The following is a 118,525-nucleotide window of genomic DNA, read 5'->3' on the forward strand; positions in this document are numbered from 1 at the left end:
GGAGACCTGTGAACGTACCTGGCAGGTGTCGACAGGGGCCAGCACAGAAGCGGTTGGAGACAAAGAGGTGCAGGCACTAGAAAAGAGTAGATGGGTGACAGTGAGGAAGGGTAAAGGGGAAAGTGCCCGTATTTATTGGGAACATCCCAATAAGTACGCCTCGTTGAGTGACATTGGTGAAACCAGTCAGGGACCAGCAATGCTGGAGCTGAGAGACTTCCCTAGCTGCCAGGGGAAGAACTCCTACAGTTTTTTCGGCTTGTAAAAAACAACATTTTTCAGCCTCTAGAAAAAACGAAGTTTTTTCCAACTTCATCATTAAAACTACGTTGCCCACACACGATCGTTGAAAAAAAATGCTCTAGCAAAGCGCGATGACGTACAACACGTACGACGGCACTATAAAGGGGAAGTTCCATTCGGATGGGCTGCTTTAGCTGATTTTGTGTTAGTAAAAGACGATACACGCTTTTCTGTCTGTTACAGCGTGATGAATGTGCTTACTCCATTATGAACGGTAGTTTTACCAGAACGAGCGCTCCCATCTCATAACTTGCTTCTTAGCATGCGTGGGTTTTTCACGTCGTTTAAGCCCACACACGATCATTTTTTACAACCCGAAAAACGAAATTGTTTAAAACGTTGTTAAAAAATGCAGCATGTTTGAAAAAAAATTGGGGCGTTTTTCAGAACCCAAAAAATGATGTGAAGCCCACACACGATCGTTTTAAATGAAAAAATTTTAAAACGTTGTTTTTTACATCCTGAAAAATGATCTTGTGTACGCGGCATGATGGATCATCATCAGCATTCAAACCTTACAAAGAATGCAACAAGAAATGTAAGGGTGCAATTAGGGTGGCTAAGATAGAACACGAAAGACACATAGCGGAGGAGAGCAAAAAAAATAAAAAATCCCCAAGAAATTAAGTATATAAACAGTAAAAGAGGGAGGACAGACCATATTTCCCCATAAAGAATGAGGAAGGGAATCTGGTTACAAAGGATGGTGAGATGGCGAAGGTATTGAATTTATTATTCTCCTCAGTCTTCGCAAGGGAATCGGGGGGCTTTAGTGACAAAACTGCAGTGTTTATCTTCATGACACGCCACAGTAAGGAGGACAGAATTAGAAATAGACTTGAAAAACTTAACATTATTAAGTCACCGGGACGAGATGGCTTGCACCCAAGGGTCCTTAGGGAACTCAGTGAAGTACTTGCCAGACCATTGTTCCTAATTTTTACTGACAGTCTACTGACTGGAATAGTAATAGCTGATTAAAGAAAAGCCAATGTAGCACCAATATTTAAAAAAGGGCCAAAATACATCCCTGGGAATTACAGATCAGTTAGCCTAACATCAATATTATGCAAGGTCTTGGAGTGGATGATAAGGGACTATATACAAGATTTTAGTAATAAAAACTGTATCATTAGCAGTAATCAGCATGGATTCATGACGAATCGTTCTTGCCAAACCAATCCAATAACCTTCTATTAGGTGGTGAGCTGTCATCTAGATAAAAGCGAGGCCCGTAGATGTGGTGTATCTGGATTTTGCAAAAGCATTTGATACAATCCCCCATAAACGTTTACTGTACAAAGTAAGGTTTGCTGGCATGGACCATGGGGTGAGTACATGAATTGAAAAAGGGCGAGTTCAGAGGTTAGTGATCAATGTGGAGTACTCAGGATTAGTCAGGTGTGGAAAGTGGGGTCCCCCAGGGTTCTGTCCCAGGACCCATCCTATTTAATTTGTTCATAAACGACCTGGAGGATAAGGGTAAACATTTTAATCTCTGTATTTGCAGACAATACTAAACTAAGCAGGGCAATAAATTCACCGCAGGTTGTGGAAACCTTGCAAGTAGATCTGAAAAAAAAAAATGGAGTGGGCAGCTACATGGCAAATGAGGTTTAATGTGGAAACATTTAAAAGAATGCATTTGGGTGACAAAAATATGAATGCAATCAACTCACTGAGGGGGGGGGGGGGGGGGGAACCTCTGATGGAAGCAAGGATGGAAAAGGACCAGGGGTCCTAGTAGATGATAGGCTCAGCAATGTCCTCAGGAAGGATGATGTTTGACTACAGATGGCAACAAAACAAATAAAACGGACTAGTTATGAAGAAAGGTTACGAGTACTGAACTTATTCTCTCTGGAAAAGACACTTGGAAGGGTATTTTAATTTACAAATACCATACTGGTGACCCCACATTAGGGATAAAACTGTTTCCCAAAAAGGGAGACACTCATTAAAATTAGAAAAAAAAAAAAGAAGAGGTTTAACCTTAAAACTGTGTAAAAGGTTCTTTACTGTAAGGACGGCAAGGATGTGGCATTCCTTTCTATAGGCAGGGGTTTCAGCGGGGAGCATTGATAGTTTCAAAAAACTATTAGATAAGCACCTGAACGACCACAAAATACAGGGATATACAATGTAATACTGACATCTAAATCACACACATTGGTTGGACTTGTCTTTTTTTCAACCCAACATACTATGTAAATATGTAACTGAGAATTGATTACAAGTCCTCAATGGGATTAAGGTCTGGGGAGTTTCCTGGCCATGGACCCAAAATCTCAGTGTTTTGTTCCCCCAAGTCACTTAGTTATCACTTTTGCTTTAAGGCAATGTGCTCCATGCTGGAAAAGGCATTGTTCGTTTTCAGATGGTTGGGAGAATTTGCCCTCAGGGGATCTTTTTGTACCATTCTTTATTCATGGTTGTGTTTCCAAGAAAAAAAATTGCGCAAGTCCACTCCCTTGGCCAGGAAGCAACCCCACACATGAATGGTCTCAGGGTGCATTACTGCTGACATGACAGAACTGATGGTAGCATTCACCTTTTCTTCTCCAGACAAGATTTTTTTTTTCCGGATGCCCCAAACAATTGGAAAGGGGATTCACAAAGTGACTTTACCCCAGTCCTCAGCAGTCCAATCCCTGTACTTTTTGCAGAATAAGCAGTCTGTCTCTGATGTTTTTCCTGGAAAGAAGCGGCTTCTTTGCTGCCCTTCTTGACACCAGGCTATCCTCTAAAAGTTTTCGCCCCACTGTGCGTGCAGATGCACTCACATTTGAGCAAGAATAAGAAAAAAAAGATACTGCGCTTGTTTGAAAATAAAAAAAAGCTGCAACCAAAAAGTGTTATACTACACCAAACAATTTGTAAACCGAGAGAAAAGTTGCGCTAATGTAGCATAATAAGTGTTGTGTGCTGAAAACAGCTAACCCCAAGAAAAATAGAACAGATAATAACTTATAAGTGAATATACTGGTCAGTAATTGTATCAAAGGTGATACATAAATATAAAAAATACATCTGAACATCAATGAACAGTGGCAAAATGATTCATCCTCCAATGTAGAGTCCACCATAAAGGAAAGAAAGTTCATAATAGATAGTTGTCCAAGTGAAAAGGTCAACGAAGCATCCAAGTAAAAAGGTGATGAGAAAGGCACTTCCAAGATCACACACTGCCTCTTACCGAATTTGAATTATCTCTAAATTATAGGAGATCGGATACAGCATAAAACGATGGTATCTGAGGATTATCCAGCCCGGGATGATCAGAAGGTGGATGGTCTCAAACTATGTGCCCACACAGGATGTATATGGAAAGGAAGAGGGTACTCACATAGTGTAAAATCCTCGCGTTTAATGTGTAATAAAAGGAATTGCACTTACATCAGGTCAATGAATAAAACGCATCCAGTAAATAAGCCGGCCAGCTCTAAAACAAAACGCCCGTATCTTCCGGGTCGGATCACAATGTGCGGTGATGTCAGAACGTTCTGACGTCACCACGCATTGTGATCCGACCCGGAAGATACGGGCGTTTTGTTTTAGAGCTGGCCGGCTTATTGATTTTTTGGGGGGGTTTGAACCATGGCAAACTTTTTATAGTCCCACCCAACACCAAGCACCACAGGGTAACTATAGTTAGCACAAGAGATTAGAAAAGCCAAATCTGTGCACCCTCTGGTCTTGGTTTCACCTTTTTACTAGGGTCTAGACTTCTAAATTAAGGACCACCATACCTCCATGGTTTTAACACTGGGCAGTATGTGGGAGGGGCGGCATCGAGGGGCTAAAAAAAGCAACTTCAGATGTGAGGGGTGCAAACAGGCTATTCTGAATAATAAGGGACAGCAGTCACTAAGCGTATGCCTTTTATGAAGAATTAGGAAATAAAAAATGGTTTAGACTCACTTAACCACTTGCCGACCGCGCACCGTCGAAATACGTCCACAAGGTGGCTCTGCTGGGCGAGAGCACGTAATATGATGTCCTCTCTCCCAGCCGCCACTAGGGGCGCGCCCCGCCGGAGGCTCGCCCCCGACTCCCGTGCGTGTGCCTGGCGGGCGCGATCGCCGCCGGGCACACGCGATCGCTCGGTACAGAGCGGGGACCGGGAGCTGTGTGTGTAAACACACAGCTCCCGGTCCTGTCAGCAGGGGAAATGCTGATCTTCGGTTCATACACTGTATGAACCGAAGATCAGTGTTTCCCCTAGTGAGGCCACCCCCCCCCCCACAGTAAGAACACACCCAGGCATACTTAACCCCTTCCCCGCCCCCTAGTGTTAACCCCTTCACTGCCAGTGGCATTTTTATAGTAATCCAATGCATTTTTATAGCACTGATCGCTATAAAAATGCCAATGGTCCCAAAAAGGTGTCAAAAGTGTCCGAAGTGTCCGCCATAATGTCGCAGTACCGAAAAAAAAAAAAAAAAAAACGCTGATCGCCGCCATTACTAGTAAAAAAAAAATATAATAAAAATGACATAAAACTACCCCCTATTTTGTAAACGCTATAACTTTTGCGCAAACCAATCAATAAACGCTTATTGCGATTTTTTTTTTACGAAAAATATGTAGAAGAAAACGTATCTGCCTAAACTGAGGAAAAAAAAGTGTTTTTTTATATATTTTTGGGGGATATTTATTATAGCAAAATGTAAAAAATAATTTTTTTAAAAATTGTCGCTATATTTTTGTTTATATCGCAAAAACTAAAAACCGCAGAGGTGATCAAATACCACCAAAAGAAAGCTCTATTTGTGGGAAAAAAAGGACGCCAATTTTGTTTGGGAGCCACGTCGCACGACCGCGCAATTGTCTGTTAATGCGACAGAGTCCCGAATCGCAAAAAGTACTCTGGTCTTTGGGCAGCAATATGGTCCGGGGGGTAAGTGGTTAAAGTGTTACTAAACACACAGTTTAATTTATATTGTCCATTCCATTTCTGTATATGGGAGGACAACAATCATTTCACCAATTAAATATCGGGCCATTGTCAAATGACGTCTGCAAAAACACCCTGTCATCCCAGGTGGAAGTCATATGATGGTCTCAGCTTCGCCGCTACTGCAGAACCCCGCAGCGTGGTAATCGGGGACCAGGTGTGTCCCTCGTGACAACCCCCCTCCGATCAGAATAAAGAGCCAATGAAATTGTCTCTTAACCACGTGACCGGCTATGTGTACAATCACAGCCGGTCACATGTATTCTGCTCGCTATTGCCTCTTGTGCACGACCCTCTCTCACCCGGGAGTGTGCGCAGAGCAGTGATCAGGGAGGAGGTGTGTCCCTTGGACACAGCCCATCCCTGATCAGGGCAAAGACCAATGAAATAATCCAATGTAAAGAGCCAATGAAATTGGCTCTTTACCACGCGACTGGTTGTATCCAATCACAGTCGGTTACAAACGTCAACAAAACGGCTGTAGCGCCGTTTCCAGGGTTCTCCTCAGTGTGTGACCAGGCTGTGTAAGTCTCACATGTGGTATTGCCATACTCCGGAGTAGCAGAATGAAAAAAAAAATAAAAAAAATAAACTGACAAATAAATAAATTATATATATATATATATATATATATATATATATATATATATATATATATATACACACATATACACACACACATATATACACACACACACACACACACACACACACACACATATATATATATACATATATATATATATACACACGAAAGATGTATATGCTTTGGGACAGGGAGGAGGCAGGAAGAGCGCCGCCGCCATACACACACAGGAGCATTTCCTGTTTATGGGCGGCCTCTGTAATAGAAAGTCCTGCGCTGCCATTGGACGACTGTTCTGTCCATCAAAGGAGGCGGGACTTTCTATTAAAGAAGCCGCTGTGTAAACAGGAGATTCTCCTGTAATTAATTTGGCGCTCGAGAGTGCATTCCTGGCAAATATGGTGGTGCATTCATGGCAATGGTGAGTCTGCAGATGAGCATGTGAGACTGCAGATGGGCACTAACCCTTATTTTGCTTCACAGTTCTTTATTAAAAAAAAAAAAAAAAAAATCCTGAAACTTCACTCTTAAAGTGAAGGCGTGTGTTATACACCAATAAACACGATATATCCAAATACGCCCGAGCTCATCTCTTTACTCACACAGTCACAAAGGCAAGAGAATTCTTTTTGGGCAGTGTATTCGTGCTCGGAGGAACACACCTAGACAGTTTTAATGGTTCAAATAATGTCAGGCAAAATGGTCGGCATTCACTTCATCAAATCTGGCCCTCTTTAAAAAAAAAAAAAAAAAGTTTGGACACCCCAGGCTTAGAGTATAACTTGGGAACACCAAGTCTGCCTACTAGGTACACCCTTTGCTATATGAGGCTCTGTTTTTGTATTCTTCATGATGCATCTCATCACCTATAGGTGGTACAACCTTCTAAATAGTGTTGGTAGCTTATATTCGCTTTTTAAGCAGTTACTTGAAAATTCTATAAAAATTCTAAACGCTTAATGTTCTATAAAAACTTTTAATTTGCAAATTATAAAATATTCAGCTCATAAAATCACATCAAAATCACACAATAATCCCCAGTGGTCACTAGGAAATCTACCACAATCCAGTTTTTCAGTGCCAATCAATTCCAAAGACTGAGGAATTACTTGGATGCCATCTACAGCACAGCGGTACAGTATTCGGTCAAAGCGCATCCTGCAGGTGTATGAAGCCTTTAAGTTGTTGTTCATTTTTGTGTCCCACGTATAACGGCAATTTTCAGGGTTCCCCAGAAATTCCCAGATGTCCAAGATGGGACTGGGCAGGCCACCTATTTTTTCAACCTGTCAATCAAAAATAGAATATGATCAGTCAGTGTCTTAATGAGACACCAACCATTTTTCTTTTACACTTTGGAGTGCAGCAGGGTTAGAACCAGTGTCATGTTTTTATTGCTGTATCCCCATTGAGATTTCTTCTCCCTTCCTGTCCCAGTATTGGGATGCCTGCCTTTACACGCACATGAACTTTAATGGCATTCCAGTCTTAGTCCATAAGGTTCAATAATGAGTTGGCCCACCTTTGGAGCTATAAATAGCTTCAACTCTTCAACAAGGCTGTCCACAAGGTTTAGGAGTGTGTATATGGGAATGTTTGACCATTCAAATAGCGCATTTGTGAGGTCAGGCATTGATGTGGAAGAGAAGGCCTGGCTAGAAGTGTCTGCTTCAATTGATCCCAAAGGTCGAGTTGAGGTCAGGAATCTCCGCAGGCCAGTCAAGCTGCTCCACCCCAAACTCAATCATTTGCGTCTTTATGGACCCAGTTTATGCACCGGTGCGCAGTGATGTTGGAACAGGAAGGGGCCATCCCCAAACTTTTCCTACAAAGTTGCAAGCATGAAAGAGGTCTTGGTAGGCCGACGCCTTAAGAGTTCCCTTCACTTGATCTAAGGGGCCAAGACCAGCACCTAAACAAACACCACACCATAACCCACCCTCCACCAAATGATTTGGACCAGTGCACAAAGCAAGGTCCATAGGAGGCATGGATGAGCATGTTTTGGGTGGAGAAACTTGGTTGGCCTGCACAGAGTCCTGACCTCAACCCGATAAAACACCTTTGGGATGAATAAGAGCAGAGACTGAGCCAGGCCTTTTCGTCCACATCAGTGCCTGACCTCACAAATGTGCTTTGTGAAGAATGGTCAAACATTCCCATAGACACACTCCTAAACCTTGTGGAAAGCCTTGAAGAGTTGAAGCCGTTATAGCTGCAAAACGGTGGGGCTAACTCAATATTGAACCCTATGGACTAAGACTGGGATGCCATTAAAATTCATGTAAAGGCAGACATCCCAATACTTTTGGCAATACAGTGGAGTTAAAGCGATTTACAATTGATGGCCTAAGTACAAGACTCCTACTGCCATGATATTATACATACATTTTTAGCTTACCAATCTAAATATATGTACATGAATATGTATTTAAAAGGGGAGTTCCACCCACAATTTCACTTTTTAAATATAAATACCCCTGTAATACACAAGCTTAATGTAGTCTAGTAAAGTTAGTCTGTAAACTAAGATCCATTTTGTTAGGTTGTTAGAGCATTTAGTTTGTTTATAATCTAGAAATAGACCGTGGCCATCTTAAGTGTGGGCATCATGAAGCCAGACTGTATGACTTCCTGGATTTCAGCCTTGCAGATCTCGCACATGCTCAGTGCTGCACAATCGATGTAATAGGTTTCAGTCAGATTTCCATAGCAACGGGAGTGTCAGAGGAAGTTGCCACCCCTTCTCTATGCAAATAGGCTATTTGCAAGGACTACTGGGATACATGATGCCTATCCCAGAAACCCTTGCGAATAGCCTTGTGACTTAATAGCCTAGGCTAATAAGAAGGAGAAAGTAATGAAGGACTACAAAATAAAGGTCTTTACAAGCAACAAAATAAATAAAAATTGTCCATTCTGAACACTATGAGATTAGGGCATGAAGCACAGACAAACATAAAAAAATGGGTGGAACTCCACTTTAAAAGGGGTTTTTGCTTTATGACAAAACAGATACCTACACTGAATTTTTCCTTCCCATACGTAAGCAATAGTGGATTTAAAAACCTACTCTTATGCAGGTATGGTGGACCAAGACCATAAACTGAAATATAGGGGAAGTGGCAAAACAGGCAACAAAATTGTGTATTATACAGACCTCTTTGTCTCTTAAGTTGGTATCACCACCAAATATCACAGTGGTTGATGGTGGAACCTCCAACATCTTCTGAAGTACAATGCCCAGCTGCTTCATCCGCTCATTTGCATGATCTTTGGTGCTCTCCAAGTGGGAAGTCATTAGGCAGATGTCACTGCCACAGAGTTTCACCTAGAAGGAAACAGTAAGCATCTTCAGTGTACAGGAGGAGTAGTGGGAACAAGTTTGACCAAAGACAGATAACAGTATACAGTGCATCCAGAAAGTATTCAAAGCGCTTCACTTTTTCCACATTTTGTTATAGCCTTATTCCAAAATGGATTAATTTACTTTTCCTCAAAATTCTACAAATACCCCATAATGACAATGTGAAAGAAGTCTGCAAATTAAAAAAAAATTTTTTTTTTACATGTACATAAAATATTCTGTCTTTGCTCAATACGTTATTAAAAGCACCCTTGGCACCAATAACAGCCTCAAGTCTTTTTGAGTATGATGCTACAAACTTGGCACACCTAATTTTTGGGCAGTTTCTTCCATTCTTCTTTGCAGGACCTCTCAAGCTCAATCAGGTTGGATGGGGAGAGTCAGTGCACAGCCATTTTCAGATCTCTCCAGAGATGTTCAAACGGGTTGAAGTCTGGACCACTCAAGGACAATCACAGAGTTGTCCTGTAGTCACTCCGTTAACTTGGCCGTGTGCTTAGGGTTGTTGTCCAGTTGGAAGATGAACCTTCCCCTCAGTCTGAGGTCCAGAGCATTCGGGAGCAGATTTTTATCAAGGATGTCTCCGTTCATTGCTGCATTCATCTTTCCCCTTGATCCTAACTAGTCTCCCAGTTCCTGCCGCTGAAAAACATTCTCACAGCACGATGGTGCCACCACCATGGTTTACTGTAGGTATGGTATTGGCTAGGTGATGAGCGGTGCCTGGTTTTCTCCAGACATGATGCTTGCCATTTAGACCAGAGTTCAATCTTTGTTTCATCAGACCAAAGAATTTTGTTTCTCATGGTCTAAGAGTCCTTCAGGTGCCTTTTGGCAAATGCCAGGTGGCTCGTCATGTGCCTTACTGAGGAGTGGCTTCCATCTGGCCACTCTACCATACAGGCCTACTCTCCACAGAGACATGCCCGACCAAGGCTGTTGGAAGGCAACATGAATCAATATAGTTTCTGGATGTTCTACACATTTGTTTTTTCATTCCCAACGCTCAGCCAGGCTGATGCTGGCAGTTTCCTGGAGGACATGATGGCCACTCCCCCCAGGTTGGAATGTAGCCAGTTAATCTAAATTTACATAATAGCGGCTCCAATCTGTCTGCGAGATTCCGTGATTAGACCCTCCACAAACAAGCTTCAAAAGGGAGGTGTAACTGCCAACATAAGTAATGGCAATGATCAAAGGCCAGCAAGCCATTTGAGAAGATATGGGCAATACTGTCCCCAGAGGCCAAGTATGGCAGGACAGTCAGTAATATAATCTATTGAGGAGGATTGTCCTGTGAACACTATGATCCAGAAGCAAAGGGGGGATGGCAATGGGGGGGGGGGGGGGGGAGTTTGAATGAGTTTCAAACGGTCCTATTTAAAGAACCTTAGTTGTAACAGAGAGCTTATTTCAACATCTGAACTCCGCCATCAAGGATTCTACCTAGAGGACATGTTAAGTATATGTACCGTTTTATTAATGTTATAGGCTCTATAGATATCAGCTGTTCGTATGATATTCCTATTTTCTTGGGGAAGAAATAAGATATTGTTTACTAGCATATGTGTCTGCCTTCATATCTAACATTACATCATTAGGCCTGGCATAGTCTGACTAGCCAATTATAAGGATTATACAATTGATACATACACGCAATAGCTATACAAGTTATAATAGAGTGTATAGTATTGCAAGTTTTACTTCAAGGGCCCTTTTCCCCTAATCACTGTTTGGCCAGGTGGCCCGCTCTAGAAAGAGTCCCTGTGGTTCCAAACTTCCTCCATTTATGGATGATGCAGGCCATTGTGCTCATTAGGCCCTTCAAATGCTGCAGAATTTTTTCTGTACCCTTCTCCAGATCTATGTGCCTTGATACAATCCTGTTTTGGAGATCTACAGACAATTCCTTGGCTTGGTTTGCTTACCTTAAGCAAAAAGATTTGAGAATATATCACATTATCTTACTTTTGCAGTGCAGTCACTGTTTAATCAAATTCTTTCACCATTAGACTTCTGTCCAGGATTAAGGGAGGGGACGGCTATGAATAGGGAGCAGTCACCACAGTTGTTACATGATCGCACATTGTACTTGGTCCCTCGTTCCATGAAGCACACGGCACATGTGCACTCTATCCCAGGCCCATCACATCTAGTTGGTCCCTTCGCCTTTGATTAAATGCACATGTGCATCCAGACATATCACACAATAGTCACATGACTGCCCCCTGATCTGCATAAGCAGAGCAACAATCTGCAAGTATACCCTTTACAGGCTGGAGTGTACATGCAAGGGTGGCTTCATGAGACCCTGCAATGCTATGGAGCCAACCACCAGATTGAACGGGAGAAAAGGTAAGCCCCTATCACAGAATACAATGAGGTAGTAGCCTGCAGAGAGAAACCAGATAGCAACCGTGGCAAGTTCTGCAGTAATAGATCAGATTTCATATTGAGAGTTTACTGCCACTATAAAAAGCGCAATTTAGTTGAGTTATGCTAGATCTAAGTAAAAACACATTTAAAGGGCATTTAAAGTCAAAACTTGTGTTAGTTTTGGACACAGTGGTGATGGGTTTGATTTGTCCCAGTAACCACTGGTATTAGGACTGAAAGTGATCTGAAGTTGTTGCAAGAACAGGACTAGTGGGGAAATCCGATAGGGATGCTGGTTTGAAACACCTGTAAGGAGGGATTTCCCTCAACTTTGGAGATATTTCTTCTCACTCCTGGCACAGTCTACATGACCAAAAGTGAAGGTAAACCAATCAATGGGAGACAGATGACAAAAAACTGGAGTTACTTACCGGTAACATCCTTTTTCAGAAGTCTTTCCGGGCAGCCACCTTCGAGTGATCCCGGCTCCTCCCCTCTCAGGAAACACCACCTTCTATTGCAAGATTTAAGCCTCATCCTCCCACTGGCCCCTCAGTTCTTCAAGAGTACCTCCGACCAACTGGGGAGACACAAGAAAACGTCATACAAAACGTTTATCTTACCCGACGGTCTCATGCGATGAGTCTTCAGATATCCAATAACCTGGGTGGGTACCTGTGCTGTCCTGAAAGACTCCTGGAAAAGGATGTTACCGGTAAGTAACTCCGTTTTTCTTTAGTCCATCTTTCAGGACAGCCACCTTAGAGAGCATAAGCGAGCACCTTACCTTAGGGTGGGACTACTGCCTGCAGTACTTTACAACCAAAGGCCTTGTCTCTGGCTGACAGTAGGTCCAATCTGTAGTGCTTCACAAACGTGGTAAAGCTGGACCATGTTGCAGCCCTACAAATCTGCACCGGAGAAGCACCAGCCCACTCTGCTTGAGAAGTCACCACTGCCCTGGTGGAATGTGCCCTGATACCATCTGGGGGCTCCAACCCCCCCCTATCCCATAAGCTTGAACAATAGCCGTCCTTAACTATCTGGCTATAGAGCGTCTGGAGGCTCTAGACCCCTTCCTAGCCCCTGAAACACCGATAAACGTGGCAAAACTGAAGTTTTAAATGTGGGTTACCATCTGTCAAGTTAAATTGCTCAAGTGAGGATGTAAAAACGTCCCGTGTACACGAAACCCAAGGCCCCCTTTTACACTGTGCGGATCGTTCAGGTCCGCCTATCCGTTTTTTAGGCGGACCTGAACGGATGCTCCGCGCAGGTCTATGGAGCCACAGATGTCAGCAGACATGCCCGCTGACATCCGACCCACTAAAGTGTGGCGGATGAAAACCCCATTTTCCATCCGTCTGGCGGATCAGATGAAAACTGACTCTACGGTCCATCTTAATCTGATCCCCCATAGGGGAGAGTGGCACTCTGACAGGTCGGTCCCTGCATAGTGTGCAGAGACAGACCTGTCATCTTCCTGCTCAGCAGGGGGATCAACGGAGCGAACCTCGCTGAGCAAAGAGGAGCCCGGACACGTTCGTGTGAAAGAGTCCTAAAAGTTCCTTTATGTGTTCTTTGAATTGGACTTAAAATGTAGATTAACGTATTTATTTTTACACATAACAGCACAAGGTTTCCCTCTAAACAGGGCTCTGTGTGGGACAAGAGTGGATCAGGGTTAGACACTGCCTGGAAGACCTGGACACCAAGCATGTAGAGCTCTATAGGGAGCTCTCAGAGTGCAGACAGTGGGTTGCATCCATGGATAGACTTTCCACACCAGGCTTGCCAGGGCAGAGCTGATCTCTTCCAGGCAGAGAAGAGCTGGTGACTTCTGTTGTAAATGACCATGCTCCATTTCTAGCTCACCCACGTTGGCAGAGAAGCGCTTTTATTTACAGAACAAGTCACCATGTAGAACTCTAGTCATTCTTCTGAAAACTTGTGGGTGGGTTTGGACTCAGTTGCCCGTCTTCTGGTGTACAAGAAAGATGTCAAGGGCTAGAAGATGGCAAGGCTGCAAATGTTAGCCCTCTCCCCTGTGCCGCCTGCTAAAACTCCCTCTCCTCTGTGTTGTCACTTGGACCTCATTAAAATTTGTCTCCATGGATTGAAAAGCACAGAGGGGCGCTGTCAACCAGGCTAGCTCAGCAACCATAGAACGATAAGAATGGGAGCACATGCTCCATGTTCTTGGTCCCCTGGGGTATTCCACAAGGATTTAAAAAGGATGAAGATCTTTTATAAAAAAAGTAATTTCAATGTGAAAGGTACCAAAAAGGAAGGAATATGAAAGAGACCACAAAATTATTAAATTAGCAACATTCACATGGATTCACCTGCATGATGCCATATACAGACTTACATTCACCCCCCCCCCCCTCCCCCCCACCAAATAAACACAGATTCCTCCTGTATGTACTGTTGCACTAGATTGTGACAGATCAGTAATAAGCTACAGTTACAATGAATATATTGTAACATTCTGTTCCGATTATTCAAACCTGGTAAACCTTCAGGCTGCATTCACACCTAATCGCGGCGTTTTGTCCCGCGAATTGTGGCGACAAATTGTGGCGTTTTGTACATCGATTTGCCGCGATTTTAACCCCCATTAAACCCCCAGGTCCACTCCTATGCCGAATGCCGAAGCCGCCTGAAAAAAGGGTCCGGGACTTGTTTTGAGCTTCAGGCGTTCGGCGTGGAGACGTGAACCATCTCCATAGAGGGCAATGGTATTTCTCCCCTCCAGCGTATCGAGCGTCGGGCGTAAATACGCCTAGGTGTGAATGGAGCCTCAGGGTTAGGAAAAGGAGTGCATATATGCACTCAGTATACAAGCTGCATATATGAAATGTGTAATATACTGTTTATGCTCTGATTATATCTTATTGGGTTATTGCCATTAAATAAATAATTAATAATAAAAAAATAAACATACATTCGCCACCAGCAAATTCCTCATCATGGAAGTTGTTGGGAAAGGAATCGTTTCTTGGCTTACTAGCGTCGCTCTGGATTTTTTCAGCATAATGGCAGTGAAGTATTCATCATCATTTCCTAAAAATACATAATTTTAATAAACCAAAATCACAGTAAAAAACCCTCATTATGGAGTTCTCCTATGGGATAGAGGGAGAGAAAATGGGATTTCTATTAGTCAAGATGTATAAACACCCAGCTATTTATTGGAGTTTTACACATTTCATAATTCTAATTCTTTATTTTAAAGTCTGACATGGCGGTTTTGATTCAGTAAAAAGAAGTAGAGCATGGTTTACTTTGCAAAGTAGATTTTTACTTCTTAGTGAATGAGGTGAAGCAGTTCCAACTTCAATCATCCAATCATGTACAGCAATTATCCAGTAATCTTGCTCGGACAGGATTACATTTTTCCTTTCTTTAAAAAGGCATTGACAAAAGTGAAGTTTCACTTTGTTTTACCACACTTGATAAGTTGAGTAAAAATTTACTTTGCAAAGTAAACATGATCCACTCAGATAATGAAATTGGAGATTCTGAGGTTGATTTAATAATAAAGAATTGTAAGGTAATATGCCTCCTTTGTGTAGACATCTAAAATACTTATGACTGCTCCTGGGCTCTATCATCTTGCAGCCCCTGCAGAATCAACGGTCACTACAGTAATCTTTGTAGCAGCAACATAAAAAGGTTATTAGTAGGGAGGTGGAGGAGCTGGGCTAGCAAAGAGAACAGGGTGCTAAGGCATACAGGATTCATTTTCATTCAACCAGTGGGCTGAACGAGAGAAACAAAATCAATTCAGATTCCCACACTTTGGGTAGATAGGGGAATCCTTCCTGCAGAGCTGATGTATTTTGACAGCTGGGAGACCTCCATGTTGTCAGAATAACTGGAGACACCAATTGAACAAAAATTTTCCAACAGGCTGATTGTACACAAGTCGATGGAGTGACATGGTGGCCAATAGGATGGCGAGTTTTACAGCATCCGCTGTTTCCTCAAATCTGAGGAAACAGTGGATGCTGTGAAACGCGTCATCCTATTGGCCACCATGTCACTTCCGGTTTACGGAGCTTACGTTCCATGCTGGGACGCACTTCCGGTTCCTGTCTACAGACGCCATTGACATCATTCGGCGTGTAGCCTCTCCACTCCAGCTTTCTGGACACAGACAGAGTTACCACCGTTACTCCACCATCCTGTGGCCGGTTACAACCATCACGGATACCCACATCGCCCACCGTGGAATGCACAGTGACCCCGGAACCCCACTTTCTATATGCTTGTTCATTATCTGCCTTTGTGAGTAGCCATTTGGCTTTATTTGTTTATTCCATTAAAAGATTAGAATACTACACAGAGTCTGGCGCACCCTGTCCTTTTCCTATTTGCTTCAGAGTTGTGCTTCACTCTCAAGGTCGCAGCCATCAGTGTTAATTTGAACCGATTACTTGCCCCTTCATATTCATCTTTGGGACAACTATAGACAGTACCAAGTTGATCCTTACGCCATCTCTCCTTTTCTTGTTGGAACTTAATTACAAGACAGACGCGGAAGACCAAAGTTGGTATGGCGCCGAACAGCAAGCAGGAGCGTTTTTAGAAAAAAATATTTATGACAGCAAGAACGATTTTTGAGCATACTGTTAGTGCCATGTTCATTGTAAATAACTAGTTAGATTTCAATATGGTTTAAAAATGATGTATCATTAAAAGTTAAAATAAAAAAAAATGCACCCACCATACCTGATTGGTAAGCAGCAATATATTACATTTAAGGATGAGCTCTGGCGTGTTCGCATAGAACACGTGCAGAGCCCGCCAGGAAGTGTGCACGGCGCTGCGCTAATCACAGCCAGGGAGACATTTCACGATCCCTGCAGCCGAGCATCGGGACAATGTCTCCCTGGCTGTGATTAGCACAGCGCCGTGCACACTTCCTGGCGGGCTCTGCACGTGTTCTATGCGAACACGCCAGAGCTCATCCTTAATTGCATTTTTTGTTTTTGGATTACCACTTTAAAGATGCAGAAGATGTCATGTTAATTTTCTCCTAGCAGAACACCCAAAAAAAAAAAAAAAATTACACACGTTAGAGGTGTATTGAGGCGTTTTGCAGAAGTCTGAATTCCACAAGGATTCCAAATGAAAACCCTAGAATGGTGAAAACACATACCTGTAATGATTGTGTAGCTAACCGCTCTCTTCTTTAGATAATCATACAAAGGAGGTATAACCTCTTGTAAAAACACAACATCTGGACTGTACCTGTTATAAGGATAAGAAATATGTATGGGTTAATTCTCTACACAAAATCACAAAAGCTGCATCACTACAGGTTTAAAAAATGTACAACTTTCATTAAACCCACATGCCGGGAATAGAATGTGCAACTTCCTGCTGGCCACTTGCACTATTAGCAGCTATACTGACAAGTCCCATGATAGCCTCCGCTTCCTGTGAAGCTGAACATACCAGTCGGCTAGGTGATGGCTTGCCAGCTTGTAGTCCACAATGGACTGCATGGACAGTACTTACAAGAGTGACATCTGCTCCAGTTTAGGTAGAAGAGCTTGGAGGATTAAATCAATGTCAGACAGAAAACACAAGTATAGGTATTCTGACTAACTGTTCTAGTAGTGACTCAAAGTGGCTGTCAGCTGACTAGTGAGGAATGTGAAGGGAAAAGGGCTGGAGGAGACCCTATCTGCTGATTTTGGCTTAGGTGTCACTGCTGCAAAACACCACAAAGTGGGAGACACAGTGAGTAACACTGCCTGTGATTAGAGTCCCCACTACAGTTCTCAGATCAGTAGATGACCTTGATCAAGGAGCACCTAAGTTGGCTGATCAGAATCTCCCCCCAGCATTGCCACTCATCCCAACTCCCCGCCAGCACTGCCACTCATCCCATTCCCTCCACTCCCCCCTCCCCCATCAAGGAGTAAGAAGGAATAAAAATAAATACATGGAAGGGGAAGAAACAAAGATAATGGGAGATAAAGAATTAGAGAACAAGAAAGATGGCTAGAGAGAGGGATGCGGGGGGGGGGGGGGGGGGGGGGGGGGGACTAAAAAGGGAAATAAAGGAGAACAAAGCGAGACTGGTACATCCTAAAATGTACCATAAGGGGTTTTAATACTATACAAGGGGTAGGGACTCGGGAGCGCTAAATGTCCATGGGTTAGAGGTGCAAATTACTTGTCTTGCCTTGGGTGCTGGCAAGCCACGCTACAAAAATTTTACTGTTAGGGTCCCCACAACTTAGGACATTTTATCAAGGGGTCACCACACTAGAAAGGTTGAGAACCACTGCCTTAGATCAAAGCTGCTGAAGTGGGCACGCACATCGCTTTGACCGGCGACATGTCTCCCAGAGTCATTTCCAGGCTCTGGCGCTGCGATTGGCCGGAGCCGTGATGACGCCACACCTGAGCATGCACGGGAGCCTCCAGTCATGGCAAGCTGCTGAAGAAATGGCACAAGCGAGCCGTTTTAGTGCACATGTGCCGATGACGTCGGCACAAGTGTATAAATATCTCCTAAACCGTGCAGGTTAAGGAGATATTTACTTGTAGGTACAAGTGGTGGTTTACAACCACTAACCCTTGCCAAAACCTCTATTCCTGGCCTGTATAAGCAGATACAATCACTGTGGACAGTCTATCAGATAGCTGAACTCAAACAACATTTTCTCAGCAGCGTGGGTTTTTATTGAAGCAGCAGGTAACAGACAAGATGTGGCATACGAATGAAAAAGACGGTATTTGCAGGTCAAAAACAAAAGTAATGTGTTCCCAGGTGAGAGCAGATTGCACAAGGCCTAGACATAACTGGCCATCTTTATCCCCACAATCACAATGTGAAGGAACAGGAAATACATCACAAGTATAGGAGGGACAAGGGGGGGAAGACAGAACAGAAAGACAGAAAAGGCAGGTGCAACAAGATAAATACATTTTGTGATCATTGTGCCCGAGACATGAAAGGACTGCTTTCAAAATCTGTTCAGTCATCACTTCTGTGAATTACAACCCCTGGCAAAAAAGTTCATTCAATTGTGTGGAAAAATAAAATCAGAACCACCAACAACCAACTAAGAAGGGAGGAAGAAAGAAAACTAGTCAACTGCAACAGTTTTTGCAGATCAAGCAGAGGGGGAAAAAAAAAAAAAGTATGGAATCTCATGGATTTAACTATTGACTAACAGTTTTCTGCGTCAATACAGCTCCAGATTTTACTTATTGCAGTGGCCAGATCAGCTTTGCAGGTTGGAGCCTTGTCGTGGACCATTATCTTTAATCTCCACCGTAGATCAATTGGATTGAGGCCCGGACTATTTGAAGGCCATGCCCTTGACATGTTTTTCGTCAAGGAAATTTTTCACGGCTTTGGCCCTATGGCAGGATGCATGATCATCATGAAAAATTAGGTCAAACATCCTTTCAATTGATGGAATAAGAAAAGTATCCAAAATTCCAATATAAATTTGTGCATTCATTGAAGATTTATTGACTGTCATCTGCCCGTACCTTTACCCGACATGCAACCCCATATCAATGATTGTAGAAATGTACATGTTTTCTTCAGCCAGATGTCTTCATACATTTCATTGAAACAGCACCAAACAAAAGTTTCAGCATCACCCTGCCCAATGCAGATTCACAATTCATCACTGAATATAACTTTCATCCAGTCACCCACAGTCCAATAGTTTTTTTTAGCCCACTGTAACCTTGTTTTTTTTTCCTGTTTAGGTGTAAAAAAGTAAAGTCTTTAACTGTACCCACAAGCATGCCTATAATAAAGGCTTACCTGTAGATACTTTAGGAGATTTTAACTATTTACACCGTTGATTAATTTATCAGCATATGCTTGCTAAAGGAAGGTATGCGTCATTTCTTCAGAGGCCTGTGTCGTGTCCAGCGGCTCCTACACGTGCGAGTGACATCATTTCAGTGTCGGCCACTCACAGTGCGGGAGCCCGCAAACCCGGAACACCAGGGAAGAGGTCAGCTGTCTCAGCAGTATGCAGGCACCACTGCAGGGCTTTGTTCTAAGGCAAGCATTATACTAGCTCAATATGCCTTTGTCTTACAGGTTTTTTTTTTTCTTCAGGTTTACAACCTCTAATGATGGTTTTCGTTTGGCTTTTCTGTATGTAAATCCCATTTTCTTTAGGTGATGTCCAACAGTTCGACGCCAGTTTGACCATTTGTACCTCCTTTGTTTTGTTGTGCATTTTCTGTTTTTAAGTTATATTGCTTTACGTTTTATATATCTTGATGCTTTGATGTCTTCCTTGATCTACCAGTACCCCTTCCTTTAACAACCTTCCCATTTGATTTGCACTTGGTTGTTTTCAGTCAACTGTCTAAAATCTGGACCAACATCTTTTGCAACATTCCGTGATTATTTATCTTCTTGAAGACATTTCATAATCCTCTCCTTTGTTTAAACTGACATCATGTTGGGGCCATGATTCATGTCAATAAGGTTGGTGCTAAAACTCCAACTGCAGACCAATTGGCAGATGTAATCTGATGCAGATGTTTGTTTTAGAACAGCAAAGTACATGGTGATTTCATAATTTCCTCAGAATTGAGCAATTCCATATTTTTTGCTCTGCTTGATCTGCAAAAACAATGCAATCACCTATTTTTTTGTTTTTTAAGCGTTTAAAGCTAGAAGGTTGGGATGGTAATGAAAAATTGTTTTTGAAGCATGTCTGAATTCTTTTTTTTTTTCTACACAAACAATTGAAACATTTTTTCCAAGAGGGGTTGTAAAAGCATGTAGGAATATTTCTGTGAATGCAGCTACAGAATTCTGGTGCCCTTCTACGCATTTGTTTTCTATAAGGCCCCTTTCACACTGGGGCGGGAGGCGGTATAGCGCCGCTAAAAATAGCGGCGCTATACCGTTGGATTTTCCGCAGGATTCTGCCGCTAGCGGTACGGTATTAACCCTTTATCGTCCGCTAGTGGGGGTTAATATCGCCCGCAATGCGCCTTCTGCAGAGGCGCATTGCGGGTGGTGTTGCCGCAGTTTCCCATTGTTTTAAATGGGAAGGAGCGGTATACACGCCGCTCCTCTCACCGCTCCAAAGATGCTCTGCTGGCAGGAGATTTTTTTCTCTCCCGCCAGCGCATCGCCTCAGTGTGAAAGCCCTCGGGGCTTTCACATTGAGTATGCAGTGCAGGAGTTTCAGGCGGTATAGCAGCGCTATTTTTAGCGCTGTACCGCCTGAAAAACTCCTCAGTGTGAAAGGGGTCTTAATCACTCAAACTAGACAAATAGCATTTGAATTATGATAACAGCACAAAGAAAATCGCAAAAGGCAATACTTAAATCTAAAAACTGTCCCCTGGAATTTTAGAGAGAAAAAAAAAAATAAAAACAGTGTAAATACACTTATTTGGGTATCCACATGGCTCTGATCGGGTGATGCAAAAAAAAAAAAAAAAAAAATAAATGGTCACTGCAGGACTGGTTTTCATCCACTTCCTCTACTGCAGGCATGTCCAAAGTCCGGCCCGTGGGCCATTTGCGGCCCAGTTTTATGTGGCCCCCATTTGGGATTTACATATACATTCTAATGTGCCCCCTCCCCCCAGAGAAAAAAAATGCCATAGGGAATAAAATGGTGATCGTTACAATATTTTATGTCACAATGGTCTTTCAAATAATTTTTTGGGAAGAAATACACTTTCATGAATTTAAAATAAAAAATTGCGCACATGCATGGAATGACGACAAACGATGGTACCTAAAAATCTCCATAGGCGAAGCTTTAAATTTTTCTACAGGTTACCCATTTAGTTACAGAGGAGGTCTTGCTCTCGCTCCAACGATTGCAGTGATACCCAACATGTGTGGTTTGAAAACTGTTTACATTTGTGAGTGTGACTTGTGTATGCGGTCTCTTCTGCGCGCAAGCACGGAGGGATGAGGTGCTTTAAAAAATATATTTTTACACTGTCCCTTTAAATTTATTTATTTTTTGATCACTTATTGCTGTCACAAGGAATGTAAACATCCCTTGTGACAGTAATAGGCAGTGACAGGTACTCTTTAAGGAGGGATCTGGGGTCTATAAGACCTCAAATGCCTCCTTTGCACTTAAAGGCACCAGATTTAAAACCATGACCGTATTCAAAAACAGCCAAATTCTGTGTTTTGAATGCTTTTAAAGTCTTTAGTAAACCGGAAGCGATGCCATGACATTGCTTCTGGGTTACTAGGTCCGTGACCCGATCAAAGGCTATTCCTGCTTTGGGCCTTCAGGTGGGACGGGAGAGAACAGGTGAACCGCAGATGGCAGCGGGACATCCCCTCCCATTGCTCATAATAATAGCCGAGCCGCTGATTAGCCGCATCAGTTATTTACAAGAAAAAAAAAAAAAAAAATCATAGCGGCAGGCATCACCCCGGTACAACCCCTTGTTGTCAGCGTCAAGAGGTTAAGCTCCCCAAATGTTTCACATGTGTTCAGGCATCCCTGTTTTTGGTAGGTTCATTTTTTAGCTGGAGTAAAATATTTACCTCTCTAATCTGTTAGCCATCAGCATGGGTGTCTGCAGAACTTTTTTCAGGGGCGGGCATAATTTTAAAGTCACCCATGCTCCGCCCATTTTCAACAATGTCATGAAGGGGGGGCTTAGTCATCACCTAAATCGCAATAACCCTCCCCCTTTGGCAACTTTTGTGGGGGGGGAGTGTACCTGGTTTTGCCGTGGCGATCTGAGCCACATGCAAAATATGCTGCGACCACAGCAAATGAAGGTATAAATATACAATTAGGCAAGCGATCAATTACAAAAAAAAAAAAAACCCACACAGGCTTAAGCCAGCGGAGAGATTTTAAATTCTATATGGGTACAAGGGCATCTATATTTGCACAACAGCAGATCTCTATCTATATCTAACATGGGCACAGCAGCAGCTACATCCTATTGTTCCCATAAAGCTGCTGCTGTGCCCATATAGATGCCATTGTGTCCATACAAATGCTACCGTCTCCTGTTGTGCCCAGTGACACTGACCTTGCAGCGCTGCTGTGAATCACGAGAGCCCCTGCTACCAGGACTCAAAGTGACCAGGAGGCAGAGTGATATCAACAGCATGCCTGAAATTCCAGCTGGTACTATAGAAGAGGCATTGACTTATGCGGCTGACAGAAAACTCCTCCTTTGCATGTTACTGCATGACTTGTGTGGCTTTACCTCCTCATTATGTCACTGCAGGAGCTGTATGGCTTTTCCTCCACTTACTGGAGGACGCGTGACTCCCCCCAGCCTCTTTATACCACTGCAGGACTTGAGTGGCACCCCGGCACTACCAGGGTCACAAATGTCGCACTTGTAACCAGGCCCTGGTATTCTGTCACTGGGCGGGCTCAAAGGGAAGCCTCTTCAGTTTCTTGCACCGGGGCCCTGAAGGTTCTAGTTATGCCTCTATAGCAGTCACACACAGTGTACGGTGTAGATTACTGTACCCCTAGAACAAGGCATCATGCAGGGCAATGTTTATCTACAGATTGCAAATTGAAAGTTAAATGCACTAAATATATATTAACAAAAAAGTACTTACAAAGCTAAATATGAACAAACAGCCCGAGCTCTTTCTGGAAGATTGGATAAGTCGAGCCCATCAATATTCCATGTGACAAAGATAAAATGGCTTTCATCTTTCTGGCTCGCTGCTGTGTTCTTTGCTGTATTAACAACTGGCTCATCACTGGTCAGATCTATGCTGGAAAAGCAAACCGTTATTTTTACATCACACCAAAACAGGCCATCTCAAAAAGGAAAATTTAGCAAAAAGAATGTTCAGGCTGGCACTGCCAACTTATCATTCCTAAAAGGCTAGTTGCCCTACTACCATGCTAACCAATGCCACATACTTTAAAAAGTGTAGGCCACCCCCAACATTCCTGATGCGTGTCTAGGTTACTACTTGTATTAAAAAGAGATCCTGTTCTTTGCATTGAATCCTTTGTGTGAAATATCTGGTGATCCTCCTAGTCCCAAGACTTAGGTTTCAAACTGACCATGCCAGGGCAATGTGGTCCCAGTGTGGTCAGTTTGCATTGTTCATTCTATTTGGGAGCACAGCCTACCCGTCCTTCAGTGGCAAGACTCATGCTGACACTACCCTCCCTTGCAGTCTCCACCCCCAAATGTCTAAGCCCCTATGCAGCTGAGAAGATGTATAGAATAGGTTAAAGTGGAGTTCCACCCATAAATATAACATTACATCAGTAGTTTTAAAAAAATGTCATTAGTCCTTTACGAATTTTTTTTTTTTTTTTTTTAGATGCCTTCAAAGTGTTGTTGCTAGGCAGAATAGTTAATCTTCCCACTTCCTGCACCTAGGAGCTTAATGCTTCCTAACCTACACCACACAGACTCCTGGGAATGTAGTGGGTGTAACTTTCCAGGAGTCTGTGCACTCCCCAGTCTCAAAGAATCATGCGACTTGGACAGCACAGGTGCTGAAACCTGATCTGACACTGCTTGTGCAGCACTGAGCATGTGCGAGATTTGCAAGGCTGAAATCCAGGAAGTCATACAGTCTGGCTTCATGATGCCCACACTTAAGATGGCCCCAGTCAATTTCTATTTTATAAAGTGTCTAAATGCTGTAACAACCTAACAAAACGGACCTTAGTTTACAGACTAACTTTACTAGAATACATTAAGCTTGTGTATTACAGGGGTATTTATATTTAAAAAGTGAAATTGTGGCCGGAACTCCGCTTTAAGATAGAATAGATTTATTTTTTCCCTAACACATTTTGCATTTCTATTTTAAACAGATCAGTATGAACTACACAGGCATCTGTCACACCTGGCCTGGAAGCAAAGAATGCTAAAATTTCTGCCAGAGGCCATAGTGCTGTAAGAAAGCAAAGTCAGGGCGCGCTGCTCATCAGTGGTATTAAAAGTGTTTCGTAGGGATCTTGCCGGAAAGAAGTCTCCCGAGTGACGACATTGCGGCTCCAGCCACTCACAGCGCTGGAGCCACGATACCCAGAAGACACTCCGAGGCAACATGTCAGCTACCTCGGCGTGGACCAGGTAACTTACCGACGCCTCGTTCTAAGGCAAGTAATTCATGAGCTAGTATGTAGTGTTTTGCTTTACAGGGTTAAAAAAAAAAAGTTCAGCGGGTATACAACCGCTTTAAGAAAGGGCAACACCACACCCAGATGTTGTACAAAATCTAAGCAGCAGAGAGCGTGTCACAAGTCTCATAGGTAGAAGTTATATAATCGAGTGGTAAAAACCTACTATAGGTGGTCTTAGGAAAGTTTCTTCAATGCAGTGTTGGGGGGGGGGGGGGGGGTAACTTATCTTGCCGTAGAGCTTTAATCTTACCAGCAATCTGGAGCGGTTACAGGCATTTGTTGTCCTTCGGAGGTAGTTTGTTCACTTCGATTTCCCTCCTGTGTCTCTTGATTTGTATTCCCCTCCTGCGAGATGCTCTCTACTCCAGGTTCAAAGAATGAGTTAATGGCTCTCTACAATGAAAAGAAACACGTTTAAACTTTTTTTTTTACATGACTACCTTTAATTTGATTCTAAAGTTCTAAGCCTATTTTCAAGCAGTGAGTAAGGATGAGCTCCGGCGTGTTCGCATAGAACACGTGCAAAGCCCGCCAGGAAGTCGGCACCCGCGCTGCGCTAATCACAGCCAGGGAGACATTGTCCCGATGCTCGGCTGCAGAGATCGGGAAATGTCTGCCTGGCTGTGATTAGCGCAGCGCGGGTGCCGACTTCCTGGCGGGCTTTGCACGTGTTCTATGCGAACACGCCGGAGCTCATCCTTAGCAGTGAGGAGTACACCCCTGGAACCCATTTTGAATTCCTCAATTTTTCATGAACTGAAGCACAACTCCGGAGAAAGTTAAATTGTTCCCTTACACTGCAAGAGTATGCCCCCTTTCACACTGGAGGCGTTTTTCAGGCGCTTTAGCGCTAAACAAAATAGCACCTGAAAAATGTCTCATCTGCAATCCAAGTGTGAAAGCCCTGAGTGATTTCACACTAGGACATGAAAAAAAAAAGTCCTGCGAGCAGCTTCTTTGAGGCACTTTAGGAGCGGTTTATACACAGCTCCTAAAGCGCCCCTGCCCATTGAAATCTATGGGCAGTGCCGCCTCGGCATCTGCAAAGCGCCTATGCGCTTTTTACTCTATATTTGGCTGCTAGCAGGCGTTCAAAGCACCCCGTTAATGGCCAAAAAGCAACTCTAAAAAGACAGTAAAGTGCTGCTAAAACTTGTGGCACTTTACCGCCGATGCCCCCGCGCTAGCAGTGTGGAAGGGCTCTTAGACACTCATTTACATCTGACTGGGAAAAGTAGTTTAAGCCCCTGTTCACATTGGAACGATTTGCCATACGATTTAACAGGTCAAATCGCATGACAAGTTACATCCTATTGCTAGGTGTTCAAATTGATGCAACGCCAACTTTGGGGCGAGACGCATCGATCTGGAAAAGTAGTACATGCACTGCTTTTGACGATCTCGGGTGCAACGTCGACATTTCAAAGCCTGACCCAATGTGAATGGGCTTAGGGCTCATGTACACACAGTCTAGGATGACCGCGGGAAAGTGCGGCAAAAGCACGCTGCGCTTTTACCGCCTGCCAAAACGTTCCTATCCCGAGCAGGATTCTTCCGCGTTCAGGAGAGGGAGCCTGAACCTCTCCTAACCGCAGCAGCTTCTAAACTCTTGTTAAAGGCTATGTCTAAATGGACACATAAGCTTTTATGTAGTTGAGTTTAGGAGCTTTGGCAAAAAAAATAAATGCTCAACTCAATTTTGGAAACTGTAGTATACCTGAGCCCTTACTTACCTCATCAGTGACTCGCCTGGCAGCTCACGCGCTCTTGTCCCCTACTTTTCCAGACTTAGACTGCCCCTCTGCATCTTCATGTTCAAAGCAAGAACATGGGCTCTACATCAGTGTTACCGACGAGGACGACGCTCGGAACACAGGGAAAAAGAGAAGGGAGGGATCAATCTAGCGGCATAGAGGGTGCCTGCAGTAGCGGAGGATCCGGTAAGTAAAATGCTTCCCCCAGGTTCCCCTAGACCAGTGGATGGTAAACCTTGGCACCCCAGATGTTTTGAAACTACATTTCCCATGATGCTCACCTACACTGCAGAGTGCATTAGCATCATGGGAAATGTAGTTCCAGAACATCTGGGGGTGCCAAGGCTCACCATCACTGGTCTAGACCCATGCCAGCATTTAACCATTGCAGTACCGGGGGCCACCCAACTACAAGGGAGCATGTTTAATTTCCCCAAGCCCCCCTGTATAGAATATAAACACAGGCATACTTCCAGATCCCAGTCATTCTCTGCCAGATAACACTGAGCCACCCCCTGGTCGCAGCCTGCAATGCTGGCAAACGCTGTACACTTCCGTTCCCGGTCACTGGACACATCTCCACCTTCTTGGAAAAACTCTACATTCTGCTCCTCTTCCATGACTCCAAACTGACAGGCTCGGACCACGCCCTCCCCGGGCGACAAAGCCACGCCTACTCCTCAAGTCTCGCTTTACCCGCGAATATCATTCTGTCCAATCACACGTCCCCCTCCAGGGAGAAGTCAGCTGATTAGCGGAGCGCACGATGACGTCACGTACCCTCGGCCAACAGCGCGCGTCCAGAGCTAAGGCACGTGATTGAAGTAATCCGGAAGTGTAAAGCGTTTTAAGCAAAGTTGCTCACCCTCTGCCGCTCTCTGCCTTATCTCTATTGCTACAGCGAGGGACGGCCACGCTTATTTATAACTATTTCCGTTTGGAGGCGGGGCTAGGGCGGAGTCATTCCTTCACTCTGTAGAGGTGACCTGCTGTCAGTGTAGATCTGCCGGTGTATAGAATTCCTGTCATGGGCTCTGTGGGGGTGAACGTGTTGAGGACGATGATGAGAGGGTTGAGTGAAGGGCCCGGATTTGACCGAGTACTGAATAAGGTATGATAATCGGAGGTTGTCATATACGCTGCGATCTGATTGTACGATCTACCAAAGCTGAGCCATCCATTCATATTGGATCCATTTACAGAGGACTTTGTGCTGCTCTGTGGTCTAAAGGGAATTGCACAATCAGATTGTATAATGTATGGTCAGCTTTGGACACACGTAGGACTAATGCCAATAGGAACCCATCAGCTTTCTCTGTGTACAAGGCGTACAAGGGGTTAAAGCAGGCAGTAAGGAGGTGGCAAATGCTCTCTAAAGAGTGACCTGAAGGCGGATCGCGCTTCAGAGATCAAAGCACATGATTAGAGCAAGAGGCTCTAATAGGCTTCAAAAAAGGGTGGGCTAGGGGCGCAGAGCACTGCGCTCAGAGTATACCCGGTTGTGTGACAATAGCAAATGAATATTCGCTATCGCCAGGCTGAGACCCATCACCTAACTGAAAGGACAGGCGATCCTATTGGACGCCTAGGAGGAGGAAGAAGACACGTGGTGGAAGCCGCTGTGATGCAGAAGTGTGCAACCTAGGTAGGGTAAGTGCCGGTGTTCTAACGAGCTGGTTCCTACAATCGATATGGTTCAGAGCCGACGGAAAAATCAGAGCGGGAACAGCTGTTCGTCAGCTGTAGACGCGCTCGCTCCCGATGGCTGATTATACACTCTATACAAGCCGCTCTACACAGCAAGGGGCGGTTGTGATATTGACCAGTGTTTTTTTGATTGGTTATCCACGCCACGGCCACGGCCTGCTCAATATCACATCCGCCCCTTGCTGTGTAGAGCGGCGTGTATAAGCAGGCATCGGAAAGCAAGCGCGTCTAAGCTGACCATCAGCTGTTGAGCCTCGGAGATTTCCATGGCCTCCTACTGCGCCTGCGTAGTCGATGGAGGAACCAGCTCGACAAGACACTGGGCTTAATGACCGACCGACCAACCGAAGGGGGGGGGGGTGACCCGACTAGCCGCCACTGTGGGGGAGAATGAAAATCACCTTCAAGGATCCAAGTCCTAAGGTCCGAGCTTAGAAAAGTAAGTCTGTCACTTATATGTCCAATACTTGTTCCAGATCTTTAACTCACTAAGTAGCACAGTTAAGCCTCGTACACACGGCGGGAATTGTGTGATGACAGATTGGATAATCCGATCGCTTGTACGCTCCATCAGACAATTCTTGTCGGCTTTTCCGACAACAAATGTGGGATAGCATGCTTTAAAATTTTCCAACAACAAATGTGGGCTGTCGGATTATCCGTTTGTGTATACACGAGTCCATGGAAAAAATAAATTAAAAAAAGCACGCATGCTCAGAAGCGATGCTCACCATAAGACATTAGTAGAAGTTGCCCAAAGGGTGGCGATAAAGAGCTGAAAAAACACGTAATTTCGTGTTTGTTGGCCGACAATTCTTTGCCGTTTGTATGCAATACAAGTTCCTGGCCAACGCCCTTCGGACAAAATTCCTACGCTTTGTCCGATGGAAATCCGATCGTGTGTATGAGGCTTTAGAGTGTTAGCATGGCATAGAAACAATTTGTATTTTCAGAAGGTGTTGGTAATAAAAAATATAACGTTTTTCTATTAAACTAGCAAATGTAGCAATGTTTTGTAATTGTTTTCCATTTTCCAGCTACAACTTGTATCTGCAAGTCCCGGAAAGCTGGTCTGTGAAATGAAAGTTGATGAGGATCACACAAACCGAGGTGGTACGTTACACGGGGGTCTGACTGCTACCTTGGTGGATATGGTTTCCACAATTGCCTTGTTAAACACAGACCGAGGAGCTCCAGGTGTTAGTGTGGACATGAATATTACGTATGTATGCATTTTAATTTTTTATTTTTTTTATAATACCTTTATGTTTATACTCAAGTATATGCCGAGTTTTTCAGCACATTTTTTTGTGCTGAAAATGCCCCCCTCGGTTTATACTCGAGTCACCTTTTTGCGCCTAATCTCCCGGATTTTGGGGACCCGCTACTGGCCAGCCGTAGGTCTTCTGGACCCCAAACTTTGCACACACATAGCCACACTCTTCCTCTACAAGTGTGAAAAGTATGTTGTCCGGGGGACCTACGGCCGGAGAGCACCGATTTTTCAAAGCCAGGCACCCCTTCCATATTCCCATGTTAAATGTCAGTTAGCCATGAGCACAGTGAGGCATGGGCACAGTGAGGCACGGACACAGCGAGGCATGCACATGGACACAGTGAGGCATGCAGATGGACACCCTAGGCTTATACTTATAAAATTAGGTGCCTCGGCTTATACTCGAGTATATACGTATTTCAAATTTGCTTGTTTGTTACCGTATATTACCAGGAAGGAAACTGCTCCTGCATTAAATGTATCTGGAATTTTAGGTTTAGCCAGTTGTAAAGAGTTAAGAATCATTTTGCAGTGGGGATTAATAACTTTTCCACTATGGATGTTATCACAGTGAGTCTAATACTTGCACAACAAGAGTTCAAGATTCTAACATCCCTTAACCACTTCAATACCGGGTATTTTCACCCCCTTCCTGCCCAGGCCAGTTTTCAGCTTTCATCACTTTGAATGACAATTGCGCGGTTCGTGCGACGTGGCTCCCAAACAAAATTGACGTCCTTTTTTTTTTTTTCACAAATAGAGCTTTCTTTTGGTGGTATTTGATCATCTCTGAGGTTTTAATTTTTTGCGCTATAAATAAAAAAAGAGCGAAAATTTTGAAAAAAAAACACAATATTTTGAACTTTTTGCTATAATAAATATCCCAGTTTAAAAAAAGAAAGAAAAAAAATTGCAATAAGCTTATAGTGATTGGTTTGTGCAAAAGTTATATTGCCTACAAAATAGGGGATAGATTTATGATTTTTTTTTTTTACTAGTAAATTTTTTACTATTTTTGTCAGGACTGTGATATTGCGGCGGACAGTTCGGACACTTTTGACACCATTTTGGGACCATTCACATTTATACAGAGAACAGTGCTATAAATATGCACTCATTACTGTATAAATGTGACTAGCAGGGAAGGGGTTAACACTAGGGGGCGATCAAGGGGTTAAATGTGTTCCCTAGGGAGTGATTCTTACTGTGGGGGGAGGGTACTGATTGGGGAGGTGACTGATCAGTGTCCCTATGTACAAGGGACACACCATGGATCTCCCCTCCCTGACAGGACGTGGATCTCTGTGTTTACACAGAGTTTACACAGCGTTTACATATGTGGGCAGGACTTACGCGTGTGTTCACTTCTGAGCGTGAGCTACCGGGGACAGGGGCGTTTTAATTTTTTTATTTTTACAAGTTGTTTTTTTTTATCACTTTTATTCCTATTACAAGGAATGTAAACATCCCTTGTAATAGGAATCTATTGTAACAGGTCCTCTTTATGGAGAGATGCAGGGTCAATAAGACCCCACATCTGTCCTCCAGGCTTGAAAGCATGGGATTGTGAAAAAAAAATTCACAGATCTCATGCCAACAGCCGTAATTGCAGCTTTGTTTACTTCTGGGTACCTGGGCGTGACGTCTTAACGATTCGTTCTCCAGGCCCCCCGATGGCACAGGAGAGCCCAGAGAAGCCCCCTCCCCGTCACCTATAAGAACGATCAAGCGGCAGACCTGCCGCTATGATCGTTCTTATGGTGCGCAGACTCGCCGGCTGAAAAGGATATCTAAATGATGCCTGTAGCAGCAGGCATTATTCAGATATCCCCCCCCCCCCTCCTCCTAAAGTCCAGGACGTCATATGACTGCGTGGTTCCTGTGGTGGTTCTCTATTAGTCTGTGTTGAAGCTCATAACATTGATGTACCAAAAGATACCTGTGGGTGGGGATGGGGCTAAGTGGCAAGTATAAACTTGATCTCTGCATGTCTCAGATCGAAAGGATTTCATGGGTGCTGTTGAAGATATCAGAATATATATGCAGGCACCATTGGGTGCACATCACATACTAATGCCAGCTTACATTTGATGTAGTGAGAACAGATTCACTTTAAATGTAACCTTTGGGCTGCCCAAAAAGTACAAAATGAAACTTAACTTCAAAGAACAGGTAGGCATCTCTGGGACCCAGGAAAATATGTCTTGCGTGTTCCCTACAGATGTAAAGACATAAATATCTGCTTCAGGAACAAAATGGTGCTCTAGATATAGGAAACATATGGGCGCACATTACGCCGCCGTAGAGTAACCAATGTACGCTATGCCAGCGCAGAGAGGCAAGCAATGCATTCAGCAAGCCAGTGCTACCAACGCTGCGCCAGCGTGGCGTGGGATTCGAAGGCGTACGCCGGCGTAGGTGGAAGTGGGCGTGACCCATGCAAATGAGGTGTGACCCCATGCAAATGATGGGCCGAGCGCCAGACAGATACGTATCACGAACTGCGCCGTGACGTGGACGCATCCCCCTGCGCCTGCTCACAACCCCGTTGGAACAACTGCCTAAACTACACGGATCACTGCGTACGGCGTGAACGTAACCTACGCCCAGCCAGACACATGTCCAACGTAAAATACGCCGGCTTGTGTTCCCTGGTGCAGACCTTTGCATGTCTGCTGCTGGGTTGCACCTCATTTATGGGGAATAACTTTACGCCAGACGTACAACTTACACGCACCTCGCGTAGCCTGCGTCGGGCGCACACAGGTTCGTGAATCGCCATATTTCCCTCATTTGCATGTTTAAATGGCTTATCAATGGGAGCAGCACCATGCACCCATTCTAAATGTGTGCCCACCCTACGCCGGCGTAAGCAAGCTATGTCGGCGGGGTGTAGCCTGGTTTTACGTGCATATCTGTTTGTGGGTCTGGCGCACAGATACGACGGCGCACATTTGCACTTACGTCGGCGTAACTTGTTATACGTCGGCGTAAGTGCTTTGTGAATCTGGGCCTAGATCTTCAGAATGAAATTTACATAATGTAATTAATTGTGTGCTGCGCCTGCGCTTCACCACTTTATAAATATGAAAAAACTCGAAATGTATTAATTTGTATCCTAAAAAATAGCAATATTTAAATAAACATATCCATAAAAAAAATCACTATATGCGCCATCGTATTTTTGTGCTCCACACATACTAAAGTGTGAATGTGATCAAAAACTGTTTGGAAACCCCCTCCCCCCTTTTTTTTTTTTCCTTCTCTCTTGCCCTGAATATAGAGAGGGGGGTTTCTGAAGCGATGTGCAAGATAAGCTGATTTAGTAATTATAATTTTAATGAAAATCTTGGCTATAAACATGTATTCAGGATGACTGTATTTGTTTGTGTATATTTTCTTTGTTGTTTTGTGTAAAGTTTAGAAAATGAATAAAAACACATTGGAATGAAAAACTGTTTGGAAGTCACTTAAAGGGGTTGTAAAGGTAAAAAAAAATTCCCTAAATAGCTTCCTTTACCTTAGTGCAGTCCTCCTTCACTTACCTCATCCGTCTATTCTCCTTTTAAATGTCCTTATTTCTTCTGAGAAATCCTCACTTCCTGTTCCTCTGTCTGTAACTACACACAGTAATGCAAGGCTTTCTCCCTGGTGTGGAGTGTCGTGCTTGCCCCCTCCCTTGGACTACAGGAGAGTCAGGACGCCCACTAACACACAGCTCCTTTCTCTATCTGCAACATAGAGAGCGTCCTGACTCTCCCGTAGTCTAAGACATAGTAGAAGAAATAAGGACATTTAACAGCAAAATCGAAGTATGAGGTAAGTGAAGGAGGACTGCACTAAGGTAAAGAAATGTTACCTTTACAACCCCTTTAAAGTGATAGTCATCTTCATTTAACTTTTTGGACTATTTTTGGGGATTTTGATTGCACTTTTCACATTGAGTATATATTTTGATCACATTCACATCTTAGTATGTGTGGAGCACGGTCAGACTTACTTATTTGAATTGGAGCATATAGTGATTATTTATTTATTTTTTTGGATATGTTTATTTACATTGCTGTTCACACACACACATGTACATCCGCTGACACCCGATCTAATCAGTGAGAGGATGGAAGTAGGAATAGCGCTAGCTTTTAAAGTGCAGTGCTGATGTGGTAAATAGTGTTACAGGCGCCTGTACTTAATAGTGAAAAACGCAGTGACATATAATCAAATACAGGTAAATTGGTGCATTTTAATAAAACCTAATTTTGAAATCCTAGTACGGAAAGTAAAGGAAAATGCTGGTGATATCCAAAATGTATGTGTAAATAGCAATGCGATTAGGCGAAAATAGATGAATTAAGTTGCTTGAGCAGCTGCGATAAAAACGCAGTTCCAAGTTATTAAAAAAAAAATATATAATAAAATAAAATAGTGCACCTTAATAAAATCATTGTGCTACAAAGGCTAGTGATATCCACTCCAAAGGTGTGAGAAATGACAAAGAAAAAAATATTTAAGTGCCAATAATTATAAATAAATTAAATAAAAAATAAAAATTCGAAAAAGTCCTTCATGCTGTTGTGAACGTCTAGTTCTGTGCTTCACACAGTGATCCACTCCAATCTGTGCTCCTATATGGACCGCACTCACCAGATTTGTGCCCCCTCTTGGGGTTTGCAGCATTCGCAGTGTATGCCACTGTGCAGCACTCTGGCAAAGGCACGTCCTGCTGTGGTCCTGGTGGTGCTCTCAGTGTTTATCCCATATACAGGAAAAATGAAGTAGGAAGGGGTCCCAAGATAGTGTAGTACCGTTTAAAAATGCAGCTTTTATTGGTAAAAGACAAATGGGTACTCACAATTTTGTTGAAATGACAGAGCATTACCATATTTTCCAGCGTATAAGACGACTTTCTGGATGCAAAAAAATGCATCCAAAGTCGGGGGTCGTCTTATACGCCGGGGACGGTCTCCATGCTGCGAGCGTCAATGATTTAAAAGCCGCTTTTTCTCCTCAGAGTGTCCTGTGATAGGCGGAACACAAATATTCCCAGCAGCGCCTCTGTTCTGTGTTCCTCCTATCACAGATGCCTTCTCATCCTCGGACGAGATGAGAAGACGTCCGCGATAGGTGGAACACAGAACAGGCGCTGCTGGGAAAATTTGTGTTCCGCCTATCACAGGACACTCTGAGGAGAAGGGGCGGCTTTTAAATCATTGACGCTCGCAGCACGGAGACTGTCACAGCCTGGTAGTCGATTCAGAAAAACGTGAGTGATTGCACTGTTTGCACAGTGGGGGGCGAGTTCAGGCACAGTGGGGGGCGAGTTCAGGCACAGTGGGGGGCGAGTTCAGGCACAGTGGGGGGCAAGTTCAGGCACAGTGAGGGGCAAGTGATGGCACAGTGAGGCATGTAATGTAATGGCACAGTGCAGTGAGATTTGAAAAAGCCTGTTTCTGTCAGTGGTTCTGGCTACCCCTCAGCTTCCAGAAAGACTAGTAGGAAGGGGGTAGTCTTATATGGCGAGTATGTCCCAAAACCAACATTTTTTCTGGAAAATTAGGGGGTCGTCTTATACGCCGGAAAATACGGTACTTTAGCATGCAGAAAACGCTGTGGCGTTCTGTCGTATTGCTCGACCGGTTTCGTACAAGAATTTAAAAATTAGGTAGGGGCAGCTGCTTAAATTAATTAAGGGCGATAAAACTCTATACTCACTCACAGGCAATATTTGGTCCTATTGCGCGGATTCATTTTTCACTTTCGATCTCATCAGTGTCCGCAATCCTCCGATTTTGCAGATGGAGGAAAATCCTATTTTTCCATCCGTCTGCAGAGCGGATCAGGTGAACATGGACAGACGGTTCTGCCGGCTCAGCGGGGATCAACGGCGCGATCCCCGCTGAGCAAGCGAATACACATGTACGGATCCTCACGAGATCCGTACATGTAAAAGGGGCCTAACACATATTGGGGTTGATTTACTAAAGGCAAATCCACTTTGCACTACAAGTGCACTTGGAATTGCAGTGGCTGTAGATCTGAGGGGGACATGCAAGCCTCGTACATGATTGGATGATAAAATCAGCAGAGCTTCCCCTCATTCACATAACTTCTTCCGTCATCTTTCTAGAAGGAAGCTACAGTAATACTTTTGTTGAACATATTCTAGTTGTCCAGTTAAGAGGTAGGAGTCATTACAGAACATTTTTACCACAATCTACTTTTACATATTTCCAGCATGTTCATATAAATATATATTGTTTTTTGGCTGTGTCTAGAGTTGTTTTGAATAGATAAGCCTGGAAGTCAAATGTCTGAATTATCTAATGCTGTATTATTCATAACATTAATTACATACTTACGGTATAAAATTACTTCTTCTGATTTTGCTACATCTAGGTAACATGTTGATATACCTACAGCTAACGAGAATCTTTTATTTTTGTTTAAGGTATATGAATGCTGCTAAAATTGGGGAATCAATACTCATCACTGCACAGGTTTTGAAGCAAGGAAAAACCTTGGCCTTTGCAACTGTGGATTTAATAAATAAAGATACTGGGAAAATAATTGCACAAGGAAGACACACAAAGCATCTAGGGAATTAGAAGTTGAATATGTTTTTGTTTAATATGCTTATGCTATGATGGAAGATTGTGTAACCTTTCTAAAGTTTGTTACACCACAACAGTGTTGCCAATCTACCAGATTGAAATTTATTGACATGACACCCAAAATTTACTGGCACGGCCAAGTTTTTACTGACATTTCCAAAAACTACAGTTTAAAGTGCAAATTTCAGTAGTTGGGCTACAAACACGTACAATATGGAATTAGCAATGTGATAAGATAAATAATAATGCAAAAAACATATTTCTTATTTTATGTTCGATATAGCAAGTATGTAGCTCAGAGACGGGACTCAATGGGCGGCACACGCACACAAAATGTACTCTCACAGTGACACTGACAGCAGTGTGCAGCAGCACAGATGATGACACTTCACCTCATTAACATGTCCCCCCCCTTAGTCATAGTGCCAGTTTTTTTCCATGCCAGGTGGTTCCTTCAGTCCAAACCACAGTGGCAGTCCCACTCCTGGCTTGCCTTGCTCCCACCCTGCAGAAGGGGCTCTGCTCGGCATGCCTGTATCTCCTGTGGTCAGTTGTGTGGCTTCTCTCCCCCCCCCCCCTTCTCAGCTCTTCTTGGTGTAGTATGGGTTGACACTGTGTAAATGTTTTCTCATCTGTGGCCCACATCACACAGTGGGTAGGTGGGATTATGTCCCAGCACATTACATCACACATAGCGGGGCAGTAATTTCCCCATCTGTGTGTGCTGTGTTCCAGAACCAGCTTCAACTTCGACAGCGAGGCTCCCGCTGTGTGTGTTATATTGGGTCACCTGTCTGCTGTGTCAGTAATCCTACCACCCACCTGCTGTCTATGGTGTAAGCCACAAACACGGAACTTCGGTTGGCCATGGATAGGGTTTAAATCCCAGGTAAGATTTGATCCATGTATGGACAGGCTGATTGTACCCAAATCGATCCATTCAAGTCAACCACCATGTCGGATTTCTAACATGCTACTATTGCCAGTGGCTATAGCTGCTAGCAATAATCATTGTATTTTCCAGGCAGCGACTGCTCCTGTGACCCCCAGCCCACCAACACAACACAATGGGCCGGATTCAGTAACAATTGCGTTTTTTTTACGGAGGCGCAGGGCAACGTTTTTGCCCTGCGCCCCCGCAATTTTTTTGCGCTGCCCTCGATTCACGGAGCAGAAGCTCCGTAAATTGCGCGGCGTAAGCGCGCGCAATTTAAATGATCCCGTAGGGGGCGGGAATCATTTAAATTAGGCGCGTACCCGCGCCGATCGTAGAGCGCATGCTCCGTCGGGAAACTTTCCCGACGTGCATTGCGGCAAATGACGTCGCAAGGACGTCATTTGCTTCAAAGTGAACGTGAATGGCGTCCAGCGCCATTCACGATTCACTTACGCAAATTACGTAAATTTCACATTTCGCGACGCGGGAACGACTGGTATACGTAACATTGGCTGACCCTGCTAATAGCAGGGGCAGCCTTACGCAAAAACCGCGCAACGTTGTGAATCGGTGTTAGTATGCAATTTGCATACTATACGCTGAGCACAACGGGAACGCCACCTAGCGGCCATCGCAAGAATGCAGCCTAAGATATGCGGGCATAAGAGCCTTATGCCACGCAAATCTTAGGCTGCAGTCGGCGCAACGAGGTTCCTGAATCAGGAGCATTCGTTACGCCGGGGTAAGTAAGAAATTGCGCTGTGTAACCTATGGTTACACAGGCGCAATTGCTTCTTGAATCCAGGCCAATATCTCCACGGGAGGGAATCCCCCCCTCCATCAACACGTACTGTGTTGATAGGGGAATCAAGCGAAAATCTATTCTCTACTTAGGCCCACCCCCTGCTGTGTTTAAGAAGGACTTATAAAGCTGTGACAGCTAAATAAAAGATTAAAAAAAACGTATAAAACATTATTCTTTAAGAAAATAAGTGTTTTGAGCCATGTATTCCTGTTTGCTGAACTAGGATTATTGCTGTGAGTTCAAAAAAACTGTAAAAGATTTGAGTGTTAAATAAGAATATGTTTTTGTAACATGCAAATTTGTGGTCTGAATAAAGAGTCTTTTTCAAAACATGGCTGCTTCAGTGCATTGATTGTTAGCTAATCTGCCATCGTGAATTTTTCTGGATGTAATTGACTGTTTTTGCTTACTTATGTACATAAGTTGTATAATTGCCAATTTATTAAAAGCAAAAAAATAAATAAAATTGTATTCCCAAACATATAATAGCTAACAGCACACCACTCGAATCAGTGTTCGTAATGACACAACAACCAAGCCCTGTCGCAATGCATTTTATCATAAAGGTCATCTTCAGGGGAGTATGAACTTGCAGACTTTCCAGTTTGTTTATTTCTTCGTCTGTGCCTTGTGAATGGTCCCATAGTTTTCTGGGACCTGTCACATGTCCCAGAAGACTGCAAGCAAAGGAGGGCGGTAGAACTTCTTGCTCCGTTCACCACATCGATCTGAACCAGAAGTAGAGTTGCCACTCCAAAGACTCTCGTTCTGGGACGCCATCCCAGAACGACCGCTCTCGTGTGCCTACGGAGGTGTGCAGCACAGGAGATTGCGGCCTTGCCGTGTTCTTAGAATACGGCGTGAGCCTGATCTCTGTAAAGAGCCGTGACCGCGGCTCTTTAACCATTTGATCAGCTGTGTCCAATCACAGCTGATCACATGTAAACATGGAGATGCCGGAAATCGGCGCTCCTCAGCTCACACTGACAGAGTGTGCGACGAGGAGAGACGATCAGCGGCATCTCCTCGCAGGGAACATCTAGATATGTAATCGAGGCACTGATCATCAGTGCCCTGATAACAATAAAGCCCCCACAGTGTCAGCAATCAGTGCCCACAAGTGCCACCAATAAGTGCCCATTAGGGATGCCAGTCAGTGCTGGCTATCGATGCTGCCCACCAGTGCCACCCATCAATGCCGCCTATCAGTGCCCAAAAGGGCCGCAAATTCGTGCCTCCTCATCAGTGCCCATAAGTGCTGCCTATCAGTGCAACCTATCAGTGCTGCCTCATCAGCGCCCATGAGTGAAGGATAAAAATTACTTATTTACAGAATTTACCGACAGTAACATTGAAAAAAAAAAATAGGATTTTTTGTACTCGTAAAATCCTTTTCTCTGTCGTCCATGGACGGACACAGCTTCCTTAAACCTTGACTTGTGGGTTATGTTCCTGTTCTATAGGAGTGGACTAGGCAGAACATGTTAGATATTTAAATACATGTTACTTTAACAGAGTTGAACAGCCCCGCCCAGGGGGTGGTCCCTCCAGACATAACCCTCCGCCCTGCAGTCAGCAGCTCAGTTCGTAAAAAGCAGTACAAACTTAAAAAGGAGGGGTGGGTGCTGTGTCCGTCCATGGACGACAGAGAAAAGGATTTTACAGTGAGTACAAAAAATCCTATTTTTCTAATTTCGTCCATGGACGGACACAGTTTCCTTAAATCTTGACTTGTGGGACGTCCCCAAGCAGTGTAAAAAAACGAGGGTGGGAACAGCAATCACAAACTAACTTCACCCCAAACAAACAGAGCTCCTCAACGGAGGAATTGCAACTTTAACCACTTCCAGACCTTAGGTGTTTTTCAGATTTGGTGTTTGCAAGACTAAAACAGTTTTTTCTGCTAGAAAATTACTTAAAACCCCCAAACATTATATATTTTTTTTTCTAACACCCTAGAGAATAAAATAGTGGTCATTGCAATACTTTTTGTCACACCGTATTTGCGCAGCGGTCTTACAAGCGCACTTTTTTTGGAAAAAATTCACTTTTTTGAATTCAAAAATAAGACAACAATAAATTTGGCCCAATTTTTTTATATATTGTAAAAGATAATGATACCCAACATGTCACGCTTAAAAATTGCGCCCGCTCGTGGCATGGCGTCAAACTTTTACCCTTAAAAATCTCGATAGGCGATGTTTAAAAAATTCTAGAGGTTGCATTTTTTGAGCTACAGAGTAGCTCTAGGGCTAGAATTATTGCTCTCGCTCTAACGATTGCGGCGATACCTCACTTGTGTGATTTGAACACCGTTTTCATATGCGGGCGCTACTCGCGTATGGGTTCGCTTCTGCGCGCGAGCTCTTCGGGACGGGGCGCTTTAAAAAAAAAAAATTTTTGTTTTCTTATTTATTTTATTACTTTTTACACTGAAAAAAAAAATTTATCACTTTTATTCCTATTACAAGGAATGTAAACATCCCTTGTAATAGAAAAAAGCATGACAGGTCCTCTTAAATATGAGATCTGGGGTCAAAAAGACCTCAGATCTCATATTTGGGCTTAAATGCAAAAAAAAAAAAAAAAAAATTTGGAAATGTCATTTTTTCAAATGACAAAAAAAAAATTGTCTCTTTAAGAGGCTGGGCGGGACTGACGTTTTGACGTCACTTCCGCCCAGCAGAGCTATGGGGACGGGCGAAGGAGATTTTTCCTTCAGTCTCGTCCCCGCTCAGATGCCGAACGGTCCCGATCGCCTCCGCCGCTACCGACGGCTCCGGTAAGCGACGGAGGGCGCGGGAGGGGGGGCCCCCTCTCCTGCCACCGATAACGGCGAATTCGCCGCGGAGACCGCCGTTATCGTTTACCAGACCGCGCACACTAAAGATTGATACCTCGGTTGTGGCAGCAGCTGCTGCCGTTACCGAGATATCAATCTTTAAAAAATGGACGTACATCGTCGTGCGCAGGTCTGGAAGTGGTTAAACAGCCACCTGCAAAACCTTGCGGACGAAGGAAGCATCTGAAGATGCACTCACAATCAACCTTGTAAAATTTGGAAAAAGTGTGAACGGACGACCAAGTCGCCACCTTACACACTTGTGAAACAGACGCTTGATGTCGGAAAGCCCAGGAGGCACCAATAGCCCTATCGAATGCGCTGTGACAGGAAAGGGAGGCGCCCGCCCCTTAAGGGCATAAGCCTGGATGACTGTCTGCCTGATCCACGAGAAATGGTAGCCGACAAGACCGCCAGGCCCTTCTGTGGACCAGACACCGACACAAACAGTGACTCAGACCTCCGGAACGGAGCCGTAGCAGACAGGTACACCCGCAAGGCACGTACCACGTCTAAAGTATGGAGCACAGCCTCTTTGGGATGCGACGGCTGAGGACACAAGGACAGAAGTACAATGTTCTCATTTAGGTGAAAAGACAAAACTACCTTCAGAAGGAAGGCTGCGGGTTGTAGCACTGCTTTATCCTTATGGAGGACCAAGTATGGTGACTTGCAAGACAAGGCCGCCAACTCAAAGCTGTCTAACAGAAGTGATGACCACCAGAAAAGCCACTTTCTGAGATTGTGTCGAGAGGGACGCCACTCCATCTCTACCGCACATAGAGATGTAGGCCTTCCAAGTGCGATGGTAGATCTTCCGGGAAGAAGACTTCTGTGCCCTCAGCATGGTTGAGATGACCGAATCTGACAGACCTCTGTCCCTTAGTACCTGGCTTTTAATAGCCATGCCGTTAAAGCCAGCGACTGTAAAGCAGGGTGAAGTATGAGATAGAAGGTCCTCCCGCAAGGTGCATCCGCCACCAGGCGCACGAGGTCAGCGTACCAGGGATGCCGGGGCCAATCTGGAGCGATGAGAATCACCGGGATCCCCTCGGCCTCCACGCTGCGGAGCAGACGAGGAAGCAACTTCAGTGGGGGAAAGGCATAGATTAGCCGACACTGACCCCACGGGCCACCAACGCGTCTGCCCAGGGATCTCTGGACCTGGCCACAAACCTCAACACCTTGCGACTGAGTCGAGAAGCCAGGAGATCCACGTCCGGCATGCCCCATCTCCAGCACAGGAGTTGAAACACCTCCAGATGTAATGACCATTCCCCTTGGTCAAGCATCTGGCGACTTAGCTAGTCCGCCTGCCAGTTTTCTACACCCGGAATGTAAACGGCTGACAGAGCTGGCGCGCTCCTTTCCGCCCACTTCAGGATGTGAGCGACCTCCGACGCCGCAGCCGAGGTTCTTGTTCCCCCTGATGGTTGACATAAGCCACTGCCGTGTGAAGCTGGCGCCCCCAACCTGTGAAGCTGGCGCCTGTCGTGATCACAGTCCAGTGGAAGGAAAGGAACGACCTCCAGACTGAAGAGCCAGAGATCTTAGCCACCAACTCAGAGAAGCCCTGACCAGGTGACTTACCTGAATCTGACGATCCAGAGACAACGGAGATTTGTTCCATTTGGACAGGATCTCCTTCTGCAAGACTCGAGTGTGGAATTGGGCATACGGTACTGCCTCGAAGGAGGCTACCATAAGGCCCAGGACTCGCATGCAAAAACGGAGAGACGACCATTTGCGGGATGCCAACAATTTCACCACTGATTGGAGTGTCTGCAACTTCTCCAAAGGAAGGAAGACTTTCGCCTCCGAAGAGTCCAGAATTAATCCTAGGTACTCCAGACGCTGAGTCGGTACCAAGACCGACTCCTGAATGTTCAACACCCAACCAAATTCCCGGAGGGTCGGACTGGTTATAGACACGTCCTCCTCTAATTCTGAGCCAGAAGCAGCTCTTAGAAGAAGATCGTCCAAGTAGCCCACGATAGCAATGCCTCACTGTCTCAGCAAAGCCAGAATCGGGGCGAGCATCTTGGTGAAAACTCTTGGTGCTGACGCTAGGCCAAAGGGAAGAGCCACAAATTGATAGTGGTCTTTGCCTATCGCAAAGCGCAGAAACCTCTGATGCCTGGCGCAGATGGGGACATGCAAGTACGCGTCCTTGCTGTCCAAGGACGCCAGAAAATCCCCTGGATGGAGCGCAGCAACCACCGAACTAATTGATTCCATCCGGAACTTTTGAACCCTTACAAAGGGATTGAGGGCCTTGAGATCCAAGATTGGACGGATGCCGTCCTTCTTTGGGACCACAGATTCAAATAGAATCCCTGAAACCTTTCCTTCAGTGGTACGGGTAAAATTACCCCACACCTCAGCAAGTCTTGTACCGCCCCGAATAAGGCAGACTGACGAGTCGGAAGAAGAGGAAGATTTGAGGGAAAGAATCTGTTTGGTGGACAGGAAAGACGCTTCTGTCCCCCAGCTGGACCTTTGTCTGCTTGGGAGGATCTGCCCGTGGGCCCTGACTGACGAAAATACCAATTCTGCGTGGAAAAGGCAGGCCCCGGCTTACGACGCAGCTCCTTCCCCTTAGGGGGTTGAGGGAGAAGTGTGCTCTTACCTCCAGTGACATCCTTAATAATGTCATCCAGCGAGGTACCAAAAAGGCTCCCACCTTTGAAGGGCAAATCTGCCAGAGCTTTTTTAGATGCTTGGTCAGCGGACCAGCATTTCAGCCAAATAAGGTGGCGCAATACCACTGCAGATACAGAGGCTCTGGAGATCAAGGGGGCCGCATCCAGAGTGGCATCACAGACATACACAAGGCCCTGTACCAACTGGTCAGCCAGGCTTACGCACTCTGGAGGAAGCTGATGCTCCTCTACTGTCTGATGCAATATCTTTGCCCATTCAGTGAGTGTCTGTGACACCAAAGTAGCAGCCAAGATAGGCTGCAACGCTGACCCCAGCATGGTGAACATGGAACGGCTCACCACTTTGGACCTCCTATCAGTAGCGTACTTAAACGCAGGGGTCCCTTCTACCAGGAGAGTAGCTACTTTTGTTTAACCGAGCGACCGGGGAGTCAACGACCGGAGAAGCCAGGCCCAAATCCGAGCATTCCCCGGAAGATGGCAGGGGGCGCTTTTTAACCACCCCTTACGTCCGCACGCCGCTTCCACCCTGACAACAAATTACTCCAGGACTGGCGACAGAGTATCCATGGGAACCGCAGGTGCAGGGGCACCAGTTGCTGCCTCAGGAATGTTTGGGGAAGAAAGGTCAGCCACTGACTCTATGTTGCCCACTGCCAGCCCTTAGGGATTTAGTCAAGATACTTGAACAAAAAAACTTCCAACCTCCTAAGCTGCACTGAACGGGGGGTTTTACCCAGGGGACTCACCACCCAGCCAAAAACTGTTCAGCACCGCTGCCCACTCTCCTTTCACACACAGCGCGTGTCTGAGGAAACTGTGTGAGGTGAATTGCGCTGCTCACGCCGTTCAGGAAGCTAGTCCAGCACTAGAGGCCAAAAATCCACTCCAAAATGGCCACCGAACGCCTCAGAGAAAAAGGGCATGGACCACAAGAAAATGGCCACCCACAATGCCGACCTGCGTCACAGTGCGGCCACGGCAAAATGGCCACCAATGGGAATTTCAATGATAAACACAGGCAACAGAAAAATGGCGCCCAAACACAGCGAGGTGGATGAGAAGGCCGCGGTGGAGGCTTCCAGAGAAAAAGACTACCCCCCCCACTGAGAGCAGGCCTGGACAACCCCACAGCCCCTAACCGGGACCTGGAGTCCCAGAAAGGTATACCCCAGTCGCAGTGAGCCCCACAAGAGAAGGAGGAAAAAGGGGTGACAGAGGAAGAGGAGGACAGGAGAACCCCCTTCCTAGGAATGCCCAGATATTTCATCCTCTTGAGGCAGGAGGAACCGTACTTACCCATCCCTGCGAGGACCTGCTGGCGCGTTCCTGACAGACCTTCAACCGAGTAGTACGGAGTAGCTGTCGGCCCGGTCCACTGTGACTGAGACAGCAAGCAGTCCAGTCATATGTGAACCCAGGAGCATATAGCTCACCGGTCATCCCTGGAGCCATGGGGTATGTTGTGGCCGACCCAGCGTGTAGCTAAGGCCTGTTAATGCTCAATGGCCGGACTGGAGGGACTACAAGGATCTATATTATCCAGCCTGTCACCCAGCTGGCAGTTGATAGAAGATTCTCAAAATAAAATCATAAAATAATAAAACATTTCTTCAGGACCCTGAGCCCAAAGGTAGCCGGGTCCTACTACTCTACTAGGCAGAAAACAACAGCTGCTGACTGCAGGGCGGAGGGTTATGTCTGGAGGGATCGCCCCCTGGGCGGGACTGTTCAACTCTGTTAAAGTAACATGTATTTAAATATCTAACATGTTCTAGTAATCTCATATAGAACAGGAACATAACCCACAAGTCAAGATTTAAGAAAGCATTTTTTTTTTCAACATTTTTGGTCCTTTTTTTGTTTTAGGGAAAAAAAACAGAAGTGAATAAATACCACCAAAAGAAACTCTATTTGTGTGAAGAAAATGATAAAAATGTCACATGGTTAAAGTGTAGCATGAGTGCGCAATTGTCATTCAAAGTGCAACAGTGCTGAAAGCTGAAAAATGGTCTGGGCAGGAAGGGAGTGAAAGTGCCCTGTATTCTGTATTGAGGTGGTTAAAGTAGCACAGTGCCGAATAGTTGGGATAAGCAGAACACCCCCCCCCCCCCCCCCCCCCCCCCCCCCCGTTCGGTTTGCACCAGAACCTTTGAATGGACCGACCATTCGCGCGAACATTTAGAACCCCATTGACGTCCATGGGACTCGAACGTTCAAATTCAAAAGTGCTCCTTTTAAAGCCCAATATGCAAGTTATTGTCGTAAAACATCTTTGAGAACCCGGGTCTTGTCCCAGGGAAGATGTATCGATGGAAAAAAAAAGTTTTAAAAACGGTCGTTTTTTCTGGAGCAGTGATTTTAATGATGCTTAAAGTGAAAAGAAAAATGAAAAATGTCTTTAAATATCGTACATGCTGGGTGTCTATAGTATGCCTGTGAGGTGGCACGTGTTTAGAACTGTCCCTGCACAAAATTAGATTACTATAAGAAAAAAGTAATTTAAAACTGTTTGCGGCTTTAATGTAATGTCTGGTCCCTGCAATATGGATGAAAATCATTGAGAAAAATAACGCAGACAGTACACACACCACGTAGCTTTAGGTGCACACTGCAGAGGACACGGGCAATACACACACCACGTAGCTTTAGGTGCACACTGCAGAGGACACGGGCAGTACACACACCACGTAGCTTTAGGTGCACACTGCAGAGGACACGGGCAGTACACACATCACGTAGCTTTAGGTGCACACTGCAGAGGACACGGCAGTACACAACACGTAGCTTTAGGTGCACACTGCAGAGGATACAGGCAGTACACACCACGTAGCTTTAGGTGCACACTGCAGAGGACACGGGCAGTACACACACCACGTAGCTTTAGGTGCACACTGCAGAGGACACGGGCAGTTCCCACACCACGTAGCTTTAGGTGCACACTGCAGAGGACACGGGCAGTACACACCACGTAGCTTTAGGTGCACACTGCAGAGGACACGGGCAGTACACACACCACGTAGCTTTAGGTGCACACTGCAGAGGACACGGGCAGTACACACACCACATAGCTTTAGGTGCACACTGCAGAGGACACGGGCAGTACACACCACGTAGCTTTAGGTGCAAACTGCAGAGGACACGGGCAGTACACACCACGTAGCTTTAGGTGCACACTGCAGAGGACACGGGCAGTACACACCACGTAGCTTTAGGTGCACACTGCAGAGGACACAGACAGTACACCACGTGAGAATACTGCAGCTAGCACAATCACCTGCCTGCCAGTAAATTAGGAAGTGCGGATCTAGCTAAACTATACAGTGTATAAATATATACACAACACCTGGGATGCATATATATCCTCTACACACGGTAACTTTAACTGACTAGCCTGCCTGCTCTATCTACAACAAATGACACTCTCTATCTCTCTCTCTCTCTGTCTTCTCTCTCTTAACCACAACACACTACACAAGGCTGACCTGCAGGCGGCCTTTTATAGTGTGGGGCGTGTACTAAACCCCCTGAGCCATAATTGGCCAAAGCCACCCTGGCTTTGGTAAATTATGGCTCTCCGTTTTTTGCAAGCTGTGATTGGGCAAGCATGCGGGTCATAGTGCATTCTTGGCCAATCATCAGCCAGCAATGCACTGCAATGCCGCAGTTAATTATGGGCCGTGAAACGCCATTCGAATTTGGCGCGAACGGCCCAAAACGTTTGTAATTCTACGAACGATCGAACATACGATGTTTGAGTCGAACATGAGTTCGACTCGAATACGAAGCTCATCCCTACCGAATAGCAAAAATTGGTTTGGCCATGAAGGTGGTAAAACCTTCTGGAGGTCAAGTGGTTAGTTAACCTTTTCTGAGGGAAACACAGGGGCTGACATTGCTTATCCCCTTTTACATGTTAGCTCCCTGGCTCTTATGCTACATGACAGTTGTTGGTACTTTCTGTTGTTTCAGGAAGTCAACCTATTATGGGAGTGTATGTCAACCTATTTGTCGTCCCAATAAAGTTCAGTGATAACAAAAAAAACAAAAAACTGTGCTAGACATCATGTGAGAGAAGCGCCCGCCCCCCGCCTGTAGGTGAAGTCTTCCCTGTGGGCTCATCCATCCATACGGGGGTGCGCTGACTGAGTCAACTGGTGGTGGTTTCCTGCGAACCTGCTTAAACGTGGTGTGGTATTACAGCTCTTGCGCTGTATCTGTAGCGATATTTGAGGATATAAAAAGTACGATGAATTGACCATGCGGGAAAAAAAGGAGTCGAATTTAGACTTTTTCTCCCCCCGGCGTTGAATGGTATATCCCGGAGGGGGGGTCCCTGGCGGGAGAAGGCAGGAGGTGACGCAGCGGCGGCCATTTTCTCCTTCTGTGTGCGCTGGCTGTTTTTGTGCTGACAGACAGGCAGGGGCCGGTGTGGTGGTTAGTTAGTCTGGCTGGGTGCCTAGACTTCCTACCCCGCGAAGCGGCACGGAGACGGGCTAGGGGTCCCTTGTAGCTGAGTTCGGCGTTTCCTGAGAAGTGCGTAGTACCGAGGCCTTCGCCTGCTCCTCCCTCCCTTCCTCTTCTTTCTCCTCCTCGCCGCCTCCTTCCCCTGTCACAGCACGACCCCCCGCTCCGGACTATGGGTGGGTCGGGGTGCAGTAGGGTGCTTAGCCCGATGAGCGGCGCAGCTCACATCCAGAGGGGTCCGTTGGGGTCCCTGGTGTTTTCTTGACATGGATCTTCCCGGAGTTGTCACCCTTACAAGCTTCCCCCCGCATAAACAGCTGATCCGGCGCCCTGACATCTGCACTCAGCCTCCTGCGGACACCTTATTGTTGTTAGACATGACCGGCTAGGACACCCCTCCCTTCCCCCTCTCACCCCCCGATCACAATCTCTCTATCTGTGCGATGATCTCCTCCACCCCCTATCGCTGACCCTCTGATCGCACATTGTAGCAGAGTAGATAGGTCCCCCCCCTCCCCATACAGAATAATTGTCCCAGCCCGAGTCATCATGGTGTCCCTCCTCAGGGGGTGTCAGCTGGTCGCACACATGGGCTCCCTCGGTGCCCTGATAATGCCCAGAATTGTGGGGCCTCTCGACCTGTGCTGTGAACACCCCACCCCCACTTGTTACACCGATATATAATCTATTTTTGCACTGTAGAGGTAATAGGAAGATAAAAGGGGGGGTCGCTTGAAGTCCAGATCTGTCATCAGCGTAGAGAATGCAGCCTTCCAGCTGGCCTATCTGTCCCTTACACCCCCTTCTCTGGTGAGCCAGGAGGCATCAATAACATGCCTAGGCAGGATGGCCTTTGATTTTATGGTACAGGCTGATAGCAGGAACATCTTCATTTCTTCACTGTCATCACACCCCTAGCATTTGTTTTTTTGTTTGTTTTTTTATACCAGATGTGTTTTTGGTTCACGTTTTCTGTGTATATGATGCCTATTTTAGTTTCATCAGAAAACAGCACTTTGTGTCCTAGTTGTCCAGCCTTTGAGTCCCTCCACCCCGATAGTAGGACAGGCCCGTCACACGTTGCCTAACTAGAGATTTGGGTTGCACTGACCTGTTGGAAGTCATTGAAAGCAAAATAAGGGTATCATGGCTTGTTTCTGTTGAACTGGTGTCCGACCCACCCGCAATCGCTGATAAGTGTCTTTAGGCGTTTAGCACCAGCTATAAAAAAAACAAAAAAACATAAAATAAAATCGACCATGGGGGACCCCAACTCTCGCAAGAAGCAGGCTCTGAACAGGCTGCGCTCCCAGCTAAGGAAGAAGAAAGAGTCTCTGGCTGACCAGTTTGACTTCAAGATGTATGTCGCCTTTGTGTTCAAAGACAAGGTGAGGGATGGGAGCTGCACGTCTTATTTATGTTATGTGAATCTGGAAAGGACAGTTTTGCACTTGTCAGCTGCAGTGATTTGTGTCAATGTGCACTATTATGTGCTTTACAGTTCATTTAGAACGGCATTGCAACAACGTCTTTAAGGGCCCCAACAAAGCCGGAAGCAAATTAAAGTATAGGCAAAACTCCAATTTATAATCCCTGTCAGAATTTTTGTTACCATCTGTGTCCTATTGCATAGATTTCACTTCCTGTCCTATAGCCAAACAGGAAGTGAGGGGAAATCTCTGCATTTAAAGCGGAGGTTCACCCTAAAAAACAAGTTTCTACCATGCCATTCAGCATACTAGCGTCAGCTAAAGTATGCCTTTATTTTATTTTTTTTGCGCCGTACTCAGTTTAATCCCTTAGTTAAATTTCAGACACCCGCTGGGAATGGGCATTCCTATGCAGAGGGGAACATGATTGACGGCCGGCTATGGCGCGTCACGCTTCCCGAAAATAGCCGGAGTAGGACTCGGCTCTTGACGGCGCCTGCGCACAGACTAGGAGCTGACTGCGCAGGCGCCGTGAAGAGCCAAGTCCTATTTCGGCTTTTTCGGGAAGCGTGACGCGCCATAGCCGGCCGTCAATCATGTTCCCCTCTGCCTAGGAACGTCTGAAACTTAACTAAGGGATTAAACTGTGAGTACGACGAAAAAATAAAAAATAAAGGCATACTGTAGCTCGCGCTAGTATGCTGGATGCCATGGTAGAAAACATTTTTTTTTTTTTTAGGGTGAACCCCCGCTTTAAGGGAATTCCTTGGGGGGGGAGTTGGTCACCGGAACTAGTGTCCCCATTGGAAGTTTTCCCTGCTATTACTTTTCTGGGGACAACCCAAAATTTTGGATTTACTTTCAATGGTAAACCAGACCAGTAGTGTGTTCCCCCTGTTAATCTCCTTAACGGGGAACAGACAGCTATAAAGAAAGAAAAGCATTCTAATCCCTTTCCACTCCAAAACAGAAAAAGTTTTGCCTTTAGTTATACTTTAACACTAAGGCTGCATTCACACTGCAGTGTTTTGAATCACGGGACGATTTGCTGCATTTGAAAGCGTTAATGTGTGAATGGCAAATCATGGGACTCGCATTTGAGAATACCATTCGTTTTCAATGACTCCTCAAATCACGGGAAGCATGTCGCTCAAAAGTAGCTCCTGAACTTTTTTTTTTTTTTGGGCACCATGCTTCCCGCGGTGAGTGTTGCCGCAAATTGTGGGCAGATTCGCAGCAAATTTGTTTTGCGTAGGCTGCATTTACACTTCAAAATGTTGAAGTGTAAATGCAGCCTACGCGCTGTATCCAGATTACTTTATTTTGAGGGCAGATCTGTATTTGACATTGACTCAATTAAAGCGGAGGTTCACCGTTAGAGAGCACATTTTCCCCTTAGATTCCTGCTCGTTTTGTCTAGGGGAATCGGCTATTGGTTTTAAAATATGATCCGTACTTACCCGTTTACGAGATCCTCTCCGTCGCTTCCGGGTATGGGCTGCGGGAATGGGCGTTCCTTCTTGATTGACAGTCTTCCGAGAGGCTTCCGACGGTCGCATCCTTCGCGTCACGATTTTCCGAAAGAAGCCGAACGTCGGTGCGCAGTATAGAGCCGCACCGACGTTCGGCTTCTTTCGGCTACGAGTGACGCGATGGATGCGACCGTCGGAAGCCTCTCGGAAGACTGTCAATCAAGAAGGAACGCCCGCTCCCGAAGACCCATACCCGGAAGCGACGGAAGAAGATGCATCTCGAAAACGGGTAAGTACAGATCATATTTTAAAACAAATAGCCGATTCCCCTAGACCAAACGAGCAGGAATCTAAGGGGAAAAGGGCAACAATTAAATAAATGGGTGAACTCCCGCTTTAAGCCTAGGCAAGGCATTAAATGGTGCAAATTTCTTTCCTGCAGCCATGGACAGTGAAATCGGCAATTGTCTTCTCCCAGTTGGGGTGAGCAGGGGAAGCTGTCCCTGCCAGGAGAAGACAGTTATTATTTCTAGGGGCTATAGCAGCTATTAACAGTTTGAATCTCGGGCTCTTGCTGAACTGGCCGAGATTTAAACCATGTAAGTCCCTCATTGGGAGAGCGTCCAAGTGACCAAGCCCATACCCGGGATTGTTACTGTGTCACTACCGGCAGCCCCTTTTATGAGGAGAGCTACAGTTTACACCAGTTGGGGTCACAGTATTCGCTACAATTTAAAACCACTGCAAAGAAACTCTGAATCTGGTTGTGTTTTCATTAAGATGTTTTTATGTTAATTGACTGACTTGCCAATACATTCTGCTGTTTTCAATAGAGATGTGTCAAATTCTTGTGTCCATTAAAGCTCAAAGAAAGGTGTGTGTGTGTGTGTGGTGTCAGTGAGGTTAAGGCCTCAAACAAGGAAAAGGACAGAACAGAAATGCACCCCAATGTACACATACAGTAGTTGCCAACATTTCGGCTTGGCAGAAAATGCTGCAGGTCCAGTTTTTCATGTATTCGCATAAGTGTAAAGGTGTACTCAAAAGATACCGTATATACTCGATTATAAGCCAAGTTTTTCAGCACTTTTTTTTTTTTTGTGCTGAAAATGCCCCCTCGGCTTATACTCAAGTCACCTTTTTGCGCCTGGACTTCAGGGACCTGGTACCGGCCGACTGTAGCTCCCCTGGACCCCACACATGTAGCCCCACTCTTCCTCTACAAGTGTGCAAAGTATTTTGGCCGGGGGGAACCGAATTTTCAAAGTCGGGCATCCCTTCCATAGACTCCCATGTTAAACGGTCATTTCTCCGGTAACTTTGGGAACCCGGTACCGGCCGGCCTTGGGTCCCCAGGACCCGAAACTTGGCACACATGTAGCCCCAGTTTGCTGTCTGGGGGACCTATGGCCGGGGAGCACTGATTTTTCAAACCTGGGCACCCCTTCTATATACTCCCATGTTAAACGTCAGTCTAGGCATGGGCAAAGTGAGGCATGCAGATGGACACCCTAGGCTTATACTCGAGTAAAACGTTTTCCCAGTTTTTTTGTGGTAAAATTAGGTGCCTCGGCTTATATTCGGGTCGGCTTATACTCAAGTATATACGGTACTTATTTTCCTGGTTATGCATTTTAGTGAAAGGCCTCATGTACACTTGAGCTCAAACGCAGCTTTTCCTGGGGTTGAGCAGTTTTGTTTTTTTTTCCTTTGCCCTTTAACCATTTCCAGACCTCCCCTAATGTACTACGGATGAGCCTGTTTCTAGTATATGGGTGCCCCTCCTCACTGCTGACACATTGATTGTACACAGTGGGCATTTCGGCAAGTCCCATTATTCATGGCTGGGACCTGATGATCTGTCCAATCACAGCCCAACTCTGTACAGAAGGAAAGATTTCTGTCTCTCTAAGAAACCAATATCTTTAGTAAAAAGCACACATTGCACAAATGAATACTTTGTAGGTACATGTTTAACCCCTTGTGTATCCGAGATGTTAACCCCTTTCCCAGCCAGTGTCATTAGTACAGTGACTGTATATCATTAGCACTGATCACTGTATTGGTATCACTGGTGATGTCAGTTTGCCCGCCGCACGCAGTTCCTCTAAGTTGCTCGTCACCGCCGTTACTAGTATAAAGAATAAACTCCAGAATATACACCATAGTTGCGTTTGTAGACACTATATAACTTTCCACGCAAACCAATCAACATACACTTATTGGATTTTTTTATTTCATTTTTTTTACTAAACACATGTAGCAGAATACATTTGGGGGGGGGGGGGGTGTTAATTTTTTTTATTATTGGTTATATCTTATAGAAAGTAAAAAAAAAAATCCAGCATTTTCGGTTATATAATAAAAAAAAAAAAAAAAAAAACGTAGCGATCAAATGTGGACAAAAGAAAGCTATGTTTGTGTGGGGGAAAAAATACAAATTTTGTTTGGGTACAGTGTTGTATGACTGTACAATTATCAGTTAAAGTAGCGCAGTGCTAAATAGAAAACAATGGCCTGGTCATGAAGGGTTTAAAACCTTCCGACGCTGAGGTGATTAATCTCCCTTACATGTTAGCCTGTGTCCATGCACACTATAGGAGTTTAGTTTAACTGTTGGGGTACACTGTAAGGGTTTATTTTTTTTTCATTTTAGGTTCCGAGTTGGGCTTTAGTGTTTAAAAGTGCTGCCTGAGTCGGCACCCCAAGAAGCCTACTTTATTAGAAAATATGCTTGCTCTTGGCCTAGGTTCAAACTAATGTTGAGGAAATCCTGCGATCTGTATGCATTTCCTGCACCACGTTCAAATTGCCCTTGGAATCTGCAGTGGATATCGGTGCAATCTTAACACCCCCAAATGTAGGTTGCAAACGCAGTGCGTTTGCCTGCACCAGATCACATGGTACCAGAGTACTGTGCTATCCGATTGCAGCGCGGTTCCAAAATTGCTGCATACACGACTTTGGTGCAGTTTTTGCCCCATTCAAAATTAATGAGCTCAATTTGCACCATGCTGAATCGGATGTGAGTTGTACTGGAGTGCAGTTCTTGTCCAATTCACATGTGATTCATAGTGTGACCTGAGGATTAGTTTCACTTTATTACTGGGGCAGAGTTTCTCTTTAAAGAGGAGTTCCACCCAAATTTGGAACTTCCTCTTAACCCACTCCTCTCCCCCTTACATGCCACATTTGGCATGTAATTTTTTGGGGGGGGGAGTGGGGGCTTCAGCACGAGTGGGACTTCCTGTCCCACTTCCTCCTTCCTGTAGGCGACTAAGCTTAGTCGCCTTCAGGAAGTGGCTGCTGTAGGCGATCGCCTAGGACACGTCACAGGTCCTAGGCGATCTCCTGGCCAATTACGCGGGGCCGCGCCGCTCGCGCATGCGCAGTGCCGCGCCGCTCGCGTATGCGCAGTGGGTGCCCGGCCGTGAAGCCGAAAGCTGTCACGGCCGGGTGCCCACACTGAAGATGAAGACGCCGGCCGGGGAGGGGGGGAGAGGAGCGGAGCCCCGGCCGGCGCGTTGCTGGAGCAGGTAAGTGCCTGTTTATTAACTACTTACCCCCCGGACCATATTGCTGGTCAAAGACCAGAGCACTTTTTGCGATTCGGGACTGCGACGCTTTAACTGACAATTGCGCGGTCGTGGGGCGTGGCTCCCAAACAAAATTGGCGTCTTTTTTTCCCCACAAATAGAGCTTTCTTTTGGTGGTATTTGATCACCTCTGCGGTTTTTATTTTTTGCGCCATAAACAAAAATAGAGCGACAATTTTGAAAAAAATAATATTTTTTACATTTTGCTGTAATAAATATCCCCCAAAAATATATAAAAAAAATTTTTTTTTCCTTAGTTTAGGCCGATACGTATTCTTCTACATATTTTTCATAAAAAAATCGCAATAAGCGTTTATTGATGGGTTTGCGCAAAAGTTATAGCGTTTACAAAATAGGGGGTATTTTTATGGCATTTTTATTAATATATTTTTTTTACTAGTAATGGCGGCGATCAGCGATTTTTTTTTCGTTACTGCGACATTATGGCGGACACTTTTGACAAATTTTTGGGACCATTGGCATTTTTATAGCGATCAGTGCTATAAAAATGCATTAGATTACTATAAAAATGCCACTGGCAGTGAAGGGGTTAACACTAGGGGGCGGGGAAGGGGTTAAGTATGCCTGGGTGTGTTCTTACTGTGGGGGGAGGGTGTGGCCTCACTAGGGGAAACACTGATCTTCTGTTCATACATTGTATGAACAGAAAATCAGCATTTCCCCCGCTGACAGGACCGAGAGCTGTGTGTTTACACACACAGCTCCCGGTCCCCGCTCTGTAACGAGCGATCGCGTGTGCCCGGCGGCGATCGCGCCCGCCGGGCACACGCACGGGAGTCGGGGGCGAGCGGGGCACGCGCCCCCTAGTGGCGGCTATACGATAGGACGTATAGCTACGGGCTCTCGCCCAGGAGAGCCGACCTGCCGCCGTATAATGACGGTGGCTGGTCGGCTAGTGGTTAAAAGCCAGCAGCTACACTTTTTGTTGCTGCTGACTTTTAATAAACATACAAATGGCTGGAACTCCCCTTTTAAATTGGACTTTTAAAGTCGTTGTAAACCCCCAAAAAATTAAGAAAAAAAACCCAAAGGCATAATGAGCTAATATGCATATCATACTAGCTCATTATGTATGTATTACTTGCCTCAGATCGAAGCCCCTGCAGCCGTCGCCGTCCTCGTCTCCCACTCCGGCCGCCGACATCTCTCCCGGGGCTTACTTCTGGGTATCGCGGTTTTGGCGCTGTGATTGGCTGGAGCCACGATGATGTCACTCCCGTGCGAGAGCCGCCGGTAAAGGCACACGGACTGAAGCAACGGCACATATCAGTTTGCCCCAGTGCGCATGTGCCGATAAAAAACAGTGCAGGTTTAGGAGATCTCCTGGTTAGCTACAGGTAAGCCCTAATAAGTGGTTGTAAAAGGTTTACATAAAGAGTATAGGTTCACTAAAGACTGATGCTTACAGGGTCTTTTCTGAGTTGAATTTTGCAATTTATTTCCTATTTTTGTATGTAACTGGTTGCAGGTGTTCAGCGCCATACTGCTAAACATACAGAATAATAGAATTGTAAACATTAAATGAATTCGCTCTATAAAACAAACTGTGGGTTTGATTTTGTGTTGAACTATTGATTCTGCTCAGTGGTGACTTATTACTTTGTTCTTCTTTCTACAGAAAAAGAAGTCGGCTCTGTTCGAAGTGGCTGATGTTATACCAGTTATGACTAACAATTATGAAGAAAATATACTGAAAGGTGTGCGGGATTCCAGCTATTCCTTGGAAAGTTCCCTTGAGCTTCTGCAGAGGGATGTTGTACAGCTTCATGCACCTCGATATCAGTCCATGCGGAGGGTAAAGATTTGTTTCTTTTCATTAGAGGTGTAATTTGCTTGGGACTTCCCATTTCACAGTAGTACAGCCAGTGTATTTAGGTGTCAGGTTTTACAGCACAAACTTTGACCGTATTTTGCCCTCCAATATTGTAGGATACTTTACACCTACTGGACGATCTGCAGTCCTGCACTACGATAGTGGAGTGTCTCTTCTTAGTCCACTTTATACATTTGCCAAGAATCGGCAGCACAAACCCACCCCCACTTCTTGCAAACTTACATTTTTGTATCTAAGCATTTCAGCTACTGTGAATGACTGTAGGACTCTTTTCCTCCCATTGCAGCAATATAGAAGAGTCCTGCTTGCACTAACTTTACTACAGTTTCCACCAAATGCACCTTCATTGGGATGCATGGATATGATGTTTTTAGAGATGTCAAATGAAATTGTTCAAGCATAATGTGAGATGCACACTGTAGGACAACCTTTATACATGTTATCACTCTCTGGTAATTTGCATAATCTCTATATTGTCTTATAGGATGTAATTGGGTGTACTCAAGAGATGGACTTTATTCTTTGGCCTCGGAATGATATAGAGAAGATTGTTTGTCTTCTTTTTTCAAGATGGAAGGGATCTGATGAGCCCTTTCGGCCTGTTTTGGTAGGTACAACTGTCTGACAAATAATATGCAAAGGAGGTACCAAACATTATAGTAATATGTTGTAGTGTTCTGTGTAAATTCTACAAAGTTCATGTCTGAAGGCATCAGATGGGCACAAATGACCTTTCATTACATAAAGGCTTTTACTTTAAAGTGCCGCCAATTGTGTTGAAGTGGCTAAACTGGCTTCAGAAGGCCTCATTCAGATATTTCAATGGTCCATTCACATGGGCATATACATATTTTCTGCATGAATGCGTGTTTTCAGGCAGCGCTGGCAGAAATCATGCATAAAATATGTATCTTAAGTACTTGTGTTTAGATGCGTACAGTGTTTAAATGTGTACAATTCTTTCAAATGACCACACATGTAAATCCCGTTTACACTTGAGCGTTTTGTAGCTCGAAGCGCATCAAGCGAAAACCAATTATCAATGGCCCTTGGTCACATCTGAGCATCTTGTTGCTTGTAGAAAAACACCTGTCATGCAAAACATAATTTTCCAGGAAAGTCAGGGCATGGTTTTCTGCATCCTGAAATGTCCTTGTGGCCCTTCATGTGAAGGATGTTCAGTTATGGAGATCATCTTATCAATGCAATATGAGATCCACTCCTTCCAGACTGCTGAAGATGCTGCACAGATATGTGCGCAGGGGATCTATTTATGGAACCAGTTTAGTAGCTTTACAGATTCTGTATATTCCAATTTAAGTTTTTGGAAATTATGGTAATGCCACCGTTTTCAGTGCATGTGACCCTATTCTTTATTTTATTTTTTCCTCCCCATCCCTTTTAAGGCCAAGTTTGAATTTCATCATGGTGATTATGAAAAACATCTTCTGCATGTACTGAGCCGGAAGGACAAGACTGGAATTGTTGTGAACAATCCTACCCAGTCAGTGTTCCTCTTCATCGACAGACAGCACTTGCAGGTAATTGAAGTTTAAAGGAAACCTCATTCATGTTTATGTTGGATTAGAATAGTAACTTCTATCCGAATAACAAACCAATCAGTTTACACACATGTTATATATATATATATATATATATATATATATATATATATATATATATATATATATATATATATATATATATATATATATATATATATATATATATATATATATATATATATATATATATATATATATATATATATATATATACACACATACACACACACACACACACACACACACACACACACACACACACACACACACACACACACACACACACACACACACACACACCGGGTAAAATTAAATAAGTATTGAACACGTCACCATTTTTCTAGGTAAATATATTTCTGAAGGTGGTATTGACATGAAATTTTCACAACATGTTGGTAACAATCCATACATACAAAGAAACAAAAACAAGTTAAATTAAGTTACTGTATAAGCTGGGGTACCTAATTTTACCACATAGAAACTGGGAAAACGTATTGACTCGAGTATAAGCCCAGGGAGGGAAATGCAGCTACTGGTAAATTTCTAAAATAAAAATATATACCAATAAAATTACATTGAGGCATCAGTAGGTTAAATGTTTTTGAATATTTTTTTTCAAAGAAAAGCGGTAAACTAGCTCTGTGGAAAAGAGGGTCAACAATGCCGATCTGCAGCCTCATGTACCTTTGATTACAAACAGCGGGTGTCTCCTGCTGTGTCATGCAACTGCAGTCTTAAAGCGGATCTCCACTCTAAAGTGGAGTCCCGCTGATCGGCACCCTCCCCCCCCCTCCGGTGTCACATTTGACACCTTTCAGGGGGAGGGGGGTGCAGATACCTGTCTACAGACAGGTATCTGCACCCACTTCCGGCCCTACGATACGGGCAAAAGACGGGTTTTTTCTCTGCTTCCTGTCCGTCCCCCGTTGTATGCTGGGAACACTCGGCTCCCAGCACACAGCGGGAGCCAATCGGCGGGCGCGACTCGCGCATGCGCCGTAGGGAACCGGGCAGTGAAGCCGGAGCGCTTCACTTCCTGGTTCCCTCACCTTGGATGGAGGGGGGAGCAGCAGAGAGACGAGCGATTGCTCGTCATCTGCTGCGATCGGCGCTGGACTCCAGGACAGGTAAGTGTCCTTATATTAAAAGTCAGCAGCTGCAGTATTTGTAGCTGCTGGCTTTTAATATATTTTTTTAGTGGCACATCCGCTTTAACTGTTTGGCGGCCTTCCACTGTAACAAAGCCCCGCCGCCTCCTTATCCTGGATAGACGGAACACTGATTCAGTTTCCCAGCATTATATCAGTGTTCTGTCTTTCACGGATGAGGAAGAGGCAGGGCTTTGTTAGAGTGGACAAAGTTTAGACTGCATGACAGAAGTGGGAGACCCTCACTCGAGTATAAGCCGAGGGGGGCTTTTTCAGCATAAAAAATGTGCTGAAAAAATTGGCTTATACACCCCATACTACATCTTAATTTAGTATCCTATGTCACATTCTATGTCCTGTGTATCTCTGCACTGTATGAGGATGGGTCATAAGAGGGCCAATGAGAGTTTCAGAGCTGGAGGTGTGCATCTGTTAATCCAGGAAGTGAACAGGCTTCAGCTGTCCACAGTTAAAATTGATGCAGCCAAACTCGGTGGAGGGAGGTTTCTACAGCATATTTGGCAAGTACAGAATCTGTGTGTGAATATATGTATAATTTGCAAAGTGGTTGGAGGGAAGCTTCGGAATGGCAAAGATGTTTTTATTACAAATTATATGAGCAGACAGCGGTTCCTCTTTAGGATTTGACTAATATGTTGAATATAGCCCTTTTGAATAGATTGTGACTCGTGTTCTCTTTAAGCCTCATAAATCTTAATGTCTTTTCTGTTTTACAGACTCCTAAAAGCAAAGCCACGATCTTCAAGTTATGCAGCATCTGCCTCTACCTGCCACAGGAACAGCTCACCCATTGGGCCGTTGGCACTGTTGAGGATCATCTCCGCCCTTACATGCCCGAGTAAGGGTTGTGACCAGTCAAACTGGGAAGATCAGATCTTGGCGGCAATTTTTTTTATTTTTTTTTTATCATTATTATTTTACTTCTCCAGATTCCAGAAGAATATGGACTCGCACTCAGAAAACGTGTATGTTGTGAACCTTCATGCTGGATTTTTCTTTCTTCATAATTTTTGTATCTGGACTTTTTTTTTTTTTTTTTTTTTCATTTTTGATTTATTGTGCATGGACCTTGTGAAAAAGAGGATGTTCTGAAACATCTTTGCTTTAGCCTCATAAAATGTGAATTGATGATGGGACTTTGGCACACTGAATCAAATGTATCAGAAAGCACAAGGTATTATTTGTTTTGGTGGTCTTCCCATTTGCACTGGTCATATCCCCTAAAGTTTAGAGAGTTAGACTACAGTATTGAGGGTGAAACATGAATGTAACAGGCATAGAAGCTACACTGCTTTACTCACTATGAAAGCACTGTCTGAATCGCTTCAGTGAAGCAAGGATTTGATGCAGTTAAGTGAAGGCATGTTCTGAGAAAGATAGATATATATGTACAGAAATCCTGATTATTCAGCATTTGCTTTCATATCTTGGTTCCTTTTACAGGGATGAGACAGAGTGTACAGGCACTTAAAAATCTGATCTGTTCTTGCAGTTGCTGCATACCTCTCGGCATTTCCCACTGTGGGTGCATTTACAATAATATAGCCTAGCAGTCTGCAGTAGCTATATTACATAGGAGTACTCGAGCACTGTGGAAACCATATGTTTCTGGATGGAGGATTTGAGACATGAGCCTGCTGGTGATTTGTGCGTTTATTACTTTTCTAAAATAAAGTAATACTTTTATAACGGGAAACCTATGGTGGGTTCTGAAAACTTTAGTTTTCTAAAGCAGTTGCAAACTGTGTAAAAAGGAAAGCCGATGTGTGCTAAGTTGGATCAGAGGATAATTTTATTTTGTGCAATGAAAATAAGGTTGACTACTGTATTGTTTAGAGAGAAGGCTCTGCTAAAAGGTTTCAGTACCTTTTTGATTAAACTTGTATAGGCCTGCTCCCTTTGCCTAATACTAGTGCTTACCTGGTTTAAATTTGTATCTAGCTTTTGTTTGAAATTGGATTACATTGAAAATTAAATAAAATGAGGTAATTCTAAATACGTGGCTGTTGTCTAATTACTAAATGATGACACTAAGGGGGAAACGATAATGGTTTGGTGTCAATGTTTATTTTATTTTCCCAGAGCACTATAGGTTATCTAATTCCACAGCTGCCTGCCCTGAGTTCCATTAGGGATGAGTCATTCAGTTTTGTGTGTATATGTTGGCGTTCTCTGTTAACATGCTTTTTAACCGTTTAAGGACCGCGTAACGCCGATATACGTCGGCAGAATGGAACGGCTGCGCACAGACACGTACAGGTACGTTGCCCTTTAAGTGTCCAGCCGTGGGTCGCGCTCGCGACCCCGTCCGAAGCTGCGGGACCCGATCGCCACCGGTGTCCCGCGATCAGTCACAGGAGCTGAAGAAACGGGGTGAGTCGAGTGTAAACACACCTTCCCCTGTCTTCTCTGTGGCAGTGTCACTGATCGTCTGTTCCCTGTTATAGGGAACGACGATCAGTGACGTCACGCATCCAGCCCCGCCCCCCTACAGTAAGAATCACTCCCTTAGGGCACACTTAACCCCTTAGTGCCCCCTAGTGGTAGAGCTGCACAGAGATTCTCCCCGCCCGCGATCTCACCGTGGGATAACACACAATTCTTCCGTGTTCACCGCTGGTTCCACGTAACCAGCGTGGAACGCAAATGCCGCCGATTTTGAAACCAACGTCAGCAGCCTGCGCCGATGGATAGATGCCTGAGCTTCTCTCACAACAGTAGTTTGTATCCATGCGCCACCCAGTGGTTTCCGGCGTTACTGCTTCTGATGTATTAAACCTTCTCACAGTTCTGTACAACTGTGTGTATCCATGCGCCACCCAATGGTTGCTGGCAGTACTGCTTCTGATCTATAAAAAAAGAGACCAGTGATATGTCTATAATGTTAACCACTTAAGCCCCGGATCATATTGCTGCCTAAAGACCCAAGGGGTTTTTACAGTTCAGGACTGCGTCGCTTTAACAGACAATTGCGCGGTCGTGCGACGTGGCTCCCAAACAAAATTGGCGTCCTTTTTTCTCCACAAATAGAGCTTTCTTTTGGTGGTATTTGATCACCTGCGGTTTTTATTTTTTGCGCTATAAACAAAAATAGAGCGACAATTTTGAAAAAAATGCAATATTTTTTACTTTTTGCTGTAATAAATATCCCCCAAAAACATAATTTTTTTTCCCCTCAGTTTAGGCCGATACGTATTCTTCTACCTATTTTTGGTAAAAAAAATCGCAATAATCGTTTATCGGTTGGTTTGCGCAAGATTTATAGCGTTTACAAAATAGGGGATAGTTTTTTTGCATTTTTATTTTTTTTACTACTAATGGCGGCGATCAGCGATTTTTTTCGTGACTGCGACATTATGGCGGACACTTCGGACAATTTTGACACATTTTTGGGACCATTGTCATTTTCACAGCAAAAAATGCATTTAAATTGCTTTCTTTATTGTGAAAATGACAGTTGCAGGTTGAGAGTTAAACACAGGGGGCGCTGTAACATTTAGGGATCACCTAGTGTGTGTTTACTAGTGTAGGGGGGTGTGGCTGTAGGAATGACATCATCGATCGGGTCTTCCCTATAAAGGGGATCACCCGATCGATGCGCCGCCACAGTGAAGCACGGGGAAGCCGTGTTTACACACGGCTCTTCCCGTTCTTCAGCTCGATCGCGACGGAGCGGCTATAAACAAATAACCGCGCCGTCGTCCCGGATCGCTCCCCGAGCGGACCTGACCTCCGCATGTACCGGGGGGGGTCCCGATCGGACCCCCCCACCCACGTCTAGCAGAGGACGTACAGGTACGTGATTGTGCCTGTCCGTGCCATTCTGCCGACGTAAATGTACATGAGGAGGTCGGGAAGTGGTTAAGGACCATATAACTCCTATGAAAAAATCAGAATCAAAGTTTTATTCTGCTTTTTTCATAGGAGTTATATTATCTTTAACATTAGACATATCACTGGTCTTTTTTTTTTTTTTTTTATATATTCATATTTTCAGATAAATCAGTTTTTTTTGGTGGGGGTTCTGGCATTAAATTTTCGGGAATCGTAATCTTTTGTCTAAGCAAATGAATCGTGATTCTCATTTTGACCAGAATCGTGCAGCCCTACCTAGTGGTTAACCCCTGTAATTTTCACAGTAATCGGTGCATTTTTATAGCACTTTTCGCTGTGAAAATGACAATGGTCCCAAAAATGTGTCCGCCATAATGTCGCAGTCACGAAAAAAAAAATTGCTGATCGCCGCCATTACTAGTGTAAAAAAAAAAAATTATAGAAAGGCCATAAAACTATCCCCTATTTTGTAAACGCTATAACTTTTGCGCAAACCAATCAAACGCTTATTGCGATATTTTTGGTAAAAAAAAAAGTAGAATGCATATCGGCCTAAACTGAGGATTTTTTTTTTTTATATATATATTTTTGTGGGGTATTTATTATAGCAAAACGTAAAAAATATTGCTTTTTTTTTTTTTTTTTTTTTTCAATATTGTCGCTCTATTTTTGTTTATAGCGCAAAAAATAAAAACCTCAGAGGTGATCAAATACCACCAAAAGAAAGCTCTATTTGTAGGGGAAAGGACACCAATTTTGTTTGGGAGTCACGTCTTACGACTGCAATTGTCCGTTAAAGCGACGCAGTGCCGAATCGCAAAAAGGGGCCAGGTCCTTTACCTGCATAAGGAGATAAAGTAAGCACAAAGCTATAAACATTTTTTTTTCTTTTTAGATTTACCAAAATCATATAATACAAGGTCAAACCTAAACATTTTCAATTTGTATGCAATCAGGCAGGCCTTGGTACTACATAGTTAAAGGTAAATCTAAAGGAAGTCGAATAACAAAAGTTGTATAGTGTGTAGTAGGGCTGCAACTAACGATTATTTTCATAATCTATTAGTTGGCCGATTATTTGGTGCGATTAGCATTTTTTATTTTTTTTGGCCAATTTGTTGGGCAGATTATAAAACACATTGCCACAAAAATGTTTTTCTGCAGCTTCTCCATTGAAGTATATTGAACCAAGAAAACAAAATAGCGCTGTTTTGCATTAAAAAAAAAAAAAAAAGTCCCCGCCCTTTCCAAATACACAGCAGCTGAAAATATCATGGATGTGAAACCATGTAAATGAACGTAGTGCGTTTCTGCAAAAAGCAGAGGTGTGAACCCAGTCCTGAGATGTTTAGTAACATAATGAGGTTAAAAAAACGAAAAATGGTACAAAAAGGAGCAAAATATCGCCACTGTAAGGGGTTAATTTTTTACTGTGGGACAGTGAAAGTAATATTTACCGTAGAGATTTGCTCTTTTTGTACTATAAAGGGCTAATTTTCTCGAGTCGTCTTCCAGGACGGCACCTTGAGAGTAGACTGGCTCCACCTGACAGGAAACACAATCAAAAAGAGGTTTAAAAACCCCGCCCCTCCCCGTGCACCTCAGTTCATGATTGTGTTTCCCCCAGCGAAATGTTTTTTTGTTTTTCCAAAAAGACCTAAGGCCTGGGGCTGGTGGTCCCCCTCCTGGAAGGTGAGCCATGGGTCCTGGGAGGCCTTGAGCTCAGTGAGGCTATTGCCTGTCCGGAGGGTCTCCCTGTATTGAGGGGGGGGGAGCGGAAGGAAAAACCATGTTTGGAAACCCCCCCCGGCTAGGTGTATCTGGGATAGTGGCTACCTCAGAACACCTAGGTGGCTGGAATCCCTCTCTCCCGAGCGTCTTCCTACCTGCTGGGCCGGGTAAAGATGCATCTCCGCGCTGTGGACTCGGCTGCTGTTCTCCCAGGCTCGTTTCTCGGTGGAGCCAGCATTCGACGCTGCATCGATGGCGGCGCATGGTGATGACGTACTTCCGGTTCCGGTCTTCACCAAAATGGCGGCCGCCATCGGCGTTAGCTCACACACACGGATCGCAGCAGGGGAGAGAGTGGCGCCCGATTCGACGGTGCCATGGAGCGTGAGGACCGCCCGGCACTATCCGCTGCTGCAGAGGAAGCCACCAGGGGTGAGTCTACCTCTAAAAAACCTCATTGGGGCACTTGGACTGGGTCCTTATTCCCCACACACCCCCCTTCCCTTCCCCTACTCCCTTTTTGTATTAAAGCCTCTGTCTTTTACTTTCAGGGGAAGAGGTTACTGCCCAGGGGGAGGCTTCTAGTGTTTCTGCTAAACATACATCTAAAGCTAAAAGATGTGGGAATTGTAGCATTAAGCTAGCCACTGACTATTCCAAGCTTTTGTGTGCTAAGTGCATTCAAAAACTTACAGGGAAGGAAACTTCGCTAATAATGAAAGAATTCCTGACGGTTCAGTCAGAGATGCTTTCCACATTAAGAGTTTAAGGAAGCCTTAAAACCCAAAGGACCTGATCCCCTAGCAGCTGGACCCTCCTCACAGGAAAGCTTGTCCACCTCGGCTCCAAAATTGTTGAGGGCTAGGGACGTTCTTCTGTCAGACTCTGAGGATTCAGAGGCTCAGGAAGAAGGTCTCATTGATAGCCAGACAGATGAGGAGGATGAAGATGCTAGATCAGGCAAATTCATTTTTTCAGCAGATGACATGGGTGGTTTACTGGCAGCTATCTATACCTCTGAGGGGATTCAGCAGCCGACCGAACTAGTGTCAGCACAGGATAAGATGTACCAGGGTTTAGCTAAACCCCAGCCAAAGGTTATCCCAGTTCACCAATCTCTTCAGGACTTAGTTCTAAAAGAGTGGGCAGAACCTGAAAAGAAGTTACTTAGGTACAAAACCTGGAAAAGGCGCTGTCCCTTTAAGGAGGAAGTCCCTAAACTAGACGCTTCCCTAGCTCAACTGTCTAGACAGTCTGACCTCTCCTTTGAGGATGCTGGGAATTTAAAAGATTCACTAGACAGACGGGCAGAGACCTCCCTTCGCAGGGCCTGGGAGGCTAATGTGGCAGCCCTTGGGCCCGCCCTGGCCTCATCCTGCATTGCCAGGAATACGGATACCTGGCTATCCAGGATGTTAGAACATATCCCACAGACTTCAAAGTTTAAGGATATCCGAGATTCCCTTAGAGTCATAGGTAGCGCTGTCGCCTATCTAGCAGACGCATCAATTGAGTCCGCTCGAGCCTCTGCTAAAACAGGCGCTCTTATTAACGCCTCAAGAAGGGCACTATGGCTCAAAACATGGGAAGGAGATTTGGCCTCCAAATCCCGTCTCTGTGCCCTACCCTTTGAGGGATCCTTCCTCTTTGGGACAGGTTTAGACCAGGCTCTAACTAGGGCCTCAGAAAAGGGTAAACGGTTCCCTCCCAAACCTAAACAAAATAGGAGGAGATTTTTTCGAGGCCCCCAGAATAAAAATCGACCTTCAGACCGAAGAGCGGCCTTTAATAGGAAGTGGATCACAGGGAAGGATAAACCAAAAGGGGGAATCCTTTTCCCTGATCCTAAACCCGCTGGAAAAGACTCCAAGTGACTCGAGAGTCGGGGGAAGGCTCTCCCGATTTCTTCCAGCTTGGGAAAGCATAACGCAGAGTCCTCATATTTTGCAGATAGTGAAGGAAGGCTACAGATTGGAATTCCGCCATCTTCCCCCACCAATTTTCCTCCTCACTCATTTACCCCAAAATCCCCTCAAAGCGGCAAGCCTTCTAGGGAATGTGTCAGACCTAGCACAACAGGGGGTCATAGTCACAGTTCCGGTAGACCAACAGGGTCAGGGGGTGTACTCTCACATCTTCGTAGTACCAAAACCCTCGGGAAAATTCCGTCTAATCATCAACTTAAAACCCCTGAATACTTATCTCCTCTACAAGAGGTTCCGCATGGAAAACATTTACAGTCTCAAAGGACTTCTTTTAGAAGGGGTATTTATGATAACCATAGACCTGAAGGACGCCTACCTCCATGTCCCCATTTACCAGGACCATCAAAGATTCCTGAGATTCGCCATTGTTTCCCCTCAGGGGATCCAACACTGGCAATTCACCGCTCTCCCCTTTGGGCTTGCCTCCAGCCCAAGAGTTTTCACAAAGGTGCTAGCAGAGGTGGTCGCCTTTTTACATCTGAAAGGCATCTCCCTTGTCCCCTACCTCGACGATCTGCTGCTGTTCAATCCCAGTCGGGCACTTCTTCTCACGGACCTGACCACCGTCCTGACTACACTGGAATCCTTAGGATGGATTATAAACAGAGAAAAATCTTCTCTCCTCCCAGAACAGAGAAAGATCTATCTGGGATTCTTAATAGATTCTTTAGAGAAAAAGCTTCTCCTACCAGTAGACAAGGTCCAGAGACTCATCTCAGTGGTCAGGTCTGTCAGGGGAACAGCAGATATTTCACTCAGGGAGATCATGAGGTTGTTGGGACTTATGACCTCATGCATCCCAGCAGTTCCGTGGGCTCAGCTCCACTACAGGCCACTACAGGCCTTCCTCCTCTCCTCCTGGGACGGGAAGGAAACATCCCTAGACTCCAGGGTCTCCATTCCAGAGTCGGTAAAGAACACTCTAAAGTGGTGGCTCATTCCTCGGAACTTGGAAAGAGGCCTTCAGTGGAACCAGTCAAATCCCCTCAGGATAACTACGGATGCCAGCTCCTGGGGATGGGGAGCCCACATGGCGGGCCTACAGGCCCAGGGTTCCTGGGATCGACACCAAAGGGAGTCGTCTTCCAACTTCCGAGAATTATTAGCGGTCGGAAGAGCCTTGGAAGCGTTCGAGGAGAGAATCCTGAACCAGGAAATACAAATTCTCTCCGACAACGCGACCACGGTGGCGTTCCTGAACCATCAGGGAGGCACCAGGTCCCGTTCGCTCCTAAGGTTGTCCCTAGAAATTCTAGGCTGGGCAGAACAGAGGGTCCACTCCCTGTCAGCAGTCCACATCAGGGGAGTCCTAAACCTAGAAGCGGACTTTCTAAGCCGCCAACCCATTCTCCAGGGAGAGTGGGAACTAAGTCAGGAGGTCTTCGATTGGGTATGTCATCATTTCGGCATCCCAGAAATAGACCTCTTTGCTCACAGGAGGAACAAGAAGATAGAAAGGTTCTTCTCCCTCTCCCGGGATCAGGGATCGGAAGGGGTGGACGCGTTGGCCCAGGCCTGGACATTTTACCTAGCCTATGCCTTCCCTCCTCTGAATCTGATCCCGAGGGTATTGCAAAAACTGAGTCGTTCACAAGGGAAGCTGATCCTGATCGCTCCCTGGTGGCCCAAAAGATCTTGGTTTCCAATGTTAGAACAGTGGTCGGTCCTTCCTCCCCTCCCTCTCCCGGTCCGGGTGGACCTTCTGCGGCAGGGGCCGATCTTTCATCCAGAGCCAGGCTTTTTCAGTCTGACGGCCTGGTACTTGAGAGGTGGAACCTGCAGCGGAAGGGTTGCTCAGAGAAGGTAATAGATACCCTCTTAGCGAGTCGTAAGGAAGTTACCAGGAAGATCTATGCCAAGACCTGGGGGGTGTTTTCACGCTGGTGCGCAGCAAGACAAGCCCCACTACCCGAAATATCGGTTATCTTGGAGTTCCTTCAGGAAGGGGTAGATCTAGGTCTAGCTACGAGAACCCTAAGAGTACAGGTTGCCGCCTTGTCCTACTTTTTAGACAAGAGGCTGGCTCTGGATCCTCTTATTAAGAGGTTCCTGACGGCCAGGGATAGGTTATCACCTATACAGATATCCAGAGTTCCCCCTTGGGACCTCTCCCTGGTGTTAGATCAGCTATCCAAACCTCCGTTTGAACCGATAGACAGCATCCCGGTTAGGCTGTTGGTATTTAAATTCTCCTTTCTTTTGGCCATCACCACGGCCAAAAGAATAGGAGACATGCAAGCGCTCTCAATCAAAGAGCCTTATTTTCGTTTATTTGAAGACAGGGTAGTCCTAAGTCAGGATCCCCTGTACCTACCTAAGGTGGCAACGAAGTTCCATAGGTCACAAGAAATTATACTTCCTTCTTTTTGCGCAAACCCACAGAATGAAAGAGAACGAACCTTTCATTGTTTGGATGTAAGACGCTGTTTGTTAATTTATTTAGAAAGGGTGAGCGAGTTCAGACGCTCATCACACTTGCTAATCAACTTTTCAGGACAGAAAAAGGGTTGCCAAGCATCTAGAGCCTCCATATCTAGATGGATAAGACAGGCAATTTCAGCAGCATACAGTAAGGCTGGCAAAACAGTACCTAAAGTCAAGGCACATTCCACGAGATCTATAGCAACCTCCTGGGCAGAGAGAGCAGGAGTTTCAGTGGAACAAATCTGTAGATCAGCAACGTGGTCAAGCCAGAATACCTTTCTAAAACACTACCGAGTGGAACTCCTGTCACCCCAAGACTTGACGTTTGGCAGAAGAGTCCTGCAGGCAGTGGTCCCGCCCTAAGGTAGGCCTGAGGGTTACTTGCTTATCTCTCAAGGTGCCGTCCTGGAAGACGACTCGAGAAAATACCAGTTACTCACCGGTAGCTGTTTTTCTATGAGTCTTACAGGACGGCAGGCCTATTTCCCACCCTGAGGAATTTATATGGTTTGTATTTTTATATACTGGTTCCCGTGCTCTTATGGTGGTTACTTTATCACGAACTGAGGTGCACGGGGAGGGGCGGGGTTTTTAAACCTCTTTTTGATTGTGTTTCCTGTCAGGTGGAGCCAGTCTACTCTCAAGGTGCCGTCCTGTAAGACTCATAGAAAAACAGCTACCGGTGAGTAACTGGTATTTTTTTTTATATATTTTTTTTAACCCCATTATGTTACTGGCCGATTAATCGATTATGAAAATGTAATCTATTAATTTCATAATCGATTAGTTGTCGATTAATCGATTCAGTGTTTCGGCCCTAGTTTGTAGGAAGAATACATATTTTCAATACTTGGGCCTAACCACAATAAAGAAAATATGTGCAAAACCCACTATACATTACTTTAACCACTTCTTCAGCCCCAAAATATTGGGCTGCTCAATGACCAGGCCATTTTTTGCGATACGGCACTGTGTCGCTTTAACTGACAATTGCGCGGTCGTGTGACGCTGTACCCAAACAAAATTGATGTCCTTTTTCCCCACAAATAGAGCTTTCCTTTGGTGGTATTTGATCACCTCTGCAGTTTATTTTGTGTGCTGTAAACAAAAGAGCGACAATAAAAAAAAAAAAAAATCGCAATAAGCGTATATTGATTGGTTTGCGGCAGACAAATCAAACACTTTTGACACATTTTTGGGACCAGTGACATTTATACAGCGATTGGTGCTATAAAAATTTACTGATTACTGTATAAATGACACTGGCAGGGAAGGGGTTAACACCAGGGGGCGATCAAGGGGTTAACTGTTCTAACTGTAGGGGGAAGATGGGACTGACTAGAGGAATAGATTGATCGGTGTTCATAGTCTCCTGGCCCCTGAGAGAATCTGGATTTGTGTTTACACACACCCACTCTCGTTCTGTAACGAGAAATCGCGGGTGCCCAGTGGTCATCGGACCTGGCACTCGCATCAGGGCCGGAGACGTATAGCTACGGCGGCTTGTGCAGGGGGACCAGCCTGCCGCAGTATAACTGGCGACCTGGTCCGGAAGTGGTTAATCACATGGCATTCACAGGTCATACATACAGGGGTTGATTTACTAAAGCTAGTGTGAAAAATTTGGTGCAGCTATGCATAGTAGTGGCATAATCGGCTTCTAACTTTAGCTTGTTGAGTTTTCCTAAAAAACCTGGAAGTTGACTGATTTTTTTTTTTTTTTTTAAATGCAGAGCTACACCAGATTTTGTAATCTCCCAGTTTTAGTAAATTGACCCCACAGCTTAGACTTAAAGTACCGTATAAACCGAGGCACCTACTTTTACCACAAAAAAAATGGGAGATTTTATTGACTCGAGTATTAGGGGTGTCAAATTTAATTGCTGCATCGCATTTCTGGTGTCCCCGATGCGGCACCGATGCATGCGACCGTATTAATCGATGTTTGGCCCCGCCCTCCCGGGAGAGCGCTCCGTTCAGACGTTGCTTGTTTGTATAAGGCACGCTCATGTGACTGCCTGGCCCCGCCTCTCTGTTCTGCATGGAAATCATTCTCTGCCACTTATGGGGTTAATCAGTTTAAGCTCCTCCTTGAGCTCCAGCTCGGAGCTCCGCCCCTCCACCCGATCACTGCTTGCAGACCCGGAGCCGAGCTTGCCGTGATTGTACACAGAGGGCGGGGGCTTTTGGTTTCGCCAATCACACCCAGGGGGTGGGACTTTTCCCTTCCGAGACGTCTCCTGCTCCTCGCTGTTCTGTCAGATCGCCGTGCGGACACTGGACTCCCCTCCCCCATCACACAGAGGACAGTCGGTGGCCGGGCTGAGGAAACAATTCCACAAAGCCAGCTAGGTGAGACCGTGTGTATCCACCCCCCGTCCCCACACCGGGCTCCTCACTGTTTTCTCTTCATACATGGGATGGGGGGAAGATATGGGAGACTTACTGTGTGATGTATTGAGGGGCTGTTATGGGGGACTGTATTGTATGACGTGGGGGGGCTGTTATGTGATTTGGGGGGACTGTACTGTGTTATGGGTGGTGCTGAATATTGGGGGAGTTGTGTGATATTGGGGGGGGGGGGCTGTGTTGTGTAAAATGAAGGGGGTTGTGTGATATGGAGGGGCTGTACTGTGTTATGGGGTAGGGGGGCTGATTTGTGTGATATTGGGGTTCTGTTATGGGGACTGAGTTGTGTGATATTGGGGAGCTGTACTGTATGATATGGGGCACTGCTGTTATTGGGGGGGGGGCCTGTGCTGTGTGATATTGGGGGCTGTACTGTTATGGGGCAGTGCTGAATATTGGGGTGGGGTGTGTGTAATATGGGAGCTGTGCTGTTATTGGGGGCTGTACTGTTATTGGGGGCTGTACTGTTATGGGGGTGGGGCTGAATATTTGGGGGGGGCTGTTCTGTGTTATGGGGCTGTATATTTGGGGGCTGTACTGTAGGACGGGGCTGTGCTGTTATGGGGACTGTATTGTATGATATTGGTTGGGCGATATTGGGGGGCTGTACTGTATATGGTGAACCCTCAATAAATATATCAGTACAGCGAGTACTTGGACTTTTAAATACACTACCGTGTTATTTATTTTCTATTACAATTGACACATTTCCTCAGTGTATTTTTAAAGTCCAAGTCCTCGCTGTACTGATATTTTTATTGAGGGTTCATTGTCATCTCTGCATTTTTAAAGGGCGTATTGATGACAATGGCAGTACATAAAAACACACTGAAAATGCACATTAGTGTATTTTAAAAATCCACAATAAAATGCATAAAAACATGCATTGAATGGTGACAATCCAGCCTAAAGTGGGGTGCACACTATAAGAAAATCAGGCAAATGTATTTTCCTCATTGTTCCCTCCAATCATCCTCTGTGCGCAGAACAGCATGTAAGTACAGAGGAGGGGGTGCTGTGATCTGGGGACACAGGGGGGGTACGGGCATGTAGTGGAATCTGATGTGTCACCTGTGATAAGTCATTGTCACTGCAGGCAGGGACTGGGCTGTATGGAGGAGAAATATAGACCATCTCCTGTATTATGTCTGCAGTCTCTGATCATCTCCTGTAGCATGTCTGCAGTCTCTGATCATCTCCTGTAGCATGTCTGCAGTCTCTGATCATCTCCTGTAGCATGTCTGCAGTCTCTGATCATCTCCTGTAGCATGTCTGCAGTCTCTGATCATCTCCTGTAGCATGTCTGCAGTCTCTGATCATCTCCTGTAGCATGTCTGCAGTCTCTGATCATCTCTTGTACCATGTCTGCAGTCTCTGATCATCTCCTTTAGTATTTTGGGGGGAGAGCCATGTGCACTTGCGCTGCAATCGTGATGCGTCGCGTAATCTAATCGTGGACTTGATAATCGTAATCGAATCGTGAGACCGGTGAAGATGCAAAGCCCTATCGAGTATAAGCATAGGGTGATAATGCAGCAGCTACTGTAAGACCCCTTTCACACACAGGAGTTTTTCAGGCGGTACAGTGCTAAAAATAGCGCTGCTATACCGCCTGAAAAACTCCTGCCGAGCAACCTCAATGTGAAAGCCTGAACCGCTAGCTGCCGAATCCCGTGGCAATTTCGACGGTATAGTGCCGCTATTTTTAGCGGCGCTATACCGCCACCGCGCCTCCCGCCCCAGTGTGAAAGGGGCCTAAATGGAAAATAGGGTCAACAATACACAATTGCAGTTTCACCCTCACTGTGTCAATCTCACTGTGCCTCCTATCAGTGACCACTGATCTCACTGCTCCCCCTCCACTCTATTGTGTGCTACTCACACCGGCAATCATTGACGTTCTATTTCCCTGTCTGTCCAGGATGAGAGGACACACAGCTGATCTCACTGCTCCCCCTCTTCCCCTTCCATCTCCTGTGTGCTCCGTGGGAGATGTGAGCTTGTTGGCTTCACACTTGACTGACCGCGGAGCACACGGGAGAAAGGAAGGGGGTGAAAGGGGAGCAGTGAGATCAGCTGTGTGTCTCTCTGTCATCCCGAACGGACGGGGAAATAGAATGTCAATGATTGCCGGTGTGAGTCGGTGTTCAGCCTGATGAGGAGTCGGCGCTTGGTTACACTGCACGGCCGCCGATGACACTGAATGTATCACAGCGCCGGGGGATTAGGCTGCAGACACAGACTCGAGTATAAGCCGAGAGGGAGATTTTAAGCACAAAAAAACGTGCTGAAAAATGTGGCTTATATTTGAGTATATACGGTAGTTAAAACAAATGCTTTGCTTCATCTTTCATCTGTAAGCACTAGCTTGATATATAGTAAAGAGATGTCTGGATGGCCAAACTCCAATAAAATTACTTTTTTTTTATATAAATCCTAAAAAAAGGCATAAAACACGCCATACAGCAAGCAAAGGGAATAAGATGCAGCTAAATTTGTCTCCTCCGGTGACGCCACTCCCTGTATACACAGACCTAAGACGTTGCTTGCATGACTGTCATTAAAATGGTTGGCTACAGTGTTGTTTTTTTTCCCCCAATATATAAATCATGCATGCAATCTCAGTCTACAAGTGGTGTGACCAACATATTGCATGGGGCACAGCTGACAGGTAATGACATACATAAGGTATTTGGTGTTGTTATATTATTTGGTGTATAATTATTATTATTATAATTTTTTTTTTTTTTTTTTTCTTCTTTTGGGGAAGGTCCTAAAACATGGAATAATATAAATACAGGTGTGTAGGTGAAATATGCAGCTGAGTAGAGGAGCCTGCCGCATAAGTGAATGGGAGATAGGTGGTCGTTTTTTCTAGGGATTAGGAAAGAAGGGTGGGTTATGTTAGATACTAGACCTAAAAAAGAGATTATGGTCAGTAAAATAGGGGATAGAAGAAATTCCTCTCCACTCCCATCTGAGAATGGATGGGGGAAGATACAAGAGAGGGGAGTGGGGAAGGGGTAGGGTGGGGGGGGGAGGGGGAATGAGTGTGAGAGTGAAGAGAGAATGGGGAAGTCAATGGTGTGATTTAGGTACCCAAGAGATACCACCCAAAAGAATGGAGTGGTATAGTGAACAATCGAAAAGTATAAATCCCTTACATATTCTAGATATTATGCCCGGGAAGGATAACTGTTTTTCGATTTTATCTTGGAATGTTAGAGGATTGAATTCAAAGTTTAAACGTGCATTAATGTTTCCGTATATAAAAAAATATTCTCCCCAACTGATTATACTACAGGAGACACATTTAATGGGGAAAAAATTAATCACACTAAAAAAAGCCTGGATACAGAAAACATATCACTCTACGTATTCTTCATATGCTAGAGGGGTGTCGATCTTAGTGAATAAATCTTTTACAGGAGAAATTGAAAAGGCCCATATAGATGTGAATGGAAAATATGTTATTCTAGTATATAGGATGGGTAAACAGAGATATGTTATAGCTGCTGTGTATATTCCACCTCCATTCTCGGTGGCAGTACTGAATGAGATGATGGAAAAAATCATGCAGTATATGCCAGCGAGATTGATATTAATAGGAGATTTTAATGCGGTCCTATCACCAGATTTGGACAGACCAAAGCCCCCTAAACAACATTCAACAGAATTGTATAACTGGGCTCAGGTAATGGGGGTAACGGAAGTTTGGCGGTGGAGGAATCCAGGAGAAAGGGGATACTCATGTTTTTCCACTTCCTATAAGACGGCATCTAGAATAGATTTAGCGTTTACTGACTCCACGATGTTAGCAGATATCGTGGAGGCCAAATATCTGCCGAGTGGTCTTTCGGATCATTCTCCTTTATTTCTGTCAGTACGTATTCCAACTCCTAAAAATGCGTCTCTGTGGAGATTAACTCCGCAATGGGTGGATCACCCAGAAATAGTAGAGAAAATGGAATCAATAATGATGGAATATTGGGAGAATAACGCAGGATCAGCCTCGGTAGAAACGGTATGGGATGCGTTCAAAGCCTACACACGAGGGCAATATATATCAAATATTTCAACAGTTAACAAAAAACAGAAGGTGAAGGAACAAGAGTTGAAAATACAGACTGAAATACAAAGGGAGAGATATGGGCAGGATCCCAGCAACATTAATTTTGATGAAATGATGGCAGCACAGAGAGATCTTCACCTACATATGGAAGAAACAACTAGATTGGAAATGCATAAAAATAGACAGAATATTTTTGAACAGGGAGATAGGGGGAGCAGATTTCTGGCAAGGCTGGCGCAACAAGAACATCAAGCCACAATTATATCAGAGATTGAGGACTTAAATGGACAGATAGTAAAAGAACCCAAAGAAATATTGGAGGCTTTTAGAGAGTATTATAGTATGCTTTATACCTCCTCTCTCCCGTCTGGCCCCTGCCCAGAGGATATGACGGACCTTTTGGACCGGATAGCCTTGGGGTGGCTGTCAGACGGGGAGAGGAGAGAATTGGTTCGGCCCATTGGGGTGGAAGAGATTATGGAGGTGATACGTACATTTTCGGGAGGAAAGGCACCAGGCCCAGATGGAATTCCTGTAGAATTTTATAAAAGGTATGGAGCATTAATAGCCCCTAAATTAGTAGAAGTATTTACAAGTGGGCTAATGCAAGGAGCCCTGCCAGAATCTATGAGAGAGGCACACATAACACTAAAATATAAGGAAACAAAAGATCCAAAGTTATGTTCATCGTATAGGCCAATTGCATTATTAAATATAGATGTAAAAATATTGACAAAAATACTGACACTTAGAGTACAGCCCCTGCTTAGAAATATAATAGATTCAGATCAAACAGGATTCATGCCACAAAGGACAACAGATATTAATTTACGTAGGCTTTACACGAACATACATACACATCATATGCATGAGGGATCAAGGACAGTGGCCTCTTTAGATATTGAGAAAGCCTTCGATACGGTGGAATGGCCATTTCTCTGGGAAATACTTAGGAGGATGGGATTTCCTCTAGTATTTATTAAGTGGATTCAAACAATATACGAAAGGCCAATGTCTGCAGTGAAATTAGGGGGAAGATTGTCGTCTTTTTTTCAATTACATAGAGGCACGAGGCAGGGCTGCCCTCTCTCTCCAGCGCTCTTTGCAATTGCAATAGAGCCAGTGGCAGAGGCTCTTAGGACCACACCCAATATTCGGGGACTCCGGGTGGGGGGGCTGGAAGAGAGAGTAGCCCTGTATGCCGACGACATGCTTCTATTTTTGAGAGATGCGGGTCCATCTTTGGAAGGAGCTCTGGAATTGCTGAATGTTTATTCGGTATATACAGGGCTCAAAGTAAACTGGGGTAAGTCAATATTATTCCCTATAGATCAAGGAGCACAGGAAACCGCTGCCCCAAATACGCCGTTGAAATGGGTACTGGAATTTAAATATTTAGGCATTAGAATATCCAGACAGGTGGAAGATTTTCGGAGATTAAATTTAGATCCGGAGGTACAGGAGCTTGGGAGGAAAATAAAGATCTGGGCGACACTGCCTCTGTCTTTACTGGGACGAATAAACCTAGTGAAGATGAAGGTATTGCCTAAATTTTTATATGTCTTCAGAAACTCTCCACAGTGGCTCACAAAAAGTTTTTTTGTAAAACTACATGGAATGCTCTCCGCATTTATATGGGCCAATAAACCAGCTAGAATTAAATTAAGCACACTTATGAGACCGGAAGTGCAGGGGGATTAGCATTCCCAGACTTCCATAAATATTATACAGCGGCACAGTTAGTGACAGCAGGGAGATGGTTAGGCCCGGATGGATACGATTCGGCCACTATGTTGGAAGCAACAGTGGTCCAATCGGTAGAAGCACTACAGGGACTGCTGTATAGGGGTATTAAAACAAGGAGAGATTTGACACCAGCGATGAGAACAACAGTCAAAATATGGAAAGCCGTCATAGGAAGAGAAGGGGAAAAAAATAATTTATCTCCAAATACCCCTCTGTGGAGGAACCCTGAATTACCACATATAGATTTGGTCCAAGACCCGGGAGCATGGACTAAATATGGGGTGAAGAAATTATCACAGTTGATACAGGGAGGAAAGTTTCTATCATATGTGGAAATGAGACGGCTTTGGAATATCCCCGAGAGTTATGAGTTCAGGTATAGGCAGCTCAGCCATGCCTTAATAGCCCAGTTCCCAGAGGGGACCCCGCAATTGATGGAATCAGATGTAGAACAAATGGTAAAAAGCGGGAAGAGGACAATCTCAAATTTTTATGGATACTTGATAAACACCACACCTTATGATATAAGCAAACTAAGAGAAAATTGGAAGAGAGAAGCCCCGGGTTTGGAGAACTGGGAGGAAGTATGGAGGTTCCCATTGCAGATACTGGTATCACTCCGTGATAAACTGATACAATATAAAATTATACATAGAAGCCATTATACACCATACAAGTTGTATAGGATTTCACCGACCAACTCGCAGAATTGCTGGAGGTGTGTGGTTGCTCCAGGAGACTTTATGCACATATTCTGGCTTTGTCCAAAAATAGCAGTGTTCTGGAGTGAGATTCTGAGAATGATAGCAAGAGTGACATCTGTAAGGTTGGAACAAGAAGCGGAGATTTGTCTCTTAGGATTAATAGGGGGTAATGCTATTTCAAAAGAAAGGAAAACGCAGATAGGCCTGTTGCTGTTCTATGCCAGGAAAGTAATAGTCCTAAATTGGAAAAAAACAGAGGCCCCTTCAATAGCACAGTGGAAAAATCTAGTAAACAGCAATCTGATACTATACAGAGAAACATATTGTAATAGAGGATATGGGGAGAAATATAGGAGAGTATGGGCAAATTGGATAGAGAACCCTATAACAGCGTCAGGATAAAGGGGGAAATTGGGAAATTAATCACACCATTGGGGGAGGAGGGGGGAGGGAGAAAGAGAAATGTATGGTATTGGATGGAAGCATATTGTATGGATGTTTTGAAGAAATAGAGGAAGGTCAATGTCAATGCCATTGGAATCTAAGTGAAATATGAATGTAATGTATGTGTATGATTTTATTTTTTTGTATGGAAAAAAAAGAGAAAATTTAAATAAAGAGATTTAAAAAAAAAAAAAAAAAAAGGTATTTGGTGTTATAATTAATAAAGGAGGCAATTCTCTGTTTTTTATTGGTGTAAGTGGAATGTACAAACTGGCCTCATTTTATGTGGGGACAACAGAGATGCCCTTAAACTGCAACCAACGAAAAGGCATTTAACGCTAGAATATAGACGGGACATGAAGTTTTACCGAGAGTTGGGGCTCTGTGGGAAACGGTTCTCAAGTCTTTTAGATAGGATCTGTGCATATATGGGATCATTGAATAGAACCAGTAGATATTTCTGAACAATATTACTGACTTTCCTGAATTCAGTGCTATAAGTAGAATAAAAACTCCAAATGCTTTTGGAAGATTTATTTTTGTCCTGCAATAAATTGGTTTGTGTCATCCCACTAGGCAACGTTAACTGCCCTATTCAAGATTGAACCAGGATAACCTCTAGTTTCGAAACATTGCCGCATAGCTTGTGCTTCGCTTTTAAAATCTGAGGTATCGCTGCATATTCAAAACTGTCCGACTGGTATGTTCTTTATGGTATGGCGAGTCCGCTCTAATTGCCGGCAGTCTTTTTCCTACAAAGTTTGGACATCACCCTGTCATTCACTCCCACCAGAGTAACATCCAGAAAGGGAATAGACTCAAGGTTCTGCTATGTGCAGGGCCAGCACCCTTTACTTGTGCAGTGGAGGTGGAACTTGAAGGGTGACTACCTTGAGCGGGGTACTACTTTGCATTAGCTTTGTATAGTTTTCGCTATCCGGCTCTCTGCTAATAATTAAAAGGGATCCAGGTGGCTATAAAGTAGTCTGATCACTTTTATGGTACTGTGCAGGTGCTGTCGTCATCTTCAGCCTTGGACCACAGTAAATGGTGTCAGGATAGAGAGTGGAAAGGAACTGGGAAACATCCATTCTCCATAAGCTCTGCAATAAATGAACTTTTGGATGCTGCTCAGCTGTCAGCATTTCTGGGTTCAGATCTGTTTTAACCCCAAGCTGAAAATCTGTTTAAACTGCTAATTAAACAGTCCTGTGCGTGATCAGCTTAAGTGGGGGGACAGGGTAAAAATTGGGGATCTCATAAAGATAACCTGCCAATGCTATCACATAGGGGGCCCTGTTGGCTCCTTTGTGATGGCAACAAAGGTAAAAAATGTGTTGAATTATAACAAAGTAAACTAAAGAAAATTAAACTCCTTCACTCCTATTGGTATGTGGCATGACCCTACACTCTCCTCATCTGGACCCTTTTTGTGCTGTCCCTATGGTGGCGTGCGGCAACCTGAGTCATTTACTATAGTGCTTTTTTGCACAATGGATACTAACTGTTCTACTTACAAAACATGTAATGATAAATCAAAAAGTGAAACCAATAATAGTCTATGTTTTCCTTTTTAGAAAGTTTCTAGCTCCTGAAGAAGCAGTCACCTGCGAAACATGTAGAGCTCATGTACAAATACGCCTATCAAATTCTACGTTTGTTCATCAACTTCTGTTGCTGTCCCTAGTGGACCTATTGTGGTTTCAGTACAACCCCCCTGGGTTGTTAGCATTATAGAGTCATTCTGTGCTTATTAATGTTTTTAATGTAATTTTTATATTTTTTGTACTGTAAACGTTGATTCAATTACCCAGACCTCTGGGTTTGCATCAATAAAAGATATATTCGGTGTCAACCATTGGTGCTTAGAAAGTCCACTATTCCTCCAAACAATACATTTTTCTAAAGAAAATTAAACTCAACCCTGTCACCCTACACACACACACATGCAAACATCCATCCACACACATTGAATATTGTTGCAATTATTCATTGGGGATTTTAGTTTTCGAGCAAAAATTGCATCCAGGCAAATTTCCTAATTTTTCACATATTAAAAATCTGCAAAGTGGTTAAAGAATGTTTTGTTTTAAATGTGGTGTGTACACTTTCCCCTTGTTTTAACAGATACCGTGTTTCCCCGAAAATAAGACCTACCCTGAAAATAAGACCTACCCTGATTTTCAGAAAAACCTGCAATATAAGCCCTACCCTGAAAGTAAGACCTAGTTTAAAGTGCTGGTGAAATACTAGTGTTATACTACAGTGTTATATTGTGTAGACTGTGTGTGTGTGTGTGTTTATATGATCTAGTTGTGCCAAATACCTTTGGTATAGCGCTGACCTCCCACTCCTCTCAGCTGATCTTACGCTGCTCTCCTCTTCTCCTCTCAGCTGTCAGGGGAGGATCTCGGGCCCCCCTCCCTCTGTATTCTTTAGAGCTGAGAAGAGATCTCCGGCGGGCCATGGAAGCGCCGAGCGAGCGGCGCTCAGCTGATGTCACGCTGCTCTGTTCTCTGCTTATCTGCAAGCTGTTAGTGGGGAATTTGGGCCCCCCTCCCTCTGCGTTCCTTAGAGCCGGGAAGAGACCTCCGGCGGGCCATGAAAGCACCAAGTGAGCGGCGCTCAGCTGATGTCACTCTGCTCTGCTTTCTGCTCATCTGCAAGCTGTCAGGGGGAATATGGGCCCCCCTCCCTCTGCATTCCATAGAGCTGGGAAGAGTCCTCCGTGGGCCATGGAAGCGCCGAGGAGGGTTCAGCTGATGTCACGCTGCTCTGCTCTTCTGCATGCTGTCAGCGGGGGATCTTGGACCCCCCTCCCTCTGCAGTGCTCGAAGAGGGAAAGAGAGCTCCAGGGGGTTACAGATGCACCCAGTACTTGAAGAAGGTATGTGGCACAATTGAATTGCAGACATACACATTTTGCAATATGTGGTGCTGTGAATTTTAGGAATTTACAAGCTTTTTTACACAGTTCCACAGGGGATTTCTGACAGGCAGAAGGGAGAGAAGACAGCCCCCGGCATGATAAGACCTCCCCCGAAAATAAGCCCTAGTGTCTTTTTGGTTGCCCAAATTAATATAAGACCCGGGCTTATTTTCGGGGAAACACGGTATATATATATATATATATATATATATATATATATATATCTATGTGTGTGTGTGAGAGAACATAAGTCACTTGTCTTATGCCCTTTTCACATGGCTAAGCTGAGCAGGCTGATGACAAGTCTCTGTCTGCTCTGCTTAGGCAGAGTGGACATGGACACAGCTTGTTCTGCTCTATGGGCGGCTGGGTTTACACCCGACTACCGCTTTTAGAGGTAGGTGGGTGTAAATGGACACAAATACGTTTACATCTGCCGCTCCATAAGGGAGAATGGAGGGTCTGATTGAGTCTGCCTGAAAAACATACAGGTGGACCCGATCAGACTACTCGTGTGAATGGGGCCTAAGTTGGCATTCCAAAGCACCCATTTCTGATTGTTTATTCGTAAGCACAAAGATTTGAAACGTTAACACAGCCAATTGGATTTTTGCAGAACGGAAGTCTAGTTTGTGATGATCAACAGAAAACTGCCAAGGAACAAGTTGCTACAAAAAGCTGGACTGGTGTAAACATGGACATGAAAAAAAGTCTAAATTGCAAATCCACTGGTTTCAAGTTACCAGTCCACACAAGGTGGTCATAGGAATAAGCACCTTCTGATGAATGGTTCAGTATTCCTCCGAGCACTACCAATGTTCTAATGAAAGGGAAAGACCAAGACAACACCATGCCACATGCCGGAAAAGGCAAGCAGAAGGGAGGTCTTGTCTTCCGACAATGACACTTAGTGATGCAAGGGTAGCAGGAAGACTCTTCCACTTTCTCTCTCAGTGGGAAAGGATTACGCAGAATCCCGACATACTCCAGATTGTAAGAGAGGGCAACAGACTGAAGTTTCTCTACTCTACACCAAGTTTCCTTTTAACCCACTTACCCAAGGATCCTCTCAAGGCAGCGGGTGTCTTGCACAATGTCAGAGAGCTGGCAGAGCAAGGGGGGTCATAGTGCCAGCAGGACAGTGCAGGCAGAGATTCTACTCGCACATCTTTGTAGTCCCAAAGCCCACGGGAAGGAGGCTAAATGCATTCCTGCGGTACAAAAGGTTCCGCATGGAAAGCATTTATACGCTCACCATAAACACATCCTTCAGAAGATGTTTTCTAACGATAGACTTGAAGGTTGCCTATCTTCACGTCCCTATTTTTCCAGAACACCACGCTTTCCTAAGGTTCGCAATCCTCTTGGAGCAGGGAGTGCAGCACTGGCAGCTCTCTGCCAGTCCGAGAGTGTTTACAAAGATTCTGGCAGAGGTGGTTGCTTTCCTGCATCTCCAGGGGGTAACGCTGATCCCCCTATCTCAACGACATACTGGTTTACAACCAGAATTAAGATCTCCTCTCCGACTTGACCAAGGTAGTGAGTACCCTGGAGTCTCTGGAATGGATCAGCCAGGAGAAGTCCTCACTGGTGCCTGCCCAGACCAAGGTCTATCTAGGATTCCTGGTGGATTTAACAGCGCAGAAGTTTATTTTACCCCAGGGCAAGGTAGAGGGCCTCATTTCAGTGGTAGCATCTCTTCTAGAGTTAGAGGAGGTCTCTTACAGAGAGATCATGAGAGTTCTGATGATATCCTGTATCCCAGCAGTTCAGCTCCACTCCAGGACTAACTAGAAATTTCACCTTTCCTCCTGGGACAGGGAGAGAGGTACGCTGGACAACAGGGTTCCCGTTCCAGCAGAGGTAAGGGAATCACTACAGTAGTGGCTCTACCCTCAGAGGCTGCAGGAGGGCCACCTTTGGGGTCAATTCCAACCTCTCAGGATAACTAAGGATGCAAGCGCCTGGGGTTGGGGGGCCCACTTAGAGGAACTTCGAGCCCAGGGTGCCTGGAACCGGGGTTTTAGAGAGGCGCTTCCTCCAACTTCTGAAAAACTCTCGGCGGTCAGAGAAGCCTTATAAGCTTCCGAGGAAAGAATCAGGGGCCAAGAAGTTCAGATCCTTTCCGACAATGCAACCGCGGTAGCATTCCTGAATCCTAAGGGAGGCACCAGGTCTTGCGCTCTTCTGAACCTGGCTTTGGAAATCCTGTTGGATATATGCAACAAACTAGCTTACAATATATATCAGATGCAGTTTAGATAAAGGACACAAGATGTCGCTAGTGATCATTGATATGATAGACTGTGTTCTTTATGATATGTTGTGTTTTCTGTCCCACAGTGATGTACTTGTTGGTTTTCTTCTTCCTGCTTGTAATCTGTGTGTGTTCTGACCATGATGCAGAGAGACATCTTTGTCTACCTGATGAACCTACAATAAACAAGCCAGTTCCTGTTACTACAGAATATGTCTGATCTGAATTAGACTCCGCTGCACTTATCCATCATACTCTGCAACAGGTTATGGGCCCAGAGTCCGGATAAAGTCTTATGACCAGGTGCGGCCTAAGCAGAACAAAAGCCTGAACGGAAGACAGCGTGGTTGATGCGGAGATCGACATAAGGAAGCTTTCCAGTGACATCTCCTATAGACAAGTAAGACTGTTTATATATAAAGGAGGGATAAAATGGCCGGAAACTCAGAGCTTAAACTCTCGGTGGCAAAGCAGAATAATGACAATTACCAGCTATGGAAGTTTAAAATGGAAATGCTGTTATCCAGAGATGACTTGTGGGAGGTTACCACTACAGACAGACAACAGGATAATAATCAGGACTGGGACAAGAAAAACAGACAAGCACGTGCCACAATAAGTTTACTAGTAGAAGATGATCAGCTCATTCATATTCGCAATGAGGACACAGCGAAAGGCATGTGGAATGTACTGAAAATACTGCATGAAAGACCCAGTTTAAACAACAAGCTGTTTATTCTGCGGAAACTTTACAGAATTAGACTTGGCAGAGAACAGGACATGCAGGAGCATATAAACGCAATGCTGGAAGTGATTGCGCAACTCAGATCAATCGGGGAGAACATAACAGACAGTCACATTGCAGCCATGTTATTATGCAGTTTACCTGATACATACACTGCACTGATAAATGCACTGGAGACACGAGCCGAAACAGATCTGACGGTAGCATTTGTAAAAACCAGGCTCATAGATGAGTATCAGAGAAGAAAGGAATTAATGCATGACTCCACAGAAACCGACACCAGTACCGCTCTTAAAGCTACAGACGCAAGATTACACAGAAAAGAAACCAGAGCGTGTTTCAGATGCCACAAACAGGGACACATAAAGAAAGACTGTACTATATGGAGAGCAGAGCAAATGAGACAACGTCCCTCTTATGCTAAACAAAAGGTCAAAACCACAATCAGCGACCCAAGGGAAGGCAACTGGAATGCCACATTTAAAGCGACAGGCAACAATAAATGCCAAGACTGGTGCATCCAGTCACATGACGAGTGATAGAAGTTTCTTCACAGAACTTGATCCGAACAACAAAGAAACTATTTACCTTGCAGATGGAAGCAAGATACATGCAGAAGGATGTGGGCACGGAACCCTTGTATGCCCTGATGATGCGGGACACAATTTAACCATACCAGTGAAAGATGTACTTTATGTTCCTAATCTAGAAGGAGGACTCTTATCTGTAAAAAAGTCTAACAGCTAGAGGACTCACTGTGAAATTCCAAGGTGACAAGTGTTCCATTCTAAACGGGAAACAGACAATAGCAAGTGCCAAGCTGGATGATCATCTATATCATGGGTGCTCAACCTGTGGCTCTCCAGCTGTTTCAGAACTACAATTCCCATGAGGCATTGCAAGCTACTGACTGTTACAAGCATGACTCCCAAAGGCAGAGGCATGATGGGACTTGAAGTTCTGCAACAGCTGGAGAGCCACAGGTTGAGCACCCATGATCTATATCATCTCGACACAGTGAAAGAAAAGGTGAGACTATGTACACACAAGCACAATGACTGTATACATAAATGGCACAGACGTCTAGGTCACAGACACCCAGAATGCATACAGGAACTACAGAGGAGGAATCTGACAAGGGATCTGATAATATCCCCTTGTCCAGTCACTATCAAATGTGAGTGTTGCATCAAATCCAAAGCTACAAGAGCAACACTTCCCAAAGTCAGTCAAAAGAGAGCTTCAAGACCACTTGACTTAGTCCACAGTGACGTGTGTGGTCCCCTAAACCCACCAACACCTGGAGGCAACAGGTACATAGTGACTTTCATAGACGACTATTCAAGATATACAGTCACCTACCTAATGCAACACAAGAGTGAAGTTTTCGACAAATTACAAGACTATGTAACAAAGACAAGTAACAAGTTTCAGAGGAAGCCTCTCATACTCCGGAGCGATAATGGAGGTGAATTCACAGGAGGTAAGATACAAGAATACTTAAAAAGGCACGGAATAGAACATCAAAAGACAGTTCCGTATACACCAGAACAGAATGGAGTAGCTGAAAGAAAGAATAGAACTCTGACCGAAATGATCAGATGAATGCTGACAGATTCTGGACTACCACAAAAATACTGGGGTGAGGCAGCCATGACAGCTACATATTTGCAGACTTCTTTCCAGAACAGTGGAGAAAACCCCATATGAACTATGGCACAATGAGAAACCAAGTGTAAAACATCTAAGAGTTTTTGGATGCAAAGCATTTGTCTACATACCTGAAGAAAAACGCACCAAGCTCCAAAACAGAGCATTTGAAGGTATCTTCGTTGGATACAGTGACAATGTCAAGGGTTACAGAATCCTAGATCCCAAAACAGCCAAGGTTACCATTAGCAACAGCGTAACTTTTGTTGAAGATTTAAGAGACAATGTAATGACAACAGTAGAAGCAAGAATACAAGAGAAAACTGACATTGACCAGCCCATCTCTGTAACTTCTGAACAAACAGTTGAAGTGAGTATAGACTCAACCAGTACTGAAGAGCAGACACAAGAAGGCTCAGACACAAAAATGAGGCGGTCAACAAGAGAAAACAAAGGTAAACCACCTATACGTCTCTCATACAAAGCAAGTACTGCCAGTATCAACGAACCTGTAAAATGGGAAGACATATCTCAACTTTCAGAACAAGAAACAACTAAATGGATAAAGGCTGCTGAGGAAGAGATAAAATCCATGCATGACACTAAAACATGGACACTTACAGAACTACCACCCGGAAGGAAAGCCATAGGCTGTAAATGGACTTTTAAAGTGAAATACAATGCAGATGGCACAATTGAACGATACAAAGCAAGACTAGTAGCCAAAGGCTATTCTCAAAAATATGGAGAGGACTACGATGAGACATTTGCACCAGTAGTCAAGCACACTACAATACGGACTTTACTGATAGTAGCCGTTACCAGGAAAATGCAAGTGAAACATTTTGATGTGAAAACCGCGTTTCTACATGGCGATTTAACAGAAGAAATCTACATGGAACAACCGCCAGGATTCAAAGATGAACAAAGGTCAGATCTAGTATGCAAACTTCGCAGGAGTATATATGGCCTAAAGCAAGCCGCCAGAGCGTGGAATATAAAAATAAATGAAGTGCTTACAGATCAAAACTTTCAAAGGAGCAAAGCAGACCCCTGCTTATACACAAAGAAATTGGCAAACAGATGGATCTATTTGCTTATTTATGTGGATGATATTCTGATTTGTTTTGAGCAAGAAGGGGATGAAGCAGAAATACTTTAAAAGCTAAACCAGCACTTTGACACCAAGGACCTCGGCAACATAAAGAATTACCTCGGCATCCAGATCGAGAGAGAGGAAGATGGCAGCTTTCTTCTGAATCAAAGACACAAAATACAAGAAATAATTGAAACTTTTGGAATGGAAGACGCCAAACCAGTGAAATCTCCCATGGAAACCAACTACCTAAAGGAGATGAAATGTCAAGATAACCCATTACCAACTAATACTCAATACAGGAAAGCAATAGGGAAATTGCTGTACCTTACCACAGCTACAAGGCCTGACATTGCAGAAACAGTTGGAATCCTATGCAGAAAGGTTTCAATACCAAATCAAAAGGACTGGAATGCTGTAAAGCGAATCATTCTCTATCTTAAAGGGACTTTGCACTACAAGCTCAAGTTACCAGCAAGCGGTGAAAGCACCTTAACAGGATATGTGGATGCTGACTGGGCAGGAGACACCAATGACAGAAAATCTACCAGTGGTTACTTATTTTTCCTGTCAGGAGGCGCCATCAGTTGGACTAGTAAGAAGCAACTCACTGTTTCACTGTCATCTACTGAAGCAGAATACATTGCTGCAGCGGAGGCAAGCAAAGAAGTTATTTGGCTTAACAGATTTAGGTCAACCACAGTTGGAACCAACAGAAATCTACGAGGACAATCAAGGATGCATTGGACTTGCACATACGGAAGGAGTTAATTCAAGAACCAAGCACATTGATGTGAAGTTTCACTTTCTTAGGGATCTTCAAGAGCAAGGTCTTCTTGAGTTACTTTATTGCCTAACAGAGGAAATGACAGCAGACATCCTTACAAAGCCTCTGACCGCCGAAAGACATTCAAAGCTTACGAAGAAGATAGGTTTAATGGACTAAGCCCCAGTTTGTTGAGAAGGGGTGTTGGATATATGCAACAAACTAGCTTACAATATATATCAGATGCAGTTTAGATAAAGGACACAAGATGTCGCTAGTGATCATTGATATGATAGACTGTGTTCTTTATGATATGTTGTGTTTTCTGTCCCACTGTGATGTACTTGTTGGTTTTCTTCTTCCTGCTTGTAATCTGTGTGTGTTCTGACCATGATGCAGAGAGACATCTTTGTCTACCTGATGAACCTACAATAAACAAGCCAGTTCCTGTTACTACAGAATATGTCTGATCTGAATTAGACTCCGCTGCACTTATCCATCATACTCTGCAACAAATCCTTGGGTGGGCAGAGCAATGGATCCCCTCTATTTTTCAGCATATAAAGGGGGCATACAACATCGAAGCAGACTACCTCAGTCGGCAGCCGATTCACCAGGGGGAGTGGGAATCGAATCCCAAAGTTTTCTCCCTTGCATGCCAGCACTTTGGCAATCCAGAGATCGACCTCTTCGCCCACAGAAGGAACAGAAGAGTAGTAAAGAGATTATTCTCACTCTCAGGAAAGGGATTCAGAGGGGGTAGACGCGCTGGCCCAAGTTTGGGACTTCCCCTTGTCTTATGCCTTTTCCCCTTGGTTCTGATCCCAGGAGTACTGCAGAATCTAAGTCTCTCAGAGGGCAGACTGATTCTAATCACCCCATAGTGGCCCAAGAGGACCTGGTTCCCTTCCCTGGGAAATTGGTCCATAGCTTCCCCTCAGCGTCTTCCAGTCTGGCAGGATCTTCTCCTTCAGGGACCAGTCTGCCACCCAGATCCCAGCTTCTTCAAGCTGGCGGTTTGGCTCTTGAAAGGGAGAACCTATGAAAAAGGGGGTGTTCTGAGAGGGTAATCGACACGCTTCTTTTAAGTAGGAAGCCAGTTACAAGGCGTATTTAGGCAAAAATGTGGGGTGTCTTCTCTCACTGGTGCCTGGCAAAGGGGACTTCCTAACAGGAGATCCCTGCCATCCTGGATGGCGCGGATCAGGGGCTGGCAGCCAAAACCCTCAGGGTGCAGGTTGCAGCTTTGTCCTGTTTTTTGGACAGAAGCTAGACTCTGGACCCCCTGATTAAGAGGTTCTTTTTGGTCAGAGACAGATTGTCCCCAGGACAGATGAGTAGATTTCTGCCCTGGGACCTTACTTTAGTTTTGGAAGCGCTAACCAGGACACCGTTTGAACCGTTGGCTCTTATGCCTCTTAAGTTGCTTACCTTCAAACGGCCAGGAGGATAAGCGACATTCAGGCTCTGTCAATAAAAGAGCCCGTTTTTCTATTATTTGATGACAGGGTTGTACTTAGGCAGGACCCCCTGTATCTCCCGAAGGTAGCCTCAAAGTTCCACAGAACTCAAGAGGTTATCCTTCCTTCTTTTTGCACCAATCCTTAGAACAAGAGAGAAAGTGATTTTCATTGTTTAGATGTCAGACGTTGTCTGTTAGCCTATTTAGATAAAGTAATAGGCCCAGATTCTCAAAGGACTTACGACGGCGTAGCGCCATGTACGCCGTTGTAAGTCCGAATGAGAGCCGTCGTATCTATGCGGCTGATTCTTAGAATCAGTTCCGCATAAATTCGGCTAAGATACGAGCGGCGTAAGTCTCTTACACGTCGTATCTTAGGGTGCATATTTACGCTGGCCGCTAGGTGGCGCTTCCGTAGATTTCCGCGTTGAATATGCTAATGAGCTAGATACGCCGATTCATGAACGTACGTGCGCCCGGCGTATCAAGATACGTCGTTTACGTAAGACATACGCCGGCGTAAAGTTACCCCTCATAAAGCAGGGGTAAGTCATGTTGGGTATAAACGTCGGAACAGCGTCGTGTTTTACGTCGTTTGCGTAAGTCGTCCGTGAATGGGGCTGGACGTAAGTTACGTTCACGTCGACTAGGCATTGAGCGGGCGTAATTTTATTTGAAAATTCGACGTGATACTGAGCATGTGCCATTCGATAAAAACGTCATTTACGTGGGGTCACAAAACATTTACATACAATACGCCCCCTACCAGCCTAGTTTAAATTAGGCAGGCTTACGCCGTATCAGATACACTACGCCGCCTTTACTTGGAGAGGAAGATGTTTCTGAATACGGGACCTGCCGCTCTAAGTTACGGTGGCGTAGTGTATCTGAGATACGCTACGCCCACCTAAAGATAGGCGCTTTTTTGAGAATCTGGGCCAAAGAGTTTAGATGGTCTAGCCATTTATTAGTTATTTTTTCTGGCCAGAAGAAGGGTCAGCAAGCATTCTAGAGCATCCATAGCAAGATGGATCAAGCATCTGATCAGGCTGGTAGGGCAGCCCTGAGTGACCTTAAAGCACACTACACTCGGTCTCTGGCGACCTCTTTGGCAGAAAGGGCTGGAGCATCAGTGGAGCAGATATGTAGAGCAGCTACATGGACAAGCCAGAGCACCTTCCTGAGACGTTACAGGGTTGCTGTCACCTCAGGATCTGGCGTTTGGCGAAGGTCCTACAAGCTGTTTTCCCGCCCTAAGGTAGGCCTGAGCTACTCGCTCGTCTCTCAGGGTGCCGTCCTGTAAGACGACTTGAGAAAATGACCAGTTACACTTGCCGGTAACAGTGTTTCTGGGAAGTCTTCCAGGATGGCAGGCCTACTTCCCACCCTCTCTTTTTGGTATATTGGGCTTGTATGGAGTTTTGAAGTGTTTTCACTCTCGTGCACTGGTGTGGGTCAATACATTTTCACAACTGAGGAACATAGGGAGGGGTGGGGGTTTTCTTGTCAGGTGGGACCAGTCATCCCTCAGGGTGCCGTCCTGGAAGACTTCCCAGAAACACTGTTACCGGTAAGTGTAACTGGTAAATTTTCACCTGAGGTATTCAAAAACAAATACAGCATTATGGCCACTAGATGGTGCTTACAATCATACGAGATTGTTATAGGCATGTGCAGAGGAGACGGATGAGAATGGAAGCCCCATAGTAACTCTATAGGTGATGTCACTTTCCATTCATTTCCAAGCCGTTGTCGGTCGTGTACTCAGTAGAGCAGGGGTGTCCAAACTTTTTTCAAAGGGGGCCAGATTTGATGAAGTGAACATGCTTGAGGGCTGACCATTTTGCCTGACATTCTTTGAACCATAAAAATTTGGTCTAAGTGTGTTTGTTCGATTATTAATACACTGCCAAACAAGAAGGGATGAGCTCAGGCGTATTATTTGGATATACCGTATTTATTGGCGTTTAACATGCACCTTAACTTTAAGAGGGAAGTTTCAGGAAAAAATTGCATTTTAAATAAAGAACTGTGAAGCAAAATAAGGGTCAGTGCCCATCTGCAGCCTCACACGTACCAGGAATGCAGCACCCACCATTGCCAGGAATGCAGCACCCACCATTGCCAGGAATGCAACCTGATTGATGCCCATCCATGTACAGCCTTGGAGGGGACAGCAAGGGGGGCAGGATAAGCAGGAGTGTCTCCTGTTTACACCGCGGCCTCTTTCATAGAAAGTCCCGCCTCCTTTGATGGACAGAACAGTTGTCCAATGGCAGCGCCGGAGACGCGACTCCCTATTACAGAGGCCTCCCGTAAACAGGAAATTCTCCTCCTGTATGCATGCCACTTGTCCCATTACAATTTTTTTGTGTTTGCACTTAGATGTCTAATGACATGATTATCGGTAATATTTTCACTAGCACATTTTTTATAATACAGACTATCGTCTGTTGAGTTGTTATATACACATTTTTTCACTCATTTGATATTAATGTTATTTGTCACTATTTTTGGTATCACTTAGCGCAACTATTTATTTCCGTTTATGCCACTTGTCCCGCCTCCTCCTTGTCCCCTTCAAGGCAGCCAGCATATACATCTTTTGTGGCCCCGGCACTGGGAGATCGTTGTGGGCCACAAAAGATATATATGTCCAGATAACCAGGCGTGCCGTTCAAAACCAGAACTCGGGCCTCAATTGGCCCGTGGGCCGGACTTTGGACATGCCTGCAGTAGAGCCTCCGCCACAGGAGATCGGGTCGGAGTGGGTCAGATCCGCTTCCAAAAAGGTATGAATACTCATTTTTTTCTTTACAGGAATAGAGAGGCTAGATCTGCGGTGTCTATAGATGCAGGGTTTTTAGTTTTTGCATGGACTTCCACTTTAAGCTTTGACAAAAAAAAATGGAAGACGATTGGTTTCTATGCAGAGCTACACCAGATTTTGCACTTTCTAGTTTTAGTAAATCAACCCCACAGGCTTCAGCAGACAGGAAGGAGAAATCTGCAACAGGGACACAAAAATAAAAAGCAAAAGCATACACTTTTGCTTCATGGAAAAACATTCACCCATCATTATGAAGGAAAATCAGACATTAGCAAAACTAAAGAAATGTACACAGTATAGGGCAGAGCTAATCCTGAGTTGTTACAAAGCTTTTAATTGGGTTTGTTTTCTGTATGTAAACACCTTAGGCAAGATATCGCACATGGACTGTATAGTTACAATAGCACTGTGGAAAGAGTTAGGAAATAACAAAAGGTCCTTTCACTGCCAATTATCCAATCTATAGAGGTCAGTGCCAAGGACCAGTACTATTTGCAAAGTTTGTACAATTACCATATCAGAAACACAAGGAAATGTGTTGAGTATTCCTTTTCCTCAGCCCTGGAGCTCAAACTACTGCCCATAAAAACGAAAGAAAATGCCTGGATTCCCCCATGCACACATTCCCTCCCACTGTGGTATTGTATTTTGACAGCGGGGAGACATTCATGCCATCAGAATAAAATGATCAGTGTTGCTGGCTATAGCTGGCGTCACTCATTGTTCGGGGAAAACCTGACAGGGTAGTTATACACAAGTTGATCTATTGATTAACTTGTCTACAAGCCTGCTCATACATGGATGAAAATTTGTCCGGGCCCTGCTGAACCCGATTAATTTTGATTGATGTATAGCTGGCTTGAATAACCTTACACTAAGGGCCCTTTCACACCAGCGGACCGTATGTCCGTTTTTTCATCCATCCGTTTATCGGATGAAAAAAGGACATACGTTTATCCCTATGAGATAGCGGGAGTCAGCGGATGAACATCCGCTGACACCCGATCTCATCGGTGTCCACTATGCTCCAATTCTGCAGACGGAGGAAAATCCTAATTTTCCATCCGTCTGCAGAGCGGATCGAGTAAACACGGACAGACGGTCCGTGTTCATCCGATCCCCCCATAGGGGAGAGCGGAGATCTGACAGGGCGGTCCCTGCACAGTGTGCAGGGACCGCCCTGTCAACTGCCGGCTCAGCGGGGATCAACGGAGCATCATGTGCATCATGTTATGTCCTGTACTTCTTTACTATGAAACATAGATAAGCCTGTTGGTGATGTTTACTGTCAATGGATGATTTGTACAGTATGGTAAACATACACTGCATTTCTAACGAATAAGCAAAAGTTTCAACTCTTCCACGCTCGGTCCTAAGCTGAAAAAACATTTGGGATGTATGTGTATTTTAACTAGCAAAACTATTTTTATGACGGATTTTTTTAACAGCTCCTGTCCAATTACCATGTCCTGAAAACTCAGTCACCCTGGATGAATTCAGTGTTAAACTAACTAGAAGGCAGATTATGCAAAGCATAACAAAACACATCCCAGCAGGAGAAGAAACAAGAGCCAACACACAAGTGTTCTACAGTTAAATTGTAGGAGGGGCACTCCATCTCACCTGGAATATTCATTCATGGCATCAAACTGTTTGAAAGGAAAGAAAAGACCATACTTGAGACACATATGTTTCCCTGTGAGCCAAGTTATTTTCTGCTGAAAGGAACGCAATCCCAGTGTGATAGTTTTTTTCACAGCTTCCAGAACCTGCAAAAGAGTATATGTTACTTGAATTTGTGTGCATGTATCTATATATGAGATGCATACATACACACACACTATTTCACAAAAGTGAGTACACCACTCACATTTTTATAAATATTTTATTATACCTTTTCATTTGACAACACTGAAGAAATTACTTTTTGCTACAATGTAAAGTAGTGAGTGTACAGCTTGTGTAACAGTGTACATTTGCTGTCCCCTCAAAATAACTCAACACACAGCCATTAATGTCTAAACCCCTGGCAACAAAAGTGAATACACTCCTAAGTGAAAATGTCCAAATTGGGCCCAATTAGCCATTTTCCCTCCCCGGTGTCATGTGACTCGTTAGTGTTACAAGGTCTCAGGTGTGGATGGGTAGCAGGTGTGGTAAATTTGGTGTTATCACTTTCACTCTCTCATACTGGTCACTGGAAGTTCAACATGGCACCTCATTGCAAACAACTCTCTGAGAATCTGAGAAAAAATAATGTTGCTCAATATAAAGATGGCCTAGGCTATAAGAAGGTGGCCAAGACCCTGAAACTGAGCTGCAGCAAAGTGGCCAAGACCATACAGTGGTTTACCAGGACGGGTTCCATTTGGAACAGGGCTCGCCATGGTTGACCAAAGATGTTGAGTGCACGCGCTCAGCGTCATATGCAGAAGTTTTCTTTGGGAAATAGAATAGCCTGTCAGTGCTTAGACCATACGCCGCACACTGCATCAAATTGGTCTGCATGGCTGTTGTCCCAAAAGGAAAGATGCTAAAAGATGATGCACAAGAAAGCCTGCAAACAGTTTGCTGAAGACAAGCAGACTAAGGACATGAATTACTAGACATGTGCACACTGAAATATTTTGTTTCGCAATTTCGTTTTCGTCCGAAAAATAAATTTATTTATTTACTCCCGAAATTCGTTTTTATTTATTTTGTTTTTCATTAAAAAAATGCATTTGTCCGAAAATCCAAATTAAGGTCGAATCTACCATCGAATGTTCTAAAAAAAAAAGAAGATTCGACAGAATCTTAAAAAAATAAATAAAATGTGACTCTTCATGTCTCTCTATGTCGAATCTTCATGTCTCTCAATGTCGAATCTTCATGTCTCTCTATGTCAGATCTTTTCTCTCTATGTCGAATCTTTTCTCTCTATGTAGAATAATATTGGACTAATAGAGTTAAGGTTAGGCACATTCGACCGCAACGAAAATGAAAATGAAGCATTTGTTTATGTCGGATCTTTCGGTTTTCGTTTTCTGTGCTTTCGTTATCGTTTGTTAAAACGATAACGAAAATACCTGAAATTCGGACGAAAATGCATTCGGACGAAAACGAATGCACATGTCTATGATTTACTGGAACCATGTCCTGTGGTCTGATGAGACCAAGATAAACGTATTTGGTTCAGATGGTGTCAAGCACGTGTGGCGGCAATCAGGTAAGGAGTACAAAGACAAGTGTGTTTTACTTAGTGAAGCATGGTGATGTGAGTGTCATGGTCTGGGGTTGCATGAGTGCTGCCAGCACTAGGGAGCTACAGTTCGTTGAGGGAACCATGAATGCCAACATGTACTGTGACTTACTGAAGCAGAGCATGATCTCCCTCCCTTCGGAGACTGGGCCGCGGGGTAGTATTTCAACATGATACTGACCCCAAACACACCTCCATGGTGTCCGCTGCCTTGCTAAAGAAGCTGAGGGTAAAGATGGTGGACTGACCAAGCATGCCTTTAGACCCAAACCCTAATGAGCATCTGTGGGGCATCCTCAAATGGAAGGTGGAGGAGCAAGGTCTCTAACATGTACCAGCTCTGTGATGTCATCATGGAGGAGTGGACGAGGACTCCAGTGGCAATCTGTGAAGCTCTGGTGAACTCCATGCCCAACAGGGTTAAGGCAGTGCTGGAAAATAATGGTGGCCACACAAAATATTGACACTTTAGGCCCAATTTGGACATTTTCACTTAGGGGGTGTACTCACTTTTGTTGCCAGCGGTTTAAACATTAATGGCTGTGTGTTGCATGTTTGACTCGAACATTGTATTTTTGATCGTTCGTCGAATTACGAACGTTTTGGGCCGTTCGCGCCAAATTTGAGTGGCGTGTCACTGCCCATAATTCACTGTGACATCGCAGTGCATTGCTGGTTGATGATTGGCCAAGCATGCACTATGACCTGCATGCTTCTCCAATCACAGCGCGCAAAAAATGGCCAGGGTGTCTTTGGCCAATTATGGCTCAGGGGGTTTAGTACACGCCCCACACTATATAATGCTGCCTGGAAGTCGGCCTTGTGTAATGTGTTGGTGGTTTACAGAGAGAGAGAGAATGTCATTTTTTGGAGTTAGATAGAGCAGGCAGGCTAGTCAGGTAGAGTTACAGTGTGTAGAGGATATATATGCATCCCAGGTGTTGTATATATATTTATACACTGTATTGAGTTTAGCTAGATCTGCTCTTCCTAATTTACTGATAGGCAGGCAGGTGATTGTGCTAGCTGCAGTATTTTCACGTGGTGTACTGTCTGTGTCCTCTGTACTGTGTGCACCTAAAGCTACGTCAATAGATTTGCTGGTGTTTCTCATATTAATTCCTAAAGGCAGTAGAGCTGCACGATTCTGGGAAAAATGAGAATCACAATTCTTTTGTTTAGAATCAAGATCACGATTCTCTCACGATTCTCAAAAAAATGCATGGTGCTTTTGTTAGCATGCATTTTTGTGATTTTTTTATTTGTATTTACACGCACAGTGTATGTGCCTTGCTGCAGAACAGCCTATTAATTTGAGAATGAACTGCCTGCCACTCCTCAATAGCACCAAATTGCATGGGCCTTTTTTTAATTTTATTTTTTAATGCTGCTGCATCAAAATGCATGGTGCTTTTGTTAGCATGCATTTTTATTTTTGTGTTTTTTTTTTATTTACACACATTATATATATATATATATATATATATATATATATATAAAAATGTGTGTAAATAAAAAAAAAAACACAAAAATAAAAATGCTATAATAAATATCCCCCAAAAATATATACCGTATTTATCGGCGTATACCGCGCACTATTTTGCCCTGAAAATCAGGGCAAAATCGTGGGTGCGCGATATACGCCGATACCCGCTTTCCCGCCATGAGTTTGAATACTGCGCCCGCATATAGCGAGCGCAGTACACTCGGGAATCTTCGGCCAGTCTCGGCGCCTCTCGTACTGACGTCCTGACGTCCTGAGCGTACAGGACGTCAGTGCGAGAGGCGCCCGAGCCTGCCCGAAGTTTCACGAGTGTACTGCGCTCGCTATATGCGGGCGCAGTATTCAAAGTCGTGGCGGGAAACGAGCGGGAGGACGCCGCCGAAGGACGCCGGACCCGCCGAAGGACGCCGGACCCGCCGAAGATGGACACCGGAACCGCCGAAGATGGACACCGGACCCGCCGAAGATGGACACCGGACCCGCCGAAGATGGACACCCGACCCGCCGAAGATGGACGCCCGACCCGCCGAAGACGGACGCCGGACCCGCCGAAGAGGACACCCGAAGCCGCAGAAGGACGCCGGACCCGACGAGGCCGCAGATGGACGCCGCGCAAGACATCAAAACTGTAAGTACAAAAAAACAAAAAATCTTTTTTTCCCACAGGATTGGGGGCCACTTTGGGGGTGCGCGGTATACACCAGAGCGCGTTATACCGCGATAAATACGGTAATAAACAAAATATTTTTTCCTCAGTTTAGGCCGATACGTATTCTTCGACCTATTTTTGGTAAAAAAAAAATCGCAATAAGCGTTTATCGGTTGGTTTGTGTGAAATTTATAGCGTTTACAAAATAGGGGATAGGTTTATTGCATTTTTATGTTTTTTTTTTTTTTTACTACTAATGGCAGCGATCAGCGATTTTTTTACGTGACTGACATTATGGCGGACACTTCGGACAATTTTGACATATTTTTGGGACCATTGTCATTTTCACAGTAAAAAATGCATTTAAAATGCATTGTTTATTGTGAAAATGACAGTTGCAGTTTGGGAGTTAACCACTAGGGGGCGCTGATAGGTTTATGTGTTCCCTAAAGTGTGTTTACAACTGTAGGGGGGTGTGGCTGTAGGTGTGACGTCATCGATTGTGTCCCCCTATAAAAGGGATGACACAATCGATGCTGCCGCCACAGTGAAGAACGGGGAAGCCGTGTTTACACACGGCTCTCCCCGTTCTTCAGCTCCGGGGACCGATCGCGGGACTCCAGCGGCGATCAGGTCTGCTGGTCCCGGAGCTTCGGACCGGGTCGCGGGCGCGCACCCGCGACCCACGGCTGGGTACTAGTACAGGACGTACCTGTACGTACAGTACAGACCAAAAGTTTGGACACACCTTCTCATTCAAAGAGTTTTGTTTATTTTCATGACCATGAAAATTGTAGATTCACACTGAAGGCATCAAAACTATGAATTAAGACATGTGGAATTATACATAACAAAAAAGTGTGAAACAACTGAAAATATATTTCATATTCTAGGTTCTTCAAAGTAGCCACACTCTTGGCATTCTTAAGAGGTAGTCACCTGGTGCAGCACCCCATCACTCTCCTTCTTGGTCAAATAGCCCTTACACAGCCTGGAGGTGTGTTTGGGGTCATTGTCCTGTTGAAAAATAAATGATGGTCCAACTAAACGCAAACCGGATGGAATAGCATGCCGCTGCAAGATCCCAACAGTGTCACCAGCAAAGCACCATCACACCTCCTCCTCCATGCTTCACGGTGGGAACCAGGCATGTAGAGTCCATCCGTTCACCTTTTCTGCGTCGCACAAAGACACGGGGGTTGGAACCAAAGATCTGAAGTTTGGACTCATCAGACCAAAGCACAGATTTCCACTGGTCTAATGTCCATTCCTTGTGTTCTTTAGCCCAAACAAGTCTCTTCTGCTTGTTGCCTTTCTTTAGCAGTGGTTTCCTAGCAGATATTCTACCATGAAGGCCTGATTCACACAGTCTCCTCTTAACAGTTCTAGAGATGTGTCTGCTGCAAAAGGTGGCTACTTTGAAGAACCTAGAATATGAGATATATTTTCAGTTGTTTCACACTTTTTTGTTATGTATAATTCCACATGTGTTAATTCATAGTTTTGATGCCTTCAGTGTGAATCTACAATTTCCATAGTCATGAAAATAAAGAAAACTCTTTGAATGAGAAGGTGTGTCCAAACTTTTGGTCTGTACTGTACATGTGCCCACCCGTGCCATTCTGCCGACGTATATGTGCAGGAGGCAGTCCTTAAGTGGTTAAAGCCGCAAGCAGTTTTAAATGACTTTTTTCTTATTGTAACACCCAACAGGTATGATATTTAAAGGAATTTTTCATTTTTTTTCCACTTTAAGCATCATTAAAATCACTGCCCCTGAAAAAACGACCGTTTTTAAAACTTTTTTTTCCATTGATACATGTTCCCTGGGGCAAGACCCGGGTTCTCAACCCCGTTTTACGACAATAACTTGCATATTAGCCTTTAAAATTAGCACTTTTGAATTTGAACGTTCGAGTCCCAATGGGGTTCTAAATGTTCGCGCAAACGTTCGGTCCATTCGAAGGTTCTGGTGCGAACCGAATGGGGGGGTGTTCGGCTCATCCCTACTCTATTTGTTAAATCGGGTTAGGGAGTCTCTTGCTTGGGGTCATCTTCCTCAGTTATAACTGTAGTAATATTTGTATTTCACATTTAGCACACCTAAAAAAAACAAAAAAAAAAAAACAATCCTATAGTGATGATTCCTATGAGGACAAAACAAATAAAAAAATATCTGTTAAATCCCCAAAAAATTACCATTTCTAAACAAAGTGTAATCATATGGGTTTGTCATATTTCCTATCATAATGCCACATTGTATACCCTTTTTCTTTACTAAACAAGGGGATATTCCCAAGGGCCTTAAAGGGTCACTAAAGGATTTTTTTTTTTTTTTTATCTTACTACAGTCCTGGTTTCATGTCCTCGTTGTTTGTTTTTGCTCTAATCCTTCTCTGTTCTGAACACTTCCTGGTTGTCTTTTTCCTGATGAAAAAAGTCATGGGAGCTTTCTCTCTGTGGTCACTAATCAAGGGGGTGTGATTACTGTGTGTCTAAAACCCCTCAACACCAATCGGTTTCGTTTTTCAAACCATCACTGCCCTGTATTGGCTCTGTGCAGCAGAGAAGCAGGAAACATGCAAAAACGAAACTGAAGGTACATTATATGATTGATTTTTATCTATTTTGATTCATTTTTAAAAGGAATCAGTTAACTATCATGTCTCTATACCATGTAAACAGTCATTTCAGCAGAATTTTTTTTTCCTTTACAACTCCTTTAAGTTATATTTAGTATAAAATGTATTTTCACAATAGAACATTTGTGAAAATACATACCCGTTTTTTGGGCAGCCTTGTATTGCTTAAACGCAAAATGAAAGTAAATGGGTACAAGGTGTGTGCCTTTTTTGTTTTAACTGTCTGTGAACATATCTAGCAATTACTCCTTATGCCTGTTAGCATGTGTAATTTGTACAGGTGATTTTCCTCTATAGCCTTGACTGCTAAGATCAAGCAAAAGGCATACCAGTAGTTTACTCATCTTCTGAAATTAGCTGTACTTTCTTGCAATGGCTAGCATGTATCCACATCACTTTACAGCTGTGGCAGTTGTCAGGAGCACTTAAAAGGGTCCTTCAAACTTTGGTCCCAAAGGTACTTTCACATCTTCTTTACTAGGACCATGCACATTTTGTTAGGGTTAAAAATAAATGTAATGAGTCGATGTGTACTAGTCAGTCCATAGTTATCGTAACTTGTAAATTATTGACATGTAATTGGATTTTTGTCTCTATATCAAAGAATAAAGATAAACTTTATTTCAAATTGTAAACGGCTTTTTAGTTTAAGGGTGCATTCATACTGGCGAAATGCACCCACACACAGATTACATGAGTAAACCCCAGTGATTAGCTGAAAGAGGCAAACCCATTGAAAACAATGGGAGGCTGCTGGCTCCCACAGTTAATTGGGCCCACTTGAGTGTAATCGCTCCAGCAGCGAATGCATGTGAGGTATCAGCCCTGAACACAGACTGCCTGCATCCAGGGGCAATGACTGGCATGTGACAGCTGCATAAACAATCATATGCAAGTGGGCGCAATTAGCTGCAGGAGCCTGCAGCCTCCCATTGCTTTCTGTAGCACTTACCCCCGTAATGGGTTCTGATGATGGGTTCTCCGCTTTCCCATAAGGCCCCTTTCACATTGAGGAGTTTTTCAGGTGGTACAGCGCTAAAAATAGCGCTGCTATCCCGCCTGAAAAACTCCTTCACCGCAGACTCAATGTGAAAGTCCGAGGGCTTTCACACTGAGGCGATGCGCTGGCGGGAGACAAAAAAATCTCCTGTCAGCAGCATCTTTGGAGCGGTGAGAGGAGCGGCATGTAAAACAATGGGAAAACGCGGCAATAGTATTAACCCTTTATCGGCCGTTAGCGGGGGTTAATACCGCACCGCTAGCGGCTGATTCCCGCGGCAATCCCGGCAGTATAGCGCCGCTATTTTTAGCGGCGATATACCGCCACCGCGGCTACAGGTCCAATGTGAAAGGGGCCTTACTCTCTTAACTGCCCCACTGACACACTTGGTCATATACTAAAGCTGTCTACACCTGTGGACTTAAAAAAGTGTTACTAAACCCACAACAGTAAATTCAGTCTGTATATGCAGTAAAGCATACTTGTTATAATCGCTGAGCAACGTAAGGGGTTAATCCTCCACATTGTGTAAAAAAGCGGTTTATCCTGTCCTCTCTGATCTGCCATTCTTCCACTGTCCCCAATCCATCTCCTGATGGAACAGAGCCTTTGGAGTCACTCTGCACGTGCTCAGTTTGGTGTGTATTGCTAGAATGTTGTTTTTTTTTCCTTGGGAGGGTGCATGTGATCTGCACAGAGCCAATCAGCACTATCCAGACAGAGGGTCAGGGGTCCTGCAGCCTCATAGGAAGGTCAAATGAGAATGAAAACTCCTCCTACAAGCTTTAACCAGACACTGATAGAAGTCACAAGACTGCTATATATATTGCTGATGAAAAAAAAGTATTTAGCGGTTTATATTTACCAAAATAATTGCAATGCCATGTTCTGCTTACTGTGGGAGCCCACGTATAGTGAATGCAGGGTCCTGTGTTTAGTACCACTTTAAGAATTAGCAGTCCATCACTTTTTAAGATTGCATGGGAAAAAAGGCCACAAACAGCTTATCAGTGAGTGAGAAACTTATATAGCGCAGCACATGCAAACTGAATCGCCTCAGGGCGCTTAGTATCCATTCCCTACTGTATTTTTGCCTTCAGAATAGGTGGGTTTTGAGTTTATTCCTGAAGGCCTGGTGATTTACCTCCATTCGGATGCTGGTTGGTAGTGCGTTCCACAGTCTAGGTCCTTGGACTGCAAATCTTCGTTCTCCTTTGGACTTTTGAACGCGATGGGGGTTGTGGTATTTTAATTTTTCACATAGATATTGGGGGGCACTTCCTTGAACACATTTATGCGTCAGACAAAGTGCCTTAAATGTCATTCTGTCTTTTACTGGCAACCAGTGAAGGGATCTCAGGGAGGGCGAGATTGATTCCCAGGGTTTTTTCCCAGTCACAAGTCGTGCCGCCGTATTTTGAACGACTTGTAGACGAGCGATTTGGTACTTTGGGAGTCCGATGTAAAGGGCGTTTGCATAGTCGAGTCTGGAGTTGATTATTGTTCCTACCACGACAGCAGTGTGTTCTTTTGGGATAAAGGGAATGAGTCTACGTAGCAGGCGCAGCAGATGGTGGGATCCGCTGACTACTGAACTTATTTGTGCATCCATTGTCATGTGGGTGTCAAAAGTGACTCTGAGAGATTTGACTTTGGTGCTAGGGATGATGGTTTGTCCCAGAATGGGCGGGGGTGTCCATGTTGCGGGGAGTCTCTTTCGGTTGGCGTGGAGCAGAAGAAGTTCTGTTTTTGAGCCATTGAGTTTAAAGGAGTTGTAAAGGAAAAAAATGTTTTTGCTGAAATGACTGTTTACAGGGTATAGAGACATAATAGTTAACTGATTCTTTTTAAAATTGATTAAAAATAGATAAAATTCAATCATATAATGTACCTCTAGTTTCGTTTTTGCATCTAGTTTCGTTTTTGCATGTTATCCTGCCTCTGCATGTACAGAGCCATAGAGCAGTGATGGTTTGGAAAATTAAACTAGAATCTCCCAGTACTGTGGTCATCAGGAAACAGACAACCAGGAAGTGTTCAGAACAGAGAAGAATTACAGCAACATCAGAGAAAAAACGAACAATGAGGACATGAAACCAGGACTGCAGTAAGGTAAAGGAAGCTATTTAGCTAGAAAAAAAAATGTCTTTAGTGACCCTTTAAGGTAACTCTTCGTCATACAGTTTTCTATCAAAGTAAGGCATTTCTCTATTCCGAGATAATGATCCTTTTTGTTGCTGATGCGAAAATAGAGTTGGGTGTCATCTGCGTAGGAGTGGTAGAGTAACTTCTGGTTACTGATGATTTCAAAAAGAGGGCGGAGATAGATATTGAATAGTACGGGCGACAAGGGGGATCCCTGAGGGACTCCGCATGACACCGGGCGTTTTTCAGAAGTGAAATGACCTAGTTTCACTATTTGAGATTGTTTTTCCAAGAAGGAGGAGAACCAGGATAAATCCGAGTCTGTGACTCTAGCTTTTTCAGCTAGGTGAGTCAGCAATAATCTGTGGTCTACAGTATTAAATGCTGCGCTTAGGTCCAACAGTACCACATAACAAGATTCCTCTTTCGTCTGCTGCTTCGAGTGCTGTTTCTGTTTCGTGACCAGGACGGAGACCCGATTGAAATGGATTGAGTAATTTGTGGGTGTCTAAATGATGTTGTAACTGTTGTACAACTACTTTCTCCATTACCTTGGAGAAGATGTTTAGGCCTGTTATGGGTCGACGATGACTTGGGTCTTTGGGGTCAAGGGTGTTTTTTTTTAGAATTGGTTTGATTATGCCTTGTTTCAGCAAGGTCGGCACCATGCCTTCCTTGAATGATTGGTTTATGAGATGCGTGATAGCTGGTGCAACAATACCGCCACATTCTTTTAACAGTTTGGTGGGGATGATATCATTAGGCGCTGTGCTGTCTCGCAGAGTACTGATGATACTTTTGGTGGTGTCGATGGAGATAGGCTTTAGTGTTAATTTAGTTGATTGTGGCATATTTGTGTGGATATTATCTTTTTGATTTGAAGGGGAGGTTCTCTTTTGCTGAATAATTTCAGAGATTTTTTCAATTTTGTTAATGAAATAATCTGATAATTCATTGCAAAACTCATGTGATTCAAAATTCGGAGCCTCTAGGCAGGCTGGGTTCATGGACTGAGCGACTAAATTAAAGAGTTTGCAAGGGCGGTTCAGGGCTTTTGTGATGGTATTAGAAAAATTATCTTTTTTGGCTTTGAGGATTTTTGTGATATTTCTTAGTTATTACCTTGTAAATAATGGTTTTCCTCTGTTGAGCTTCTTCTCCAGGCTGCTTCCGCTCTTCAACGCTCTTGCCTCAACAACGTGAGCTTGTCGTTAAACCAGCTGGAGATGTTTTTCCGGATGCGCGTTCTGTGTTTCGGAGCTACTATGTCAGCTGTCTGTAGTAGAGCCTTGTTGATGGAGTTGAGTGTTTCTGTTGCTGTTTGATGTTGTTCAATTATTTTTATTTTGTTGTACAATGTATTTTTGAAGTGTTCTGAGTGGAGCTTCTTCTGAGATCTTGTCCAGTGTGTTGTCACCGGATTTATTGTTTTTTTTTAGGGGGCGATTGTGGTGATTTTAAATTTTATTGCATGGTGATCTGTCCAGGGTAGGGGCTCATTTTCCAGTGTGTTAATTTCCAAATCTTGTCTGAAGATAAGATCGAGCGTGTGACCTGAAACATGTGTGGGCCCGCATACCAGTTTCTGCAGACCTAAGCCTTCCAAGTGGTCAATGTAGGGGTCAGCGACGGGGTCCTCTGAGGCGTTGGCCCAGAGGTTGAAGTCCCCAAGTAGCAGGAAATGTTTGATTTTAAAAAAAGGTCATTTAAAATGATGGTGTGTGGGCTTCACATCATTTTTTGGGTTCTGAAAAATTACCAATTTTTTTTCCGAACATGCTGCATTTTTTAACAACGTTTTAAACTATGTCGTTTTTCGGGTTGTAAAAAATGATTGCGTGTGGGCTAAAGCGACGTTAAAAACCCGCGCATGCTCAGAAGCAAGTTATGAGATGGGAGCGCTCGTTCTGGTAAAACTACCGTTCATAATGGAGTAAGCACATTCATCACACTATAACAGACAGAAAAGCGCAAATCGTCTTTTACTAACACGGAATCAGCTAAAGCAGCCCCAAGGGTGGCGTCATCTGCATCGAACTTCCCCTTTATCGTGCCGTCGTACGTGTTGTATATCACCGCGCTTTGCTAGAGCATTTTTTTTAAATGATGGTGTGTGGGCAACGTCGTTTTAATGATGAAGTTGGAAAAACTTCTTTTTTTCTACATGCCGAAAAACTTCGTTTTTTTTAATCCCGAAAAATTATCGTGTGTATGCGGCATTACAGTCGGCTGTTAGCCAGCTTTCGGTGATGAAGAGGCAGTCAATGTTGTGTAGAACGATAAAATCGTGGATTTCCTGTCGGTGCTTTACCGACGATCTTGTGTTGATCAAGGCACATGATGTATGTTTTAGCTGAAGTGTAGATGTGCAATTTTTGACTGTTAATCGGTTAACAGTTGCTCTTTCCTTAGTACTTTTTTGGTGACGACTGGTAATGTTGAGGCGGATGGCCTTAGACCCCAAATGTTTTTTGCAGAGTATTGCAAATTAACCATAGTAGCGGAATTACCGAGGTGATAGTGGTTAAGTGTTGATCGCGATGGTGATCAATGACAGTAAAAAATTTCAGGTGACCCTGATGAGCGGCGATGGGTGGACCCCCAACTAACACGGTATAAATCAGTAAACACACACATATAAAGACAAAAAGGCACTATGGTCGATGAACTACTAACTGGCAATCAAAGGCTATAGTTAAATTGAGTTTAGCTACAATAGATGCAATTAGAGACTCTGTAGTGGCAATAACTAACAAAACAAAAGGTAAACAGGTCCTTGTGCACACATACAGTACTCTGTATGGAGCCCCTATGACATGTGGGTGTTTGCATCTCTAGTGATAGGGGTACCCCTGAAAGTGGCAGCAACTCTCTCTCGCAACTCTGAAGGCAGCCCTAGCAAGCTCAGGTGCAGGTCTGTTCTCTCTCCCTAATGTGCGGGCACAGGCACAGCAACATGTCCTCTAAGCTCCCCTCTATTGGCTCCAGTCCCTCAGCTGTGAGGCGCAGACTAACTACAGGCCTGTCCCCATTGCGCTCCTCTCAGGCCTGCTGCAATCAAGATCAGTTTGCCTGTGAAAACAGTGAAGCCTCTCCTCCAGGCTCAAAGGTTTGTGGAAATCCATGGCCTTTTAGCCTTCATTAAAGGGGTTGTAAAGGTAGTAAAGGTACATGTTTTTTTACCTTAATGCATTCTAGGCCCCCCGTTTACTTACCCGAGCCCTCGAAAGTCCCAAGTCGTGAACGCGCTGGCTTTTCGACCGGGCTTCTTGGGTCTTCTCGGCTCATTCATTGGATGATTTATAGCAGTGCAGCCATTGGCTCCCACTACAGCTACAGCCGCCGACTGTATCACACAGGAGCGCCCCCGCAAGCCAGCCACCTTGGGAGAGCGCTTCCCAGAACGGGGGTTAGCTGATGCGGGGAGGAGCCGCTGAGGGACCCCAGAAGACGAGCATAGGGGCCACTTTGTGCAAAACAAGCTACACAGTGGAGGTAAGTATGATATGTTTGTTATTTAAAAAAAAAATAATGAACCTTTACAACACCTTTAACAATTATGGTGCAGCTCCCCTTTTAAGAACATCAATTCCCATAGTCTAAAGTGCCTACAGAGTGAGTCCTCTCTGATGCTCCAATTGCCAGTGCAGTGGGCGTTAAATAATCAGAGCCACTTTACACAGATCCTAGTGGCAGGGGAACCCACACAAAGAAATCTCTGTTCTCTGCTCAGCAGAGGGGAAGAGGAGAGAAACCCGCAGCAGCAGTTCTGCATCACAGTTCAGATGACACAGGGGTGAAGAGAGAGAAAGACTGGCTGGGAACCACACAGCCTAGTGCTCCTTTCAGCTGTAACAAAGCGGCGGGAGGGGGAGAGGAAGCAGGCACGTGGCTACATGCTTCCCCCACCAAAGAACCTTTGATCCCCCAAAGGAGGGACTGAGTCCAATATCACATAAATGTCCATGAACTGGTAAATAACTCTGAATATACAAGAAGAGGCAAAGTCAGGTAAGTAAGCATAATAACTCAACATATACAGTAGACCGGAGTTTAGTAAGGGAACCTCCTCCATTTGGTGAAGGAAGAGGGTTGCCTTGACCAGAGGCCACCGATACTGGCATGACCCACTAAAGTGTGTCAGGGAGTGAGCCAGAGTTGCCCTCCACAGTGTGGGAAAAGTTGGAGTTCCGTTAGCCCTTTGGGTGGTAAAGATAGCTTCCTTAGGACTCAATTCGTCCCTTGAAAAGGTGGATCACCCGTCTTGGTTTCTTGGATGGACAGATGTCTATGCTCTGCTAATGAACTACTTCTGGGGCAACATGGGCCAACATTTGTCTCACAAAATTTGTGTTTATCCCTACGATCAAGATACTTCTCATGGACCTTGATGGCTGAGAACACACAACGGCCAGTGTGTCAAAGGTTACAATGTCTAACAGACAACATGATCTGCAGATAGCCATGACAGGGATACTTTTCTGCTCTGATGCCCTGGACATCTAAATCTTTTAACATTTTCAGAGGCCTATACTCCAAATGCTTGTTGTAGAGGTCTTTGGTCAGTAAAATCGTTTGAGCACCCGAGTCGAGGAGAGCTCTTGTGTAGATCCCTTCCACTAACATTGGTATCACAGGGGAAGGGCCCCATCAACTTTTCAGGGACTTGGATAACATAAACTGGCCTAGCAGGTCTAGTCGATTGGACTTGATTCTTTCTTCCACAGTGCCCCAAACTATGCTTTCCGACAATGTTTCGAAGACTGACGGACACTTTTCTCTTGAACTGTGTGATTCAATATGGAAACAGGCATCTCCAATTGTCTCTTTAGGGGGTCTGAATGGGCATCTTTTGAAGACTCAGGCCTATTCCTCTTTCTTGCATCACAAGGCAATTTGAAGCTGGCTGAAGTAGTCAAGCACCTAGCCGACTCTTCGCAATTTCTTTGTGACCTCTGTGGAGGCTCTTCTCCTTTTGGCAGACTTTGGCATTCACATTTGAAGTGGCCTACACTTCAACAATTATAGGAGATCACTGAACCTGTAGATTGCTCATTAGCATATTGTATAATCTTCCCAAGCTGCTCGCTGATTCTTCCTGCTGGAGGGGTCATCATTTCCTTTAGTTGAGACACTGTCCGAGTTAACAACCCTGATTTCAGCGACAGATTCTGACTTAAGATTCTTTTTCTTATTCTGCAACATGGGTTCTTCTCACATATTCCTGATTAATTCAGGATCCTTCAAGATTCCACCATCTTCTCGAGTCTTCGGCTGAAGCATGATCTGTGGGTATGCCCACCATTAGAATACCGCCCTGCATCCACCCACTTCTAATGATGGTCATACATGCACCGTTTTTTTTTAATTTTAACTGTGGTAGTGAAATCACCTCCTACAGCGCTGGAGTCGCTGATTTACGTATCGTGAGAGCAAACGCTGTTGCTGTCAAGATAGATAAATAAGTGCTGAATTTGGACCATCGGGTCTGTGTGAAGGGAGGACAGAACGAAAACATTCCAAAGCCTCGTTCTCATGATTGCATTTCCATCGGACAAATCCGTGGATTTTTGCCCGAAGGGCGTTGGCCCGTGAACTTGTTCTGCATACAGACGCCAGAACTTTTTCAGCCAACATACACAAAACTACGTTGTTTTTAAGCTCTTTAGCACCACACTTTGGGCAACTTGTGCTAATGTTGTCTGATGGTTAGCATTGGTTCGGAGCATGCGCGTTTGTACTTTGGATCATGTACACATGATCAGATAATGCGACGGAACACATTTGTTGTCAGACAATTTGAGAGCATGGCTCTCCAACATTTGTCGGAAATTCCAGCAACAATTGTCCGATAGAGAAGGGGTCTCCAAACTTTCTAAACAAAGGGCCAGTTTACGGTCCTTCAGACATTAGGGGGGCCAGACTAGGGCCATTGGGAGTAAAAAAATATGTCCAGTGGGAGTAAATAATACCATATCTTTGGTGACAGTGGAGGGACTAGTGCCCCATCGCTGGTGTTAATGGAAAGAATTGATGGTGTCAGTTGGAGGAATAGTGCCTCATTGGTGCCAGCAACAAGAATTATGCCCCATTTAAATTGGATAGAATAATGCCCCAAGGGCCATATTAAGGCAAAAAAAGGGCCACATCCGGCCCTAGGGCCGCAGTTTCGAGACCCCTGCGATAGGGCATACAGACCGTCGGATTTTCCGACAAAACCCTTCCATCACACAATTGTTGTCAGAATATCCGATCATGTGTATGGGCCTTAAGTATCCCTTCACTTCACAGCAAGCAAATTATTACATCACAAGCAGGCTCTCTCCCCCAGCCTAAGACGTAAATCTACAAGGGGGGGTAACAAGTGTACCTATGTGTACTGGTGTTGGTAAGTTGCACTATAAGATGTCTCCTCTCCTCTCTCTGGAACAAAAAAAAAGAGTTCCACGAGGGGAGATGACATCACTTCCCCTGCCTGTGTTTACACTTACAGGTAGGGGAAGGATTTCATTCGCCAGAACCAATCAGCAGGTCCAGGCCATAAATCATTGGCCTGGACCTGAAGATTGATCGGTTCTGGAACAAATCCAATGTTTGCGAACGTGCCCTGTACCTGTATGGGGTTTCGTGCAAAGGTGCCATTGTGCCACAGTATATGTACGCAAGCCAGTCGGGAACCAGTTAAAGACTACACTTCCCATAGTTCTTAGCGCCTACATAGTGAGTCCTCTCTGATGCTCCCTCTCTCCTGCCCTCTGATAGGATCCAATACAACTGCCAGGAGGGAAAACAGAGTCAGAGTGAGTGGGAATGGGAAATTATCAGAGTCACTCTACACAGATCCTGGGGGGGTGATCGAACCTGCACACAGGAAACCCGGAGAAGTAGTTCTAGATAACAGTCCAGACAACACTGGGGTGAAGAGAGATAGAGAATGGGAAGCACACATGCCAGTGCTCCCCTCGTCTGCAACATAGTAGAGGGGTGATGAGGGGAGAGAATGAGTGGGATGAAAAGACGCACAGGAAACAGCAGGCACCCAGGTACATTTTCAATTCCCCCCGCCGGCGTTCTCGCATGTAATTGCTGTGCAGGTTCATTTGCAAGTGTGAATGCACTCTTGCAGCAGAGAAGGGTTAGATCCAAGTTCACCTTTGGCTCAACTTTTTCAATAAAATGACCAAGCAGACAAGGGGCCCTGTTAGGTTAAAAATTAAACATTTGTCTTTTTTATTTACATTAAGACATTCACGTAATACTTGTACCAGAGTGTATTTATGGCTATACAAATTCACTGGAATACAAGTGTCACAGGAATGCCTTAAAATAAATAAAAAACACAATTATATATGAATGGTCCCCCACCAGTAGGTCTTAACCACTTGCAGATTTTCTTTACTTTTACTGCTACAGTGCAGGCTGGTTACACAGAGCTATATATATTAGGGCTGTGGAAATTAAAGATTAATTCCTAGATTAATCGTTATATTTTTTTGATCGATCAAAATTCTTTTGATCGGTACTAGTGGTGCAACGGATTGTAAATGATCCGTGATCCAAACGGGTCACCATATGCGGATCGGCACACCACGTGATCCGCGGAGCTCCGCTGCGGCTTTGGCCTAGCTCCCGGAGCTAGGCCTAGGTGAGTCTAGAGCGGCGCGCTGACATCATCACCCGGCCTCAACTGCTCGTGTTCGGCCGGCTTCTCTGGTAAGATTTAGCAAGCACTAATCTTCCTATACAGTGGGGGAGATGTGGACCATATTACAGTGGGGAGATGTCTGTGGATATTACAGATGGGACTATATATGGTGGTGATACGAAAAATGTATGCGTGTTATAATTAATCGAAATTAGTCGATTAATTGATTTTAAAAAAAAATACGATCAATCGAACACGATAATTTTAATCAGTAACAGCCCTTATATATATATATATATATATAAACACATACATATACACACACACACACATGTGATTTTGCATTCCCAGGTAGGGGGCACGCACGCATAGGCTGTGCTGTCACTGGCTCCAGTACATGCTGATCACCGGTTTCCGGCCAATGATTTATGGCCAGGACCCATTGATCAAGTGAAAGATGGGAGCTTTGTGTATGTAAACAACACAAAGCTCTCTATTGACAGCAGCAATGTGTCGGTTTTTGTTTCCCTGCAAAGCCATAAGGCCGGCCATACCCAGAGCGAATTTCTTTCCTGCAACCACGGGTGCACAGGCAGTGTTCATGCGGGAATCCCTCCGGCCAGGTCATTGTCTTCTCCCAACGGAGCTATAGCAGCCAATAGCAATAATCAAAGGTAATATCCAGCATACTGGTTGCACCCAAGTTGATCGATTGATCAACTTGGTATATTCAGCCAACACATACACGGTTCAAATCTTAGCTGGTTCATGCTCAATCAACCAAATTTCAAACCGTGCATGTGGCCAGTTCCTGCCGAACCAGACAATATTTGAACCATGTATGGCCTGCCTTAGTAAAAGCACTACACAGTAAACACTTTACACATAGTTGATGTTAACCCCTTCCCAGCCAGTGTCAGTAAATATTAGTACTGAACACTGTATTAGTGTCACTGAAGAGGTCAGGGACAGTTAGCCAGTTCCCACAGAAGTGTCAGTGTCCCCATACTATCGCAGTCCCACTATAAGTCACTGATCACCGCCATTACTAGTATAATTTAAATAAATAAAAATCTCAGTATATATCCCATAGTTTGTAGTTGCTATTACTTTCATGCACACCAAGCAATCTACCGTATTTATCGGCGTATACCGTGCACTTTTTTGCCCTGAAAATCAGGGCAAAATCGTGGGTGCGGGATATACGCCGATACCCGCGCCAAGTTTGAACCACTGCGCCGGCATATACCGAGCACAGTACACTCGGGTATAGTCGGGCAGGCTCGGCTCTTCTCGCAGTCACGTCCTGGACGTATAGGACGTGACCGCGAGAGGAGCCGAGCCTGCCCGACTATACCCAAGTGTACTGCGCTCGGTATATGCCGGCGCAGTGGTTCAAACTCAGCGCGGGAAGCGGGGATCGAGCGGGGAGGACACCGCAGAAGGACGCCGGACCCGACGAGGAGGACACCACCGAAGCCGCAGACGGACGCCGGACCGGACGAGGCCGCCGATGGACGCCGCGCAAGACACCAAAACTGTAAGTACTTAAATGTTTTTTTTACAGGAATGAGGGTCCACTTTAGGGGTGCGCGGTTTACGTCAGAGCGCGCAATACCCCGATAAATACGGTACACTTATTGGGATTTTTTTTCCTACCAAAGACATATACCAGAAAACATTTTGGTTTAAAGTGGATGTAAACCCGGATCATGAAATTTGAGTTGAGCACATATACTGTATCTGCAGTATTTTGTTATCTCTTTTCAATGAGCCAAGTCTTATAGCTCTCTTCTGAACAGTTCCTCTGTTATCAGCCTGAGAACTCCCGACATATTTTTTAACTTTTTAGACAAAAGCAGACAGAATCTTTTGTCAAAGGAGGTTGCTAAAACGGAAAATTGAATACTTACCTTTCCGTAATTTTCCTTTCCTGGTGCCTGTCCATGGCAGCATACATATGGTTGGTAACCCCGCCCCCAACCAACCCACAGGACCAATTAGAACTCTTTAAAGAGTGTCAGCCTCTCCCATACGCATTGTTGTAACTAGACTCAAACATTTAAGGATTATGGCAAGGGAGGGCGTATGCTGCCATTGACAGGCACCAGGAAAGGAAAATTACGGAAAGGTAAGTATTCAATTTTCCGTTTTCCTGGTGCCTTTCATGGCAGCATACATATGGTTAATAACTCGCTCACAGGGAGGGTAGCTGCCAAAATATTTTTTACTTTCGACTATAGATCAGACAGCTCACGAAGCCCCTCTGCTTCTCTAATTTTATATTATCATTATTTATTTTTTTATGTCGTGGGGAGCAAGTGCAACCAGGATTAGACCATAGTAGGTCATGAATGAGGTAAAAGACGACCATTTTGTCGCCTGACAGAGTTTCTGGGAAAAAAAGCGCTACAGATGCCCAGGAAAAAGCCATTCACTGTGTAGAGTGAATACTTATTGATTTTTGGAACCGGAGGACCACTAACTTGATATGTCCACCGAATGAGACAACTTATCCAACTTCCAAAGTTGACCTTCGTGTTTATATATTTCTATATCGTTTAGGGATCCAAGAGGAAGCCTGATGATCTCACGATAAGTCTTGTGTCAGACTACTGTAATGTCTGAGAGTTCTTGACATATCCAGCTTGTGAAATTTCGGGGATGCTGAATCTTTCCCTAAAAGCTGGAAGCACCCATTCCTGGTCAAGGTGGTTTGTAGAGGGAATTCTAGACATGAACTGTTGAAATTTTATCGGAGGAGCACCCTGCTTGGAAGAACGTAATACCGGAGTCCATCTCCCTTAGGGTACCTGAGACTCTTCAGTCAGCGATGACAGTGACTAAAAAAACATAAAGGAATTTGCTTTGAAAGCAATGTCTTCTAGAGAGAAATCTTGTGCTTATGCGAGTGGTGGAGCCGTAGCCGCACCAAATACAACAAAAACATTTTTTTTTTAGGACGTAGTGATTCACCCAAAGATCTTAATCTAAGAACTGTTTTTGAGAAAAAAATGCTCTATCAGTGGATTTCAAACCCATCTGATGACTGGCAAGGCTAAAAAGGCTCAGACCTGAACCTCCAGGGAGCTAAGTCCCTGAGTTAAATCTAACCGGGATGCACAGAACTGAGACAGCTAGTTTCAGCAAATTTAAAAACCTTCTACCAAATCCTGCCGTAGGTACTAATGGTGGAAGTTTTATCGGTTTGAAGCAACCTTTGTAAGACTCCATGGGAGCAACCTAAATATACTAGCTTTTCTTTGCCTAACTTCCGGACGTTCAACTCCAGGATCTCTGGAAGTGGATGAAAAAGGTCTTCCCAGGACCTACGTTTATGCATGCTGAAAGGATTGCTAAGGGGCAATTTGGACAGTATAGAGAAGCGAGCCCAGGTGAAGGGGCACCAAACCCTGCCGATCCCTGGACTGGAATACCTTGTGACGAAGCGAGGTGCCTTGATATTTGAATTGAAATTCTGAGGACTACCTCATTGGGGGTAGACCCATTGGAAGGTCTACTTGTAATAAGGACCAATTGCTGGTACTGGCAAATTTCCTTGAAGAGTGATTTGCCAGGTAATTCTGGAGAATTGGACTATAAGAGGCTCTGAGGCTGGAGCAACCCCTTCTGCCTCTGAGTATTATCGGAGTTAACTTTTCCGCGCTGGCAAAACTGACCCCCTTTTGCTTTTTTTTTTTCTTCCTTTGGGGGTAGTTTACTGACCAACCGTAAAGTTAAAGTGTACACCACCTTCTATAGGTGAGTTTGGGATGCTTCATTGTGATGAGGCGGGAATAGTGTACCGCCTTGTTAGCGTAGGATACGTAACCTCTTCTCCTGAAGAGAGTCACTATTGTCACTAGCCCCTTTGTAAAGGTTCTGGAGCTGATGATGTGCCAAAAAGTAGGCTGTGGATGAGGGTCCCCAATTTTTTGGGGGACGTGGAGGAAAATTATCATTGGGTAGGCGTTATTGAGGTCTACAAAGACCACCTAATCCTATGGTCGAACTGATAGGATTACCGTATTTAGGAAATAAGGAGTGGGTAGGGGGCGCTGATAATAATATGAAAATCCAATAAGAAATAGCAATAAAGCGCCTGTGCAGACAGTGTAAGATTAATATAACTGTGAAATATCAATACATAAAGATCCTAATGGGGATCGCGAAACTAGCCATATGTATGCCAAACAGCAAATAAATAAAGTGCATGTGCAATATATACAAACGAAGAGAGTTGGTACATAAAACCTATATGTGAATCACAAAAAAACTTGCCATATATGTACTATACAACATATAAATAAAGTGCATGTGCACTGAGTACCAAAAAAGGGGTTAAATAAATAAACAGAAAAATATTAAACAAATATTATATCAATGTGGATGGGTCACATAGTGTAAACCAGTGAGAAATCACACAGAAAAGTCCATAGTCTTGGAATGTGAATGTCCATAAATTCCTTAATCATTAATACATGTGTAATAAGTAGCAGAGAAGCAGGAATTACACCTTCACCAATCCTATCACCCAAACGTGCATAAAGGATGGCCCCTTACCGCATGTAGTTGACCTTTTTAACTAAAAAAAAATACATCTTGCAACCTGATGGATATGCATTGACTTAGATCCGGAATCGACTGCACTCAACTCCGATTCAGCTACCTGAATACTTTGAAAGGGCACTCTAATGCCTAGTACACACGAGAGGATCGATCCGCGGAAACGGACCTCCTCTGGCGGATTTTGATCTCATGGTTGTACTAACCATGAGATCAAAATCCCCGCGGAATTCCCTTCCGCGGTGACGTGTCGCGCCGTCGCCGCGATGATGACGTGGCGACGTGCGCGACGCTGTGATATAAGGACTTCCACGCATGCGTCGAATCATTACGACGCATGCGAGGGATGGATTCGGATGGATTGATCCGGTGAGTCTGTACAGACCAGCGGATCAATCCGTTGGACTGGATTCCAGCGGATTGATTTCTTAGCATGTTAAGAAATTTTGATCCGCTGGAAATCCATCCCTGAGGAAAAAAATCCGCGGAAAAATATCAGCTGGATCGTACACACCAGGGGATCTATCCGCTGAAACCGGTCCGCGGATCAATTCCAGCGGATCGATCCTCTCGTGTGTACGAGGCCTTAGAGATTGGGAAACAAAACCCACCAAAACCCTTTGATTCTGGAGCCGTTGATACTTTCTTTGATGTCTCAACGCTTTGATGTCTCAACGCCCTGTTTCCGGGCTGAAATTATTAGACCACGTCTTTGCCGTATCGGAAACAAAGTCAAGGCAGCTGCCGGAATACATGCCTCATTATCCGCTTGACCACACTTTGAGGCCAACCTCAATCTTGATCCAGTAAACTTCTGAATGAAGCTGCCTTTCTGAGGGCAGTGTCGTAACCCCTACCTTATTGGTAGAAATATCCACCGATGAAGAGGAAACAAAACAGCTGCCACTATGCCAGCTAGAGGATATAATTCACGGGATTGGTTATAGGTGACCGGTCCCCCCTCCTTTTTTTTTTTACTGCGGCTATATGCCTAAATGCCAAAATCCAAATAAAGAAGAGTATCGTTCTTTCATTGAGCCGTTGACTTCTCACGAATCGATCTGCAGCCTGTTGGCTGAACTGGGATTTTCATGGGAACCATGCCTGACGAAAGAGAAATGGATCTTGAAATGAAGTTAAGCCATGACTTGAGCCCCTTATTAATCTTTTAATAGTATCTATGGATTCCTGGCTCCTTTTGTTGACTGCATACCCCCTTTTTTTCCATTCACGGACCCAGCAGGGTTTTGGGCGGGCGCACAATGCGAAGAGGGAGGTCTTTTAGCCGAATGCAGAGAGGGTCTGCAGCTATGGGGTGCGTGGGCAGAAGAGTATTCTCTTTTTTTTTTTTATCAAAAATAAAGTTTTATTGAAAAACACAACAAACATATCAAATTACACTTTTCTCATGCAGCAAGAAATACAAATACAATGCCCATAACATTGAGCTACAAAAATAGTGCATTAACAGAATACCTCCCATCTATATGGAAGCAAATGTGCGCATGGAATCCATACTGCATTATATCATTATTAACATATTCAAGTGTCCTAAACATGACTACCAATCCTGAATCAGCAACAAAGCATGAAAGAGGCATTGGTACGATAATAATCATAATACTGTATGAATAACATAGATAAACAAACTTACACAACTTTATTGGTTGCATGTAACATAAGACCATATGCAATTCACTTATCGTATTAAACAATTCCACCATGACCCCATTAGTGCTATTCTTTGTAGAACAACGAATCAGTATAAGGTTCTCCATCACAACACTGAACCTGACACATTACATTTGCAATAGCCTATCCCGCGATCGGTCCCCGGAGCTGAAGAAAGGGGAGAGCTGTGTGTAAACACAGCTTCCCCGTTCTTCACTGTGGCGGCGTCATCGATCGTGTGATCCCTTTTATATGGATACACAATCGATGACGTCACACCTACAGCCACACCCCCTACAGTTAGAAACACATATTAGGTCATACATAACCCCTTCAGCGCCCCCTTGTGGTTAACTCCCAAACTGCAATTGTCATTTTCACAGTAAACAATGCATTTTAAAAGGAATTTTTTTGCTGTGAAAATGACAATGGTCCCAAAAATGTGTCAAAATTGTCTGAAGTGTCCGCCTTAATGTCGCAGTCACGAAAAAAATCGCTGATCGCCGCCATTAGTAGTAAAAAATTTTTTTTTTTTAATAAAAATGCAATAAAACTATCCCCTATTTTGTAAATGCTATAAATTTTACGCAAACCAACCGATAAACGCTTATTGCAATTTTTTTTTAACAAAAATAGGTAGAAAAATACGTATCAGCCTAAACTGAGGAAAATTTGTTTTTATATATTTTTGGGGGATATTTATTATAGCAAAAAGTAAAAAATATTATTTTTTTTTCAAAATTGTCGCTCTATTTTTGTTTATAGCGCAAAAAATAAAAACCGCAGAGGTGATCAAATACCACCAAAAGAAAGCTCTATTTGTGGGGAAAAAAGGACGCCAATTTTGTTTGGGAGCCACGTCGCACGACCGCGCAATTGTCTGTTAAAGCGACGCAGTGCCGAATTGCAAAACCTGTCCGGGTCCTTTAGCTGCCTAATGGTCCGGGGTCTTAAGTGGTTAAAGTAGTGCAGTACCGAATAGCAAAAAATGGCCTGGTCATGAAGGGGGTAAACTTTGCCGGAGGTCAAGTGGTTAGTTGAACTTTTATTTCATGTTGTATGTAACCTACTTTTTATTCCTATAAAAATAAACATGTTATACAGTATTTACCTGCTCTGTTGAAGTGGATTTGCACAGAGCAGTCTGGATCCTCTTCTTCTGTGCTCCTGGCCCCTCCCTCCTGTTCAGTGCCCCCACAGCAAGCAGCTTGCTATGGGGGCACCCAACTCGAGTAACAGCTCCCTGTGTTCATTCAGACACGGAGCCCCCCAGCCCCTTTCTCCCCTGATTGGCTAGCTGAATTTGACAACAGCGGGAGCCAATCGTGAAGGAGAATCTCGGTCAGCTGGTACACTTGTGGATATCGCTGGACAGAGTGGGACCTCAGGTAAGTGTAAAGGGGGCTGCTGCACACAGAAGGCTTTCTATCTTATCTCATAGAATGCATTAAGATATAAAAAAAAACCTTCTGCTTTTACAACCCCTTTAGGCCTAGTACACACGTGCCAAATTCTG

The 118,525-nt window shown here is 44.5% G+C and overlaps 3 protein-coding genes across 3 annotated transcripts; 2 read left to right on the forward strand and 1 right to left on the reverse strand.

The window, feature by feature from the left end:
• Positions 1–6,805: 6,805 nt before the first annotated feature.
• TDP2 (tyrosyl-DNA phosphodiesterase 2) lies at positions 6,806–27,154 on the reverse strand. The gene is made up of 7 exons (XM_040353807.1): positions 26,938–27,154; positions 24,964–25,106; positions 23,174–23,335; positions 16,757–16,848; positions 14,537–14,655; positions 9,007–9,177; positions 6,806–7,132 (listed from the first exon to the last, which is right to left on the reverse strand). Exons 1-7 carry the CDS (start codon positions 27,085–27,087, stop codon positions 6,851–6,853), a joined length of 1,119 nt encoding a protein of 372 aa, XP_040209741.1. The 5' UTR covers positions 27,088–27,154; the 3' UTR covers positions 6,806–6,850.
• Positions 27,155–27,338: 184 nt separating this feature from the next.
• ACOT13 (acyl-CoA thioesterase 13) lies at positions 27,339–36,092 on the forward strand. Its single transcript, XM_040353808.1, has 3 exons — positions 27,339–27,578; positions 29,212–29,396; positions 35,899–36,092. Exons 1-3 carry the CDS (start codon positions 27,495–27,497, stop codon positions 36,053–36,055), a joined length of 426 nt encoding a protein of 141 aa, XP_040209742.1. The 5' UTR covers positions 27,339–27,494; the 3' UTR covers positions 36,056–36,092.
• An 11,576-nt stretch (positions 36,093–47,668) lies between these two features.
• Positions 47,669–60,858, forward strand: C5H6orf62 (chromosome 5 C6orf62 homolog). Its single transcript, XM_040353809.1, has 5 exons — positions 47,669–49,163; positions 55,913–56,089; positions 56,613–56,735; positions 57,535–57,669; positions 59,579–60,858. The coding sequence occupies exons 1-5, from the start codon at positions 49,035–49,037 to the stop codon at positions 59,702–59,704; spliced, it is 690 nt and encodes a 229-aa protein (XP_040209743.1). The 5' UTR covers positions 47,669–49,034; the 3' UTR covers positions 59,705–60,858.
• Positions 60,859–118,525: the final 57,667 nt, after the last annotated feature.

This window comes from Rana temporaria, chromosome 5 (genome assembly GCF_905171775.1).
Source record: "Rana temporaria chromosome 5, aRanTem1.1, whole genome shotgun sequence".
In the NCBI taxonomy this organism is placed as follows: Eukaryota; Metazoa; Chordata; class Amphibia; order Anura; family Ranidae; genus Rana; species Rana temporaria.

What these genes read in the sequence shown, in the direction of transcription:
- ACOT13 (XM_040353808.1), top strand. Translation starts at nt 27,495, where the DNA reads ATGGGCTCTGTGGGGGTGAACGTGTTGAGGACGATGATGAGAGGGTTG. An exon ending in TTGACCGAGTACTGAATAAG is followed by an intron (nt 27,579 to 29,211) that starts GTATGATAATCG and finishes TCCATTTTCCAG; the next exon opens with CTACAACTTGTATCTGCAAG. An exon ending in AGTGTGGACATGAATATTAC is followed by an intron (nt 29,397 to 35,898) that starts GTATGTATGCAT and finishes TTTTTGTTTAAG; the next exon opens with GTATATGAATGCTGCTAAAA.
- C5H6orf62 (XM_040353809.1), top strand. Translation starts at nt 49,035, where the DNA reads ATGGGGGACCCCAACTCTCGCAAGAAGCAGGCTCTGAACAGGCTGCGC. An exon ending in CCTTTGTGTTCAAAGACAAG is followed by an intron (nt 49,164 to 55,912) that starts GTGAGGGATGGG and finishes TTCTTTCTACAG; the next exon opens with AAAAAGAAGTCGGCTCTGTT. An exon ending in AGCCCTTTCGGCCTGTTTTG is followed by an intron (nt 56,736 to 57,534) that starts GTAGGTACAACT and finishes ATCCCTTTTAAG; the next exon opens with GCCAAGTTTGAATTTCATCA.
- TDP2 (XM_040353807.1), bottom strand. Translation starts at nt 27,087, where the DNA reads ATGGAAGAGGAGCAGAATGTAGAGTTTTTCCAAGAAGGTGGAGATGTG. An exon ending in AGAATGACTGGGATCTGGAA is followed by an intron (nt 25,107 to 26,937) that starts GTATGCCTGTGT and finishes TTTTCATTGTAG; the next exon opens with AGAGCCATTAACTCATTCTT. An exon ending in GGAATTTGCTGGTGGCGAAT is followed by an intron (nt 9,178 to 14,536) that starts GTATGTTTATTT and finishes GTTTCCTTCTAG; the next exon opens with GTGAAACTCTGTGGCAGTGA.